This window comes from Taudactylus pleione, unplaced genomic scaffold (assembly GCF_031769625.1).
Source record: "Taudactylus pleione unplaced genomic scaffold, aTauple2 ptg000418l, whole genome shotgun sequence".
Classification (NCBI taxonomy): domain Eukaryota; kingdom Metazoa; phylum Chordata; class Amphibia; order Anura; family Myobatrachidae; genus Taudactylus; species Taudactylus pleione.
In genome coordinates this window covers 1,182,879-1,327,057 of record NW_028284820.1, presented here as the reverse complement: position 1 = coordinate 1,327,057, position 144,179 = coordinate 1,182,879, and the positions used below count along the sequence as shown (strand labels likewise).

The following is a 144,179-nucleotide window of genomic DNA, read 5'->3' as shown; positions in this document are numbered from 1 at the left end:
GGTAACCGGGGGAGACCCTGGATAACGCCACCTCCAGGTGGCGTTATTATCACAGGGCTTCCCCCGGTATTTTTGTACAATTTATTTTTAGTAACTATGGTCGGATCACATTTCCCATTACAATTATGGGAAATGCGATCTGCTTTACTAAAAATAAGTGATACTTAGGGGTTGGAGTAGAATTTTACTAATTCTACTCCAATTGCCCTGTAATAACTACAGGTGAAACTAAAATAATGTGAAAAGGGTGTGAAAACACCCTTTTTCACTTTATTTTAGTAAAAATAATGTTAATAAATAGAGCCCATTGTGTGATGTGTGTCAGTATTATAGTGAGGTAGTGGGATACATACAGTATGTGATGTGTCAGTGTACAGTGAGGTAGTGGGATAAATGCAGTGTGTGATGTGTGTCAGTGTACAGTAAGGTAGTGGGATACATACAGTGTGTGATGTGTCAGTATATAGTGAGGTAGTGGGATACATACAGTGTGTGATGTGTGTCAGTGTACAGTGAGGTAGTGGGATACATACAGTGTGATGTGTGTCAGTATTATAGTGAGGTAGTGGGATACATACAGTATTTGATGTGTCAGTGTACAGTGAGGTAGTGGGATACATAGTGTGTGATGTGTGTCAGTGTTTAGTGAGGTAGTGGGATACATACAGTGTGTGATATGTGACAGTGTACAGTGAGGTAGTGGGATACATACAGTGTGTGATGTGTGACAGTGTACAGTGAGGTAGTGGGATACATACAGTGTGTGATGTGTGTCAGTGTATAGTGAGGTAGTGGGATACATACAGTGTGTGACGTGTGTCAGTGTATAGTGAGGTAGTGGGATACATACAGTGTGTGATGTGTGTCAGTGTACAGTGAAGTAGTGGGATACATACAGTGTGTGACGTGTCAGTGTACAGTGAGGTAGTGGGATACATACAGTGTGTGATGTGTGTCAGTGTACAGTGAGGTAGTGGGATACATACAGTGTGATGTGTCTCAGTGTATAGTGAGGTAGTGGGATACATACAGTGTGTGATGTGTCAGTGTATAGTGAGGTAGTGGGATACATACAGTATTTGATGTGTCAGTGTACAGTGAGGTAGTGGGATACATACAGTGTGTGATGTGTGTCAGTGTACAGTGAGGTAGTGGGATACATACAGTGTGATGTGTGTCAGTGTACAGTGAGGTAGTGGGATACATACAGTGTGTGATGTGTCAGTGTACAGTGGGGTAGTGGGATACATACAGTGTGTGATGTGTCAGTGTACAGTGAGGTAGTGGGATACATACAGTGTGATGTGTGTCAGTGTACAGTGAGGTAGTGGGATACATACAGTGTGTGATGTGTCAGTGTATAGTGAGGTAGTGGCATACATACAGTGTGTGACGTGTGTCAGTGTACAGTGAGGTAGTGGGATACATACAGTGTGTGATGTGTATCAGTGTATAGTGAGGTAGTGGGGTACATACAGTGTGTGATGTGTGTCAGTGTATAGTGAGGTAGTGGGATACATACAGTGTGTGATGTGTGTCAGTGTACAGTGAAGTAGTGGGATACATACAGTGTGTGATGTGTCAGTGTATAGTGAGGTAGTGGGATACATACATTGTGTGATGTGTTTCAGTATTATAGTGAGGTAGTGGGATACATACAGTGTGTGATATGTGTCAGTGTACAGTGAGGTAGTGGGATACATACAGTGTGTGATGTGTGTCAGTGTGTAGTGAGGTAGTGGGATACATACATTGTGTGGTGTGTCAGTATTATAGTGAGGTAGTGGGATACATACAGTATGTGATGTGTCAGTGTACAGTGAGGTAGTGGGATACATACAGTGTGTGATGTGTGTCAGTGTACAGTGAGGTAGTGGGATATATACAGTGTGTGACGTGTGACAGTGTATAGTGAGGTAGTGGGATACATACAGTGTGTGATATGTGACAGTGTACAGTGAGGTAGTGGGATACATACAGTGTGTGATGTGTGACAGTGTACAGTGAGGTAGTGGGATACATACAGACTGTGATATGTGACAGTGTACAGTGAGGTAGTGGGATACATACAGTGTGTGATGTGTGTCAGTGTACAGTGAGGTAGTGGGATACATATAGTGTGTGATGTGTGTCAGTGTACAGTGAGGTAGTGGGATATATACAGTGTGTGATGTGTGTGTGTACAGTGAGGTAGTCGGATACATACAGTGTGTGATGTGTGTCAGTGTATATGTATAGTGAGGTAGTGGGATATATACAGTGTGTGATGTGTGTGTGTACAGTGAGGTAGTCGGATACATACAGTGTGTGATGTGTGTCAGTGTATAGTGAGGTAGTGGGATACATACAGTGTGTGATGTGTGTGTGTACAGTGAGGTAGTAGGATAAATACAGTGTGTGATGTGTGTCAGTGTATAGTGAGATAGTGGGATATATACAGTGTGTGATGTGTGTCAGTGTATAGTGAGGTAGTGGGATATATACAGTGTGTGATGTGTGTGTGTGTACAGTGAGGTAATAGGATAAATACAGAGTGTGATGTGTGTCAGTGTATAGTGAGGTAGTGGGATACATACAGTGTGTGATGTGTCAGTGTATAGTGAGGTAGTGGGATACATACAGTGTGTGATATGTGACAGTGTACAGTGAGGTAGTGGGATACATACCGTGTGTGATGTGTGTCAGTGCATAGTGAGGTAGTGGTATACATACAGCGTGTGATGTGTGACAGTGTATAGAGAGGTAGTGGGATACATACAGTGTGTGATGTGTCAGTGTATAGTGAGGAAGTGGGATACATACAGTGTGTGCTGTGTCAGTGTACAGTGAGGTAGTAGGATACATTCAGTGTATGATATGTGACAGTGTACAGTGAGGTAGTAGGATACATACAGTGTGTGATGTGTGACAGTGTATAGTGAGGTAGTGGGATACATACAGTGTGTGATGTGTGACAGTGTTTAGTGAGGTAGTGGGATACATACAGTGTGTGATGTGTGTCAGTGTATAGTGAGGTAGTGGGATACATACAGTGTGTGATGTGTCATTGTATAGTGAGGTAGTGGGATGCATACAGTGTGTGATGTGTCAGTGTACAAGGAGGTAGTGGGATACATACAGTGTGTGATGTGTGACAGTGTACAGTGAGGTAGTAGGATACATACAGTGTGTGATGTGTGTCAGTCTATAGTGAGGTAGTGGGATACATACAATGTGTGATATGTGTCAGTGTATAGTGAAGTAGTGGGATACATACAGTGTGTGATGTGTGTCAGTGAACAGTGAGGTAGTGGGATACATGCAGTGTGTGATGTGTGTCAGTGTATAGTGAGGTAGTGGGATACATACATTGTGTGATGTGTGTCAGTATTATAGTGAGGTAGTGGGATACATACAGTGTGTGATATGTGTCAGTGTACAGTGAGGTAGTGGGATACATACAGTGTGTGATGTGTGTCAGTGTGTAGTGAGGTAGTGGGATACATACATTGTGTGGTGTGTCAGTATTATAGTGAGGTATTGGGATACATACAGTATGTGATGTGTCAGTGTACAGTGAGGTAGTGGGATACATGCAGTGTGTGATGTGTCAGTGTACAGTGAGGTAGTGGGATACATACAGTGTGTGATGTGTCAGTGTATAGTGAGGTAGTGGGATACATACAGTGTGTGATGTGTATCAGTGTACAGTGAGGTAGTGGGATACAAACAGTGTGTGATGTGTGTCAGTGTATCGTGAGGTAGTGGGATACATACAGTGTGTGATGTGTGTCAGTGTACAGTGAGGTAGTGGGATACATACAGTGTGTGATGTGTCAGTGTACAGTGAGGTAGTGGGATACATACAGTGTGTGATGTGTGTCAGTGTATAGTGAGGTAGTCGGATACATACAGTGTGTGATGTGTCAGTGTATAGTGAGGTAGTGGGATACATACAGTGTGTGATGTGTGTCAGTGTATAGTGAGGTAGTGAGATACATACAGTGTGTGATGTGTGTCAGTGTATAGTGAGGTAGTGGGATACATACAGTGTGTGATGTGTCAGTGTATAGTGAGGTTGTGGGATACATACAGTGTGTGATGTGTGTCAGTGTACAGTGAGGTAGTGGGATACATACAGTGTGTGACGTGTGTCAGTGTATAGTGAGGTAGTGGGATACATACAATGTGTGATGTGTCATTGTATAGTGAGGTAGTGGGATTCATACAGTGTGTGATATGTCAGTGTACAAGGAGGTAGTGGGATACATACAGTGTGTGATGTGTCAGTGTACAAGGAGGTAGTGGGATACATACAGTGTGTGATGTGTGTCAGTGTACAGTGAGGTAGTGGGATGCATACAGTGTGTGATGTGTGTCAGTGTACAGTGACGTAGTGGGATACATACAGTGTGTGATGTGTCAGTGTACAGTGAGGTAGTGGGATACATACAGTGTGTGATGTGTGTCAGTGTATAGTGAGGTAGTCGGATACATACAGTGTGTGATGTGTCAGTGTATAGTGAGGTAGTGGGATACATACAGTGTGTGATGTGTGTCAGTGTATAGTGAGGTAGTGAGATACATACAGTGTGTGATGTGTGTCAGTGTATAGTGAGGTAGTGGGATACATACAGTGTGTGATGTGTCAGTGTATAGTGAGGTTGTGGGATACATACAGTGTGTGATGTGTGTCAGTGTACAGTGAGGTAGTGGGATACATACAGTGTGTGACGTGTGTCAGTGTATAGTGAGGTAGTGGGATACATACAATGTGTGATGCGTCATTGTATAGTGAGGTAGTGGGATTCATACAGTGTGTGATATGTCAGTGTACAAGGAGGTAGTGGGATACATACAGTGTGTGATGTGTCAGTGTACAAGGAGGTAGTGGGATACATACAGTGTGTGATGTGTGACAGCATACCTCCCAACATGACCCTCTCCAGGAGGTACACAATACTCTGGTCCTGGACTTCCCTGGTAAGAGGTGGGGCTGCAGCGCATTTCAAAATTCAAATAGGGGAGCCACACCAACTGTCATTTCACACACTGCCACACATCACTGGCTGGGACTCACTGGCAGTTGGTGTGACTCCCCTATTTGAATTTTGGAGTGTACTGCAGCCCCACCTCTGGAGCCTCCACCAATCATAAATTACCAGGGAAGTCCTGGACCAGAGCATTGTGTCCCTCCTGGAGAGGGTCATGTTGGGAGGTATGTGACAGTGTATAGTGAGGTAGTGGGATACATACAGTGTGTGATGTGTGACCGTGTATAGTGAGGTAGTGGGATACATACAGTGTGTGATGTGTGACAGTGTATAGTAAGGTAGTGGGATACATACAGTGTGTGATGTGTGTCAGTGTATAGTGAGGTAGTGGGATACATACAGTGTGTGATGTGTCAGTGTACAAGGAGGTAGTGGGATACATACAGTGTGTGATGTGTGTCAGTGTATAGTGAGGTAGTGGGATACATAAAGTGTGTGATGTGTGACAGTGTATAGTGAGGTAGTGGGATACATACAGTGTGTGATGTGTGTCAGTGTATAGTGAGGTAGTGGGATACATACAGTATGTGATGTGTCAGTGTACAGTGAGGTAGTGGGATACATGCAGTGTGTGATGTGTGTCAGTGTATAGTGAGGTAGTGAGATACATACATTGTGTGATGTGTGTCAGTATTATAGTGAGGTAGTGGGATACATACAGTGTGTGATGTGTGTCAGTGTACAGTGAGGTAGTGGGATACATACAGTGTGTGATGTGTGTCAGTGTGTAGTGAGGTAGTGGGATACATACATTGTGTGATGTGTGTCAGTATTATAGTGAGGTAGTGGGATACATACAGTATGTGATGTGTCAGTGTATAGTGAGGTAGAGGGATACATACAGTGTGTGATGTGTCAGTGTACAGTGAGGTATTGGGATACATGCAGTGTGTGATGTATGTCAGTGTACAGTGAGGTAGTGGGATGCATACAGTGTGTGATGTGTGTCAGTGTACAGTGAAGTAGTGGGATACATACAGTGTGTGATGTGTCAGTATATAGTGAGGTAGTGGGATACATACAGTGTGTGATGTGTGTCAGTGTACAGTGAGGTAGTGGGATGCATACAGTGTGTGATGTGTGTCAGTATTATAGTGAGGTAGTGGGATACATACAGTATTTGATGTGTCAGTGTACAGTGAGGTAGTGGGATACATACAGTGTGTGATGTGTGTCAGTGTATAGTGAGGTAGTGGGATACATACATTGTGTGATATGTGTCAGTGTATAGTGAGGTAGTGGGATACATACAGTATGTGATGTATCAGTGTACAGTGAGGTAGTGGGATACATACAGTGTGTGATGTGTGTCAGTGTATAGTGAGGTAGTGGGATACATACAGTGTGTGATGTGTGTCAGTGTACAGTGAGGTAGTGGGATGCATACAGTGTGTGATGTGTGTCAGTGTACAGTGAGGTAGTGGGATACATACAGTGTGTGATGTGTCAGTGTATAGTGAGGTAGTGGGATACATACAGTGTGTGATGTGTGTCAGTGTACAGTGAGGTAGTGGGATACATACAGTGTGTGATGTGTGTCAGTGTACAGTGTGGTAGTGGGATACATACAGTGTGTGATGTGTCAGTGTATAGTGAGGTAGTGGGATACATACAGTGTGTGATGTGTGTCAGTGTACAGTGAGGTAGTGGGATACATACAGTGTGTGATGTGTGTCAGTGTACAGTGAGGTAGTGGGATAGCTACAGTGTGTGACGTGTGTCAGTGTATAGTGAGGTAGTGGGATACATACAGTGTGTGATGTGTCATTGTATAGTGAGGTAGTGGGATACATACAGTGTGTGATGTGTGTCAGTGTACAGTGAGGTAGTGGGATAGCTACAGTGTGTAACGTGTGTCAGTGTATAGTCAGGTAGTGGGATACATACATTGTGTGATATGTGTCAGTGTATAGTGAGGTAGTGGGATACATACAGTATGTGATGTATCAGTGTACAGTGAGGTAGTGGGATACATACAGTGTGTGATGTGTGTCAGTGTATAGTGAGGTAGTGGGATACATACAGTGTGTGATGTGTGTCAGTGTACAGTGAGGTAGTGGGATGCATACAGTGTGTGATGTGTGTCAGTGTACAGTGAGGTAGTGGGATACATACAGTGTGTGATGTGTCAGTGTATAGTGAGGTAGTGGGATACATACAGTGTGTGATGTGTGTCAGTGTACAGTGAGGTAGTGGGATACATACAGTGTGTGATGTGTGTCAGTGTACAGTGTGGTAGTGGGATACATACAGTGTGTGATGTGTCAGTGTATAGTGAGGTAGTGGGATACATACAGTGTGTGATGTGTGTCAGTGTACAGTGAGGTAGTGGGATACATACAGTGTGTGATGTGTGTCAGTGTACAGTGAGGTAGTGGGATAGCTACAGTGTGTGACGTGTGTCAGTGTATAGTGAGGTAGTGGGATACATACAGTGTGTGATGTGTCATTGTATAGTGAGGTAGTGGGATACATACAGTGTGTGATGTGTGTCAGTGTACAGTGAGGTAGTGGGATAGCTACAGTGTGTAACGTGTGTCAGTGTATAGTCAGGTAGTGGGATACATACAGTGTGTGATGTGTCATTGTATAGTGAGGTAGTGGGATACATACAGTGTGTGATGTGTCAGTGTACAAGGAGGTAGTGGGATACATACAGTGTGTGATGTGTGTCAGTGTATAGTGAGGTAGTGTGATACATACAGTGTGTGATGTGTGTCAGTGTACAGTGAAGTAGTGGGATACATACAGTGTGTGATGTGTCAGTGTATAGTGAGGTAGTGGGATACATACATTGTGTGATGTGTTTCAGTATTATAGTGAGGTAGTGGGATACATACAGTGTGTGATATGTGTCAGTGTACAGTGAGGTAGTGGGATACATACAGTGTGTGATGTGTGTCAGTGTGTAGTGAGGTAGTGGGATACATACATTGTGTGGTGTGTCAGTATTATAGTGAGGTAGTGGGATACATACAGTATGTGATGTGTCAGTGTACAGTGAGGTAGTGGGATACATACAGTGTGTGATGTGTGTCAGTGTACAGTGAGGTAGTGGGATATATACAGTGTGTGACGTGTGACAGTGTATAGTGAGGTAGTGGGATACATACAGTGTGTGATATGTGACAGTGTACAGTGAGGTAGTGGGATACATACAGTGTGTGATGTGTGACAGTGTACAGTGAGGTAGTGGGATACATACAGACTGTGATATGTGACAGTGTACAGTGAGGTAGTGGGATACATACAGTGTGTGATGTGTGTCAGTGTACAGTGAGGTAGTGGGATACATATAGTGTGTGATGTGTGTCAGTGTACAGTGAGGTAGTGGGATATATACAGTGTGTGATGTGTGTGTGTACAGTGAGGTAGTCGGATACATACAGTGTGTGATGTGTGTCAGTGTATATGTATAGTGAGGTAGTGGGATATATACAGTGTGTGATGTGTGTGTGTACAGTGAGGTAGTCGGATACATACAGTGTGTGATGTGTGTCAGTGTATAGTGAGGTAGTGGGATACATACAGTGTGTGATGTGTGCGTGTACAGTGAGGTAGTAGGATAAATACAGTGTGTGATGTGTGTCAGTGTATAGTGAGGTAGTGGGATATATACAGTGTGTGATGTGTGTCAGTGTATAGTGAGGTAGTGGGATATATACAGTGTGTGATGTGTGTGTGTGTACAGTGAGGTAATAGGATACATACAGAGTGTGATGTGTGTCAGTGTATAGTGAGGTAGTGGGATACATACAGTGTGTGATGTGTCAGTGTATAGTGAGGTAGTGGGATACATACAGTGTGTGATATGTGACAGTGTACAGTGAGGTAGTGGGATACATACCGTGTGTGATGTGTGTCAGTGCATAGTGAGGTAGTGGTATACATACAGCGTGTGATGTGTGACAGTGTATAGTGAGGTAGTGGGATACATACAGTGTGTGATGTGTCAGTGTATAGTGAGGAAGTGGGATACATACAGTGTGTGCTGTGTCAGTGTACAGTGAGGTAGTAGGATACATTCAGTGTATGATATGTGACAGTGTACAGTGAGGTAGTAGGATACATACAGTGTATGATGTGTGACAGTGTATAGTGAGGTAGTGGGATACATACAGTGTGTGATGTGTGACAGTGTTTAGTGAGGTAGTGGGATACATACAGTGTGTGATGTGTGTCAGTGTATAGTGAGGTAGTGGGATACATACAGTGTGTGATGTGTCATTGTATAGTGAGGTAGTGGGATGCATACAGTGTGTGATGTGTCAGTGTACAAGGAGGTAGTGGGATACATACAGTGTGTGATGTGTGACAGTGTACAGTGAGGTAGTGGGATACATACAGTGTGTGATGTGTGTCAGTCTATAGTGAGGTAGTGGGATACATACAATGTGTGATATGTGTCAGTGTATAGTGAAGTAGTGGGATACATACAGTGTGTGATGTGTGTCAGTGAACAGTGAGGTAGTGGGATACATGCAGTGTGTGATGTGTGTCAGTGTATAGTGAGGTAGTGGGATACATACATTGTGTGATGTGTGTCAGTATTATAGTGAGGTAGTGGGATACATACAGTGTGTGATATGTGTCAGTGTACAGTGAGGTAGTGGGATACATACAGTGTGTGATGTGTGTCAGTGTGTAGTGAGGTAGTGGGATACATACATTGTGTGGTGTGTCAGTATTATAGTGAGGTATTGGGATACATACAGTATGTGATGTGTCAGTGTACAGTGAGGTAGTGGGATACATACAGTGTGTGATGTGTCAGTGTACAGTGAGGTAGTGGGATACATACAGTGTGTGATGTGTCAGTGTATAGTGAGGTAGTGGGATACATACAGTGTGTGATGTGTATCAGTGTACAGTGAGGTAGTGGGATACATGCAGTGTGTGATGTGTCAGTGTACAGTGAGGTAGTGGGATACATACAGTGTGTGATGTGTCAGTGTTTAGTGAGGTAGTGGGATACATACAGTGTGTGATGTGTCAGTGTATAGTGAGGTAGTGGGATACATACAGTGTGTGATGTGTATCAGTGTACAGTGAGGTAGTGGGATACAAACAGTGTGTGATGTTTGTCAGTGTATCGTGAGGTAGTGGGATACATACAGTGTGTGATGTGTGTCAGTGTACAGTGAGGTAGTGGGATGCATACAGTGTGTGATGTGTGTCAGTGTACAGTGACGTAGTGGGATACATACAGTGTGTGATGTGTCAGTGTACAGTGAGGTAGTGGGATACATACAGTGTGTGATGTGTGTCAGTGTACAGTGAGGTAGTGGGATACATACAGTGTGTGATGTGTGTCAGTGTATAGTGAGGTAGTCGGATACATACAGTGTGTGATGTGTCAGTGTATAGTGAGGTAGTGGGATACATACAGTGTGTGATGTGTGTCAGTGTATAGTGAGGTAGTGAGATACATACAGTGTGTGATGTGTGTCAGTGTATAGTGAGGTAGTGGGATACATACAGTGTGTGATGTGTCAGTGTATAGTGAGGTTGTGGGATACATACAGTGTGTGATGTGTGTCAGTGTACAGTGAGGTAGTGGGATACATACAGTGTGTGACGTGTGTCAGTGTATAGTGAGGTAGTGGGATACATACCATGTGTGATGTGTCATTGTATAGTGAGGTAGTGGGATTCATACAGTGTGTGATATGTCAGTGTACAAGGAGGTAGTGGGATACATACAGTGTGTGATGTGTCAGTGTACAAGGAGGTAGTGGGATACATACAGTGTGTGATGTGTGACAGCATACCTCCCAACATGACCCTCTCCAGGAGGTACACAATACTCTGGTCCTGGACTTCCCTGGTAAGAGGTGGGGCTGCAGCGCATTTCAAAATTCAAATAGGGGAGCCACACCAACTGTCATTTCACACACTGCCACACATCACTGGCTGGGACTCACTGGCAGTTGGTGTGACTCCCCTATTTGAATTTTGGAGTGTACTGCAGCCCCACCTCTGGAGCCTCCACCAATCATAAATTACCAGGGAAGTCCTGGACCAGAGCATTGTGTCCCTCCTGGAGAGGGTCATGTTGGGAGGTATGTGACAGTGTATAGTGAGGTAGTCGGATACATACAGTGTGTGATGTGTGACAGTGTATAGTGAGGTAGTGGGATACATACAGTGTGTGATGTGTGACAGTGTATAGTAAGGTAGTGGGATACATACAGTGTGTGATGTGTGTCAGTGTATAGTGAGGTAGTGGGATACATACAGTGTGTGATGTGTCAGTGTACAAGGAGGTAGTGGGATACATACAGTGTGTGATGTGTGTCAGTGTATAGTGAGGTAGTGGGATACATAAAGTGTGTGATGTGTGACAGTGTATAGTGAGGTAGTGGGATACATACAGTGTGTGATGTGTGTCAGTGTATAGTGAGGTAGTGGGATACATACAGTATGTGATGTGTCAGTGTACAGTGAGGTAGTGGGATACATGCAGTGTGTGATGTGTGTCAGTGTATAGTGAGGTAGTGAGATACATACATTGTGTGATGTGTGTCAGTATTATAGTGAGGTAGTGGGATACATACAGTGTGTGATGTGTGTCAGTTTACAGTGAGGTAGTGGGATACATACAGTGTGTGATGTGTGTCAGTGTGTAGTGAGGTAGTGGGATACATACATTGTGTGATGTGTGTCAGTATTATAGTGAGGTAGTGGGATACATACAGTATGTGATGTGTCAGTGTATAGTGAGGTAGAGGGATACATACAGTGTGTGATGTGTCAGTGTACAGTGAGGTAGTGGGATACATGCAGTGTGTGATGTATGTCAGTGTACAGTGAGGTAGTGGGATGCATACAGTGTGTGATGTGTGTCAGTGTACAGTGAAGTAGTGGGATACATACAGTGTGTGATGTGTCAGTGTATAGTGAGGTAGTGGGATACATACAGTGTGTGATGTGTGTCAGTGTACAGTGAGGTAGTGGGATGCATACAGTGTGTGATGTGTCAGTGTACAGTGAGGTAGTGGGATACATGCAGTGTGTGATGTGTGTCAGTGTATAGTGAGGTAGTGAGATACATACATTGTGTGATGTGTGTCAGTATTATAGTGAGGTAGTGGGATACATACAGTGTGTGATGTGTGTCAGTTTACAGTGAGGTAGTGGGATACATACAGTGTGTGATGTGTGTCAGTGTGTAGTGAGGTAGTGGGATACATACATTGTGTGATGTGTGTCAGTATTATAGTGAGGTAGTGGGATACATACAGTATGTGATGTGTCAGTGTATAGTGAGGTAGAGGGATACATACAGTGTGTGATGTGTCAGTGTACAGTGAGGTAGTGGGATACATACAGTGTGTGATGTGTGTCAGTGTATAGTGAGGTAGTGGGATACATACAGTATGTGATGTGTCAGTGTACAGTGAGGTAGTGGGATACATGCAGTGTGTGATGTGTGTCAGTGTATAGTGAGGTAGTGAGATACATACATTGTGTGATGTGTGTCAGTATTATAGTGAGGTAGTGGGATACATACAGTGTGTGATGTGTGTCAGTTTACAGTGAGGTAGTGGGATACATACAGTGTGTGATGTGTGTCAGTGTGTAGTGAGGTAGTGGGATACATACATTGTGTGATGTGTGTCAGTATTATAGTGAGGTAGTGGGATACATACAGTATGTGATGTGTCAGTGTATAGTGAGGTAGAGGGATACATACAGTGTGTGATGTGTCAGTGTACAGTGAGGTAGTGGGATACATGCAGTGTGTGATGTATGTCAGTGTACAGTGAGGTAGTGGGATGCATACAGTGTGTGATGTGTGTCAGTGTACAGTGAAGTAGTGGGATACATACAGTGTGTGATGTGTCAGTGTATAGTGAGGTAGTGGGATACATACAGTGTGTGATGTGTGTCAGTGTACAGTGAGGTAGTGGGATGCATACAGTGTGTGATGTGTGTCAGTATTATAGTGAGGTAGTGGGATACATACAGTATTTGATGTGTCAGTGTACAGTGAGGTAGTGGGATACATACAGTGTGTGATGTGTGTCAGTGTATAGTGAGGTAGTGGGATACATACATTGTGTGATATGTGTCAGTGTATAGTGAGGTAGTGGGATACATACAGTATGTGATGTATCAGTGTACAGTGAGGTAGTGGGATACATGCAGTGTGTGATGTGTCAGTGTACAGTGAGGTAGTGGGATACATACAGTGTGTGATATGTCAATGTATAGTGAGGTAGTGGGATACATACAGTGTGTGATGTGTGTCAGTGTACAGTGAGGTAGTGGGATACATACAGTGTGTGATGTGTGTCAGTGTATAGTGAGGTAGTGGGATACATACAGTGTGTGATGTGTGTCAGTGTACAGTGAGGTAGTGGGATGCATACAGTGTGTGATGTGTGTCAGTGTAGAGTGAGGTAGTGGGATGCATACAGTGTGTGATGTGTGTCAGTGTACAGTGTGGTAGTGGGATACATACAGTGTGTGATGTGTCAGTGTATAGTGAGGTAGTGGGATACATACAGTGTGTGATGTGTGTCAGTGTACAGTGAGGTAGTGGGATACATACAGTGTGTGATGTGTGTCAGTGTACAGTGAGGTAGTGGGATAGCTACAGTGTGTGACGTGTGTCAGTGTATAGTGAGGTAGTGGGATACATACAGTGTGTGATGTGTCATTGTATAGTGAGGTAGTGGGATACATACAGTGTGTGATGTGTGTCAGTGTACAGTGAGGTAGTGGGATAGCTACAGTGTGTAACGTGTGTCAGTGTATAGTCAGGTAGTGGGATACATACAGTGTGTGATGTGTCATTGTATAGTGAGGTAGTGGGATACATACAGTGTGTGATGTGTCAGTGTACAAGGAGGTAGTGGGATACATACAGTGTGTGATGTGTGTCAGTGTATAGTGAGGTAGTGTGATACATACAGTGTGTGATGTGTGACAGTGTATAGTGAGGTAGTGGGATACATACAGTGTGTGATGTGTCATTCTATAGTGAGGTAGTGGGATACATACAGTGTGTGATGTGTCAGTGTACAGTCAGGTAGTGGGATACATGCAGTGTGTGATGTCTGTCAGTGTATAGTGAGGTAGTGGGATACATACAGTGTGTGATATGTGTCAGTGTATAGTGAGGTAGTGGGATACATACAGTGTGTGATGTGTGTCAGTGTGTAGTGAGGTAGTGGGATACATACATTGGGCTCTATTTACTACAATCCGCATATTGAATGCGGATTGTAGTGTGATATTACCGAGTGAATTCGCATTGCGAATTCAGGCAATATCACTGGGATTTACTATAAATCCCTTGCAGGGACAGAGCTTGCGATAAAGCTCTGTCCCTGCGGATCCCATCCGCACTCTAGTCGCGGTATTTGCGGAAAAAATACCGCGACTAAGAGCCTGCGCATGCACCGACCCACCGTCGCTGCTACCCCCCACCAACGCTAAGCCCCGACGCTAAGCCCCGCTCCCCGCGATCGCGGACCCCCGCGACCCCCCCCCTCCCTTCCTTACACTTACCTGCATCCTCCTGGCCTCCGGTGATCTCCGGGCTTCCCGATCAGGTGATCTCCCATACTGCACTTGGGCCCGATCACCTGATGACCGGGCAGCAGTGCACTGTGGGAGACCAGCTGACCGGAGAGGAGCCATCACCGGAGACCCGATCACCGGTCCCTGGATTCAGGTAAGTAAAAAAAAAATGTTTCTTTTTTTTTTTCTTTTTTTTACAGCAATCAGCTTGCGGTCTGCTTAGACCACATAGCTGATTACTGGTACCGACTCCCGGCTCTGCTTTCCCCGTTAGAGCAGAGTGGGAGCCCGGTAACCGGGGGAGACCCTGGATAACGCCACCTCCAGGTGGCGTTATTATCACAGGGCTTCCCCCGGTATTTTTGTACAATTTATTTTTAGTAACTATGGTCGGATCACATTTCCCATTACAATTATGGGAAATGCGATCTGCTTTACTAAAAATAAGTGATACTTAGGGGTTGGAGTAGAATTTTACTAATTCTACTCCAATTGCCCTGTAATAACTACAGGTGAAACTAAAATAATGTGAAAAGGGTGTGAAAACACCCTTTTTCACTTTATTTTAGTAAAAATAATGTTAATAAATAGAGCCCATTGTGTGATGTGTGTCAGTATTATAGTGAGGTAGTGGGATACATACAGTATGTGATGTGTCAGTGTACAGTGAGGTAGTGGGATAAATGCAGTGTGTGATGTGTGTCAGTGTACAGTAAGGTAGTGGGATACATACAGTGTGTGATGTGTCAGTATATAGTGAGGTAGTGGGATACATACAGTGTGTGATGTGTGTCAGTGTACAGTGAGGTAGTGGGATACATACAGTGTGATGTGTGTCAGTATTATAGTGAGGTAGTGGGATACATACAGTATTTGATGTGTCAGTGTACAGTGAGGTAGTGGGATACATACAGTGTGTGATGTGTGTCAGTGTACAGTGAGGTGGTGGGATACATACAGTGTGTGATGTGTGTCAGTGTATACTGAGGTAGTGGGATACATACAGTGTGTGATGTGTGTCAGTGTATACTGAGGTAGTGGGATACATACAGTGTGTGATGTGTGTCAGTGTACAGTGAGGTAGTGGGATACATACAGTGTGTGATGTGTGTCAGTGTACAGTGAGGTAGTGGGATATATACAGTGTGTGACGTGTGACAGTGTATAGTGAGGTAGTGGGATACATACAGTGTGTGATATGTGACAGTGTACAGTGAGGTAGTGGGATACATACAGTGTGTGATGTGTGACAGTGTACAGTGAGGTAGTGGGATACATACAGACTGTGATATGTGACAGTGTACAGTGAGGTAGTGGGATACATACAGTGTGTGATGTGTGTCAGTGTACAGTGAGGTAGTGGGATACATATAGTGTGTGATGTGTGTCAGTGTACAGTGAGGTAGTGGGATATATACAGTGTGTGATGTGTGTGTGTACAGTGAGGTAGTCGGATACATACAGTGTGTGATGTGTGTCAGTGTATATGTATAGTGAGGTAGTGGGATATATACAGTGTGTGATGTGTGTGTGTACAGTGAGGTAGTCGGATACATACAGTGTGTGATGTGTGTCAGTGTATAGTGAGGTAGTGGGATACATACAGTGTGTGATGTGTGACAGTGTATAGTGAGGTAGTGGGATACATACAGTGTGTGATGTGTCATTCTATAGTGAGGTAGTGGGATACATACAGTGTGTGATGTGTCAGTGTACAGTCAGGTAGTGGGATACATGCAGTGTGTGATGTCTGTCAGTGTATAGTGAGGTAGTGGGATACATACAGTGTGTGATATGTGTCAGTGTATAGTGAGGTAGTGGGATACATACAGTGTGTGATGTGTTTCAGTGTACAGTGAGGTAGTGGGATACATGCAGTGTGTGATGTGTGTCAGTGTATAGTGAGGTAGTGGGATACATACATTGTGTGATGTGTGTCAGTATTATAGTGAGGTAGTGGGATACATACAGTGTGTGATGTGTGTCAGTGTACAGTGAGGTAGTGGGATACATACAGTGTGTGATGTGTGTCAGTGTGTAGTGAGGTAGTGGGATACATACATTGGGCTCTATTTACTACAATCCGCATATTGAATGCGGATTGTAGTGTGATATTACCGAGTGAATTCGCATTGCGAATTCAGGCAATATCACAGGGATTTACTATAAATCCCTTGCAGGGACAGAGCTTGCGATAAAGCTCTGTCCCTGCGGATCCCATCCGCACTCTAGTCGCGGTATTTGCGGAAAAAATACCGCGACTAAGAGCCTGCGCATGCACCGACCCACCGTCGCTGCTACCCCCCACCAACGCTAAGCCCCGACGCTAAGCCCCGCTCCCCGCGATCGCGGACCCCCGCGACCCCCCCCCTCCCTTCCTTACACTTACCTGCATCCTCCTGGCCTCCGGTGATCTTCTCCGGGCTTCCCGATCAGGTGATCTCCCATACTGCACTGGGGCCCGATCACCTGATGACCGGGCAGCAGTGCACTGTGGGAGACCAGCTGACCGGAGAGGAGCCATCACCGGAGACCCGATCACCGGTCCCTGGATTCAGGTAAGTAAAAAAAAAATGTTTCTTTTTTTTTTTCTTTTTTTTACAGCAATCAGCTTGCGGTCTGCTTAGACCACATAGCTGATTACTGGTACCGACTCCCGGCTCTGCTTTCCCCGTTAGAGCAGAGTGGGAGCCCGGTAACCGGGGGAGACCCTGGATAACGCCACCTCCAAGTGGCGTTATTATCACAGGGCTTCCCCTGGTATTTTTGTACAATTTATTTTTAGTAACTAATGGTCGGATCACATTTCCCATTACAATTATGGGAAATGCGATCTGCTTTACTAAAAATAAGTGATACTTAGGGGTTGGAGTAGAATTTTACTAATTCTACTCCAATTGCCCTGTAATAACTACAGGTGAAACTAAAATAATGTGAAAAGGGTGTGAAAACACCCTTTTTCACTTTATTTTAGTAAAAATAATGTTAATAAATAGAGCCCATTGTGTGATGTGTGTCAGTATTATAGTGAGATACATACAGTATGTGATGTGTCAGTGTACAGTGAGGTAGTGGGATAAATGCAGTGTGTGATGTGTGTCAGTGTACAGTAAGGTAGTGGGATACATACAGTGTGTGATGTGTCAGTATATAGTGAGGTAGTGGGATACATACAGTGTGTGATGTGTGTCAGTGTACAGTCAGGTAGTGGGATACATACAGTGTGATGTGTGTCAGTATTATAGTGAGGTAGTGGGATACATACAGTGTGTGATATGTGACAGTGTACAGTGAGGTAGTGGGATACATACAGTGTGTGATGTGTGACAGTGTACAGTGAGGTAGTGGGATACATACAGTGTGTGATGTGTGTCAGTGTATAGTGAGGTAGTGGGATACATACATTGTGTGATGTGTGTCAGAATTATAGTGAGGTAGTGGGATACATACAGTATGTTATGTGTCAGTGTACAGTGAGGTAGTGGGATACATGCAGTGTGTGATGTGTCAGTGTACAGTGAGGTAGTGGGATACATACAGTGTGTGATGTGTATCAGTGTACAGTGAGGTAGTGGGATACATATAGTGTGTGATGTGTGTCAGTGTATAGTGAGGTAGTGGGATACATACAGTGTGTGATGTGTGTCAGTGTACAGTGAGGAAGTGGGATGCATACAGTGTGTGATGTGTGTCAGTGTACAGTGAGGTAGTGGGATACATACAGTGTGTGATGTGTGTCAGTGTACAGTGAGATAGTGGGATACAAACAATGTGTGATGTGTCAGTGTGCAGTGAGGTAGTGGCATATATACAGTGTGTGTGTACAGTGAGGTAGTCGGATACATACAGTGTGTGATGTGTGTCAGTGTATAGTGAGGTAGTGGGATACATACAGTGTGTGATGTGTCAGTGTATAGTGAGGTAGTGGGATAAATACAGTGTGTGATGTGTCAGTGTATACTGAGGTAGTGGGATACATACAGTGTGTGATATGTGACAGTGTACAGTGAGGTAGTGGGATACATACAGTGTGTGATGTGTTAGTGTACAGTGAGGTAGTGGGATATATACAGTGCGTGATGTGTGTCAGTGTACAGTGAGGTAGTGGGATACATGCAGTGTGTGATGTGTGTCAGTGTACAGTGAGGTAGTGGGATACATACAGTGTGTGATGTTTGTCAGTGTATAGTGAGGTAGAGGGATACATACAGTGTGTGATGTGTCAGTTTATAGTGAGGTAGTGGGATACATACAGTGTGTGATATGTGACAGTGTACAGTGAGGTAGTGGGATACATACAGTGTGTGATGTGTGTCAGTGTACAGTGAGGTGGTGGGATACATACAGTGTGTGATGTGTGTTAGTGTATACTGAGGTAGTGGGATACATACAGTGTGTGATGTGTGTCAGTGTATACTGAGGTAGTGGGATACATATAGTGTGTGATGTGTGTCAGTGTACAGTGAGGTAGTGGGATACATACAGTGTGTGATGTTTGTCAGTGTACAGTGAGGTAGTGGGATATATACAGTGTGTGACAGTGTATAGTGAGGTAGTGGGATACATACAGTGTGTGATATGTGACAGTGTACAGTGAGGTAGTGGGATACATACAGTGTGTGATGTGTGACAGTGTACAGTGAGGTAGTGGGATACATACAGACTGTGATATGTGACAGTGTACAGTGAGGTAGTGGGATACATACAGTGTGTGATGTGTGTCAGTGTACAGTGAGGTAGTGGGATACATATAGTGTGTGATGTGTGTCAGTGTACAGTGAGGTAGTGGGATATATACAGTGTGTGATGTGTGTGTGTACAGTGAGGTAGTCGGATACATACAGTGTGTGATGTGTGTCAGTGTATATGTATAGTGAGGTAGTGGGATATATACAGTGTGTGATGTGTGTGTGTACAGTGAGGTAGTCGGATACATACAGTGTGTGATGTGTGTCAGTGTATAGTGAGGTAGTGGGATACATACAGTGTGTGATGTGTGTGTGTACAGTGAGGTAGTAGGATAAATACAGTGTGTGATGTGTGTCAGTGTATAGTGAGGTAGTGGGATATATACAGTGTGTGATGTGTGTCAGTGTATAGTGAGGTAGTGGGATATATACAGTGTGTGATGTGTGTGTGTGTACAGTGAGGTAATAGGATACATACAGAGTGTGATGTGTGTCAGTGTATAGTGAGGTAGTGGGATACATACAGTGTGTGATGTGTCAGTGTATAGTGAGGTAGTGGGATACATACAGTGTGTGATATGTGACAGTGTACAGTGAGGTAGTGGGATACATACCGTGTGTGATGTGTGTCAGTGCATAGTGAGGTAGTGGTATACATACAGCGTGTGATGTGTGACAGTGTATAGTGAGGTAGTGGGATACATACAGTGTGTGATGTGTCAGTGTATAGTGAGGTAGTGGGATACATACAGTGTGTGCTGTGTCAGTGTACAGTGAGGTAGTAGGATACATTCAGTGTATGATATGTGACAGTGTACAGTGAGGTAGTAGGATACATACAGTGTGTGATGTGTGACAGTGTATAGTGAGGTAGTGGGATACATACAGTGTGTGATGTGTGACAGTGTTTAGTGAGGTAGTGGGATACATACAGTGTGTAATGTGTGTAAGTGTATAGTGAGGTAGTGGGATACATACAGTGTGTGATGTGTCATTGTATAGTGAGGTAGTGGGATGCATACAGTGTGTGATGTGTCAGTGTACAAGGAGGTAGTGGGATACATACAGTGTGTGATATGTGTCAGTGTATAGTGAAGTAGTGGGATACATACAGTGTGTGATGTGTGTCAGTGAACAGTGAGGTAGTGGGATACATGCAGTGTGTGATGTGTGTCAGTGTATAGTGAGGTAGTGGGATACATACATTGTGTGATGTGTGTCAGTATTATAGTGAGGTAGTGGGATACATAGAGTGTGTGATATGTGTCAGTGTACAGTGAGGTAGTGGGATACATACAGTGTGTGATGTGTGTCAGTGTGTAGTGAGGTAGTGGGATACATACATTGTGTGGTGTGTCAGTATTATAGTGAGGTATTGGGATACATACAGTATGTGATGTGTCAGTGTACAGTGAGGTAGTGGGATACATGCAGTGTGTGATGTGTCAGTGTACAGTGAGGTAGTGGGATACATACAGTGTGTGATGTGTCAGTGTATAGTGAGGTAGTGGGATACATACAGTGTGTGATGTGTATCAGTGTACAGTGAGGTAGTGGGATACAAACAGTGTGTGATGTGTGTCAGTGTATAGTGAGGTAGTGGGATACATACAGTGTGTGATGTGTGTCAGTGTACAGTGAGGTAGTGGGATGCATACAGTGTGTGATGTGTCAGTATACAGTGAGGTAATGGGATACATACAGTGTGTGATGTGTGTCAGTGTACAGTGAGGTAGTGGGATACATACAGTGTGTGATGTGTGTCAGTGTACAGTGAGGTAGTGGGATACATACAGTGTGTGATGTGTGTCAGTGTACAGTGAGGTAGTGGGATACATACAGTGTGTGATGTGTGTCAGTGTATAGTGAGGTAGTCGGATACATACAGTGTGTGATGTGTCAGTGTATAATGAGGTAGTGGGATACATACAGTGTGTGATGTGTGTCAGTGTATAGTGAGGTAGTGAGATACATACAGTGTGTGATGTGTGTCAGTGTATAGTGAGGTAGTGGGATACATACAGTGTGTGATGTGTCAGTGTATAGTGAGGTTGTGGGATACATACAGTGTGTGACGTGTGTCAGTGTACAGTGAGGTAGTGGGATACATACAGTGTGTGACGTGTGTCAGTGTATAGTGAGGTAGTGGGATACATACAATGTGTGATGTGTCATTGTATAGTGAGGTAGTGGGATTCATACAGTGTGTGATATGTCAGTGTACAAGGAGGTAGTGGGATACATACAGTGTGTGATGTGTCAGTGTACAGTGAGGTAGTGGGATACATACAGTGTGTGATGTGTCTGTGTACAGTGGGGTAGTGGGATACATACAGTGAGTGATGTGTGTCAGTGTACAGTGAGGTAGTGGGATACATACAGTGTGATGTGTGTCAGTGTACAGTGAGGTAGTGGGATACATACAGTGTGTGATGTGTATCAGTGTATAGTGAGGAAGTGGGGTACATACAGTGTGTGATGTGTGTCAGTGTATAGTGAGGTAGTGGGATACATACAGTGTGTGATGTGTGTCAGTGTACAGTGAAGTAGTGGGATACATACAGTGTGTGATGTGTCAGTGTATAGTGAGGTAGTGGGATACATACATTGTGTGATGTGTGTCAGTTTTATAGTGAGGTAGTGGGATACATACAGTGTGTGATATGTGTCAGTGTACAGTGAAGTAGTGGGATACATACAGTGTGTGATGTGTCAGTGTATAGTGAGGTAGTGGGATACATACAGCGTGCAATGTGTGTCAGTGTACAGTGAGGTAGTGGGATACATACAGTGTGTGATGTGTGTCAGTGTATAGTGAGGTAGTGGGATACATACAGTGTATGATGTATGTCAGTGTACAGTGAGGTAGTGGGATACATACAGTGTGTGATGTGTGTCAGTGTATATTGAGGTAGAGGGATACATACAGTGTGTGATGTGTGTCAGTGTACAGTGAGGTAGTGGGATGCATACAGTGTGTGATGTGTGTCAGTGTACAGTGAGGTAGTGGGATGCATACAGTGTATGATGTGTGTCAGTGTATAGTGAGGTAGAGGGATACATACAGTGTGTGATGTGTGTCAGTGTACAGTGAGGTAGTGGGATACATACAGTATGTGATGTGTGTCAGTGTACAGTGAGGTAGTGGGATGCATACAGTGTATGATGTGTGTCAGTGTATAGTGAGGTAGAGGGATACATACAGTGTGTGATGTGTGTCAGTGTACAGTGAGGTAGTGGGATACATACAGTATGTGATGTGTGTCAGTGTACAGTGAGGTAGTGGGATACATACAGTGTGTGATGTGTGTCAGTGTACAGTGAGGTAATGGGATACATACAGTGTGTGATGTGTGTCAGTGTACAGTGAGGTAGTGGGATACATACAGTGTGTGATGTGTGTCAGTGTATAGTGAGGTAGTGGGATACATACAGTGTATGATGTGTGTCAGTGTATAGTGAGGTAGTGATAATACAGTGTGTGATGTGTGTCAGTGTATAGTGAGGTAGTGGGATACATACAGTGTGTGATGTGTGTCAGTGTATAGTGAGGTAGTGGGATACATACAGTGTGTGATGTGTCATTGTATAGTGAGGTAGTGGGATACATACAGTGTGTGATGTGTCAGTGTACAAGGAGGTAGTGGGATACATACAGTGTGTGATGTGTGTCAGTGTACAGTGAGGTAGTGGGATACATACAGTGTGTGATGTCTGTCAGTGTACTGTGAGGTAGTGGGATACATACAGTGTGTGATGTGTGTCAGTGTACAGTGAGGTAGTGGGATACATACAGTGTGTGATGTGTGTCAGTGTATAGTGAGGTAGTGGGATACATACAGTGTATGATGTGTGTCAGTGTATAGTGAGGTAGTGATAATACAGTGTGTGATGTGTGTCAGTGTATAGTGAGGTAGTGGGATACATACAGTGTGTGATGTGTCATTGTATAGTGAGGTAGTGGGATACATACAGTGTGAGATGTGTCAGTGTACAGTGAGGTAGTGGGATACATACAGTGTGTGTTGTGTGTCAGTGTACAGTGAGGTAGTGGGATACATACAGTGTGTGATGTGTGTCAGTGTACAGTGAGGTAGTGGGATACATACAGTGTGATGTGCAGTGTACAGTGAGGTAGTGGGATACATACAGTGTGTGATGTGTGTCAGTGTACAGTGAGGTAGTGGGATACATACAGTGTGTGATGTATGTCAGTGTACAGTGAGGTAGTGGGATATATACAGTGTGTGATGTGTCAGTGTATAGTGAGGTAGTGAGATACATACAGTGTGTGATGTATGTCAGTGTACAGTGAGGTAGTGGGATACATACAGTGTGTGATGTGTATCAGTGTACTGTGAGGTAGTGGGATACATACAGTGTGTGATGTGTGTCAGTGTACAGTGAAGTAGTGGGATACATACAGTGTGTGATGTGTGTCAGTGTACAGTGAAGTAGTGGGATACATACAGTGTGTGATGTGTGTCAGTGTATAGTGAGGTAGTGGGATACATACAGTGTGTGATGTGTCAGTGTACAGTGAGGTAGTGGGATACATACAGTGTGTGATGTGTGGCAGTGTATAGTGAGGTAGTGGGATACATACAGTGTATGATGTGTGTCAGTGTATAGTGAGGTAGTGATAATACAGTGTGTGATGTGTGTCAGTGTATAGTGAGGTAGTGGGATACATACAGTGTATGATGTATGTCAGTGTACAGTGAGGTAGTGGGATACATACAGTGTGTGATGTGTGTTAGTATACAGTGAGGTAGTGGGATACATACAGTGTGTGATGTGTGTCAGTGTATAGTGAGGTAGTGGGATACATACAGTGTATGATGTGTGTCAGTGTATAGTGAGGTAGTGATAATACAGTGTGTGATGTGTGTCAGTGTATAGTGAGGTAGTGGGATACATACAGTGTGTGATGTGTCATTGTATAGTGAGGTAGTGGGATACATACAGTGTGTGATGTGTCAGTGTACAAGGAGGTAGTGGGATACATACAGTGTGTGATGTGTGTCAGTGTATAGTGAGGTAGTGGGATACATACAGTGTGTGATGTGTGACAGTGTATAGTGAGGTAGTGGGATACATACAGTGTGTGATGTGTGTCAGTGTATATTGAGGTAGTGGGATACATACAGTGTGTGATGTGTGACAGTGTATAGTGAGGTAGTGGGATACATACAGTGTGTGATGTGTGTCAGTGTATAGTGAGGTAGTGGGATACATACAGTGTGTGATGTGTGTCAGTGTACATTGAGGTAGTGGGATACATAGAGTGTGTGATGTGTGTTAGTGTATAGTAGTGAGGTAGCGGGATACAGTGTGTGACATGTGTCTGAATGTAACTCCGCTGGTTACAGGGAGTGCTGAATGTAACAGTGAAAGTGAAAGTAGAATATTACTGTAGAAAGGACGACACTGCAACCATTACAGATCGGGGTGTGGGCTGATATAACAGGGGAGAAGGACCTCACATCAACATGAGACCCCTAGATATTCTCCATTGTCTCCTGATATATCTGACAGGGGCAGGTAAGTCACCTTGTGCCGTGTTTGATTATTAGTATATACGTAATGACAGACAGGGGCCGGAAAGTTTCCATGAACTGTGTGTGATTATTAGTAGTTGTAATGACTGATGGCCAGGTACAGTAAGTCACCCTGCACTGTGTGATTATAACTATATGTATGTAATGACTGATAGGGTCAGGTAAGTCACCCTGCACTGTGTGTGATTAATAGTATATGTAAAGACTGATAAGGGCAGGTAATACACCATATCCTCTGTGATTATTAGTATATATGTAATGACTGGTAAGGGCAGGTAATACACCCTGCCCTATGTATAATTATTAGTATATGTAATGACTGATAGGGGCAGGTAAGTCACACTGCACTCTGCATGATTATTAGTATATTTAATGTCTGACAGGCAGGTAAGTCACCCTGCACGATTATTAGTGTATGTAATGACTGACAGGGACAGGTAATACACCCTGCCCTCTGTGTGATTATTAGTATACTGTATGTAATGACTGACAGGGGCAGGTAAGTCACCATGCACTGTGTGATTATTACTATATGTAATGTCTGACAGTGGCAGGTAAGTCACGCTGCATTGTGTGATTATTAGTGTATGTAATGACTGACAGGGACAGGTAATTCACCCGGCGTCCCTGTGTGATTATTAGTATAATCATACAGGGACTGTCAGGGGCAGGTAAGTCACCCTGAACTGTGTGATTATTAGTATTTGTAATGACTGACGGGGGCAGGTAAATCACTATGACCTCTGTAATGACAGACAGGGGAAGGTGTGCGATTACTGGAGGCATATGCCGGATCATCTCATTTAATTGATTCTGACAAGAACCCTATCTGTGTGGAGTTTGTATATTGTTCCTGTGTTTACTTATGGTCCTCTGGGTGCTCCTGTGCTCTGGTATCCTCTAGGGATGGACATTGTTGGGCGATGTTTGCTGACCATCTATGTTTTTCTTGTGATGTTAGTGCTTTTACCATTCGATGGCGGCATTCCGATGTTTGCCACCATCGAATGGTAATGATTTGATGGTGTTGTGATGGTTACTATTTTTTTTAATGCTGAGAGCTGCGAGGTCCCTTCCTGCAGCTCTCAGCATCGGGCATCATGCCCCGCCCCCAGTCCCACCTAGGGCCATCCCACCCCCAGTGCAGTCCTCCACCAGCCGCGAAATAGGGCTATTTCGCATATGCAAGAAGGGTATTTTGCACAAGCAAATATCAAATTAATAGTTTTATTAATCTAATACGTTTGATGCGATGGTTACTTACCATCACATCGAAAGTTTTGATGGTGGAAGCCCAGCTATCATTTAATGGTGGGCTTCCGGTGTCCATCCCTAGTTTCCTCTCACAACCCAAACACATACTGTATTGGTAAAGTGGGAGCATCAATGTGACCAGCATACAGTTAAGACAGCATGAATGTGACCACCATACAGTACAGACCAGTGACTGCCATGCAGTATCCCTGTAACCTCCATACAGTACAGAGAGATTCCTATTGACTGCCATACTGTAGATCACAGACAGCATTCCAGGGACCACCACATACCTGCCGACTTTCTGGCTGCTCCTTCCGGGAGGGAGCAGCTAGATTGGCAGGACTGGGTGGGCGTGGCCGAGACAAGGGGGCGTGACCGGTCGGGTGACATCACTTATGGGCTTGGCGTGGCATCAGTTTGGCCCCGCGGGGGGGATAGGAGGGGTGAGCGGCAGCCGGGAGAATTGCCTGCCTTCCCCGGAGGTCGGGAGCGGCACCCGATTTTCGGGAGGCTCCCGACCAAATCGGGAGGGTAGGCAAGTATGGACCACCATGACGGTTCACTGAACATCCCGCATACCACCATACATCAATTGAGCATCTCTGTGACCACTATACAGTACATTGAGAATACCAGTGACCCTTGCACAGTACATTCAGTAACAGTACATTGATCATCCCCATATCCGCCATACACTACATTGAGCATCTCAGCAACTGCCATACTGTCCATTGAGCATCCGGATGACCTCCAAATATTACATTAAAGGGGCCTATCCATTAGCAGATAAATTGAACGATATATCATTCAATCGTTCAATTTATCTGCTATAGATAGGCCCTGAACGATGACAGATGCGCACTCCCGCGGCCGATAAATTCAATCTTTCACCTCCAACATGTTGGTCAATTATCGCATATCGCTGCCAGATATTAGAAATATTTGGCAGTTTATATGCGGTAAACGTCGAACGATATTAGCAGCAGCTACAGAGCGCTGGAGAGAAAAAAATCCACTCCCTGAATGATGTCATGCGATATCGTTCATCTTTCGTCTTTTGCCAAAATCTGTCATGTACATGACAGATATGGTTCAGCACAGCCACCGGAATTTTCAAGGGATATCTTTTGTCTTTCATCTCTCAGAAATGTATCTGCTAATGGATAGGCCCCTTAAGTATCACAATGACCGCTCATACAGTGCATTGAGCATCCACATCCCACCATGCCATGCAGTACATTGAGCGGAATAGGTTTAGGAAGCCGGCGGCTGCAATCCCGACCGCCGGCTTCCCGAATCCTCTATCCCGCCTAGGGATAAATGACCGGCGTCTAAAATCTAGACGCCTGTCATTTTCCCAGCGCCGATCGAAGGGATGCCGGGCGCCACAAGCGGACAGCCGCGGGGGGGGGGAGGGTTAGGTTTAGGGTACCCGGGGGGGAATTAGGGTTAGGCACCCCTCCGGGAGGGTTAGGGTTAGGCTAGGGGGAGGGAGGGTTAGGGTTAGGCACCCCCGAGGGGGACTGAGGGTTAGGCACCACCCCGGGGGACTTAGGTTTAGGCAGCGGAGAAGGGGGGGTTAGGGTTAGGCACTTAGAGGGTTAGGGTTAGGCACTTGGGGGGGAGGTTAGGGTTAGGCACCCCTAAGGAGGGTTAGGGTTAGGGGGGTTGGTTAGGTTAGTAAGTACTTACCTTAGGGACGATTGGGATTTCCAGCGCTGTCGGGCTTCCGCTGCCAGGCTCTGCTGTTTTGTCGGACTGCCGCAGCCGGGAATCGAACCGCCGGTCATGCGGCAGCCGGCTATTCATACCGAATGCCATTGAGCATCACTTTTCTCTACGGTATCTGCAAAGATGTTATCGTCATCATACTGTTGTATGGCGATTGATATCAGGCAGCTATTACTAAAGCACACATCTGGTGCTCATTGTTTTTGTTCCATATGGCAGGATTACTTGTTGGTATATGTAGGCAGTCCAGTGGTACCTGACAGAACAGCAGCTTGTGAGGGGAATTTTGTGTTCTAGATCTTGCATATGCACATTGGGGCCGGCCAGGAGGCAAGATGCAGCACGTCAGCATTAGGCTAATGCGCTATGGGACTTGCTGGGATTGCTGTAGGGGGGAGATTTCTCTCCTCTACTCTGCCAACCGAGATGCTGTCGCTTCCTACTTCACCTCGATAAGAGGCCAGGCAGCAAGAGCTTTAGTGGCGTGATAAGTGCCGCAACAACACATCTCCCCCACAGCATCTTACCATGTTTCAGTCTCTTCTCTTCCTGTAGTCATTGCAGTTTTTCACCTCAGGGTGCTTACAATAGGAATCCCTAAAACTGCTATACCCCCATGATGACATGACTAGATACTACTCTGAGAAGCTGTAGGAAGGAATATTTAATGTAAAGAATCGGGTAAATGCTGCTGTAATCACTAATTGGAAAACAGAGCTTAGACTACTTACCTGAAAGCTGTGGTGCCGATCTCTGCCAGGCTGGGTGGGTAGCTCTGTCTGGCGAGATAATACAATCCAGGGGATAATTTCGGAGCAAGACTGCCAAGGTGCAGCATCTCATTTAAAGTTTTACATTTTAAGTTCAGAGTTTATCATGGAGTGGTCAGTGGTCACAAATGCTCACATTTACAAACAGGTAATGATCCACAAGCAAATGTATGTTTTAAAGTGCAAAACATCTGAATACTTAAACAGTGCGTTAATTGCCCTCAGTTTAATCAATATTGCTTGTGCGTTCACATCCATCAAAACACATAGTTACAATCTAAGCTCTTACACATTACAGTAATCCATACTTTCCTACTCCCCCAGAACAGCCGGGAGGCTCCCAAATCTCAGGTGCTGCTCCTGGCTGCCTGAAAGAGCATTCAAGTCTCTCGGTACTGCACTGCGTCTGCTCGGCACCGCCCACTTCTAGAGTAAAGTGGGCGGTCTGGGTGGCCGATGACACAATTCGTGCTGAATTGCGTCAACGTAGCCATGCCCCCTGCTTCACAAGGCCAGTAATCTTGGCATTGTATAGCGCCGTAACTCCCCCTGAACCGACCCACCTATACTCCCAGCGCCAGCTACAAGGGGGGGTCACACACACTGGGGGTCACACACACACACTCACTCATACACACACTGTCACACGCCGGCCTGGAGACCCCAGAATCAGACCCCGTCGCGTACCTGTGCGGGCGCTGACCCGCGCTGTCTTCCGGCTCCCGCGCTGTACGCTCCTTCCTCTTCTCCCAAGGCAGTCTCCGCTGTTGTCCTCTGGAGGGTCCCGCTGCTGTGCTGCTCCCACGCCGGCTCCTGCTCACCGCTGGTCCCCGCTGACTACCTCCAGGAAGCGCTGTCCTCCGGTCCATGGGCGCGGCCATCTTGAATTGCCCATGTGACCCCACTACCACCAATGAGGAGCCTTCTTCTTCTCTCTCAGCCTGTCAGCTCCCAGTGTCCACTATAAAAGAATCCCCAATGCTCACACAAGTTGCCAGTGCAACTAGTTTCTTAGTTTAGCTAAGTAGCCTTCCCACTGCGCTCCAGCCGCTCCACGTAGCCACTCAGCTACCAACGTCTACCCACGGCTATCCAGCCGCTCCACGTAGCCGCTCAGCTACCAACATCTACCCACGGCTATCCAGCCGCTCTACGTAGCCACTCAGCTACCAACGTCTACCCACGGCTATCCAGCCGCTCCACATAGCCACTCAGCTACCAACGTCTACCCTAGGCTCTCCAGCCGCTCCACGTAGCTTCCTAGCTATCTCGTTACTGCCGCATTCCTCAAACTCCTGTCAGTTCGCTGCACCATCTCATGCGGAGAAACTTCATTAAGCCAAGCCTCCTCCAGCAAGATATGTCGTCACGCCTGGACAACATTCAGTCCTTACTGGCTCATCCCGCTCCCGCTGGCTCCCAAGCCGCCTCTCCTCCTGTGGTGTCACCTGCTCCTCCGGTTCTACCTCCTGCTCGTCTTCAGCTCTCCCCTCCGAGCAAGTTCGATGGCAACCCCAAATTATGCAGGGGTTTTTTAAATCAATGCGAAATCCAATTCGAGCTACAATCCGCCAACTTTCCGACGGCCAGAACCAGGGTGGCATATATCATCTCTCTACTCTCTGGCCAAGCACTCGATTGGGTCTCGCCCCTTTGGGAGAAGTCAGATCCCCTGCTCTCCAACTACCCCGAATTTGTTGCTACATTTCGCAAAATCTTTGATGAACCCGGAAGAACCACCTCCGCATCAGCTGATATTCTACGCCTCCGTCAGGGCAGCAGGACCGTCGGCCAATACGTAGTCCAGTTCCAGACTCTGGCTTCAGAACTCAATTGGAACGAGGATGCCCTCATCGCTGCCTTCTGGAGTGGCCTTTCTGAAAGGCTCAAAGACGACCTAGCTTCCCGTGACCTTCCAACCAGTTTGGATGGGTTAATCTCCCTCTGCAACAAGGTGGATCTCCGTCACAGGGAGCGTGCCTTGGAAAGAGGCAGATTTGATCGTGGAAGGCCACGTCCAGTTTCCCGCTTACCCTCTCCTCCTCTGGGCGAAGAACCCATGCAGGTCAACCGCTCTCATTTATCGGCTGAGGAGCGTCAGAAAAGGCGGAGGCAGAACCTCTGTATGTACTGCGGATCTCCTCAACATTTAGTTAAAACTTGTCCCATTCGTCCAGGAAACACCTCCTCCTAACTTATGAAAGAGAGGTTAAGTTAGGAGTTGCCATTGAATCACAAAGGAAGTCTGATTCCACCATCCAGGCTCATTTAAAGTGTCCTCGAGGTTCCAAAGCTGTATTAGCTCTCCTGGATTCCGGAGCGGCAGAGAACTTTGTCACTACTGAATTTGTCCAGAAGCATCAAATCCCCATGGAAGCGTTGCCTCGAGTCATCACTTTAACCGCCATCGATGGTAGTCGCATTTCTAGTGGAACCATCACCCATCGTACAACACCACTTAAACTTACCATTGGGGTGCTCCATTCCGAACAACTATCCTTCCTAGTGATTCCCAAAGCCTCTCATTCTTTAGTCCTCGGATTACCCTGGCTACAGAGACATTCACCTCAAATCAATTGGACCACCATGCAAATAATCTCCTGGGGTTCCAATTGCTTCAAAGGTTGCCTTCAGCGGGTAATACCTATCAGATCTTCCGTTGTACGGGATTCTACAGACCTGCCCAAAGCCTACGATGGGTTTCAGGACGTCTTTAGCAAACAGAGCGCAGACCTGTTACCTCCCCATCGTGATTGGGACTGTCCCATAGATCTGATTCCCGGGAAGAATCCTCCTAGGGGCCGAACCTATCCTCTATCTCTCCCTGAGACTCAGGCCATGTCGGAGTACATTACGGAAAACTTAAATAAAGGCTTCATTCGACCTTCCACGTCTCCAGCAGGGGCTGGATTTTTCTTCGTAAAAAAAAAAGATGGTGGCTTGCGCCCGTGTATTGACTACCGGGGTCTTAATGAAATAACTATTAAGAATCGCTACCCTCTTCCTCTCATTACAGAGTTATTTGATAGAGTCAAGGGAGCCACAGTTTTTTCCAAACTCGACCTAAGAGGAGCCTATAATTTAATTCGTATCCGTCCAGGCGATGAATGGAAAACGGCCTTCAACACCAGGGATGGGCACTATGAGTATCTCGTTATGCCCTTCGGCCTCTGTAATGCTCCGGCCGCCTTCCAGTTTTTCGTCAATGAAATCTTCCGGGACCTCTTGTACAAGTGTGTGGTCGTTTACTTAGACGACATTTTGATTTTTTCTCAAGACCTCCAAACTCATCGAGACCAGGTCAAACAAGTCCTTCTGAGGTTGCGGTCCAATCAACTGTTTTGCAAATTAGAGAAGTGTCTGTTTGAGGTCTCAAGTGTACCATTCCTGGGATACATTATCTCCGGAACAGGCCTTCAAATGGATTCGTCAAAACTACAAGCCATTCTTGATTGGTCTCTTCCTTCTTCCTTAAAATCCATACAAAGATTCCTAGGATTTGCCAATTACTATCGCAAGTTTGTAAAAGGTTTCTTGACTCTGGTAGCTCCGATTACAGCCCTCACCCGCAAGGGAGCAGATCCAACTATATGGCCCGTCGAAGCTACCTCTGCATTTCAACTTCTTAAGCAAGCCTTCATCTCCGCTCCCATCTTAAAGCAACCAGACTCCACCCGGCCCTTTATCCTGGAGGTGGATGCATCCTCTGAAGGTGTCGGTGCAGTGCTCTCCCAGCGATTTAAAGATGAAAAACTTCATCCCTGTGGTTTCTTTTCCCGGAAGTTTTTGCCTGCAGAGAAGAACTACACCATTGGAGATCAAGAGTTACTCGCCATGAAACTAGCCCTCGAAGAATGGCGATATCTTCTAGAAGGAGCTCATTACCCCATTACCATTTTTACTGACCATAAGAACCTCCTTTATCTTAAATCTGCAAATTGCTTGAACCCTCGTCAAGCCCGGTGGGCAATGTTTTTCTCCAGATTTAACTTCAAAGTCTCCTATCGCCCCGGTTCACAAAACCTCAAAGCCGACGCACTCTCCCGTTCCATGACGAGCAACCCTGATCTACCCATGGAGCAGCCCCAACCAATCTTGAATTCCGCTTCCTTCGCCTCTACCCAATTATCTTCTATACCCCCGGTTGGGAAGACTTTCGTCGCTCCGGAACTCCGCAAGAGGTTACTGCATTGGGCTCATGCTTCCCGGTTCTCTGGTCACCTGGGTATGGATAAAACCCTAGAATTTATCCAGCGGTCCTATTGGTGGTCTTCGATGAAAAAGGACGTCAGGTCTTATGTGTCTTCATGCATCAAATGTGCCCAACACAAGATATCTCGGCGGGTTCCACACGGTCAACTCCAACCTCTTGCAATTCCATCTAAGCCATGGACTCACCTATCTATGGATTTCATCTCTGATCTTCCTCCATCTCGGGGCCACAACACAATTTGGGTTATCGTGGATCGTTTTTCTAAAATGGCTCATTTCGTACCACTTACTGGGCTTCCGTCTGCACCTCTACTCGCCCAGAGCTTTATAAAAGAGATCTTCAAGCTCCACGGCCTTCCTCAAGAGATCATCTCCGACAGGGGAGTACAGTTCGTAGCGAAGTTCTGGAGGTCACTCTGCTCAGCCCTTCAGGTAAAACTCAAATTTTCTACCGCTTATCATCCCCAGACCAACGGTCAGACCGAAAGGGTCAATCAAGACCTGGAATAGTTCCTGCGCACTTTTGTCTCCTCTTCCCAAGATGACTGGATTGAACTTCTTCCTTGGGCCGAATTTGCCCACAATAATCATTATCACACATCCACCAGCTCAACTCCTTTTTTTACAGTTTTTGGTCAACATCCTCGAGTGCCAGATTTCCCTCTTCTTCCCACATTAGATGTGCCTGCGGCCAAAATGTCCCTTCAACGATTCTCCAACATCTGGAAAAAGGTTCGTTCCTCTCTGACTAAAACGTCAGCCCGGTACAAGAGATTTGCTGACCGCCAAAGACGAGCGGTTCCAAATTTCCGACCTGGGGATATGGTCTGGCTCTCTACCCGAAACCTAAGACTCCGAGTACCCTCGATGAAATTTGCTCCGCGATTCATTGGTCCATTCCCAATCATCAAAGTCCTGAATCCTGTGGCTTACAAGTTAAAGCTTCCTCCATTTCTTCGCATTCCAAGTTCCTTCCATATTTCTCTTTTAAAACCACTAGTCTTAAACCGATTTCAGAAGGTCCTGCCTAAAGCTTCTAGTGTTCAAGCACAGCAGGGAGAGGAGTTCGAAGTTGACAGAATCTTAGATTCCCGTTGTCGATACAACCGTCTTCAATACCTTATCGACTGGAAGAATTATGGTCCGGAGGAACGAATCTGGATAAATGCCTCCGATGTCCATGCACCCCGTCTGGTCAAAGCGTTCCATGTGAAATTTCCTCATAAACCAAGGAAGTGTCCGGTGGCCACTCTTGAAGAAGGGGGTACTGTCACACGCCGGCCTGGAGACCCCAGAATCAGACCCCGTCGCTTACCTGTGCGGGCGCTGACCCGCGCTGTCTTCCGGCTCCCGCGCTGTACGCTCCTTCCTCTTCTCCCAAGGCAGTCTCCGCTGTTGTCCTCTGGAGGGTCCCGCTGCTGTGCTGCTCCCACGCCGGCTCCTGCTCACCGCTGGTCCCCGCTGACTACCTCCAGGAAGCGCTGTCCTCCGGTCCATGGGCGCGGCCATCTTGGATTGCCCATGTGACCCCACTACCACCAATGAGGAGCCTTCTTCTTCTCTCTCAGCCTGTCAGCTCCCAGTGTCCACTATAAAAGGATCCCCAATGCTCACACAAGTTGCCAGTGCAACTAGTTTCTTAGTTTAGCTAAGTAGCCTTCCCACTGCGCTCCAGCCGCTCCACGTAGCCACTCAGCTACCAACGTCTACCCACGGCTATCCAGCCGCTCCACGTAGCCGCTCAGCTACCAACGTCTACCCACGGCTATCCAGCCGCTCCACGTAGCCTCTCAGCTACCAACGTCTACCCACGGCTATCCAGCCGCTCCACGTAGCCACTCAGCTACCAACGTCTACCCACGGCTATCCAGCCGCTCCACGTAGCCACTCAGCTACCAACGTCTACCCACGGCTATCCAGCCGCTCCACGTAGCCTCTCAGCTACCAACGTCTACCCACAGCTATCCAGCCGCTCCACGTAGCCACTCAGCTACCAATGTCTACCCACGGCTATCCAGCCGCTCCACGTAGCCACTCAGCTACCAACGTCTACCCACGGCTATCCAGCCGCTCCACGTAGCCACTCAGCTACCAACGTCTACCCACGGCTATCCAGCCGCTCCACGTAGCCACTCAGCTACCAACGTCTACCCACGGCTAACCAGCCGCTCCACGTAGCCACTCAGCTACCAACATCTACCCACGGCTATCCAGCCGCTCCACGTAGCCACTCAGCTACCAACGTCTACCCACGGCTATCAAGCCGCTCTACGTAGCCACTCAGCTACCAACGTCTACCCACAGCTATCCAGCCGCTCCACATAGCCACTCAGCTACCAACGTCTACCCTAGGCTATCCAGCCGCTCCACGTAGCTTCCTAGCTATCTCGTTACTGCCGCATTCCTCAAACTCCTGTCAGTTCGCTGCACCCTCTCATGCGGAGAAACTTCATTAAGCCAAGCCTCCTCCAGCGAGCGTCTGCGCCAAATAATACAGATCCAAGGCCCAGTCCGGGAACACAGCTCCTAAATTCCACGTTTGTGACACACAAAGACTCACATACTCACCCTGCTGCAGAAGACTCTGCTCCCGGTGCTGGATGCAGTAGAAACCGCTTCAGAAGGTGAGTAATTAAGGATTAATTAAGCTAATTAGAACTTCCAATTGCTTCATTAGTCCTCAGGGTGGGTGCCTCCGGGGCCCCAGAGCAAGTCCTGCTGATTTCTCCTAAAATTAAAGATTTTAGGAAAAATCTGACTTGCTCTGGAGAATAAATATAGAAATCACGAGTCCCATTTTCAGTCACCTTATTGAATAGCAAAACCCTGCAGCTGCGGGATAAACCCCACGATGCAGGTTTTTAAAAAAAAAAAATCTTGCCTGCAATTGTATTCCCCCATAGGGTTCTTATGACAACTTGATAGACCGGTGAATACAAATTTGTGGGTGAGAACATTTTACACCTGCAAAATGATCTTCTTTGCACAAAGTCCTATTTAACCCACCGAAATGGGTGAGGTAAGCATTGTAAATAAATTGCATGAGCTATTCGGTTTCTATGTGGTGAAATAGCACGTGATGTCCTTGGCATAGAAACGCGTGAGGTCACAGCACTATACTCACACCCTTTGTCTTCCCCAAAGTATGTACCAAGATTACCTTTTAAAAAACTATTTAAATGTTTTTCAAATTCCAGGTCTTTCTAGTAAATGATGACAAAAGAACAAAATTTACAAAATGTGGAACTTTTTTTTATATATACAGTATAAATGGACCTTCCTATGTCAAGTGATCTACTGCAAATTATCTTACTATTTACTTTTACTTCCATTTTCTGCACACATTTCATAATATAAGAGAATGTCTTAAATATACTTTTTTTTTTAATCTCATGTAGTTTTTGAGCTACAGTATGAGTATTTGAAAATGATAGAAATCCACAAATTTTGGCACTCGTGAGCATACAAAAAACTAATTTCCCCAGGATGAAAATATAAAAACAAAAAAAAGTTATTCAGAACTTAACAGGCTTTACCTTGGTATGCCACAATACTAGATTTAAGGAAGATGACAAACTCCAACCTTTATAAAACAGATTTCAGAAACATAAAAAACACACGTACAATAATTTAAAATCGTAAAAAAAAAGAAACCCTTTGTATCGTTTTCTTTAATGTTTTAAGATTGTCCATACCATATTTCAAGTTGGGATCTAAATGGGCTGTAATATTTTTAGTAATGTTTGTTTTCAGATTTTGCACTATATTTCAGTTAAATATAATAAATAAAAAAGAAAAAGTTGCTAATTTTTTTTGTGCTTATTACTTATTTAATACTGGCAGTGATTTTTTCCTATAAATTAGCTTTATGCTTTATTAAATATCTCAAAACCTGAAGACAGCAAGATCTTATATTATAAGTTGAACTTTTTTTTTTCTCTGAAATTGAAAAAAAATAAAAAAATAGAAAACTTGATAAATATTTGTGTAATATTATAAAGCATCAGAGTGAATTGTTTGGACAAACCTAAAAGCAGGGCTCTGCTGTTGGTAGGGACTTGGCTTTACGTGCATTGACAAGCCAGTGATTTGGACCCGTGGATGTGTTAATCATTGCAACCTATCAGAGTCTAGTTAACATTTTCGTAGTATAGTTTAGAAAATTAAAATAACACATTTGATTGCTTGCAATGAGCAACACCATTAGTTTATTTATTTTCACTATTTTTGATAAGTGCTGTAGCTCAGTTTTATCAGTCGTGTTCTGAAGCAACTAGCATACCTCCCAACATATGAGAGGAAATGTAGTCCGGATCCTGGCGCTCAAGATCTCGACAGTTAGAATATTGGCTCTGGAATCCCAACGGTCATCAGAATACTGTCTTCAAAATCCTGATGGTCACAATCCCGATGACGAGTATTAGGTTTAGGGTTAGGCTACGGGAAGGGCCGAGTAGGGTTGGGCTACGGGAGTGGAGGGGTAGGCTGCCAAAGTGGATGGTCAGGTTTAGGCTGCAGGAGGGGAGGCTTAGGGTTAGGCTGCCAAAGGGGACGGGTAAATTAGGCTGTGGGAGCGGTAAGTATAGCGTTAGGGTAAGGGTTAGAATGCTTAGCAACAAGCATCAGGATTTTGACCGTCAGGATTCCCGATCCGGCATTGTGTACCCAACCCCTGTTGATAGTTTGACGTCGGGCCCCTATGCACGCTGAAGGTGCGCATCTGATAAAGGTAGTGGCTTTCTGGGAAGGGGGCATGTCATTGCAGCATGCCTTCATTCTAGGGGCATGCCCACCGCTCCCTGAGCTGCTGTTTAGATGCAGTGCACATGTGTACGGCATATATTCACCCCAGAGCAGCGTTGAGAAATTGCTCCTCCAAATATCTTAATCCTGTCCTGAGAAAATTAAAGTTCTGTAGCCTTTAGTATTGCATTTTACATTTTTTTCCCACCTTTCCTGCACTCCTTCCAAGTTCCCCCAATCTACCACTGACTCACTAGCACATCTCTCCATCTCTGCAAAGTCAGCCTTCCTAAAATCTAACACTTTTGTTTTTGTATGGCATGAATTGGACTCTGGGCCTGATTCAGACCCGCTCGTGAGCGCTGAGCGCTTGCAAGCGGGTCGATGTTGGGCAAGTGCGCATGCGCACGACGGAGGGTGCACCGTCGTGCGCATGCGCAAGACCCGGATAGCGATGGGCAAGCCGTCGCTCCGGGTCTCGCACCAAAGGGGGCGTGCTGTCGATGGTGAGTGACAGCACGCCCTCTTTGGTGGGCGTGCTGGGGGCGTGGCTGCCCAGGCGGAGGCGTTCCCATGGGAACGCCTACCGTCTGGGTCCGGCCCCACTGACATCACAAGTGATGTCAGAGAGAGTGCTTTTGGCTCTGATAGAGCCAAAATCACTCCAGGGCTTGCGGCCAACGAGACCCTACCGCAAGGGTCTCGTCGCAAGCCCGATGGTCGCGATGGTCTTGACCATCGCGACCATCATCATGGATGCTCGCATAAGCTGTGGGTGGTAACCCACAGCTATGCGAGCGGCCAAAAGGCCGCACTATGAAAAAAAAAAAACGCCCTGATTCAGAGCGGGCGCTCGTTCAGAGCGTCCGGCTCTGAATCAGGCCCTCTGTCTTATACTAAACCATACTATTTGGTATTCACTGGATCCCACCCACATTTACAGCTTTGATGTCCCATTGACTAGTATACCGAGAGGAATAAAGATTGGGGAACCTAAGGAATAAAATTAGATCACTTGATGTGGCATGACCCGAACGTTCGACAGTGTATTCGGAAAGTATACACAGCGCTTCACTTTTTCCACATTTTGTTATGTTACAGCCTTATTCCAAAATTCTACACACAATACCCCATAATGACAATGTGTAAAAAGTTTTTTTGAGATTTTTGCAAATGTTATAAAAAAAACCCAAAAACTAAGAAATCACATGTACATAAGTATTCACAGCCTTTGCTCAATACTTTGTTGATGCACCTTTGGCAGCAATTACAGCTTCAAGTATTTTTGAATATGATTCCGCAAGCTTGGCATACCTATCTTTGGACAAGTTCGCCCATTCCTCTTTGCAGCACCTCTCAAGCTCCATCAGGTTGGATGGGAAGCGTCGGTGCACAGCCATTTTCAGATCTCTCCAGAGATGTTCAATCGGATTCATGTCTGGGCTCTGGCTGGCCAATCAAGGACATTCACAGAGTTGTCCTGAAGCCACTCCTTTGATATCTTGGCTGCGTGCTTAGGGTCATTGTCCTGCTGAAAGATGAACCGTCGCCCCAGTCTGAGGTCAAGAGTGCTCTGGAGCAGGTTTTCATCCAGGATGTCTCTGTACATTGCTGCATTCATCTTTCCCTCTATCCTGACTAGTTTCCCAGTTCCTGCCGCTGAAAAACATCCCCACAGCATGACGCTGCCACCACCATGCTTCACCGTAGGGATGGTATTGGCCTGGTGATGAGCGGTGCCTGGTTTCCTCCAAACATAATGCCTGGCATTGACGCCAAAGAGTTCAATCTTTGTCTCATCAGACCAGAGAATTTTGTTTCTCATGGTCTGAGAGTCCTTCAGGTGCATTTTAGCAAACTCCAGGCATGCTGCCATGTTCTTTTTACTAAGGAGTGGCTTCTGTCTGGCCACTCTACCATACAGGCCTGATTGGTGGATTGCTGCAGAGATGGTTGTCCTTCTGGAAGGTTCTCCTCTCTCCACAGAGGAATGTTGTAGCTCTGACAGAGTGACCATCGGGTTCTTGGTCACTTCCCTGACTAGGGGCCTTCTCCCACGATCGCTCAGTTTAGACGGCCGGCCAACTCTAGGAAGAGTCCTGGGGGTTCCGAACTTCTTCCATCTACGGATGATGGAGGCCACTGCTCATTGGGACCTACAAAGCAGCAGATATTTTTCTGTAGCCTTTCCCAGATTTGTGCTTCGAGACAATCCTGTCTCGGAGGTCTACAGACAATTCCTTGGACTTCATGCTTGGTTTGTGCTCTGACATGCACTGTCAAGTGTGGGAACTTATATAGACAGGTGTATGCCTTTCAAAATCATGTCCAAACAGCTGAATTTAACACAGGTAGACTCCAATTAAGCTGTAGGAAAATCTCAAGGATGATCAGTTTAAACAGGATCCACCTGAGCTCAATTTTGAGCTTCATTGCAAAGGCTGTGAATACTTATGTACATGTGATTTCTTAGGTTTTTTTTTTTATTAAATTTGCAAAAAGCTAAAAAAAACTTTTTACACATTGTCATTATGGAGTATTGTGTGTAGAATTTTGAAGACAAAAATGAATTGATTCCATTTTGGAATAAGGCTGTAACATAACAAAATGTGGACAAAGTGAAGCGCTGTGAATGCACTGTATATAATGATTACATTTTTACTATATTGGTAGGTTAATTCCCCAGTAGGAGAAACAAAAATTGGCATATTGGCCCAAATGTAATAGAGGGCAAAATTTGCAAAGTGCAGAGATTTTGGCGATTTAGCACAAAGATTTAAAGCGGCAATTGTTTAAATTTGATGAAATCTCTGCATTTTGCAAATCTCGCACTCGTTACATTTGAGCTAATGTTTGTCTTTTTCTTCTGCAAGTCCTTGATCCCTGACACCTTTATAAACATGTACGTATGGGATAGAGCGGGTTATAATGCTTTAAAAGGACTTTACTTTATAGGGTGGTTTTAAAGTCCACGTGCAGTAAATTTATATAGTCACACGAAGAATCTGAAAACAAATCAGCCCCAAACTAACAGCAAAAATGCATACGAATAAAACTTTTATATATGACGTTTGCAGTGAGCTTTTATCATGTGTGCATCCAAAGTTATTCAAGTACAGTATTAAAGTTGCACTGGGACTTTGTAACCAGCCTGTGCTGTATATAACTGTAGGCCAAATGTACATTCAGCTGAGTGACTGTTGCAACGTAGCAGTAATTATAGCTATTCCCAGGTAAAGAAAATTCTCTTCATTAATGGCGTAATTAGACAGTATTTATCATAGACAGTATATATTATAGAACAGATTGCAGCTTCATCAGCCACAAACTCATGCTTAAATGGTTCTCTTCCTTCCAAAAATGGATTTTGGTTTAAAATGTAAAATTTTCCTTTCTTACACCCATCAGGTTTCAAAGACGTTAGATCTGCCTAACCCATGACAGGCTCCTTCAGCTATAGTCAGTAAATGAAAAACAACAATTGCCAACAAGAGAATAGAAAATAAATGCGGGATGCGGTCAGGAAGCCGATGGTCGAAATGCCAACCGCTGGCTTCCAGACTGTCTAATCCCGGCAAGGGTCTAATGACAGGCGTCAAGATCCCGACGCCTGTCATTTTACCTATGCCGGGAGCCCGACGCCCGGCATACCGAACAAAGGTAAGCCGGGCGGCGGGCACGGATAGCTGCTTTAGGTTAGGGCAGAGGTTCCCAAAATCCGCAATTACAGTCCACATTTTAGGGATATCCATGCTTGAGCACAGGTGACTTAATTGGTACCTCAATCCATTTGATTTAACCATCTGGACTCAAGCTTGGATATCCCTAAAATGTGGACTGTAATGGCGGACTTTGGGAACCTCTGGGTTAGGGGCTTCCAGGGGGGACTTAGGATTAGGCACACCCCCGGAGGGTTAGGGTTAGGCTAGGGCAGGGATGGGGAACCTCAGGCCCAGGGGCCGTATAAGGCCCCCGGAATCATTAGGTCTGGCCCTCTGAGCTTTTTTCTGCTGGCCTCACCTGGCTAGCAGGGGGCCTAGAATTGCACCCTGCAGCCAGAATCTATGCAGCACTGTCGCCTGGAGCGTCCTTAGGAGGCTTCAGACGGTCACACCGCTGCCCTTACAGCTCCCCGAAGCATTCTCAAGATGCTCCAGGCATTGCTGTAATCACCGGCGATTGTGGCTCCGCCCCGTGTCACAGTACACGGAGGGGGTGTGGTCTACACCAGGCCCACGAATAATGTTATATATATCAAAATGGCCCTTAGCTTTAGGCTGCGGGGAAGGGGGGGTTAAGTTTAGGAACTTACAGGGGGGGTTAGGCACTTGTGGGGGAGGTTAGGGTTAGGCACCCCTAAGGGAGGGGTCAGGGGGGGGGGAGTTAGGTTAGTAAATGTAGAAAATACTTACCTGTCGGGATCTTCACTGCCGGTGTACCAGCGTCGGGATTCGAACCGAACATGCGTCCGGCGGTATTTCATACCAATCCCATAAATGCAGGTAGCTGTTAGTGCTATAACTACTTGAAGGCAGGATCTATTACTGGGAGATAGGGGTCTATGTACTAAGCCCTGGAGAGGATAAAGTATCAACCAATCAGCTCCTAACTGTCATTTTTCAAACACAGCCTGTAAAGTGACAGGAGCTGATTGGTTGGTACTTTATCTCCATCCACTTTACCTCTCTCTGGGTGGGATGTGCTAAGCTGAAAAATGCTTTAAAACCCCCTAAAATGTCATTTTACTGCATTTCCCATCTATACTAAGCACCAGAATGCGGTTTGTCCCAGTGGGTAACGCCTATGGGCTTCTTTTCGGGATGTCCCCTAAGAGGGATCCAATCGGATCCCTCCCATTTGCCCCCGTGGCGCGTGCATCCCCTATCCTAGTCTATCGCAAAGGACAGCTCTTATCGGGAGAGCTGTACTTTGCGATTTTCATTGCATTTCTAAGTACACAGCGGGGTAATTAAGAGTTCTGTTCCACTTGTGTTACCTGTCTATACTAGACACAGGAATACATATACTTTCTTTCTTGAGCCACCCAAGTGGGCTTACTTCACCATTCCTGGGGTATAGGCATAATTACTGGGAGGATGAGCAGCCCGATATAGCACTGTGAGGGGGGGGGGGGGGGGGGTAGAGCCATAATGGTGCTATTCAGCACGAATCATGCCACCGGCTGGGTGGACCGCCTACTACACTCAGGACCCCCGGGAGGCCTTTTCACTCTTCTTGTCCGAAATTTGTAAGCCAAACAAACGTACCGGTATGGCTTTCTCCAGGTAAAGTGATTAAGATAAGTGTTTTAGTTTATTAAATACTAGTAAAGGGACCCAGTCAATGCTGGGTCATCCTCTGCCCGCTGCTGCTCCCCAACACTGTGTTCTGCCCCCTCCCCGCTATGGGGCTGATTCAGAGGTGGACACTATAGGACAGCAGCTCTGTGAAAATATGCTATAGCAGCACGATGCGTCTTAAGTAAAATGATGCACCTTTTATCCAAAGATGCAGCTATAGGATCAACTGCATAACCATCGGACATCTGAGTTACTCAGGTTGCCCGCTGTAATCGCGCTCCTGGAACCAGTGAAGCTGCATCCATGGACGCAGTCCCTGGCTTCGACACGCCCAGGTAACAGGGCCGATACACCCGTGTTTTCTGGAAAGCTGATTGCGTAGTCCCCAAAATAGGTGTAACCTGGTCGCACAAGAGTTATATAGTCTGTTGTGAATTTAAGTTTATGAGAACCCCGCAGTAACTGATCTAATAATTAGAGAGAGGGGGGTGCTACCACAGACATATTAATATAAATATCAAAAAAGCAAGAGAAAAACTGAAATGTACAACAGTAGTGCACTGGAGAGTTCTTATATTAAAACATAACTTTTATTATTGATTCCATGGTATTATATAAATACCTTGCTTTGATAAAGCTATTAGCGAAACGCTGCGTCGGTCCTGCGGCGTGCCCTGCCAGTTCCTACCATGTCTAAAGGTGATACAAATGTCTTAACTAAGATTATGCCAGTAAATCCCGAGAGGGCTTTGTTATATGGTGACAGTGCGAGTCCAGTGTGGCACAACAGTGTCTAGATGCCTGGAAGCTGCTTTCTAATAAAAAACATGAGAGGCTCAATAGAAGATTAATACTATTCTGTACTCAGACAGGAGACTATAAGACACTCAGCTTATGTGTTTCTCCCACCTATTCCTTTACAAGTGATAAAAATTATATTGAGCATATATGTGAACAAGAACACCAGGTATAAATTTGCATATATGTCCCAGAATGCACCTCTACTAATGCTTTGAGATATACTTTCCATTGGAGGGGAGAAGGTGTAACGCTAGATTACAATTTCACATTATACTCTAACCCTAATTAGTGTTGATCAATAAGTGAGAATATCGATTTATACATAAGATATTCATAATCACTATTATGGCAATAGCACTTAGGGAGGATCACTCAACAACTAATTAAGAGCCACTATTGTGTATAATAACAGATAGGCTCATGGTACAACTGTTTGTAGGCATCCACACTTAAGGGCCCATTTATCATTCAATATTTGAGGTAAAATCCAATACTAAATATCCCCCGGACGTATGAAGGAGGGACTGCAGCGGGTATCTCTGATACCTGCTGTGATTCCTCCATTGCTGCTGGCAGCCGCCTCCCCCATAGGTTTCTATGGGGGATGCGATGCTGCCAAATGTACCAATATCCGGAATGTGAAGCATTCCCGATATTGTCCCCAGCAGCTAACACCATCTGAAGATCGCGTTAGCCGCTGTAATCTATAGGCACTTACCGCATATCAGCCAGCGGAGGGATCTCCCAGATCCCTCCGCCGGCAATGGGGCGCCGCTCATGTGCAGTCCGCGGGACTGCGCAGCAGCAGCCCCGAATGCACTCCGGCCACATCGCAGGAACGGGCTCCCGTCACCCTGCATGTGCCGGTTAATACATCCTTTTGCAATGCGATCATGGGCGATACTGCATGCCCTGATCGCATTGCAAACTGCGATTATTAATAAATGGGCCCCTTAGGACTCTAAAGGGTCAATCCTATTAGGTGTGAATTGTGAGGTGCGAGTTGCGATTTTCACTTCGAATTTGCATAGCGAATTCATTTTGCAATCCAATTAGCAACTCGCACTGATCAGTCAGACTGAATTTGCAGGTTAAAATTTGGGAACACTGTGCTGAACCCCTTGGACACCCCCCCTAATGACCAATTAGGCAATTGGACATTTCTAATTAGCTTATTTAGTCCAATAATTACTTCATTTTTTGAGGTTAAAAAAAATGCCCTCAAATTTTCCCAAAATCAACTTTTTCGTTAGTTTAGGCACGCCAAATTTAATTACAATAATTTTTTAGTTGGATAATAATTGTTTTTAACATTTTTTTTCCATTTTTCAAGGTGCCCTCAAAAGTACCCCAAAATCACCTTTTTCCTACTTTTTTTTTGCATTTTTCGTTTAATTCGTTTAAGATTAAACGAAAAAAGTTTTGTTTTTTATAATTTTCTTGCATTTAAAAAAAAAAGCACAAATCAACCATTTGACACCATTTAAAAACCTACAGTAACTGCCTAAGGGCCACAAACAGCCGTCTATACAGTCCTGCTAACGAAATTATCCATTTTGGGGGGTCCAGGATGGGAAGCAGTCGGGAAGCCGGCGGACGCAATGCCGACCACCGGCTTCCCAACTGCTTAATCTCGGCAAGGGTTAAATGACAGGTGGTCGAAATCCCGACGCCTGTCTTTTTACCTACGCCGGGAGACTGGCGCCCGGCATCCCGATCAAAACCCGATAGGTTTAGGGCTCCCGAGGGGGACTTAGGGTTAGACACCCCCCCCGGGAGGTTAGGGTCAGGCTAGGGGAAAGGGGGGTTAGGGTTAGGTACCCCCAGGGGGAGGTTAGGGTTAGGCTTAGGTTTAGGCGGTGGGGAAGGGGGGGTTAGGTTTAGGCACTTAGAGGGGGGATTAGATTTAGGCACTTGGGGGGAGGTTAGGGTTAGGTACCCTAAAGGAGGGTTAGGGGGGGGAATTAGATTAGATATACTTACCTCTCTAGACGATCGGGATTTCCTCCTCTGTCGGGCTGCCGCTGCCAGGATGCGGCCGGCAGTAAATCATACTGATCCCTCCAGGATGATCTCCCCACATTTTTATGCATTTCTCGCAATTCTCATTTGGCAGTCAATTCGCACCCCTCCGCTGCGAATTGTGCGAATAGGTATTTTAATTGGATTGGAGAATTGTCAGGAGCGTGCTTTGCGGCGAAGTGTGCGAGTTTAAAGAAACAAACTCGCTACTTGCAATTCGCACCTAATTGGATTGAGCCCTAAGCATAGATTCCTGTTACTGATTAGGATATAGAGCTTAATACAGTGAGAAATCACACAGAAACGATTGAGGGCCTGATTCAGACCCACTCACAAGCGGGTCGATGGTGGTCCAGTGCGCACACTCGCTCCAGGGCTCGCAACAAAACCGGCTCGCCCCATTTTGTAGGCGGGTAGGGGTGGTGGCTGCACAAACGGAGGCGTTCCCGAAGGAACGCCTGTCGTTTGGGGCGGCCCTACTGACATCACTCGTGATGTCAGTAGTGGACTTCCTGCTCTAATAGAGCAGGAAGTCCACTCGGCATTGCGAGTGCTGAGACCCTACCTTAGGGTCTCCCCACAATGTCGATGGTCGCGATAATCGCGACCATCGCCAGGCCGCTCGCACAAGCTGTGGGTGGTCACCCACAGCTTTACGAGCGGCCTGGAGGTGGATAAAAAAATAAAAATCCGCCCTGATTCAGAGCCAGCGCTCGCAAACAGCGAGCGTCTCTGAATCAGGCCCTGACTCCAATATGACAATTATCTTCAGTTAGCTGTCACTTCTAAATACGAATGAACACTGGCTTATCTACCAAGTGGCGATAAATTTCTAGTATATGTAATCTGTCAATAAGAAGCACAATAAATACATCTTTTGATTTATCACACCAGTTGTGACCTTTTAAGCTTATGCGAGATATAGACAGTAAATACAGAGTAATAACAATGCCACATAACTAATTTTCGCTTTTCTCTTGTCGTTATTTATATTATACTATTGAATCAATAAAAGTTATGTTTTAATATTAGAACTCTCCAGTGCACCACTGTTGGACATTTAAGTTTTTCTCTTGCTTTTTTGATTGCGTAATCCATCAGCACATGGACGACTTGTTTTTCACTTCCCATGTATTTTCTTACTACTTACATTCTTTCTGCATTTTAATATTTCACTGCAGTAGATATTTAAATTGTTTGAATAAATGTTATGTTTTAATAAATGTAAATGATCATCGCAGCTGTGCGGAAGGTATTAAAGGGTCTAAGTAGGGAACAGATTGTCCGTGTTTGCGTGATGATGCGCAAGCCAGATTTACTATCTCTATATTTGCTGTAGGGCTAATTGCAAGGATCTATATGGGTTCAATGGGGAAGCCACTCTGCCCACTGTTTTTCCATCAGTAGTATCGGCACGTGCGCCATGCTGGGTGCAGGAGATCCATCTGAAACAGGCGCCTCCTCTGTGCACATGCCTCAGAATTGCGCAGAACTCTAGCTACACAAATTTTATGTGGATACAAGGCCTGATCAGAAGTGCACACAGTTGTGGTCGTGGCTGCGCATTTTTGCGGAACCGCAGCGGCGATAATATGCAAATGCTAAATTCAGTCTTCCCCTTTTTTATTAGCATGGGCTGAAATGTGAAAACTCTGAGACGCCCACTTTCACTGCCCGCGCACACTGTAACACTGCCGGTGGTAGTGAACAATCCACCATCGGCTCACCATCGACACTTACACCATCCTTTGGCTGGCGCAGTGTCCCAGTCTGAACTCCATCTGAACTTGGCCTCTGTGGCTGCGGCTGTACGTCTGAGAACGCAGCCGCTTTCGTCGACACGCCACGCGCTGCCATAACACGCCCACGCAACAGTTTTTTTTGCATTCACTTCAGGCCCCCTCCCAGATACTGCCCTGAAATGCCCATGGTTTTGCTTTGCCATTTCTAATGCCAGTGGTCCCATAAGTCCCGGCTGTGTCCATGCAGAGTCGCAGTCGCAAGCAAGGAGAAGTGTATTGAAAATGTAGTAGGCGTTCCTGGGCGGTGACAAGGAGATGTCTTAGTGCACGCACGAAGATGGTCCATTTTATGGGCGTGTTATTGGAGTGTTGCTGGCATGCGGTTCTCCTATGACTGCTGGCTCACCGCCTCCCTGACCTCCTCCTCCTTCCATGTCTAGCTCCAGGATTTCTCCCATGCTGCACTTATCCTATGGCAGCCCACCCACGCCACACCAGACATTCACCCCCTCTCACTGCTTTCACATTTGCCCTCAAAATCCATCTGTTTAACCAAGGCTACTGCCCCCCCTCTCATAACTCTCCATAACCTCTCTCTCATAACCTCTGTCCCTTTGTGTCCACTCCAGCCCCTCTAGAGTGCGAGCAGGGCTATCTCTACCAATGTTTCATTACATAATCTGATTTTAATTATATAAATTTGTAACATTGTCTTCTTGTATGTAACCACTCTGTCTGAAGACACTTGTACTCTGTAACGTTGCTGTGTTCCTCCACTGTGTAGGACCCTTCTGGCACCTTATAAATAAAAGATAATAATAACTGTAACTCTTTGAATTTTTGGACACAGTTAACCTTTAATATTTTATTCATTTGTTAGATGCGCTGAAGGTCACTATGAGCAAATCACAGATCGAAGCTTTGCGAGAGGAAGACGTGATTATACCCTGTTATGTCTCTGATCATATTTTCGGAACAGCTTTTGATGTGATCTGGACAAAATTATGGAATGGAAGTACTGGCCCTGTATATAATAAAATTTCTGGAATAGGAAAGTCATATAGAACAGGATCTTACATGGTGGAGAGTGAATTATACGGAGGAAACGCTGAGCTTCATATCCCACGTGTCCAGTTCTCTGATGAAGGAGAATATACCTGCACTGTTTTTGTAACTCCTAAGCAAGCGTCTGGGAAATCTACTCTGCGTGTGTCAGGTGAGTGGTAATATATAGAGGCTAGTGTGCCTTATTCAGAGATGTACGTGAACCCCTAAAAAGATGCACTATCAGTTGCACCATCAGACAATACACCTGCATATGGGAAGCGCAGAATGTCTGAGGGTCCATGGCTTCTGATGCCAGTGGAACACCGTCTTTAGACGCAGTTGTTGAAACCTACACACCCGCGACACGTCCCCGCCTGTTAGCCACATCAGAAATGCATGGATGGGACACAACGCAGTGCATCTTGGACACTTGCACGGATGGATGCACCCACTGCTTTCCCTGCTACTAACTTCGAATCACCCGAATGATGTTTCATTGCCCACCAAAGCGATTCAAATGAATATGTGCGTTGTGCATAATGCAGAAAATATAAATACATGCACTTACCCATCCAAGGATTTACACCAACACAGATTCAGGAACAAAGAGAAAAATGTATTGTATACCAGGAATATTCAACATGCAGACCTCCGGCTGCTGTGGAACTACACATTCCAGCATGGCCTGCCACAGTTTTAGCATGCACTAATGGGAAAACTGTGGCAGGACATGCTGGGATGTAGATTGCTTCCCCAGCTGCTGGGCGGCCCCCTGCCTCACGCACACAGCAGGCCAGAGCGCTCGTCCCTACCTTTCCTCTCAGTGGGACACCCACAGGTGGTACAGTACATTATAAGCAGGACTGTCCTGCCAAAATCGGGATGGTTGGGGATTATGCATACATACATAGTAATACATATACACACACACATATATACATACAGTCACAAACACATATAAACAGTCACAAACATATACACATACAGTCACACACACATAAATACAATAACACTTATACACATATATACATACAGTCACACACCTATATACATACGTACTATCACGCAGATAATTATACACATACATATATACAGTCACACACATACATACTATCACGCAGATAATCAAACACATATATAGTCACATAAACACATAGGGTCTGATTCAGTGTGGATGCTATAGTATGGACGCTGCACCTTTGTACGCAGTGGTTGTGCGAAATTATGTTTAAGTAATAAGATGTCCATTGCCGGCTCCTCCTGTCTTTCCCATGCTGCTGGCACTGACTGAACAGTGCTGTGTAGCCCCGCCCCTGCTCAGACTCCACCTCCCTTTTCTCTTTTACATCTCGCAGTGCAGTCCTGTTGTGCACTGTAGCTCTAAGGGGGTCACCAGGGAAAGGGAAGCTCGGGGCAGGTGCTCCCTGTGATGGCCCCTTTATATCGGCTTTGCTCAAGAGTCACAATGCATCACAGAGCAGAAGTTAGACAGATGAATTGGGGCCAAATACATTCAAATTGACAACTGATAACCAAATAGCACACCCCTTGACACTTTTCCCGTGTTTCTCTTTTTGACATGTACACTTTGATATATCAGTTTTGTTCACACATTATTACTATGGGGAGAATGATCTGATTTGTTTATTGTTTCACTGGTGCTGCAGCTTTTTTCTTTGTTTTATACGTTTGCTTGCAAAGCTGATGATGCCATTTGCATTAGGGCTCTTGGGAGAAGTGACCAGAGGTAAATAGGGGTGTGCTAATTAATTCTCAGTGATCAATATAAATGTATTCGGCCCCAATTCATCTATCTAACAGCTGTTCTGTGATACATTGCGACACATGTGAATGACACAGTTTCTGTGGCTGATTAAAACCAGGTAAAATGGAGGCTTGGGGATACTTTTACTAAGAATCGTGTCTGGTCGAGATTGCAGTCTCCAAGCCCGCCACACAATCAGAGGCCGCTCTACAGTTAGCGGACGCTGATTGGCTGTGACCAATGTGGCTGACAGTCAACAGCACGTGGATCACAGCCAATCAGCGACCACTAACTGTAGGGCGGCCCCTGATTTGATGGGGGGCCCGGATAATGACAGAAACCTGCCGGTCTCTGTCATTCATCGGGGCAGAGATGTATGTGTTATCAGTCCACATACATCTCTACAGTCTGAAATGGAACGGGTACCTTTTTTTTTTTTGCCAAGTCCCGGGGAGCCTACTAGAGAAGGGGACAGATGCGACACCAGGGCGTAGGTGACTATTGTTTCTTTTTTACTGGTAAACCATGGGAATTCTACGGGAGAAGGGGACAGATCATCTGGCAGAAGGTAAGTATGTGTGAGTGTGTTAGGTATGTAATAAATGTATAATTTATACAGTGTATGTGTCATGTTGTTTTTTTACTATTTTTTTTTTTACAGTGGGGGTACGGGTGCCTGCCGCATGCTGGCATTGGTAGTTCCACAACTGCCAAAGGGCAGACACGCTAGCACCTGTAGTTCCAATGTAAAAAACAAAAAAACAATAGTATAAATCGATTATCTTCAATATTACCCCTGCACCCACCGGCCAGGGGTGCAGGGAAGAACCCTGGGCTTCAGCATAAGGCTGGGGTGCTTGGGAGAGGGTGGACCCCTTTTTTGGGGCTTACTACTTTGGTATGTTGATATGTGCGGGTGGCTTGTTCGAGTGAGTTTGGCTGCGGTCAGACTCAGGGAACTCGGGGATAATCTCGATCACATACACCATCAACAAACTCAATTCTGCTAATCACGATTCTTGGTAAATTTGTGAGTCTCTGCTGGCAAAAGTCACCCGAGTTTCAGTGATGCTGTGAGAGTTAAACTGAAACCAAACACGATTCTTAGTAAATTTACCAATATATCCCTTGAAGTCAGCCAGCCACAGAACCTGCATAAGTCATGTGTCCCGAATTAAAGGGATGATGTGGCAAGCCTATAATATATATATATATACACCACACACACTCATCACACACACATATATATGTATATTATGATATAGTGATGATTTAGAATAAAATTTAGGACCATTGTGAAAATGTCTAATGTAGATGTGAGAACCACATACAGTAGATATAAGAGAGGGTTAGCGCATCTCCAGTTGATATTTACTTTATATACAACAAAATAATTAATGATAATGACTTCTTGTTGTGCAGCTCATCCATCTGCTTCGCTGACACCAGAAGATATCCTCATTCTGCTGGGAACAGAGAAATCGGTCATGTGTGAAGCCACCAATTATTACCCCCAGCCTGTGACCATACGCTGGGTCCGATACAATAAAGGCTCCCCTGGCTGCATGGCCTTGGATCGGGGAATCTGCACCACTGACGCAGTTACTAATGGAGACCACACGTTTAATGTTACCAGTCATCTGACATTAAACCCTACAACAATAGACGATAATGGGAATAAATATTCATGTATCGTGACTCACGGGTCTCTGGAGACTGAACTCAGGGTTAATTTTACTCTGACAGTAACAGGTAATCTTATATGTCTATAATAGTGGCATCTGTCCTATTAACTCTGTCCCTCTCTCCTGTGCCCTCTGGAATGCCAGATCTGTCTGTAACAAACTGGTACCCACTCATGACCTCTCCATTCAACTCCAACTTTCTGAATCTCCTAGCCATTACCGAAACCTAGAGTTCCCCCTCAGACACCACTTCTCCTGTGGCTCTAGGAGCCTCACTCTCTCACACCCCCGGCTAGGTGGTCGCCATAATGGTGCCATAGTGGTGGTGTTGGGGGTCATTCTATCCTCTGGTTATTCCATTCAACTCATACCCTCAGTACCGTCCCTTTCATTCTCTACATTTGGGGTTCATGCTATGTGCCTCTCTCCAACTGGTTCACCTTCGAGTAGGTGTCATTTATCCCCCCCCCCCCTTCCTGGAACTCCCTCCAAATTCCTTGACAACTTTTCTTCCGGGCTCCCCCACTTCTTCTCTTCAGACCTTCACGCCCTCATCTTGGGGGACTTCAATATCCCTATCGATGTCCCAACAGAATCTTATGCATCTAAACTCCTTACACCAATTCCCCATTCTGGCCATCACTTTCTCTCTTTTAATTTAAACCTTACCCCTTCTCCACCTCTGCTTCCCAAGGCTAAAATCACTAAGCATAACATTGTGGCTATCGACACCATATCCTTATTCTCCCTGCTCGGCTCTCTTCTCTCCCCTATCCTCTCTCCTGCCCTGAACAAGCCATCTCTCTATACAATGCCTCCCTTACTTCAGCTCTGTTACTCCAGCGGTCACTATTCACCCTTGCAGATCCACACCTCAACCCTGTCATTCCAAATGCACCAGATACCTGCAAAAGTGCTCATGAACTGCCAAGCGATAGTGGAGGAAATGGAGCTCCAATGCAGATTTCCTCCATTTCACATTTATGGTCTCTTCCTACAGTGCTGAACCTTATCTCCTCCCAGTCCTCAAACCTCCAGCGTCTCTTTGCCACTTTCAACTCCTTCCTCTGCTCACCCCTTCCTCACTCTCTGCCCTTGACTTTACCACCTACATTACATCTAAAATTTACTCTATACGTCTGGACATCACATCCCACCCGACCCTCAGCACACCACCTCCTCCTTTCCCAGAAAACCCCTCCCCATCCATCTTAACCAACTCTGACTTCTTTCTCCACGGTATCTGGAGATGAAGTCATGACCCTCATTCGGTCATCCCCTTCTTCCACCTATACCCTCCCACCTCCTCCGCTCCCTCTCTCATCGACTGTTCCCATCTTGCCCATCTCTTCAATCTCCCTCTCATCAGGCACTGTCCCCTCTGCATTCAAGCATGCCCTTATCACCCCCATTTTTTAAAAACCCACAATTGATCCTAATACTCTCTCCAACTACTGCTCCATCTCTCTCCTCCCTTTTGCCTCCAAACTCCTTGTGCGCATTGTCTACAACCGTCCTACCACCTTTCTTTCCTCTAACTCCCTACTTGAATCTTTTAAGTCTGGCTTCCATTCTCTCCACTCCACTGAAACTGCCCTCACAAAAGTCAGCAATGACCTCCTTCCTGAGAAATCCAAGGGCTACTACTCTCTGCTCATTCTTCTCAACCTCTTTGCTACTTTTAACACTGTGACCCACCCTGTCCTCCAAATCCTTCACTCCCTTGGTCTGTGTGATACTGTCCTCTCCTGGCTGTCCTCCTACCTTCCTGACCGTTCCTCCTCCATCTCCTCTCATAGCTCCGCTTCCTTTAACATTAGGTGTTCCCCAAGGCTCTGTTCTCCTATTCTCCCTCTTTACATCCTTGCTTCACCATGTACAGCCTTCCTAAACTCAACATGCTCCCCCCTCACCTTGTACAGCGTTCCTAAACTCAACATGCTCCCACTCACCTTGTACAGCGTTCCTAAACTCAACATGCTCCCCCTCACCTTGTACAGCGTTCCTAAACTCACCTTGTACAGCATTACTAAACTCAACATGTTCCCCCTCACCTTGTACAGCATTCCTAAATCAACATGCTCCCACTCACCTTGTACAGCGTTCCTAAACTCACCTTGTACAGCGTTCCTAAATTCACCTTGTACAGCATTTTTAAATTCACCTTGTACAGCGTTACTAAATGCAGCATGCTGTGCCCCCCACCTTCTAATGTGCCCCCAATCTCACTCTGCTCACATATTACAGCATCCCTAATGGTTATTTCATGTCATACCTACCCCACTCCCCATGATACACATATACCTGATCTGATACCTCATAAACCTCAGTTTCGTCGGTGCCCGGCCGGAGTCGGGTCGCCATTATGCAGTGGGCTTTTAGGCAGCCCAAATAGCTTTTATTTTATGATTTTGTTTATTTATTTTTTTGTACTATGAGCGAGCAGCTGCAGCAGCAGACTGTCCACAGGACATCTGCGCTGCCACTCCGACACCCCTCCGGGCGCCGCAACGCCAATTTCTTTTGGGGATTTTGGCGGGCATCCCGGGGTCCTCTCTAGCCGGCCCTGCGGACGGACCCAGACTGCAACCTGGACATCAAGGGGACAGGTAAGGCGGGTCATCGCTTGTGGTGACCCCCGATTTGGCAGTCATACCGCAAAGCTAAGTGTGAACACAGGCTCCGTCCAATGTGATCCACTAGACCACCAGGATACATATGGAGAGGGAATCCAGCGTCCCGATGGTTAAACAATCAGCATGGGGAGGTTAGCTTTCCCCATTGAAGCCCCTCCCCTCAGCTCAGGGTGCCATTCCTCTGAGGTCTCACTTCCCTGAGCTGCTCTCCTCCTCCGACCGCGCCCCCTCAGAGGTCTCTGGCGGCCATCTTCTCTCAGGCACAAGCCACAGCTCTCAGGGAAACGCAGGGTCCGGTCCCCTTACATACCTCTCCCTGGAGTCAGCGTATGTAGCGCTATAGCCTATCAGGCACTGAGTCTAGGTAGTTGATTGTAGTGCCATATTGCTGTTATGTTATTTCTGCATTGTATGTGACTTATGCTAGTGCTGCCTGTCTGTTTCTCTCTATACTGTCAGCATATATCTTTCCCTATTTCTCTGACTTTGCCCTAACATACAGGTATATTCATGGTTTTTACTGTGCCTCACATCTATAAAACTAAGTATTTGTGAGGCTTGTCACATACAGTTGTTTATTGCACTATGCCAAATTTGTGCTGTGTGCTCCTGCAGCTTGCCCAAGTATAAGCCAGGACCAGTATATTGCATTCCTACTAGTATCTTACATACACAGTGGTTGTATTATACCCAGGGCCATATTGTGTGCCATATTGCTCTGCAGCTATGTCTAGCAAAGGCAAGAGTAACAAACCGGCATCTGCACCCATACTGCTATCATGCAAATTATGTGCTGCAGGCTTAAGTGAGGAGGATTTGATACAAGATGGGTTATGCAGTAAGCATTATACTCCACCAGGCCCATCAGACTCCCCAGCGCCTGTACAAGAGCCCACCTGGGCTTCTTTCTCTCAAGTGCTGGCTACTATTGCGGACTGCTTAGCGGTTCCGACTGTAGTTCCACCTCTGGAGTTGCCATAACAGGTTCAGGCGATACAGGTACCTCCTGTACCCCCACCATGGGTATATGTTCTCTCTAACTCAGTGCAAATTCTGGTGGCTACCTCTACTGCCTTTCAAACAAGGTGAGAAGCCCCTACCCACGCAACTACCCATGCAACTCTCAGAACTTGAAGTATCACCTGAGGAGCACGAAGATGCTGATCTCTCTAACACTGACTCCCCTCTGGAGTAGGATAAGAGTCGGTCAAAAATTAATATTCCTGCCTTGGTGCGAGCTGTCAGATCCAGCTTACTAATGATGACGAGCCAGCCCCTAAATCCAAGTACCCTCTGCTTAAACGACAGAAAGTGGCTTCAGCAGAATTCCCTCTATCGGATCAACTAACTGAACACATGGCTGCAGCCTGGCAGACGCTTGGTAAGAGGTTTCAGCCCCGAAAACGTCTGACCTCCTGTTACCCATTCCCTGTGACTCATTGTTCAAACTGGGAAACCCACCCCTGCGGTGGACTCCCATGTTACGCGTTTAATTAAAAGCACTACGTTACCTATCCCTACAGTTACCTCTTTGAAGGATCCTACGTATAGGTGGAATATTGCCTGAAATTGATATACTCTCTTTCATGAGCTGTTGCCCGTCCGACCATGGCTATTGCATGGGTGGCCAAAGCTATAGAGAGCTGGACTGACGCACTTGAAGACTCTTTTCCCTCAGAGGCTTCTAGGGATCAGATGTCTTTTGTTGCTCACATTCGAGATGCAGCTTCCTATATTGGAGAGCGACATTAGATGCCAGTCTCCTAACCTTCAGAGTTGCGAATGTGTCTGCCTGCTGTACCCTGTGGCTACACTCATGGAAGGCAGATGCGATACCAAGGAAGGCCTAGAAGGGTTACCCTACAATGGGGAGATCTTGTTTGGCCAGACATTGACAAGATTGTAACCACGTTGGCAGCATCAAAAACTGCTTTTCTCCCTTCTGTAACTACTACCACAAGGCCTCGGACTACATCCTTTAAGTCCTTTCATCCTCAAGGAAAGCCTAAAGGTCAGTCCTTTCCTAGGCAGTCAGCTTTCACTAGGGCTGCCAAACCCAGGACCAAGCAGACCTGGAACACAAGACGCCCTGCTTCAAAACCCGAGGATAAACCTTCAGCGTGACGGGACGGGCCTCCCTCTGGGGGATCTCAGAGTGGGAGGCCGACTTCTTCAGTTCGCCCAGTGCTGGTGTCAAACCACCACGGATGCTTGGGTAAGAGAAGTGGTCTCTCACGGGTACGCCCTCTTATTTCTTCGACAGCCACCCCACCAGTCTTTCTACACAGGCCCTCCTTCAGACCCGAACAAGGCCTTACAAATCCAGAAAGCCATACAGTCCTTGCTGCAAGCAGGGGTAATTGTGCCAGTCCCGCTCTCTCAGCAAGGGACTGGTTATTATTCTACTCTCTTTCTGGTTCAGAAGCCAAATGGGTCTCATCGGCTTCTGAACCAGATGGTTATACAACTGGAAAAAGTCCTCCCTGAATCCTTCACAAAGAATGGTTCATCTGGGAGTCCTGCTAGATTCTCAGAATCAGAGAATCTTTCTGACACCAAACAAGATCTCCACACTTCAACTACGAGTGCGCAGATGTCTCCACAGTCGCCGAGTGTTGATCCGCTCAGCAATGCAGGTTCTGGGATCCATGGTGTCCACCTTCGACATGGTGGAATATGCTCAGTTCCATTCCAGGCCTTTGCAAAGGCTGATCCTCTCCAGGTGGAACGGGTTACCCCATCAGATCATAGCACAGACAATGGTGCTCTCTCTGGAGGTGTGTCTGTCTCTATCTGGGTGGCTACAGACATCTCATCTAACCAAGGATCACCCCTTTTGGATCCCGGACTGGGTAATCCTAATAACGGATGCCAGTCTCCGGGGCTGGGGCGCAGTGACCGGTCCGCACTCTCAAGGCCGTTGGACATTGGTCAAATCAACCCTGCCAATCAACATATTGGAACTTCGAGCTGTCTACAGGGCCCTCAAACTGGCCCAGCACATACTTCACGGAAAACCTGTACAGGTTCAGTCCGACAATGCCACAACAGTGGCTTACATCAATCATCAAGGAGGCACTCGAAGTCGGGCAGCAATGACAGAAGTGTCACGCATTCTGACATGGGCCGAGGGTCACCTCCCGGCCATCTCTGCAGTGTTCATTCCCGGAGTTCTCAATTGGGAGGCAGACTTCCTCAGCCTTCACGACGTGCATCCCAGGGAATGGTCTTTTCACCAAGAGGTGTTTCAACTCCTAGTGCACAGATGGAGCCTCCCAGAGGTGGACCTCATGGCCTCCCGACACAATTACAAACTGCCAGTGTACGGGTCCAGAAAAGGAGATGCCAAGGCAACCTTTGTAGACGCATTATCAGTGAAGTGGACCTTCCAGTTTGCGTACCTATTCCCTCCAGTCTCCCTTCTTCCTCGAGTTCTTCGGAAGTTCAAACAAAACGGAGGCACTGTCCTGCTGGTGGCTCCAGCTTGGCCCAGACGTCATTGGTACTCAGCTCTTCAGAGTCTCTCCATCGACACTCTGTTCCCGCTGCCTCAATGACCGGACCTGTTGTCTCAAGGTCCTTACCTTTACCCGGATATGGGTCATCTGTCTTTGACGGCATGGCTCTTGATACATCCCCCCTGAGGTCCAAAGGATTCTCTAGCTCTGTAGTCAAAACTATGGGTCTCATTCAGAGCCGCTCGTAAATGGCCGTTCGCTCGTTCCGAGCGATGTTCGCACATCTGCGCATGCGTACGGTTTGTAATACGCATGCGCGAACCAGTCAGTGCAGCCGAAAATCGTTTGTTCGCTAAATAGCGAATGCCTGCTATTTTGAGTGACAGGAGGAGGCGTATGTGGGTGGTAACAGGGGAAGGTGCTTGAAAACTGGGAGTGGAATTCAGAACGCAGGCGTGCTTAAAGGTCAAAACGGGCGTTTTAAGGGTGTGCATAATTAATGCAGCTGCGTCATTGACCACGTCACTTGGTTATTTTATAGTCAGAACTGCTCGCAAGATAGCGGTAGGAAAAACCAACCACAAGAATAGCGAGCAGTTCATACGCTGTTCGATGTACTCGATTAATCTAATAAATAGCAGACATGACGTATGGTGCGAGTGGCCAGGGGGCGTATTTTTCAAAATTACGACCGCAAGTTTTGTTCGCTCGTTCAGACAGAGGCGTGAACAGACCGCAAAGAGCGAACGGTTCATTTGAATAGCCACCCCTTTTTTCTGAACGAACGACCGCAAATAGCGTCCGGCTCTGAATCAGACCCTATGCTCAGAGCGCATAAACCAGCCTCTGCTCGGATCTACCACAGAGTGTGGCATACATATTGCCAATGGTGTCGTACCAGAAGCTACGACCCCCAGGTGTTTAGGACTTCCAGAGTCCTGGCCTTCCTTCAAGCTGAATTGGACCTTGGACTCGGCCTGGCCTCACTGAAAGTACATGTCTCTGCTCTGTCCATTTGGTTCCACCATAGACTTGCTTCACTATCGGATATCCACACCTTCCTCCAGGGTGTCCTCCAGATTCAACCTCCCTTTGTCCCTTCAGTGGCTCCTTGGGATTTGTCAGTAGTTCTTCGTGCCCTCCAGGGTCCTCCATTTGAAACCCTGGATTCTGTGGAACTCAAGTGGTTAGCAGCGAAGGCTATTTTTCTTCTGGCTATAGTGTCCGCCAGAAGGGTGTCAGATTTAGGGGTGCTCTCCTGTCGCTCCCCATTTCTAATATTCCACCAGGACAGGGCTGTGCTTCGGACTTGCCCTGGTTTGCTTCCTAAAGTGGTTACTAGTTTCCACATTAATGAGGAAATTGTAGTCCCGGCCTTTCAATCACCAGACCTCTCGGCAGGTGAGGCCTCCTTGGATGTGGTCCGTGCCCTCAGGATATATGTTAACCGTACCAGTTCCCTTTGTAAATCAGACTCCTTATTTGTGCTCTATGGATTTCACAAGTACGGATGGCCAGCCAACAGACAAACATTAGCTAGTTGGCTTTGCATGACTATACCACAGGCCTACACACAGGCCGTGTCGCCTTGGCTAAACAGCTTTGTGAGGTGACCAATTGGTCCTCTGTTCAGACCTTTCTAAGGTTCTATGCCTTTGATACATTTGCCTCTCAGGATGCTCCCCTCAGCGCAGGAGCGTCCCCAATTACTTCTTTGGGACATCCCCAAGGTCTCCCTGTGGAGCCCTATGGACCCTTAAGAAGGAAATGAGTTATGGTAAAACTTACCTTTGTTAACTCACTTTCTTCTATGTCCACAGGGCACCCCGCACCTGGCTTCATATGGGCAGTGGCGTCACTAGGGGGGTGCGGGGGTTGCGTCCCGCACCTGGTGTCACCCTTCAAGGGGGTGACACCAAGAAGAGCAGCACATCACACCCGTGGGCCGTGGCACCACCGCCGACCATGCTGCTGGAGCCGGAGGAGACACTCTTACTGTATTTGCAGGTCCGCCGTCCGTATCCGTCCTGCCGCGCGCTGGTCCTCTGCTCTGCCTGCCATCGCCAGGGTGAGCTGCACATTCTCTCACCGCGGCCGGCGTCCAGAGCCACACACAGGCACAGAGAATCTCTCTGTGCCTGTGTGTGGTTCTGGACGCCGGCTGCGATGACGTCATCGCGCACGCCGGTTCCGCTTGTACTTCTGGGAGCCGCTCAGCCTGATGGAGGAGGGACTACGGGCCTGTGAGCACGCTGCGTGTCAAGAACAGAAGAAGGACTCAAGTGGACACACCCAGAGGTAAGTACTGGCTCACTGCACAGGGAGGGCACAGCATAAGGGGCACTGGAAGCACAGCTTAAGGGGCATTGGAGTTCCATGCTGGGCACTGTATAAGGGCACTACTGGGGGCCATGGAGCACTGTATAAGGGCACTACTGGGGGTCATGGAGCACTGTATAAGGGCACTACTGGGGGCCATGGGGCACTGTATAAGGACACTACTGGGGGCCATGGGGCACTGTATAAGGGCACTACTGAGCCATGGAGCACTGTATAAGGGCACTACTTGGGGCCATGGGGCACTGTATAAGGGCACTACTGGGCCATGGGGCACTGTATAAGGGCACTGCTGGGCCATGGAGCACTGTATAAGGGCACTACTGGGCCATGGAGCACTGTATAAGGGCACTACTGGGGGCCATGGGGCACTGTATAAGGGCACTACTGGGCTATGGGGCACTGTATAAGGGCACTGCTGGGGGCACACCAGGCACAGCTTAAGGGGCACTGCATAAGAGGCACTACTGGGGGCACAGCTTAAGGGGCATTGCGGGGGGCACTACCACTGCATAAGAGAGGCAATACTGGGGGCACTGTATAAGGGCACTACTGGGGGAACAGCTTAAGGGGCATTGCTGGGGCACTGCATAAGAGGCGATACTGGGGGCACAGCTTAAGGGGCATTGCTGGGGAACTGCATAAGGGAGGCAATACTGGTACCACTGCATAAGGGGCGCTACTGGGGGCACAGCTTAAGGGGCATTGCTGGGGGCACTGCATAAGAGATGCAATGCTGGGGGCACTGTATAAGGGCACTACTGGGGGCAAAGCTTAAGGGGCATTGCTTGGGCACTGCATGAGAGGCGCTACTGGCGGCACAGCTTAAGGGCCATTGCTGGGGGCACTGCATAAGAGGCAATACTGGGGGCACTTTATAAGGGCACTACTGGGGGCACAGCTTAAGGGGCATTGCTGGGGCACTGCATAAGAGGCGATACTGGGGGCACTGATTGTATAAGGCGTACTACTGGGGGCACTGTATAAGGGGCACTAATGGGGGCACAACTTAAGGGGCATTGCTGGGGCACTGCATAAGAGGCGCTACTGGGGGCACTGAATAAGGCGCACTTCTGGGGGTACTGTATAAGGGGCACTGTATAAGACACACTACTGGGGATACTGTATAAGGGGCACCACATAAGTGGCATTACTGGGGCACTTCATTAGGGGCATTACTGGGCGCACTGAATAAGGGGCAGTACTGGGGCACTGCATAAGGTTCGCTACTGATGGTAAAGTATAAGGGCGTGATGATGTCACAGCATACACATGGTGAATTGTAGTTTTCTATTTAAGGTGAGAGTTGTTTTGTGTTAATTAGGCTGATGACAGTGCCTGATTAAACAAGCACTGAAACGTTAAAAATTTTATGCCAGAGTTGTGTTTTCTGTAAGACTATGGAATGCTGCACCCTCCGCTGCTGTGTGTGTGTGTATGTATGTATGTATGTGTGTATATATATATATATATTAGGGGTGTGCACCGGACACTTTTCGTGTTTTGTGTTTTGGTTTTGGATCTGGATCTTTCTTCGTGTTTTGGATCTGGATTGGTTTTGCCAAAACCACCCTTCCGTGTTTTGGGTTCTGGGTTTTGTGTTTTGGATCTGGATTTTTTCTTAAAAAATAAAAAAAAAACGCTAAAATCACATAAATGGGCCTTTTTTTGTTCCTACGCTATTAATAACCCCAATAACATTAATTTCCACTCATTTCCACTCTATTCTGAACACCTCACACCTCACAATATTGTTTTTAGGCCAAAAGGTTGTACCGAGGAAGCTGGATGACTATGCTAAGCGACACAAGGGGGCGGCACAAACACGTGGCCCATCTAGGAGTGGCACTGCAGTGGCAGACAGGAAGCCAATCAGCGTTATGGTGCCCATTTGCATGTAGCACGAACCCGGGAGATCCGTGCTACATGCATCTGTGTGATTGGCACAGAGCAATGACAGGTCCGTGAGACCCGTCTGTGCTGCTGTGGTAAAAAAAAAAAAAAAAACCTGTGTAAAAAAAGAAAAAAATGGCGTGCACCCCCCCAAAAAAGAGCAACCAGCCCCGGGCATTAGTAACCCAGTGCTGGGTGTGCTTAAATACAGGGGACAAACGACGTAGGGGTCCCCTGTACTTAAGCACAACCAGCACCGGGCTAGTCAGAACCAGCGCTGGTTGCCAAAATACGGGGGACAAACGACGTAGGGGTCCCCTGTATTCTGCGCAACCAGCTCTGGGCTCTGATCCGGTCCTGGTTCTGGAAATATAGGGGACAAAAAATGAGTAGGGTTCCCCTGTATGTTCCAGAACCAGCACTGGACTTTTTCTAGCGGGGGGCTGATGCCACAGCCAGGGGAGCCCTTTCACCGGGCCCCCCAGCCGCAGCATCAACCCTGACCGCTAGTCAGCCCAGGCCGGGGATCCCTGGAGAGCTGGGGACCCCCCCAATAAAGGGGTCACCCTCTCCAGGGCACCCCAGGCCCAGGCTGATAGCCCGGGGCTATCCCCGCCACCCCTGGTGGCGGTGGGTGGCGGGTTGATTGTGTGGTGTGGTGTAAATAAAGAATATCAAACATTGTCTTTACAAGTAGAACTGCAAGTCCCAGCTAGCCTGCCCCGCATGCTGGTACTTGGAGAACCACAAGTACCAGCATGCAGGGCATTAAGGGCCCACTAGTACCTGTAGTTCACCTGTAAAAAAAATGTTTAAAAAAACACAGGACACACACACCGTGACAGTATAAGTTTATTAAACATACATACACACACACACACACACATGTACACATACTCACCTATGTAACCTGTAGCATCGGTCCACTTGTCCGGTAAAGTATCCCTAGGGGACCTGTGAAAAAAAACATACTCACCATCTCCTATGCGAGGTTCTGTCCTCTTCGTTCCAAAGTAGGCATCCCCGGACTTGGCAAAAAAAAAAAACGAAAACGCGATCCACGAACTTAGTACCGTTCTATAGAACGGTACTTCCCGAATGAGAGCTTAGCGGCGGGGTATCACCATGGAAACCCCGCTGCTAAGCGTTCATTGGCTGAGAGAGGTCATCTTTTTCTCTTTTTACACAGGTTTTTTTTTTTTTTTTTTACCACAGCAGCACAGACGGGTCTCACGGACCCGTTAGTGCTCTGTGTCAATGACACAGATGCAAGTAGCACGGATCTCCTGGTCCGTGCGTGCATCTGTGTCATTGAAATACACAGCAGCACAGACGGGTCTCACTGACCCATCTGTGCTCTGTGTCACTGTCAATCACACAGATGCATGTAGCACGGATCTCACGAGTCCGTGCTACATGCAAATGAGCACCATAATGCTGATTGGCTGAGAGCCGTGACAGACGGCTCTGTCAGCCAATCAGCACTTTGCCCATTAAAGGCAAAGGCATTTTTTTTAAAATGGCCGCTCGAGGCAAAACCTCGAGATCCGACAGCAGATCTCGAGGTTTTGCCTCGGGAGAGGGATCCGGGGCAGACAGGGAGATCCGAGCTTGGGCTCGGATCGCCCCGGATCCCCGAAGTTCGGGTGGGTTCGGTTCTCAGGGAACCGAACCCGCTCATCCCTAATATATATATATATATATATAATACAAAAAATGTAAGATACAGACCAGCACACCACCATAAGTTGCAAAAAATATATACTGTATTTAAATGTCCATAATAAGGTGCATTAGCATATTTAGCAGCAAATTTATACAGAACGTATTTGTAAATAGGCGTGTTACTTATCGAGTATAACAAAGCAGCCATGTCAACTGTCTTGGTCGATATCCGTCGGCATGATATGATGGTGACCTGGTAGCCAGATAATAGTCACTTTTGGGCGGCTATCGCCCCTCCCCCAGCCATATCAGTGAATGTAGCAAATGGCTGCTTTGACTGATATGGCTGCTTTGTTATACTCGATAAGTAACACACCTATTTACAAATACGTTCTGTATACATTTGCTGCTAAATATGCTAATGCACTTTATTATGGACATTTAAATATATCATTTTTGCAACTTATGGTGGTGTGCTGTACTCTAACCTACATTTTTTGTATGATATCTATGTCTATTGAATCCTTATGTGACGTCAGCACCCAATGAAAATTTGAGCCAGGCTCGTGTGCGTTTTTTTCTGATATATAGACTTTTATTTTTTTTAGGTGGAGGGGGGGGGTGTCACCATGAGTTCTAGCACCGGGTGACACCAACCCTAGTGACGCCTCTGCATATGGGCTATGTTTCTGGTCACCGGTTTCCCTTCTCCGTGAGAGTGCGATTCTTGTGTGTACCAGTCTTCTTTCTCTCTTCTCCGGCCTTTGGCTTGTCACGAACTGAGGTGGCTCGGGGGCGGGGTATAGGGGGATGGACCGATGCATCCTGGGAGCTAAAGCTTTAACTGCTTGGTGCCCAGTGTCCTCATCCACCACCTACACCCCAAGGTCTCCCTGTGGAACCTATGGACTTCGAAGAAAGAGCGTTAACAAACGTAAGTTTTACCATAACTCTCATTTTCATGTCATACCTACTCCCCTCCACCATGAATAACAGTGAGGAACGAGGGTGTTACCTAAGTGGGGGATTATACCTGAGTATCTGAGTGGGAGATGGGATGGACTATGAGTGTACCCCTGTGCAGTGCATGTTGTCTTTTGATTACTAAACGTCTTAGTAGTTACGATCACATCTGCATCTCTGTCCCCAACCCCAAACTGTTAGGACAGGTCTGTTCCTTCATGTCAGCACCTGTAGCCAGCAATCCACCCCCCTGCAGCTGCTGACAGGGGGGAACAGTCCTGGGATAGAGATGAGAGAGGGAGAGGAGAAAGGGTGGGGCAGAGAAGGGATAAACGGAGACAGGGATTGAGGGTGACTAAAATGAAAGACGGGGAGGAAGGAGGAAAGGGTGTGGTTCATTAGATCGACAGTGTATAGGTCGACACCAAATTGTCCACTGCAATAGGTCGACATGGGCAAAAGGTCAACAGGTACAAAAGTTTACATTGACAAAAGGTTGACGTGGGTATGGTCGATATGTTTTCTTTTCTAATTCTAGGGGTAAATTTACTAAGAATCGAGTTTGGTCGAGATGACAATCTCGGGTGAGTTTAGGCATGTTTTTGAACTCGCAAATTTACTAAAGGCAAAGTCAGGTGAGTTACAGAGAGATTGCTCTCATCTCACTCGCAAAACCCGGGCAAGCTAGCAAACTCGAATCTTATCACCATCGGCCAAAGTCTGAAGTACTCTTCACCTAAAAAATAAATCTCGCAAATTTACCAAGAATCGAGTTGTGAATCTCGGGTGAGATGCCTGCAAACTCACTGCCAAATTGACGTTTTAAACACTCACCTCCAGATCTGTGAGTTTGGCTGAAACATACTCAAATCTTTTTTTTTTTTTTTTTAACTTGTTAAATGTTTTTAAATTATTGTAAAAAAAATGACGTGAGATCCCCCAAAAATAGACTATCCAGCCCCGGACTTGTCAGCCTGTCCTGGTTCTTAAAATGACAGTGAAAAAAATGTGTGGGGTTCCACTGTAAATTAAGAACCAGCACCAGGCAGCAGGGCCAGAGCTGGTTTTAAATATATGGATAATATTTTTGCATGAGGTTCACCATATATTTAAAACCAGCTTTGGACCCTTTCTAGCGGGGGACTGATGCCACAGCCAGGGGAGCCCTTTCACCGGGCCCCCCAGCTGCAGCATCAGCCCTGACCGCTAGTCAGCCCAGGCCAGGGATACCTGGGGAGTTGGGGACCCCTCCAATAAAGGGGTCCCCCTCTCCAGGGCACCCCTGGCCTAGGCTGATAGCCTGGGGCTATCCCCGCCACCCCTGGATGGTGGGTGGCGGGTTGATAGTGCAGGTGTTTCGTGTAAATATTAGAATATTTCACATATACAGTGGAACTACAGGTCCCAGCAAGCCTCCCCCGCATGCTGGTACTTGGAGAACCACAAGTACCAGCATGCGAGGCATTAAGGGCTCAATGGTATGTGTAGTTCACCTGTAAAGAAATGTGTAAAAAAACACAACACACACCATGAAAATAACATTTTATTACATACATACTGTACATACACATACATGCTCACCTGCTCCCAGATGTTCACGTCCCCTTCTCAACGTGAAGTACCTGTAAAGAAAGATTCAATACTCACCTTTTGTCCCACGATGTTCTCTGCAGTAATCCAAAGAGGGCCCCGCATAAGCATGTTGATACAGTAACGCTAATGAGAGCTTAGGGCTTGAGCTATCATTATTGCCGGGCCGCCAGCCAATCAGCGGCGGATTCCATTAGGGGCGGCTCATTGCCTGGGACCTACGTGGACTTAGCCAATGAGCAGCTACTCCACGTGGGTCCCAGCCTATCAGCCTAGGCCAGGGGTGCCCTGGAGAGGGGGACCCCTTTATTGGAGGTGTCCCCAACTCCCCAGGGATCCCTGACCTGGGCTGATTAGCATCAGGGCTGATGCTGCAGCTGGGGGGTCCGGTGAAAGGGCTCCCCTGGCTGTGCCATCAGTCCCCCGCTAGGAAGGGTCCAAAGCTGGTTTTAAATATATGGTGAACCTCATGCAAAAATTTTATCCATATATTTGAAACCAGCTCTGGCCCTGCTGCCTGGTGCTGGTTCTTAATTTACAGTGGAACCCCACACATTTCACTGTAATTTTAAGAACCAGGACAGGCTGACAAGTCCGGGGCTGGTTAGCCTTTTTGGTGGGGACCTCACGTCATTTTTTAAAATAAAATTTAACCCTTTTTTTACAGGTCTAACACACAAGCAGCCAGCACATATCTCACTGATATGTGCAGGCTGCTAGCTCAGGAAAGATTTGCAGAGAGAAAATACTGCAATCGCGGGTGAGCAATCTCATCTTCACTTGCAACTCGGTTGAGAAATCTCGATTTGCTTCACCATCGGCTAACTCGCTTTCAGCTAAACTCACTTCTTAGTAAATTTGCAAAACAAAAAAAAAAAAAACTCACTCGAGATTTGGCGATGCAAATAGAGTTTAAAAAAAAACACAACTCGACCAAACTCGATTCTTAGTAAATTTACCCCCTACTGTTCACCCTAACCATCCCTCCTAGTGTCTAACCCTAACCCTAAAAAACAGACAAAAAACAAGTGTTTACCATTTTTGTGTCGACAATTCCCATTTTAACCTTTTGTAACTGTCGACCTAAACCCATGTATACCTTTTGTGTGTCGACATTTTGTACATGTCGACCTATTGTCCCCGTTGACATATTGACTGTCGACCATCTGGTGTCGACCTATTTCTTGTTGACCTTTTTACTCTCAACCTTTAATCCGGAACCTGGGGAAAGGGGTGGGAGTGAGACAGTGATGAGAGACAGGGAAGAAAAACCCTGAAAGGCCATGCTTGATAACTAGCGACCTCAGATATGACAGGTCTGAATACTGATTACTATATTAATAATACAACAGCAGCCTGTGGTCAGTTCTGAAGCACTGATTCCTTACTTTGAATAGAAACTGCTCCTGGCCTTGCCCCTGTCATATCCCAGCCCCATGGCCCTTCTCCAGGTCTTAATTGTATGATGTGCTTAGTAGCAAACACTCTTTGGAAATGACATTCAGGTATTGGAACCCTTGTCTGAACACTTCCGTGCAGGACATATGAAGAGAGGACCTGGGTGCTCTTGTCATCAAGCTTCAATCATTTATTAATTCAAATACTGCGCCTGTCCGTGCAAAAGCAGCTTTGTAACTGATCTGCGGCTCAATTTGTGCAAGCGCCTCTAGGTTTACAATAAGGGTTCACTATACAAGATTGTGAAGATTTTAATAATACCCCGGGAAGGAGGGATAGGGGAGATAACATACAGAAATATTATGTACTTTTGCAGAGCTTTATTAAGTTAATGAGATAAAACTGCCCCTTGCGCCTCTGGAGATTTGTTCTCCTCTCTACACATCTAGGTGCACTTTTATTTTCCAGAGCTGTCTCCGCAGAGTGGAGAGTACTGTATTAAGTGTGAACCCTATTTTGCGCTGACCATCTAGACATAACTGAAACAAAGACAAATTTTAGTCTGTATCGGGGGTTCTTCCAAAATGACCCTGGTGGCCGGGTCCCAGGAGCCACACCGCATGCACATACTTCCGACTGTGGCATCAGAAGGGTTAAAGTCCAGCACAGTAAAGCCACGTATCCACTAGCAGATATTAATGAGCGATTGCCCGATTACGACATCGTAATCGTGCAATCGCTCATTAATCGTGCACAAATCGTGCACTACAATGTCGGAAATGACCAGCGATGCGCGCTCAGGCCCGGCGACAGGGGGGGACTAAGGGTACACCTCACCCGGACCCCGAGGCTCAGAGGACCCCGAAGTTCGGAGGGGAAAAATGGGTCTGTGGGGTCTGTTTGTAATTTATAAACTGATGGGCGAGGAGCGCAAGTGGCCAAAATTAAAACACTGTCAAGTTGCAGCTACCCGTCCTCTCTTCCCGGGCACCTGTCCGCTGGGTCCTTTGCCGCTCCTTCCTCTCAGCAGCCGAGGTCCACCTCAGAGGAGCAGACAGCCTGATGAGAAGCGCGGGCTGCACACCTCCGTCCAGCTTCAACAAGCTACGAGTCACAGTCTCTCTCTCTCTCTCTCTCTCTCTCTCTCTTTCTCTCTCACTTTCTCTCTCTCTCTCTCTCTCTCTCTCTCTCTCTCTCTCTCTCTCTCAATGCATCTGAACACTCTGCTTTTCCTTTGTAAAATGTGGGGGTCCTGTATGGGTGGGGGCACCTATAAGATTTTATAAGTTGCATATTAGTGTCTAATTTGCTATTGTAAGTGCACACTTGTTTGATCAATACAGAATAGTAGATTACAGGAGAACCATTTATCACTGTTGTCAGTATTTTGTTTATTGCATTTGCAGCTGTTTGAAAGTTTATTTAGATACAACTTGTTTGTGCAACAGTTATAATTTATGATGCAGTGATCAGGTTTAACCTTCTCCCCCTGCCATGTTGCCCACTGGTGTAAGATTATAATATCTGTATACCTATCTTGTGACATCTGTGTGACCTAAAAATGACATGCATAACAAGTCTGTGCTCTCCAACACTGTGTGCAAATAATCCTTGTAAACATTTACCTTCCCTTCCTGTTCTGAAAAGTGCATAAGAACCTAGTATGTAATTTAACACCTGTATATATTTAAAAAATAAAATGATATATTTTCTGCTCTGCTTTTAGAATATACACATATATATATATATATATATATATATATATACACACACACTCTCTCTCTCTTAAACACCCCCCCCCCCAAGGTGGCTGATAGATTATGTATCTATGGGGCCTATTCATTAAACCTAAAAATTCTCTAGAGATAATTAGCTTTAGAACTCTCATGGAGTTCTACCTAATTATAGGTGGAATTCATCATTCCACCTCTCCATAAGTATCAATTCCGAAAAGCTGTCATTTTTGCGATGACAGCTTTTCGGGAAATAGATACTTTCCCCTGCCTACACTACCTTATCGCATCTGGAAACAGTGCTGCGCATGCGCTGTTACATCTGTAACACCAGCGCATGCGCAGCACTGCCTACAGATGCGTTAAGTTTGTGTACCCCCCCACCCCCCCCCCCGCTCACCTCCCCTCCCCGACTTACCTGTCCGCGCAGCAGCCTCCGGCTCCGTCCTGCTGGTCTGTCATGTGGTTTCCCAGCAGACCACATGACAGATTAGAAAAAAAAAAAACTTTTTTTTTTTTTTCTAAACTTTCTTGTGCTCTGCTGGGGAGCACACATGACAGACCAGCCTCCGGAGCCTGAGGACGGAGCAGAGCGCCGGAGGGACTCGTCGGGGGACCTGCACACGCGGATACAGGTAAGTCGATTCTGCTATTCGACACCTCACAGTGGCGAATAGTAACTGCATCAAATTCCGAAAATTGATAATTTTCAGAATTTGATGAATACCACAATTTCCACATCCCCATACTAATGTACTAATGTATGGGGAGTGTGGAAATTAACGCAGGGGAACTTAGCAAGGAGATATCTGTGATATCTCCTGTGTTAAGTCTGTTCATGAATACCAAAATAACGTTATTTAAGGAAAATGTCCTTAAAAACGTTATTTTAGTGTTGATGAATAGTCCCCTATATATCTTAATTGTGTTTTGGGGATAATTGTATTTGACAGAGGAAAAGTTGCTTGGTCAGGGGGGCCCCAGAGGTATAAGTGTACCGGGGCCCAAGATTTCTATTGCCAGCCCTGTGCGCGCTCCCGCTGGTCGTTTCCGACATCAATTATTAGCTGAACATGCCAGTCAATCTGCCGATAACGACAGATTGGCCATGTTCAGGGATGATGGAGGGTGCCTACACTGAACGACTAATCGTTCAGTGTAGAGGTGCGTATCCACTAATAGATAGCGGAACGACAGTACGATTACGACATCGTAATCGTACCGTCGTTCCCCATCCCCATGCAGTGCCTACACTGAACGATTAGTCGTTCAGTGTAGACACCCTCCATCATCCCTGAACATGGCCAATATGCCGTTATCGACAGATTGATCGGCATGTTCAGCTGATGATTTATGTTGGATACGACCATGCAGAAGGCCCCTGCTTCCCGGCACTCCATAGCATGCCCAGCACTCGGGAGCTGCTGTGCCTTCCCCCAGTCACTCACGGGTCCATCTTTCCCGGTCACTCACAGGCCAGCGTGTAGTTGATGGCAGCGATATGGTGATCATGCGGTACGGCATACCGGCTACTAATTTTTTAATGGTACTCCATACCTCCCTGTCTTGCCTTATTTGCACTACTGACTGCAAAGCACTATGTGTCATGGTGAGAAAAACCCAAATTCTCTGCACTGTGCACAGTGTGTCACCTGTATTTTATAAATGTATATGTGTTTACATAAATGATCTATACCTTTATTCATGGTGGTATTGGGGGATCTGGAGCCCTCTGGGGCTATCTGTTGCCCTGGTCATAGTCTTTGGAAACGAGAGTGCCAACCCAGAAGTAACCCCAGCTGGCATCTGCAACAGAGCAGCTGCTGGAGTGTCTAGAAATGGCTCCTCCTGAGTTTGAATGATGGGAACACCGGGGCCCAGAAGACTCCAGTAGCATGAAGACTGCTGCCCCAGGTTTGGCTGTCCATCCTCTGGAGCTCTTTTTCCACGAGTGGAAGCAGCCAGACCCTGGAGCAGATCTCCTGGACGTTCATTTTTCTGGGTGCTCTCAATATTAGATCCCCTACGTAGACTTTCATATGCCAGGGAGACGTTAAACTTATCTCAGCTTCTTCTTCTTTACTATTCATGGACATGGAGAGGAACACGCAACCCTGACCCCGGATACACTGTATTAAAGAGTGGAAAGCCTCCAAATGGATGTACATGCACAATGTATGCAACCACGTGGATTGGTTTAAGACACAGGGTCTGGATTACCCTGTGCTGTACTGTAGGCCTGAACAGAATAAAAATAGTCTCTGCAAGTCCCCAAAGGGTGTATCATCTGAACTTCTAAGAACATCTGTGTGCAGTATATTCTTGGTACCTTCAGCTGGGAATATGAATATATCCTTTTCAGAAAGTACATCTTATTGGAGGTATTAAACATTTACTTGCTTCCAAGACACCTGTGTCTGCTTGTATCCTGTGACTACCAGATAAGCACCAAACACTTATCTGTTCTTTAGCTGTCTTGAGTATGAGCCTAAAATCTCTGAGCTCATGCTCTACTCGCTACAACAGTAGGACTGGTTCAAAGTAAGTGGCCAAAGGGGAATTAGCCATCACCACCAAGGAGTTGCTGCAGCAGTATGACCACACACATACCCAAAAGTAAGCTATTCCAGATACCGGTACAGGGGGGTGGTAGCAACAGGAGTCAGTGACAAGCAGTCACTGATGGTAAGAGGGAATCCCTATACACCATGGGTGTCCATGTAAGCCCTCTCAGGTCACTGGTATAGTAACCCCCTGTACTGGGTGACAGAGTAAACCCACCAGTCACAACCTCTGTTGAGTTTCTCATTTATTGTAAATAGTGTTTGTAGGGCTTCGGCATTTATAGAGAACAATTCATGGATTTAAACCCTAGTAATGCTTGAGATCATATTTTATGTTTGTAACATTCTCTTATTTCCAAGTGCTTATTGTGTTCTATGTGATTGCAGAGCAAGAAGATAACACTGGTGCAGTTGCTGGAGCTGTGATTGGGACACTTCTCTCTACGTTACTTGTGATTTTTGCGGTTTTTCTTTGCTTTAAAAGGTTTAAGAAAGGTAAGAACCACATTATGTTTATTATACTCTGTCTACATTGTTTACGGCGAATCGGAATGACAGATCGGGCATAATATGAGTGTCCATGATCCGGCAGCATATCGTTCAGTGTTTATGCCTGAACGATATGTCGATTGGATCCGCATGCTGCTATATGCATGGATCAAGGTAATTCGGGATGCATGCATCAAGACACAGATGCAGGCACGGATCAGTGCGATCCATGCTGCAAGCAGCTGTGATAAAAGACACAGATGCATGGATGAATCAGTGAGATCCATCTATGCATCTGTGTTAAAAAAATATTAATACAAGTATAAAAATAAAATTAAAAAACAGTGTGGTTTTCCCCCCCAAAGCACAACCAGCCCCGGGCTTTGGAGACCCAGTACTGGTTGTGAAAATACAGGGGACAAAAGACATAGGGGTCCCCTGTATTTAGCACAACCAGCACTGGGCTCAGCTGAGCTGGTCCTGGTTTTGGAAATCCAGGGGACAAAATGCGTAGCGGTCCCCTGTATTATACATAACCAGCACCAAGCTCTTTCTAACGGGGGACTAAGGCCACAGCCAGGGGAACCCTTTCCCCGTGTCCCCCAGCCAAAGCATTACCTCTGACCGCTAGTCAGCCCAGGCCGGGGGAGTTTGGGACCCCCCAATGAAGGGGTCCCCGTCTCCAGGGCACCCCAGGCCTAGGCTGATAGACCAGTGGGTGCCGGGTTGATAGTGTAAAGTGTAGTGAAATTGATAGAAGTAAAAATATTATCTTTTGCAGTAGAGATACAGGTCCCAGCAAGCCTCCTCCGCATGCTGGTACTTGGAGAACCACAATTAATTTTTTTTAACACCAATGATCTGCCTTATTCATGCATGCATCTGTCTGCTATCACGCACGATCTAATGATATGCAAATTGTTAGATCGTGCACGATAGATCTTGTGTCACATTGTGCAGTTTTTCCTGCACATTGTGTCCTTGGAGAGTTCAAAGGAAATCGTTCACGATATCGCTTTGTGAGTACATTGGGCCTGATTCAGACCCACTCGCGAGCGGCTGTCCGCTCGCAAGTGGGTCGATGGTGTGCACTGAGCATGCGCACGACGGAGGGAGCTCCGTCGTGCGCATGCGCGAGACGCGACGAGCGAAGGACTTTCCTTCGCTCGTTGTGTCTGATCAAAGGGGGCGTGCTGTCGATGTTGATTGACAGCACGCCCCCTTTGGTGGGCGTGCCGGGGGCGTGCCTCCCTGACGGGGGCGTTCCCAAGGGAACGCCTACCGTCAGAAGCCGGCCCACTGACATCACTAGTGATGTCAGTGGGAGTGATTTTGGCTCTGATAGAGCCAAAATCACTCCGGGCCTTGCGGTTGAAAACCTCAACCGCAGGCTCCGGCTCGCAGTTTCGATGGTCGCGATGGTCACGACCATCGCGGCCATCAAACTGCACGCTCGTATAGGCTGTGGGTGGTGACCCACAGCTATATGAGCGTCCAGGAGGACGCTCCAGAATTATGGAGGGCGGCCCTCATTCAGAGCGTGCGCTCTGCTCAGAGTGTACGGCTTTGAATGAGGGCCTTTGTTCCGTGTGTAGGCACCTTAAGTGTTTCAGGAAATTTTAACTTAAAGTGGACGGATAGCCTGTCACTAACGCATAGTAGGGGCAACTATTGTGTGGGCAGAACTCACATTATACAGTTATAGGGGTAAATTTACTAAGATGGGAGTTCTATTTAAGAAGTGATGTTGCCCATAGCAACCAATCAGATTGTACTTCTCATTTATCTAGAACCTTCTAGAAGATAATACCTGGAATCTGATTGGTTGCTATGGGCAACATCACTTCTTAATAGAACTCCCATCTTAGTAAATTTACCCCCTAATCTCCCCTATTGTACAGGGCTGCAGGATATGCTGATGCTTTATGAATGCTCATCATTACTGCATTATGTATACAGGGCTATTTTTCTGGAAAAATAGGTTCAGGAACTGTGGGTGGAGCTACTGGGGTAGAGCGATAAAAAACAATTATATATATTAAATATACATAAATATAGTATTTAGAAAAGAAGACACTGAAAAGGGACTTTAAAACTTATCTTATGGAAAATACATTTTGATCACCACATACAGTGCAGAGAATCTACAAATTCCCAATGATCAATTTCTCAAGGCGGAGGGTAGAGGGGGTATTACGTGGTGGCATTTAAATCCATATTGAAATGGGAGGCAGATCTTTCTTGCGTAGTGTCAGAAGAAGATTGGCATTTCATTTTTCTAACTTGTTTTAGTCTTTTCAAGTGCATCTCCCATTCAGAACAATTTATAAATCAATTCACCAAATATACTTCACACCGGTCTTAGGGCCTGATTCAGAGCCGCTCGTAAGCGGCCGCTCGTTCGTTCCGAGCGATGTTCGCACAACTGCGCATGCGTACGGATCGTAATACGCATGCGCGAACCAGTCAGAGCGGCCGAAAATCGTTTGTTCGCTAAATAGCGAATGCCTGCTATTTTGAGTGACAGGAGGAGGCGTATGTGGGTGATAACAGGGGAAGGTGCTTGAAAACGGGGAGTGGAGATCCGAACGCAGGCGTGCTTAAAGGTCAAAACGGGCGTTTTATGGGTGTGCATAATTAATACAGCAGCGTCATCGACCACGTCACTGGGTTATTTTATAGTCAGAACTGCTCGCAAGATTGCGGTAGGAAAAACCAACCACAAGAATAGTGAGAAGTTCATACGCTGGTCGATGTACTCGATTAATCTAATAAATAGCGGACATGACGTAGGATGCGAGCGGCCAGGGGGCGTAGTGTTCCAAAAAACGACCGCATGTTTGGTTCGCTCGTTCAGACCTAAAGGCGTGAACAGACCGCAAAGAGCGAACGGTTCATTTGAATAGCCACCCCTTTTTACTGAACGAGCGAGCGCAAATAGCGTCCAGCTCTGAATCAGGCCCTTAATGCACAGCCTTTGGCCATCCCAATCTAACTTGTGTTGGCGTAATTGTGTGAATGTGGGTTACCTGGTGCATATATTTTGGTCATGTGCAAATATTACTAATTTATGGTCTTCGGTATTTGCTCTACTTTCCAAGATACTGAATGCTCCTATTTCACCCCATCCATTAATAGCCATATTTAATTTACTGTATATCATGGTGGCTTGTCGACTAATGATCGTTATATTATGGGACACATCCTTATACCCTAATATTCCCAGTTTGGACACTATCGAAAAAGATGTACAATCACATTGTGAATTCGAGACGGCAGGAGGGTCCTATTCCTCTTCAGCTTACAATCCTCTTATTAGATAGTTTGGCTGGAGTTAATATTGGGAAGCGAAAACCAAAGCTTAGTTGTGGTGCTTTCACTATGCTTTTTTATTAATCATTTGGTTAGTTTCTTTGAACCAGTTTACTCAATACATCACATGTATTGTTTTGTATTTTGTATCCTGCTGTATACAGATTTATTTACTATTGTTTATGCTACCTTTAAATTGACAGTGATATGGTTACTCACTGCTATTGATGTGTTTATGGGGTCTATTTATCAAGCAGTGAAAAGTGTGGGGAAGTGAACCAGTGGAGAAGTTGCCCATAGCAACCAATCAGCTTTCAAGTAGAATTTATCAAGTACAGTCTATAAAATAATAGGTAGGAGCTGACTGGTTGCTATGGGCAACTTCTACACTGGTTTACTCCACACTTTTCACTGCTTGATAAATAGACCCCGCAATCTCTATTAGATTGTGTACCTTTCTTTGATTTTTCTCATCCCCCCCCCTTTTATTTTTATTTTTTCTGTACCCCGCCCCATACCTTTCCTTCTTTATGCTCAATAAAAATTGAATGTTGAAAATACATTTTGGCCTAGGACTTTACGTCATAGTTAATGAGAGGTTCCGGAACTGAGGGCCTGACTCAGACACGCTCGCTAGGCTGCGTTCGCACTTAGCTGGCCGATCTTTGCAATTTGTTCATACGTATAAGACGCAGTGCGTGTGCGCAAACCAGTCACTGTGACCAGGAAGCATTCGCACGCTGGAAATAGAAGCCTCACTAGAATGAGTGACAGGACGAGCCGTTTGTGGGCGGTGACAGGGGGAGGTCGATGGAAATGGGAGTGTGGTGGTGTGAACGCAGTCGTGCCTGAGCGTGAAAACGCCGCTTCAGGGGCGTGCATAATTAACGCAGCGTCATAGTACACGTCACATGGCTGTAGTCAGCGTTCGCAGTACTTGTGGTAGGGTATGGTCAACCGCAAGTGCTGCATATGGGTCCGATGGTACTCGATGTTTCCGATTGTTGCATACACTTCCTAGAGATGACGTGTATTACTTAGAGCAAGTGGGCGTCTTACGACAGGATGGTGGGCGTCTAAATACATACCGCAGTCGCACGCTAAGACATAGTGGGCGTACTAATGTTTTGCCGTGCGATCGCGGGATTTGCATACATTAGCAGCTGACGGCTGCGTGCAAACGCATCTAGCGAGCGGGTTTGAATCGGGCCCTGAGTTCCTGCTTGTTCCTGCTGAAAATAGCACTGTATATACATATATTTATTTTCCCCCACAGACCCTCCCAGTCTCTCCGAGATTGCAGGGAATGAGGAGATGATTGACATGACCAGGACGACCCTCACCTGTCAGATAATGAACTTCAGGCCCAATGACATTGAAATCTCTGTATGTCTGAGACGAGGAGAGAAGATGATTGTTATCCACACCTGGAGATCCCGAGACCCCATTCCCCCAGCCCGCATGACAAGAGATGACAGTACTGGGGGCAGCCATGTGGTTATAGAAGTAGGGGAGCAGCAGGGGCTGATTAATGGGGCTGCAAATCACGCGGAGAGACGCCTACAGCTAGAATTGGTTCCTGTTATAAAGACCAGCAGACTTGGTACTTCCAGCTGTCAATGTTCTATTCATATAACTCCCAGCATTGCTGAAGATAACGGAGCAGAACTATTGGTACAGGTAGCGCACCCAGCTCTGAGGTCACCGGTCTCTGTATGGAGAACACTGAACGTCATTGGAGGTAAGACTCTTCTCTGATCTGTACAGGTTCATTTATCGGGATACGGTCAGAATGCTGATGCCGGAATCTTGACACTTATCAGAATACCAACGCCAGCATCCCGACCGCCAGGATCCCGAAGGTAAGTACTGGGGTTAGGGGGAGGGTTAGGGTTTAAGCACTAGGGGGAGTGTTAGGTTAAGGCTGCGCGGGGCAGGGCTGGGTTTAGGGTGCAGGGAGGGTTAGGTTTAGGCACTAAGGTGGTAGGTTAGGTTAAGGCTGTGGGGAGGGAGGATTAGGGGGTTAGGGGTAGGGTTAGGGGTTAGATTAGGAGTACTTACCGTTAGGCGTCGGCATTGTGACCTCTTCGGGATGCCAACGTCAGGAGTCTGACCAACGAGATCCCAAGCGCCGGCATCCCGTACCCATCCCCATTTATTGGAGTGCTTTGTTAATATATTATATCTCAGTACTTACACAGAGATAAAGTAATAATGGCAGACACCCTAGCACTGAGGTCTTGAGTTCGGATCCCACCATGGCCCTAACTTTGTGGAGTTTGTATATACTCCCCGTGGTAGCGTGGGTTCCCTCCGGGTGCTCCGGTTTCCTCCCATAATCTAAAAATATACTGGTAGGTTATTTGTCGCTTGACAAAAGTTAACCCTAGTGCCTATGTGGTAGGGAATATAGATTGTAAGCTCCACTGGGGCAGGGACTGATGCGAATGTCATATTTTGTTTATAAATCGCTGCAGAATATCAGTGCACTATAGAAATAAATGTTAATAATGAAATTAAATAAATAACTGTACAGTATAGTGTACAGTCCTTGATCTGGGCCAGTTTAAAACCCACATTGTGGTAGAGTCAGTGCGAGGCTTCCACCCCCACCTTCTAGTCATACATGGAACTGCAGCAGACAATATTAATTGTTTCATTCTCTCCTAGTGGCCCCTAAACTAATAACAATAATGGCTCCTGAACATCTGACACACGATGAGATGGTGACGCTGACTTGTCCAATTAATGGATTTAGACCCAGAGTTTTGTCTATCACGTGGCTGAGGAAGGATCAGGACCAGGAAACAGAAATTGTAACGTGGGACTGTACAGGAACCAATATTCTGGATGAGAAATACTCACACAATGTGAAGGAGATTACACATGAGGATACATCTTTCAGCTGTATAAGTGCTTTGAGGATGAAGCCAAATGTGAGTGAAGATCAAGGAGTGAAATACGTGTGTAGAACCCATCACCCTGCGACAGCACAAATTGCAGAGCAAGAACTGGATATGGTGGTTACCGGTGAGTGTTGTCCTACAGAATCTATGCCATCCGCATATAACCTATTCCGCAGGGTTGTGCCAAGGCTTCTTCTGTGATTATTTAATTTCATAAAAAAACACCAAATTAACAGAAACCTTCCTTTATTCTCTATTCAATAAATATTTTGGCCCAAATGTAATAGGGTGAGAGTTTAGAAAATGTGAGAGTTTAACAGTAATCTCTCACATTGGTCGATTTTTATCTTCAAAATGGGAAAACATCTGGATGAGAGTTTAAATCGTGAGAGTTTTTTTGAGTCTAAAAACCATGCGAGTTTTCCTATTCTCGGACTCTATTACATTGGGCAAGTTTTCCTGTTCTCAGACTCTATTACATTGGGCGAGTTTTCCTGTTCTCAGACTCTATTACATTGGGCGAGTTTTCCTGTTCTCGGACTCTATTACATTGGGCGAGTTTTCCTGTTCTCGGGCTCTATTACATTGGGCGAGTTTTCCTGTTCTCAGACTCTATTACATTGGGCGAGTTTTCCTGTTCTCTGACTCTATTACATTGGGCGAGTTTTCCTGTTCTCAGACTCTATTACATTGGGCGAGTGTTCCTGTTCTCGGACTCTATTACATTGGGCGAGTTTTCCTGTTCTCAGACTCTATTACATTGGGCGAGTTTTCCTGTCCTCTGACTCTATTACATTGGGCGAGTTTTCCTGTTCTCGGACTCTATTACATTGGGCGAGTTTTCCTGTTCTCGGGCTCTATTACATTGGGTGAGTTTTCCTGTGCTCGGACTCTATTACATTGGGCGAGTTTTCCTGTTCTCAGACTCTATTACATTGGGCGAGTTTTCCTGTTCTCTGACTCTATTACATTGGGCGAGTTTTCCTGTTCTCAGACTCTATTACATTGGGCGAGTGTTCCTGTTCTCGGACTCTATTACATTGGGCGAGTTTTCCTGTTCTCAGACTCTATTACATTGGGCGAGTTTTCCTGTCCTCTGACTCTATTACATTGGGCGAGTTTTCCTGTTCTCGGACTCTATTACATTGGGCGAGTTTTCCTGTTCTCGGGCTCTATTACATTGGGTGAGTTTTCCTGTGCTCGGACTCTATTACATTGGGCGAGTTTGCCTGTTCTCGGACTCTATTACTTTGGCTGAGTTTAAAAAGTGAGAGAGTTTCCTGCTAAACTCTCACCAGGGGCGTATTTATAATGGGTCCAGGGGGGGTCCACACTGCACACCCTGCACCCAAACTTTTTTTCATACTTACCTCTCCGATGTCCTACAGAGGAGCGCTGTTGAAAACACCTGGTAAATGGCCGCCGCGGCCATTTTCCCGGCGTTTTGCACATGTGCAGTAGGAAATCAACGGGAAAATGGCTGCTGCTCCATTTCCCCGGTGAACTGTGTATGTACAATAGACTCCGGGCACCCTCTAGTGCCCGAAGTCTACTGTCGCTGTCAGTTCGCTGACAGCAGCCGGGGAGAGAGGAGGGGGCCCCGGACGGTGAGTAAACACGGGCACTTTCCTCTCTTAAAGCGCCCCTGACTCTCACCCTATTACATTTGGCCCATCCTATCCAAAATCTCTCATATCTCCTGCTTAGCAATTACATGGTCATCCGAGTAAATTTTATGGAGATTATTTTCTGAAGTTGTGTCATTATGTGATTGAAGGGTATTATCGCACTCCAAATCTAGTATTGATCTCTTGTTTAACTGACAACTGGGAAACGATGATTTATATAATGAGCGATCTCTGTTATGACATTAATCTTTTGCTGTGTACAGTAGCCCAGCTCGTGTATCTGATGGAGCTTTCTCCATAAGGGGGAGATATATCAACCCTTCGAGAGAGAGAGATAGCGGAGAGGTTACCTGTAGCAACCAATCAGCTTCTAACTGGCATTTTGTAGAATGTGAAGCTGTAGGTTGCTATGGGCAACTTCTCCATTTTATCTCTCATGAAGGTTTAATGCATCTCTCCTGTGTAATATGTCAGTTATTAGTTGGAGCTGAAAGTTTGCTCCAGCTGCCAATAGTATTTAAAGTAATACTGAAAAGACAATTCTAGATTTAATTAGAATGTTCCAAACGCAGTCATAGCGCACACATTTGTGTCTTAGTTCTGATTTCTTGCCATGTGTGAGACTGTACTGTGTGATATCTCATCTCCTCTTACTGACTGTACTGTGTGATATCTCAGCTCCTCTTACTGACTGTACTGTGTGATAGCTCATCTCTTACTAACTGTACTGTGTGATATCTCAGCTCCTCTTACTGACTGTACTGTGTGATATCTCAGCTTCTCTTACTGACTGTACCATGTGATATTTCAGCTCCTCTTACTGACTGTACTGTGTGATATCTCAGCTCCTCTTACTGACTGTACTGTGTGATATTTCAGCTTCTCTTACTGACTGTACTGTGTGATATTTCAGCTCCTCTTACTGACTGTACTGTGTGATATCTCAGCTCCTCTTACTGACTGCACTGTGTGATATTTCAGCTCCTCTTACTGACTGTACTGTGTGATGTCTCAGCTCCTCTTACTGACTGTTCTGTGTGATATCTCAGCTCCTCTTACTGATTGTACTGTGTGATATCTCAGCTCCTCTTACTGATTGTACTGTGTGATATCTCAGCTCATCTTACTGATTGTACTGTGTGATATCTTATCTCCTCTTGGGGTCTATTCAGCATTGATTTTTTTTACATAAAAAATGCGGAAACTATGATTTCCGTATCTTTTATGTAAATCCCCTACAATGGGATAATGGAGAAGATAATGCAATTATCTTCTCCATTGATTCCCATCTCGCTGAATACTGCACTGTAGGGATCAGGCCATTGAGCTCTCTATTCAGCAAAGCAAAAACTGTTAATTCACCCGATAAATATTTCCTTTATATAACGCCATTTCAGAATGGCGTTACATAAAGAAAATGCTTATATTTCCCAAAAAACTGCAGGGACAGAGGGAATATTTCCCATAAGTCCCTGCAGCATCTTGTAAGCCCGTCCAGTCTCCGTCCCTGCTTCCCGGTGATCTGCGACAGGTAAGTCACTCTTGTAAGCCCGTCCAGTCTCCGTCCCTGCTTCCCGGTGATCGGCGACAGGTAAGTCACTCTAGAGGCTTTTAAAACCCCTGAAATTGATTGATATGTGTATACAGGCTTTATACTAGCCTGTACACATGAATATTTATGTGTTTTTATATTTAACATTTATATATAAATGTTAAATATAAAAGCACATTAATATACATGTATACAGGCTAGTATAAAGCCTGTATGCACATATCAATCAATTTCGGGAGGCTAAAGCGGTACTTACCCCTCCGCGATCACTGGGAAGCAGGGACGGAGACTGATCCCGAGCGCATGACTGAGCATGCGCAGGGAACAAACAGAAGGGATTGTTTTCGGAATCATGAAAACAATCCCTTCTGTGACATCGCAGGGACAGCGTGTTACCGCAACCGCTGTCCCTGCTTAAAATATTGGTGAACAGGTTACATATTTTATCATAATTGATAAAATATCGTGACGATGTTGCCCGATAATATTCTGGGCAACATCGTCACTGTTGCTGAATAGACCCCCTTATACTAACTTACTGTAATGTGTGATATCTAAGCTCCTCTTACTAACTGTACTGTATGATATTTCATCTCCTCTTACTGACTGTACTGTGTGATATTTCAGCTCCTCCTACTGACTGTACTGTGTGATATCTCAGCTTCTCTTACTGACTGTACTGTGTGATATCTCAGCTCCTCTTACTGACTGTACTGTGTGATATCTCAGCTTCTCTTACTAACTGTACTGTGTGAGATTTCAGCTTCTCTTACTGACTGTACTGTGTGATATCTCATCTCCTCTTACTGACTGTAATGTGTGATATCTCAGCTCCTCTTACTGACTGTACTGTATGATATCTCATCTCCTGTTACTGACTCTACCGTGTGATATCTCATCTCCTCCTACTGACTGTACTGTGTGATATCTCAGCTCCTCTTACTGACTGTACTGTGTTATATTTTAGCTTGTCCTGTGCTAGACACGATACAGAGGACACAGAAGACTCTCTCTGTCGGTGACCAGATGGATCTATCATGTAGAATTCATTCATTTTACCCAGCACAGATACACGTTACATGGTACATGGAAGATGGGACCGTAATACCCTCGCACACCAGTAACGCCCTTCCTGAAACTAATGGAATGTATTATGTCACTGCCACTATGAAATTACACCCGACAATAAAGGATGTAGGGAAGACATTTAGATGTGAAGTTCAACATGACAGTGTTGTAGATACTAAAAGTATCACATATACATTGAGTGACCTGAGTAAGTAAAGAAATATTTCTCTCTTTCTCCCCTAAATTCCATTATATGATACACCACTTTGTACAGCTGTTATCCTGTACTGTGTATAACACAGCTGTTATTCTATATATTCCACTATTACCGACTCCATACTGTCCTATATATAACACATCTGTTATTCTATATTTCTTCTTCAGGGTCCATAGGGCGACAATGGGGTGTAGGTGGTACTTGGAGGACATGTCACCAACAGCAAAGCTTTTTTCTGTCCCAGGATGCTCAAGTCCTTCCCCCTATACCCTGCCCACAGCCTGAATGCAACTCAGTTTCGTTGGTGTCCGGCAGGAGCTGGATCACCGTTATACAGCTTTATTTTATGAAATATTTTTATTTTACTATAACAGAGAAAGCAGTGCTAGACAGTCCTTTGGACATCTGCACTCCTGCTCCATCACCCCTCCGCGGTGCCCCGGCTCCAGCCATTGGCTAGGTAATCTCAGAGGGGCTTCGCGGGGACCTAGCTAGCAGGGCTCCTCAGACCCAGACTGCAGCTGGGGCTCAATGGGACAGGTAAGGCTGGTTCCTGCGTCTATGCGCATTCTTAACTCCGGTCTCAGGAGACAGACTGGAGGCACTGATGTAGACCCCTGTTCGTCCAGGACTCCTCTAGACCACCAGGGCATAACTTATACTGGTACAGGGGACAGCTGAGGCCAGGGACCTGGTGGTTAATGTCAGTATAGGGGAGACGGTCCTCTCCCTGCAGCCCCTACCCCAGCTCAGGGCGCCATTCCACTGCGATCTTGCCACCCCTGAGCTGCTCCTCCCTCACCTTCCGCCCCCTCAGAGACTCACGGCGGCCATTTTCTGCAACAGCCACAGGTCTCCGGAAATGCTGGGTCCAGTCTCCCTGTATACCTCTCCTAGGAGCCAGGTTATACAGCGCTATATCCTACCAGGCACTGCGGTCTGTGCAGTTGAATTTAGTGCCCACTGCAGCTATATTGTCTGCTCTGCATTGTATGTGACTTGTGCTAGCACTGCTGTCTGTTTTTCTTCTTCAGGGTCCATAGGGCTCCACTGGGAGACCTTGTGGTGTAGGTTGAGAACCGGGCACCACGCAGGTAAAGCTTCCAGCTCCGAGGATGCATCGGTCCATCCCCCTATACCCTGCCCCCGTACCAGAGGCACCTCTGTTTCGTTGGTGCCCATCCGTAGTCGGGTCACCATTATGCAGTGGGCTGCTTAGGCAGCCCAAATAGCTTTATATTTATGATTTTATTTATTTTTAGTGTTTTATCTGCTGAGCAGGTAGCAGCAGATTGTCTGCAGGACGTCTGTGCTGCCGCTCAGTCACCCCTTTAGGCGCCGCTGCGGCTGGGGTTTTCGGCGGGAATCGGGTGTTTCGGCGGTACCTTGCTAGCCGGACCCACGGACGGACCCAGACTGCATCCTGGACACAAGGGGATAGGTAAGGCGGGTCGATGCTCGTGGTGACCCGCGGATTGACAGTGTTACCTCTGGTCTCAGGGGACAGACTGGAGGTCAGTGGCGGGCTGGGCCCGGGGGGCAGGGTGCCATCTGCCCCCCGGGCCGGTACTATTTCAGTCCTGGGGGGCCGCCAACTGCCTGCAGCCGAGCGCTGCATGAATGCCTGGTGACTGGAGACAGGCTGTTGCAGCCACAGCCGGCTGCCTCACCAGCAGCCGTACAAGGCCCTGCCCACAGAAACACCGGCAGTACCGCCCTCCCGACCTCCAGTCCACACGCACCGAGCCGGGGCTTGCTAGTGATGCCTTTCACTCTACACATCATATAGCAGCGCAGTGGAGTGGAAGGCTTCACTAGCAAGCCCCGGCTCTCACTGTGCCGCATAATGTATTGGCGCCTCCGTATGATGACACCTAGGTGACGCCCCCACCAGCAACACAGCCAAGCATTAGCAGGAGCCCAGCCCCATTGGCTCCGTGGAGACTGCTCGACCACCTGGGTGACAGATTCTTCCTGACTCCAGTGGCAGTCCAGCTGATTAGAGTGTCATTCCCTGGTGGCTGCTGCTGCTACTGTTGATATGTAAGCACTTACATTAATTATATTTTTAAAGCAGCACTGTAGTGTGTGTGTGTATATATATATATATATATACTGTATGTGTGTGTATATGTGTGTATATATATATATATATATATATATATATACATACACACACACACCTTAGTATAGATATACCCCTCCCCCACCCTGGCTCTTCCCCACCTTTTGTGTGGATAGTCCCACTTCCTCTTTGCTGTCCTCCTCCACCTCCTTCCCCATCACATCCATGTCCCAACACCCCCTTCCCCCCACCGCCCCCCAAAATAACCCTGGAGGCCAGTCTTCCTCTCCTCAGACTGTCCTGTCTCCCTCGCAGTGGGAGCCATTGGGGTCGCACACTGAGGAGACGTGACAACCTTACATAATTATTATGTAGTATATATATATATATATATATCCACAAAAAGAAAGCCTTTAAACTGCGCTACATTTCAAAATATATAAATACGTAAATCTAGAATGAACTTCAATGAAGTGATAGAATAATAGCTTCAACCCCTTTTTTCCTTGACCCCCTGTTAGAAGGGTCTACACATCCCACACAACCAATATAAAAAAGGGTGCGCTTCAAAGATAATGATAAACACTTTTATGTATATAGGCCCTCATTCAGAGCCACTCGCTAGCGGCAGTACGATCGTTGCGAGCGATGTTCGCACATCTGCGCATGCGTACGGTTTTTAGTACGCATGCGCGAACCAGTCAGTGCGGCCGAAAATCGTTGGTACGCAATATAGCGAGGGCCTGCTATTTTGAGTGACAGAATGAGGCGTATGTGGGTGGTAACAGGGGAAGGTGCTTGAAAACGGGGAGTGGAGATCTGAACGCAGGCGTGCTTAAAGGTCAAAACGGGCGTTTTAAGGGAGTGCATAATTAATACAGCAGCGTCATTGACCACGTCACTTGGTTTTTTTTAACTCAGAACTGCTCGCAAAATAGCGGTTGAAAACACCAACCACAAGAATAGCGAGCAGTTCATACGCTGTACGATGTACTCGATTAATCTAATAAATAGCGGACATGACGTATGGTGCGTGCGGCCAGAGGGCGTTTTTATCAAATAAACGAGCGTATGTTTTGCTCGCTCGTTCAGACTTAGAGGTGTGAACAGACTGCAATTTGCGAACGGATCATTTGAATAGCCACCCCTTGTTTTCGAACGAACGACCGCAAATAGCGAACGGCTCTGAATCAGGCCCATAGTCCTTAGAGTATCACTAAACCTTGAACATAAGCCCAATTAATAATTGATTTTGATTGACATAAATGAAAAATGCTATAATTCCAAATTGTCACTATAGACCAAAATCCAAATAGTCTTTCACATCAAAATGTCCTCCAAAAGTCAGACGTTAGACTGATCTTCTTAACGATGTTGATCCAAAATGAATCTTTATGATATTGATGAACAAATGTAGCACCCCTCTTTAGGGTAGTGGAACCTTCCTTTGTACTTGATCTAGAACAAAAACCCTCGCACCAAGAGAAAATCACCCAAGAAAGCCAAAAGGCCACTATTAGTGTTGTACAAATATAAAATTTATTGTAACACAATAATTATAAATACATCTTTAAAAGAAATTTTTGGAAATGGGTGGTCAATAATTAGGGATGTGCGCCGGACCATTTTTGCCGGATTTGGATTTGGTTCTAATTCGTCATCCGGCTTTGGATTTGGATTTGCCAAACTGCGGTGACTGGCTTTGGATTTGGATTTGGATTTGGATTTGGATTTTTTGCCAAAATTGGCAAAAAAAGCTAAAATTACATAAATTGGGCTTTTTTTTCTTCCTAGAGTGTTATTTACCTCAATAACATTAATTTCCAGTCATTTACAGTCAATTTAGACCACCTCACAGCTTAAATTATTGGTTTCACCATTATTGGCCAAAGGTTGCAGTGAGCTGACTGGTGACCAAGCGTCAGAGCAGCGGCGCAGTGGCACAGACACCACAGTTTAAAGCACATCTATGAAACTATGCCACACAGCAGTGGCAGAAATGAAAGGTAGTGCTAGATGGAATTGTCCTTGGGCCCTCCCACCCACCCTTTATGTTGGATCTTAAAAAGGACATGCACACTTTAACAAACAAAGCATTTCAGCGACAGGTACTGCCACTTTGTGGCTGAAGTGCTTGGTTTGTTTGGGCCCCCACAAAAAAATCTTCCAATCTACTAAAGGCAACAGGTCTACAGTGGCATGATGTCACCATCATTGCCATCCTCACCCTCATCAGTGTGTACATCATCCGATTCCTCACACAATATCAGTTCATCCCCGCTGGAATCTACCATTACAGAAGTATCTGTACTGTGACGTGATTGGTGGGAAAGGTTTTCCTCGTGAAATTTCCAGTTCATTTTAATGAACATCATTTTTTCTACATTTTGTGGAAGTAGCCTCCTTCGTCGTTCACTCACAAGGTTCCCGGCTGTACTGAAAACTCTCTCCGAGTACACACTGGAGGGTGGGCAGCTTAAATAATGCAAAGCCAGTTTATACAAGGGTCTCCAAATTGCCTTTTTTTTCTTCCAATATTCGAAGGGACTCTGTGACATGTCTACGTGTATGGTGTCCTGAAAATAATCCTCCACCATTCTTTGGATGGTAATCGTATTAGATGGAGTTGCGGTAGAGGTGTCACTGGTGTTGGGCAAATCTTTTAGACCCGACCAGATGTCAAAATGTTGACTTGACTTATCTGCATCACCACTGGGTCTTTTGGAAAAGGTGCATTTTTTTCTGGCTGCTGCTGCAGAAACCGAAGGAGGAGACGTCATCGTAGTGCCATGTGTCACTTCAGCTGCCAACTTGCTCACCAGGAGCGCTTTGGTTCTTTTAAGATCTGGGTCAGTTGTAAAGAAAGACACAGCATATGACTTGAACCTAGGATCAAGAATGGTTGCTAAAATATAATGATCAGATTTCAAGATCTTGGCCACCCGTGGATCCTGGCGAAGCGAACAAAGGACTTGATCTATCAGTCCAGCATACTTTGCGGAATCACTTTGTTTAATATCATCCTTCAATTTCTCCAGCTGCTTTTCCAAAAGCGAAATCAGGGGAATCACCTTACTCAAGCTAGCAGTGTCAGCACTCACTTCACAAGTGGCAACTTCAAATGGTTTGAGCACCTTGCACAAGACAGAAAGTACTCTCCACTGTGCTGGGGTAAGGTACATTCCCCCTCCTCTCCCAATGTCATGGCTTGTCGTATAGCTATGGATGGCTTTTTGCTGCTCCTCCATCCGCTGAAGCATATACAGGGTTGAGTTCCACCTCGTTACCACTTCTTGCTTCAGTTGATGGCAGGGCAAATTAAACTGCTCTTGCAGGTGCTGCAATCTCCTGCACGCTGTTGCTGAATGCCGAAAATGTCCCGAAATTTTTCGGGCCACAGACAGCATCTCCTGAACGCCCCTGTCGTTTTTTAAAAAACCCTGCACCACTAAGTTTATTGTGTGAGCAAAACAGGGGATGTGTTGGAATTCACCCAGCTGTAATGCTTTCACTATATTTGTAGCATTGTCAGAAATCACAAATCCTGAGGAGAGTCCAAGTGGGGTAAGCCATGTTTCTATGACATCTCTTAGTTTTTCTAAGAGGTTGTCAGCGGTATGCCTCTTATTGAATCCGGTGATGCACAGAGTTGCCTGCCTCTGAATGAGCTGGTGTTGTTTGTTAGATACTGCTGCTGCTGAAGGCGATTCACCCACCCAGTGGGCTGTCACAGTCATGTAATCTTTAGTTTGTCCACTACTGCTTGTCCACATATCTGTGGTTAAGTGGACAGTGGGTACAATAGCATTTTGCAGACCAATAATTAGGTTCTGTTTAACGTCCTGGTACAGCCGAGGAATGGCTTTTCGGGTAAAATGAAACCGAGATGGAATTTGGTACCGGGGACACATGACCTCAACTAGCTGTGTAAATCCCACTGCATTAATTGAGGATATTGGACGCAGATCTAATATTAGCATAGCTGTCATGGCGTCAGTGATCCGCTGTGCGACAGGGTGAGAGCTGTCATACTTGCTTCCCCTTGCAAGAGATTCTTTAACAGTCAATTGTTTTTTTGGTATACTACTAGTAGTCTTCTTTGTCCACTTCTGGGATGAAGATCCACCAGCAGCAGCAGCAGCAGGCCTAGCGCTCAAAGATTCAGTTTCTTCTGAGGTGTCCTGGAAATTGGAGGAGTCACCGTGACTTAGCACTAATAAATTGGATGTTGTACTACCACTGATCATTCCTGAGGATATTGAGGAGGAAGGTGTTGTCGGCGGAGATTGCAGGTGCTGGGATTTAGTAGAGAGAAGGCATCTAGCTAATGCTGGACTGCTTGTTGTTATTTTTTTTGCAGTAGTTTCTGTTATCAAACACCTGTCATGAGCTCGCTGCAGATGACGTAATAGCGTAGAGGTTCCTAGATGTTTAACGTCCCTACCTCTACTAACTGTGGTCTCACAGAGGCTACAAATGGCTTGACAAACGTTGTCAGGGTTTGGGTAAAAGTAATTCCACACAAAAGATGTGGATTTCTTGGTTCTATGCCCAGGCATGGCAATGGCCTTCTTATCTTGGCCAAGAGCTGCTTCCACTGGTGCCTGACTTATACAAATAATATCCTCATCCTCAACATCCTCATTAGTGCCAGCATCAGCTGCACATATATTCCTCTCATCCTCTTGCAATTCCACGGTGGCATCCTCAATTTCTATGTCCTCGGCAATACTGCTCATCCCCACAACTACAGATGGAAAAGAAACTGTGGAGGGCGGCTTCTCTGAAAGGTCAGGCTTACACATAGAAATGTCACTTGTGGACCCACTTAGACTCTCCTCAGGGATTTCTGACATTTGTGTTTCAAAAAACACAGTTTGTTCGACTGCCTTATTGGTTTTAAATTTTTTCACACTTCTATAGTCTGATTGAAAAGGTCTTTTATCATCACGAGAGGCACAAGATGCCTCACTGACAGCTGCAGAACCACCACTCAGAAATAAAGGGCAAAGCCTGAGTCTTTCCTTGCCGCTACGTGTGGTGAATGGTATGTTGCCAATTTTCTGTTTCTCTGCAAAAGTAGTAGTCTTTAGAGGTTTTTTTTTTGTCTTTACCCCTGTAAAATCTAAATTTTTTGATTTCAGGTTCCCTAAGGTTTTAAAGCCTCTACGCCCTTGAGCATCAGCTTTAGATAAAAGTGATGGACTTCCAGCCGCTGCAATGCTAGCATTTACATGTTGTTTCTGCTCTCCTCTCAGTTCATTCTCGTGATCCATATTACTTTATCACTATGAACTGGAGTCACAGAGCTTGTATACACACAGTGGGCTATGCCCTTTCACGGAGCTTGTATAATAGACACAGTGGGCTATGCCCTGTCACGGAGCTTGTATAATACACTCAGTGGGCTATGCCCTGTCACGGAGCTTGTATAATACTCAGTGGGCTTATGCCCTGTCACGGAGCTTGTATAATAGACACAGTGGGCTATGCCCTGTCACGGAGCTTGTATAATACACTCAGTGGGCTATGCCCTGTCACGAAGCTTGTATAATACTCAGTGGGCTTATGCCCTGTCACGGAGCTTGTATAATACACTCAGTGGGCTATGCCCTGTCACGGAGCTTGTATAATAGACTCAGTGGGCTATGCCCTGTCACGGAGCTTGTATAATAGACACAGTGGGCTTATGCCCTGTCACAGAGCTTGTATAATAGACACAGTGGGCTTATGCCCTGTCACGGAGCTTGTATAATACTCAGTGGGCTTATGCCCTGTCACGGAGCTTGTATAATAGACACAGTGGGCTATGCCCTGTCAAGGAGCTTGTATAATAGACACAGTGGGCTATGCCCTGTCACGGAGCTTGTATAATACTCAGTGGGCTTATGCCCTGTCACGGAGCTTGTATAATAGACACAGTGGGCTATGCCCTGTCACGGAGCTTGTATAATACACTCAGTGGGCTATGCCCTGTCACGGAGCTTGTATAATACTCAGTGGGCTTATGCCCTGTCACGGAGCTTGTATAATAGACACAGTGGGCTATGCCCTGTCACGGAGCTTGTATAATACACTCAGTGGGCTATGCCCTGTCACGAAGCTTGTATAATACTCAGTGGGCTTATGCCCTGTCACGGAGCTTGTATAATAGACTCAGTGGGCTATGCCCTGTCACGGAGCTTGTATAATAGACACAGTGGGCTTATGCCCTGTCACAGAGCTTGTATAATAGACACAGTGGGCTTATGCCCTGTCACGGAGCTTGTATAATACTCAGTGGGCTTATGCCCTGTCACGGAGCTTGTATAATACACTCAGTGGGCTTATGCCCTGTCACGGAGCTTGTATAATAGACACAGTGGGCTATGCCCTGTCACGGAGCTTGTATAATACTCAGTGGGCTTATGCCCTGTCACGGAGCTTGTATAATACTCAGTGGGCTTATGCCCTGTCACGGAGCTTGTATAATACACTCAGTGGGCTATGCCCTGTCACGGAGCTTGTATAATATACACAGTAGGCTATGCCCTGTCACGGAGCTTGTATAATAGACACAGTGGGCTATGCCCTGTCACGGAGCTTGTATAATACACTCAGTGGGCTATGCCCTGTCACGAAGCTTGTATAATACTCAGTGGGCTTATGCCCTGTCACGGAGCTTGTATAATACACTCAGTGGGCTATGCCCTGTCACGGAGCTTGTATAATAGACTCAGTGGGCTATGCCCTGTCACGGAGCTTGTATAATAGACACAGTGGGCTTATGCCCTGTCACAGAGCTTGTATAATAGACACAGTGGGCTTATGCCCTGTCACGGAGCTTGTATAATACTCAGTGGGCTTATGCCCTGTCACGGAGCTTGTATAATAGACACAGTGGGCTATGCCCTGTCAAGGAGCTTGTATAATAGACACAGTGGGCTATGCCCTGTCACGGAGCTTGTATAATACTCAGTGGGCTTATGCCCTGTCACGGAGCTTGTATAATAGACACAGTGGGCTATGCCCTGTCACGGAGCTTGTATAATACACTCAGTGGGCTATGCCCTGTCACGGAGCTTGTATAATACTCAGTGGGCTTATGCCCTGTCACGGAGCTTGTATAATAGACACAGTGGGCTATGCCCTGTCACGGAGCTTGTATAATACACTCAGTGGGCTATGCCCTGTCACGAAGCTTGTATAATACTCAGTGGGCTTATGCCCTGTCACGGAGCTTGTATAATAGACTCAGTGGGCTATGCCCTGTCACGGAGCTTGTATAATAGACACAGTGGGCTTATGCCCTGTCACAGAGCTTGTATAATAGACACAGTGGGCTTATGCCCTGTCACGGAGCTTGTATAATACTCAGTGGGCTTATGCCCTGTCACGGAGCTTGTATAATACACTCAGTGGGCTTATGCCCTGTCACGGAGCTTGTATAATAGACACAGTGGGCTATGCCCTGTCACGGAGCTTGTATAATACTCAGTGGGCTTATGCCCTGTCACGGAGCTTGTATAATACTCAGTGGGCTTATGCCCTGTCACGGAGCTTGTATAATACACTCAGTGGGCTATGCCCTGTCACGGAGCTTGTATAATATACACAGTAGGCTATGCCCTGTCACGGAGCTTGTATAATACTCAGTGGGTTTATGCCCTGTCACGGAGCTTGTATAATAGACACAGTGGGCTATGCCCTGTCACGGAGCTTGTATAATACTCAGTGGGCTTATGCCCTGTCACGGAGCTTGTATAATAGACACAGTGGGCTATGCCCTGTCACGGAGCTTGTATAATACACTCAGTGGGCTATGCCCTGTCACGAAGCTTGTATAATACTCAGTGGGCTTATGCCCTGTCACGGAGCTTGTATAATAGACTCAGTGGGCTATGCCCTGTCACGGAGCTTGTATAATAGACACAGTGGGCTTATGCCCTGTCACAGAGCTTGTATAATAGACACAGTGGGCTTATGCCCTGTCACGGAGCTTGTATAATACTCAGTGGGCTTATGCCCTGTCACGGAGCTTGTATAATACACTCAGTGGGCTTATGCCCTGTCACGGAGCTTGTATAATAGACACAGTGGGCTATGCCCTGTCACGGAGCTTGTATAATACTCAGTGGGCTTATGCCCTGTCACGGAGCTTGTATAATACTCAGTGGGCTTATGCCCTGTCACGGAGCTTGTATAATACACTCAGTGGGCTATGCCCTGTCACGGAGCTTGTATAATATACACAGTAGGCTATGCCCTGTCACGGAGCTTGTATAATACTCAGTGGGTTTATGCCCTGTCACGGAGCTTGTATAATAGACACAGTGGGCTATGCCCTGTCACGGAGCTTGTATAATACACTCAGTGGGCTATGCCCTGTCACGGAGCTTGTATAATACTCAGTGGGCATATGCCCTGTCACGGAGCTTGTATAATACACTCAGTGGGCTATGCCCTGTCACGGAGCTTGTATAATAGACACAGTGGGCTATGCCCTGTCACAGAGCTTGTATAATAGACACAGTGGGCTATGCCCTGTCAAGGAGCTTGTATAATACTCAGTGGGCTATACCCTGTCACGGAGCTTGTATAATACACTCAGTGGGCTATGCCCTGTCACGGAGCTTGTATAATACTCAGTGGGCTTATGCCCTGTCACGGAGCTTGTATAATACACTCAGTGGGCTTATGCCCTGTCACGGAGCTTGTATAATAGACACAGTGGGCTATGCCCTGTCACAGAGCTTGTATAATAGACACAGTGGGCTATGCCCTGTCAAGGAGCTTGTATAATACTCAGTGGGCTATGCCCTGTCACGGAGCTTGTATAATACACTCAGTGGGCTATGCCCTGTCAGTTGTCACGGAGCTTGTATAATACAGTGAGTAGTAGAGTACACATACACACAGTGGGCTTATTATGCCCAGTCACGGAGCACACACAAGGGCTTATGCCCAGTAAAGTCACAGAGCACTGCCTACTCTAATCTATCTAACACTAGAACAGACAGCGCACTAGCTAACTACCTAACTACGCGTCACGCGAGAAATGGCGCCGACTGCCTTTTTATTGAGGCCGAACGTCACTCGGCTCTCGCGAGAATCCGACGCCGGACGGGTGACGTTCGGCCTCGAGGTGGAATCCGAGTCAGGCGGGAACACCCGAACTTGCGTTCGGGTGGACTCGGATTCCACCTGTTCGGAGCGGTTCAGATTCCTCAGAATCCGAACCGCTCATCACTATCAATAATGCTGTCCCACCTTATATTCTCCCACTGAGGTAGAGATGACTAACAGTAACACCCTTGGGTGATTTTCTCTTGGTGCGAGGGTTTTTGTTCTAGATCAAGTACAAAGGAAGGTTCCACTACCCTAAAGAGGAGTGCTACATTTGTTCATCAATATCATAAAGATTCATTTTGGATCAACATCGTTAAGAAGATCAGTCTAACGTCTGACTTTTGGAGGACATTTTTATGTGAAAGACTGTTTGGATTTTGGTGTATAGTGACAATTTGGAATTATAGCATTTTTCATTTATGTCAATCAAAATTAATTATTAATTGGGCTTATGTTCAAGGTTTAGTGATACTATAAGGATTATATACATAAAAGTGTTTATCATTATCTTTGAAGCGCACCCTTTTTTATATATATATATATATATACACACTATATTCTGTGTGTGTGTATGTATATATATATATATATATATATATATATATCTCCAGCAAATCCGGCACTCAATCCTTTAGTGTATCATGCCTCGGTGCCTTCCCTCCTGGACTTAAATCTCAGCTATGTCCAGTATACAGAAAGAAACGACGGGCGGCACTCACAGGACTTCACATCAGATGAATAAGGAGACACACCTCCCTGTCTTGATTAATCACTCTTACTTTTTGGGAGAAAACCTGGGGCCACTCACTTGGGCTTGCCCCCCAGCCTGTAAGTTGCCAGCCAGCCCCTGCTGGAGGTGCTGAGAGTGAACACAGGCTTTGTCCACAGTGATCCACTAGACCACCAGGGTACATATGGAGCGGGAATCCAGCGTCCCAGTGGTTAATAATTTGCATGGGGAGGTTAGCTTTCCCCATTAAAGCAGCCCCTCAGCTCAGGGCGCCATTCCTCTGAGGTCTTGCTTCCCTGAGCTGCTCTCCTCCTCCGACCACGCCCCCTCAGAGGTCTCCGGCGGCCATTTTCTCCAGGCTCAGCCACAGCTCTCTCAGGGAAGCGCTGGGTCCGGTCCCCCTACATACCTCACCCTGAAGTCAAGTTATGTAGCTCTATAACTTACCAGATGTTGAGTCTCTGATCACAGAATCTGTGTAGTTGATTGTAGAGCCTTTTTGCAGTTATATTGTGTTTCTGCATTGTATGTGACTTATGCTAACGCTGCCTATCTGTAGATTTCTCTATACTGTCAGCATATATCTTTCCCATTTTTCCTTACTTTGCCCTAACATACAGGTGTATTCAGGGTTTTTCTTTGCCTCACATCTCTTGTATTTTGGAGGGTTGGCACATACTGTTGGTTACTGCACTGTGCCATATTTGTGCTGTGCGCTCCTGCATCTTGCCCAAGCATAAGTCAGGATCAGTATATTGCATTCCTACTTGTATTCTACATACCTAGTGGTTGCATAATACCCAGTGCAATATTGTGTGCTATACTATTCTCCAGCTATGTCTAGCAAAGGCAAGAGTAGCAAGCAAGCATCTACACCCATACTGCTATCATGCTAATTATGTGCTGCAGGTTTAAGTGAGGAGGATTTGATACAAGATGGGTTATATGCTAGCTCCAGCTCAATCAGACCCCCCAGCTCCTGCACAAGAGCTCCCCTGGGCTTCCTTTTCTCAGGTGCTGGCTACTATTGTGGACCGCCTAGTGGTCCCGGCTGTAATTTATCCTATGGGGTTACAACAACAGGTTCAGGCCATACAGGTACCTCCTGTGCCCCCTCCATGGGTAGACGTATTCTCTAGCTCAGTACAGAATCTGATGGCTACCTCTACAGCCTTTCAAAATATGTTGCAAGGTGAGAAGCCCCTACACAGTAAAACTGCTAAGCGTCCTGTGTTGTCCTCAGAGTCCATGCAGCTCTCAGATTCTGAGGTGTCATCTGAGGATGCAACTAATACCTCTGAATTTCTATTATCATGTAGGGTTCAAGTATTTTTTGCTGATATTGTTGCAGTGTGCTAGAGGGAATACCCTTTTCTTCTGTGGTTCAGAGTAAACCCCGCCCTTTACAAGCACCTGTGCAATATCATTAAGCTGATGTGAGCGACCACTATATTTTTTATTTGTGTCATCTGAGGAGGCAGAAGATGCTAATCTCTCTAGAGCTGACTCCCCTCTGAGGAGGAAGAGAGTCAGTCAAAAAATAATATTCCTGCTTTGGTGCGAGCTGTTAGATCTATCTTACTAATAGAAGATGACGAACCAGCCCCTAAATCAAAGCACCCACTGTTTAAACGACTGAAAGTGGCTTCAGCAGAGTTTGGAACAACTAGCTAAACACATGGCAGCAGCCTGGCAGACGCCTGGTAAGAGGTTTCAGCCCCAAAAACGTGTGACCTCCTGTTATCCATTTCCTGCGGCTCATTGTTCAAAATGGGTGAATCCCCCTGCGGTGGTTTCCCATGTTGCTCGATTAATTAAGAGTGCAACATTGCTTATTTCTACAGTATCCTCTCTGAAGGACCATACGGATAGAAAGGTTGAAACCTCTCTTTCAGGGGCTGTTGTTCATCCGACCATGGCTATTGCATGGATGGCTAAAGCAATAGCGTGCTGGGCTGACGCACTTGAAGTCTCTTTTCCCTCAGATGCATCTAGGGATCAGATGTTTTTCATAGCTCACATACGAGATGCAGCTTCCTATATTGGAGAAGCGACATTGGATGCCAGTCTCCTGACCTCTAGAGTCTCAGCCATGGTGGTGTCTGCTTGCCGTATCCTGTGGCTACGTTCATTGAAGGCCGATGCGGATTCAAAGAAGGGCTTAGAAGTATTGCCCTACAATGGGGAGATATTGTTTGGCCCAGACCTTGACAAGATTGTAATCACATTGGTGGCATCAAAAACTGCATTTCTGCCTTCAGCGACTAATACTACAAAGCCTCAGACTAAATCTTTTAGGTCCTTTCGTCCTCAAGGAAAGCCTAAAAGTCAGTCCTTTCCTAGGCAGTTGACTTCCACTAGGGCCACCAAGCCAGGGACAAAGCAGGCCTGGACCACCAGACGCCCTGCTTCAAAATCTGAGGACAAGCCCTCAGCCTGACAGGACAGGCCTCCCCCTGGGGAACCCAGAGTAGGAGGCTGACTTCTTCAGTTTGCCCAGTGCTAGTGTCAAACTACCACGGACGCTTGGGTAAGAGAAGTAGTCTCTCACGGGTATGCCCTCTCATTTCTAACAAATTTTTCTACACAGGCCCTCTTTCAGACCCAAACAAGGCCCTGCAAATCCAGAAATCCATACAGTCCTTGCTGCAAGCAGGGGTAATTGTGCCAGTCCCGCTATCTCAACGAGGGACAAGTTATTATTCTACTCTCTTTCTGGTTCAGAAGCCGAATGTGTCTCATTGGCCTATCCTCAACCTCAAATCCCTGAACAAATTCCTCAGGGTACCCAGGTTCAGGATGGAAACCCTACGCTCTATCATCCTAGCTATGGAGGCTGGGGACTTTATGGTATCTGTGGATATTCATGACGCTTACCTACATGTACCTATAGTGCCCTTTCATCAGCAATATCTCTGGTTTGCTGTACTACAGCAACACTTCCAATTTCAGACTCTGCCCTTTGGATTATCCACAGCTCCACGGATATTTACCAAAATTATGGCTATCATGGCGGCCCACCTGCGTGGTCAGGGTGTCCGACTGCAACCATATCTGGAAGACCTCCTACTCTTAGCAGGATCCCTAGAGGTGCTTCAACGCCATCTGCAGCTAACCATAATTTTCCTTCAAAAGCACGGATGGTTAATCAACTGGAAAAAGTCCTCCCTGAATCCTTCACAAAGAATGGTTCATCTGGGAGTCCTGCTAGATTCTCAGAATCAGAGAATCTTTCTGACACCAAACAAGATCTCCATACTTCAACTACGAGTGTGCAGATTCCACCACAGTCGCTGAATGTCAGTCCACTCAGCAATGCAGGTTCTGGGATCCATGGTATCCACCTTCGACATGGTAGAGTATGCTCAGTTCCACTACAGGCCTCTGCAGAGGCTAATCCTCTCCAGGTAGAATGGGTTGCCCCATCAGATCAGAGCTCAAACAATGGTGCTCTCTCCCTATCTTGGTGGCTACAGACATCTCATCTAACTAAGGGTCGCCCCTTTTTTATCCCGGACTGGGTACTCCTAACAACGGATGCCAGTCTCTGGGGCTGGGACACAGTGACCGGTCAACACTCCTTCCAGGGCCGTTGGACATCGGTCAAATCAACCCTGCCAATCAACATATTGGAACTTTGAGCTGTCTACAGACCCTTATACTGGCCCAGGACATACTTCAAGGAAAACCTGTACAGATACAGTCAGACAATGCCACAACAGTGGGTTACATCAACCATCAAGGAGGCACTCGAAGTCGGGCAGCAATGACAGAAGTGTCACGCATTCTGACATGGGCAGAGGGTCACCTCCCGGCCATCTCTGCAGTGTTCATTCCGGGAGTTCTCAATAGGGAAGCAGACTTCCTCAACCATCACGATGTGCATGCCGGGGAATGCTCTCTTCACCCAGAGGTTTTTCAACTCCTAGTGAACAGATGGGGCCTACCAGAGGTGGACCTCATGGCCTCCCGACACAATCACAAATTGCCGGTGTACGGGTCCAGAACCAGGGAATGCCGAGGCAACCTTCGTAGATGCATTGTCAGTGAAGTGGACCTTCCAGTTAGCATATCTATTCCCTCCAATCTCCCTTCTTCCTTGAGTTCTTCAGAAGCTATGACCATCAAGTGTTTAGGATGTTCAGAGTCCTGGCCTTCCCTCAAGCTGGATTGGACCTTGGACTCTGCCTGGCCTTGTTGAAAGTGCATGTCTCTGCTATATCCATTTGGCTCCAGCGTAGACTTGCTCCACTACCGTATGTCCACACCTTCCTCCAGATGTCCTCCGTATACAACATCTCTTTGTCCCTTCAGTGGCTCCATGGGATTTGTCAGTAGTTCTCCAGGGTCCTCCGTTTGAACCCCTGGAATCTGTGGAACTCGTGGCTCACAGCGAAGACTCTTTTTCTTCTGGCTATGGCGTCCATCAGAAGGGTGTCAGATTTAGGGGCGCTCTGCTGTCGCTCCCCATTTCTGATATCCATCAGAACAAGGCTATGCTTCGGACTCGCCCTGGTTTCCTTCCAAAACTTGTTACTCGTTTCCACATTAATGAGGAAATTGTAGTCCCGACCTTTCAATCACCAGACCTATCGGCAGATGAGGCCTCCTTGGATGTGGTCAGTACCCTCAGGATCTACGTGGACCGTACCAGTTCTCTTCGGAAATCAGACTCCTTATATGTGCTCTGTGGATTTCACAAGAAGGGATGGCCAGCCAACAGACATTGACTAGATGGCTTTGCATGACTATCTCACAGGCTTACACGCAGGATTGCCTTCCTGTACCGGCTACTGTTACTGCTCATTCTGCTCGGTCTGTGGGTCCCTCGGGGCAGCTCACCATGGTGCCTCAGCTGAGCAGCTTTGTAAGGTGGCCACATGGTCCTCTGTCAACACCTTTCTGAGGTTCTACGCCTTCGATACATTTGCCTCTCAGGATGCTTCCTTGAGACGCCAGATTCTCCTCAGCGCATAGCGTCCCCTCCCTTAAATAGCTGCTTTGGGACATCCCCAAGGTCACCCTGTGGAGACCTATGGACCCTGAAGAAGAAAATGAGAGTTATGGTAAACTTTACCTTTTGTCAACTCTTTTTCTTCGAAGTCCATAGGGTCCACAGGGCACCCGCCCTGACGCACCTGGCTTCACATGGGCAATGTTTCTGGTCACCGGTTTCCTGTCTCCTTCTACGTGAGAGTGTGAATCTTGTGTGTACCAGTCTTCCTTCTCTCTTCTCCTCCTCCGGCCTTTGGCTTGTTACGAACTGAGGTGCCTCTGCCGGTATGCAGTCGGGATGCCCGACGGTCTAAATGACGATCGTCGGCATCCTGACTGTCTAATCCCAGCAAGGGTCCCGACGCCTGTCATTTTACCTACGCCAGGAGCCCGACGCTCGGCATCGCGAACGAAGGTAAGCCGGGCGCCAGGAGCGGACAGCCGCGGGGGGAGGGTTAGGTTAGGGGCTCACGGGGGGACGTAGGGTTAGGCAGCCCCCCGAGAGGCTTAGGTTTAGGCTGCGGGGAAGGGGTTAGGCACCTCTAAGAGAGGGTTAGAGGGGGGGTTAGGTTAGCTATACTTGCCTAAATTAGAAGTCGGGATCTTCACCCCTACCGGGCTTCGGCTGTCAGGATTTGAACCGCAAGCCATGCTGATTCCCCTCTGGCTCAGGTCAGGGTAAAGGGGGATGGACCGATGCATCCTGGGAGCTGAAAGCTTTAACTGTGTGGTGCCCGGTCCTCAACCACCACCTACACCCCAAGGTCTCCCTGTGGACCCTATGGACTTCGAAAAAAGAGAGTTAACAAAGGTACGTTTTACCATAACTCTCATTATTTTTCTCAACTGTCAGCTTATATCTTTCCCTTTCTTTCACTATAACTTTAGAATACTGAGGTATAGGGAGTTCACTGTACCTCACATCTACCTGATTTTGTGAGTGCTGTCACATACTGTACTGTACATCTGTGTTGCGCACTGAACTGTGCCATATTGTACATATATTTGTGTTGCTTACTGCACTGTGCCAGAAGTATGTTATACTATCCTTGCAGCTATGTCTAGCAAAGGCAAGAGTAACAGCAGGCAAGTGCTCCCACCCTGGTTTCTTGTAAGTCCTGTTTAGCAGGTTCAGTTTCAGAGGCTCTCATTCAAGATGGTCTATGTGCATCTTGTTATACGGCACCTGGCCCATCGGCCCCTTCAGCCTCTCCTCAGGATCCCCCCCCTGTGCTTCTTTTTTACAGGTGTGGGATGGCCACAACAGGTATTCCCTGCAAATCCAGTGCCTGCTTTGCCTCCTTCATGGGTAGACGTACTTTTTACCTCTGCAGCCTTTCAACATATGTTGCAAAAGGAGAGACCCTTACCTAGTTAAACTTCTAAGTGTGCTGTGTCATCTTCCCAGTCCACCCAGCTATCAGATTCTGAGTTATCGTCTTGGGAGGCAGAAGACACACTCTCACTATGACTCTAAATTAAATATACCTGCACTAATGAAAGCTGCAAAATCAATTCTTCAAATAGAAGATAATGGGTCTGATTCAGAGCCGGACGCTATTTGCGCTCGCTCGTTCAGAAAAAAGGGGTGGCTATTCAAATAAACCGTTCGCTCTTTGCGGTATGTTCACGCCTCTAGGTCTGATTGAGCGAACAAAACAAGCGGTGTTTTTTTGGAAAAATACGCCCCCTGGCCGCTCGCATCCTACGTCATGTCCGCTATTTATTAGATTAATCGAGTACATCGAACAGCGTATGAACTGCTCGCTATTCTTGTGGTTGGTTTTTCCTACCGCAATCTTGCGAGCAGTTCTGGCTATAAAACTACCAAGTGACGTGGTCAATGACGCTGCTGTATTAATTATGCACACCCTTAAAACGCCCGTTTTGACCTTTAAGCACGCCTGCGTTCTGAATTCCACTCCCCGTTTTCAAGCACCTTCCCCTGTTACCACCCACATACGCCTCATTCTGTCACTCAAAATAGCAGGCATTCGCTATTTAGCGAACAAACGTTTTTTGGCCGCACTGACTGGGTCGCGTATGCGTATTACGATCCGTACGCATGCGCAGTTGTGTGAACATGCTCGGAACGAACGAGCGGCCGCTTACAAGCGGCTCTGAATGAAGCCCATAGAACCCACTCCTAAGGCAAAAGAGCCACTCTTTAAACGACAGAAGGTAGTTTTGCCGGAGTTTCCTTACTTTGATCAGCTATCTGATCTCATGAGTGAAGCATGGAATACGCCAAATAAAAAGTTTCAGCTGCCTAAATGCTTGATTTCTTTTTACCCTCTTCCAGCTACTGATTGCACTAAATGGGAAGTTCCCCCTACAGTGGATTCCCACGTGACATGCCTGGTTAAGAATTCTACCTTACCTATCCATACAGCAACCTCCTAAAAGGTGACTACGGATAGAAGGATTGAAGCTTGCCTGAAGTCTATATACTCTCTTACACAAGCTATCACTCGTCCTGCCATGGCTACGGCCTGGGTAGCAAAAGCCATTGAGAGTTGGCCCTAGAAGACACATTTTTCTCTGATGCTTCTCGGGAACAGCTGTCCTACATCTCTCTCATTAGGGATGCCGCCTCCTATTTAGGAGAAGCAGCTTTGAATACAGATCTCTAGCTTCCAAAGCATCTGCTACTACCGTGGTAGCCCGCCATGTCATTTGGCTTCGTTCATGGAAGGCAGACTTGGACTCCAAAAAGGCTTTGGAGTCTCTGCCTTACTCTTGGGAGATCCTGTTTGGCCTAGAATTGGACAACATTGTGACTATCTTGGCAGCTTCTAAGATGGCGTTCTTGCTCTCTGCAACTGCGATGAAGCTTCAGATGTCTTCCTTTTGGGTCAGTCCTTTCCACGGCAGTCGGCATCCACAAAGGCCTCCAAGTCTAGGATCAAACAGACCTGGGCTACTAGATGTCCACCTCCCAAATCTGAGGACAAGCCTTCACCCTGACGGGGTGGGCCTCCCCTGGGGGCTCCCAGGGTGGGAGGCCGACTTCAGTTTGTCCAGTTCTGGCATCAGACCACCATAGATGCCTGGGTACAAGAAGTGGTCTCCCACGGGTATACCCTTTCATTCCTGAGGCAGCCCCCCCCAACAGTTCTTTTGCACAGGACTTCCATCGGACCTAAAGAAAAGCCCTGCTCCTCCAGAAGGCCATTCAATCCTTGCTGCTCTCAGGGGTAATAATATCGGTCCCTTCATCACAGTGAGGGACGAGTTATTACTCTACCCTTTTCTTGGTTCACAAGCCCAATGGGTCTCATCGGCCTATCCTCAACCTCAGGTCTCTGAACATGTTTATCAGGGTGCCCAGGTTTCGTATGGATTGTCCTGGCTATGGAGCCTGGGGACTTTATGGTGTCTCTAGATGGAATGGGCTGCCCATCTGCTCAGATTCCAGATGAAGGGCCTCTCTCCGGAGGTTCGTCTGTCCTTATCCTGGTAGCTACAGATGTCCCACTTAAACAAGGGTCGCCCCTTTTGGATCCCAGACTGGGCACGCCTCACCACGAATGCAAGCCTCCACGGGTGGGCCGCAGTGAACGGCCAGCACTCCTTCCTACTACGCTGGACTCCACCTGAGGTGATCTTACCAATCAACGTCCTGGCACTCAGGCCAGTACAGTACAGTCTGACAACGCCACAGCAGTGGCCTACCTCAATCACCAGGCAGGCACTTGAAGTCGGTCAGCAATGGCAGAAGTGTCCCGCATTCTCACATGGGTCAAACGCTATCTCCCAGTAATCTCCGAAGTGTTCATCCCGGGGATTACAGCTTCAGGTGGACCAATGGGGTCTACCAAATGTGGACCTCATGGCCTCACGACACAACCACAAGCTTCCAGTGTACGTGGCCAGGGCAAGGGACCCTGATGCAGCCTTCGTGTACACATTGTCAGTGAAGTGGACCTTCCATTTGGTGTACCTCTTCCCTCCAGTCTCCCTTCTTCCTCGGATTCTTTGGAAGTTCAAGCAAGAAGGGGGCACAGTCCTGTTAGTAGATCCGGACCTGGCCGATCTGTCATTGATGGCTTGGCTCTTGAGACATCCCTCCTAAGGTCTAAAGGATTTTCTAGCTCTGTGGTCCAGACCATGCTCAGAGCGCGCAAACCGGCCTCTGCCTGGATGTATCACTGGGTGTGGCATACATATTTCCAGTAGTGTGCTACCAGAAACTATGACCCTCTGGTTTTTTAGGTTTCTAGAATCTTTGCCTTTCTTCAAGCTTGGTTGGATCTCTGACTCCGCCTGGCCTCTCTGAAAGAGCACATCTCTGCTCTGTCCATGTGGTTCCAACGCAGAATTGCTCCTCTGCCGGATGTTCACACCTTCCTGCAGGGTGTTCTCCATATACAACCTCCCTTAGTCCCTCTAGTGGCTCCGTGGGATTTGTCTGTGGTTCTCCACGCACTTCAGGAACCTCCATTTGAAACCCTGGATTCAGTAGATGTCAAATGGCTAACTGCGAAGACTCTTTTTCTTCTGGCTATAGCATCTGCCCGTAGGGTATCGGATTTAGAGGCTTTCTTCTGTCACTCCCCATTTCTGATCTTTCATTAGGACAGGGCTGTTCTTCGAATGCGCCCTGGTTTCCTTCCAAGGTGGTTTCTCGTTTCCATCTTAATAAGGAAATTGTAGTTCCGGCCTTTCAATCACCAGACCTCTCGGCAGGTGAGGCTTCCTTGGATGTGGTCCGTGCTCTGAAGATCTACAGTATGTGGACCGTACTGGTCCCATCAGGAAAACCGATTCCATCTTTGTCCTATATGGATTCCACAAGAAGGGATGGCCAGCTAACAAACAAACTCTGGCCATATGGGTTCGCATGACTATTTCACAGGCCTACACGCTGGACTTCCTGTGCCCCCTACATTATCTGCTCATTCTACTCACTCTTTGGGTCCATCGTGGGCAGCCCGCCGTGGTGCATCTGTCAAACAACTATGCAAGGCAGCCACGTGGTCTTCTGTCCACACCTTTCTTAGGTTCTATGCCTTTGATAAGTTTGCCTCTCAGGATGCTTCCTTTCTTTGGACGACGGGTTCTCCTCTCAGCTCAGGAGCGTCCCCACCCTTGAACAACTGCCCCCATTGTCTCCCTGTGGAGCCCTATGGACCCTGAAGAAGAAAAGGAGAGTTATGGTAAAACTTACCCTTGTTAACTCTCTTTCTTCAAAGTTTATATGGTCCACAGGGCACCCGCCCTGACGCACCTTGTTTCCTTTTCTGTGAGAGAGTGTGATTCTTCAGTGTACCAGTCTTCCTTCTCTCCTATCCTGCTCCTGCTTTGGGCTTACTAACAAAACTGAGTTGCCTTCAGGCTGTGGGCGGGGTACAGGGGGAAGGACCGGAGCATCATGGGACAGAAAAAAGCTTTGCTGTTGGTGTCCAGTCTTCCAAGTATCACCAACACCCCATTGTCTCCCTGTGGACCCTATGGACTTCGAAGTAGGAGAGTTAACAAGGGTATAACTCTCCTTATTTCACTATTACTAACCCCACACTGTCCTGTATATAGCACAGTTGTTATTCTATATCCCATTGTTGTTACTGGCTCCATGCTGTACTGTACTGTATATAACAGCTGTTATTTTATATTACAGTGTCTGCACCCAGTATAAGTGAAATAACGTGTATCCCTAAATATCCTGAGATTGGGAAACCAGTGACTTTATCCTGTATGATCAAAGACATGTACCCTAAACATTTTGAAGTTCGGTGGCATTTGAGGGGGACCATATTTACCTCTGGAGACTGTAAAGACAACATCCAACATGACCTGAAATCCGGGACATTCTTTGGTACCGTAGAGCTGACGCTCACACCCACTACTGAGCACCATATGGCTGAATTCCGCCTCGATGTCATTCATAAACTGGGCACTTTTAAGCAGACATTTGTTATGAATCTTAAAGGTAGGTTGGGGAGGGTGATTTTAACATAACATTGATGATGGTAGTGGCAGGAACGTATTTACAGTTTTTGCCCCACTAGGACACATATAGATACAGCACCGCCAGTCTGTCTCATCTGTTTAATAATCATCACAGATGATGAATGATTCATCTGGGTTTGTGTCTGAATACCTCCTATATCAGGGCTGCAACTGGGAAGGGGGCACGGACTTGAGGGAGGCACAGAGGAGATGGGGGCCCTGGTGGCTGCAGGTGTTGATTTGGAGCAACACTGGCAGCCAGCCGCCCACAGCAGCCCTTGAGACTAGAGGCACAACGCTGCCGTCATTCTAATGTGGCACAGTTCGCGAGCCAATCAGAGCTCACGGACCGGTAGCCAATCAGCAGGGGCTGCCGATCCACAAGCTCCGATTGGCTCGTGACCAGCGCCGCATTAGAATGCAGGCTCTGTGATTGCAAATCTGGAACTTATTACATCCCGGCCTTAGAGTTCGATGCATTTGAGTTCAAAACGTACAACATTACATGGGTGGCAATTTATGCGCTTATTTTTGAGTTGTGCGTATCCTAAGATAAGTATATCCCAAAATTATCATATTAAATGCCTCTGGGTGAAGCTACCTTTAAGCATATAATCAACTCTAAAATCAAAGTAAGAATGAGCCCCAAAAGATCTTTGGTCCTGATCACTATCAGCTGAATAGCCTCTGGTTCATATCCCGACACCGGAAGCCTGAACAATGAAGATGCCGACAAGGGTGGTAAGTAGCCTAACCCTATCCCTCTCCCCCCCCTAACCATAACCCTCCATTAGTGGTGCCTAACCCCCCCCCCCCATCCCGCATCCTATACTTAAACCTCCCCAGGGGGTGTCTAACTCTAACCTCCCCACGGGGGTGCCTAACCCCCCCTCTCCGTAGCCTAATCCTCCCCAGGGGGGTGGCTAACCCTAATGTCCCCCAGGGATCCCTAAAACGAAAATGAGGCTAACCCCCCTCCCCTAACACTTTACAGGGCCCCGCTTACCTTCGTTTGGGATTTTGGCTAAAAATAGGCATTGGGTTTTCGACGCCTATCTTTAGACAGGGGTTGGGATTCCGACGGCCGGCACCCCAGCCGCCGGTAAATTAACTACATCCCATTGGTCGGAATGGATAGTAGATGTAGTCAGGAAATATATGAGGCCGCCATCAGATCATGGTAATGGTACCCTAGCACATGACACATCCAACCCAAGTGCCACATCTTACGGGTTTAGGCACAACTGTAATAACCTGTGTATTATATCTTAAGCGTGTTAGGATTCAGCTACAGATAAATAATTAAAGTTCATCCAAATAACCATTAATCCTGATCACTTCCCATGGCTAAAACTAATGCCCAATTGTTCTCATTTAGGCTCCTGCTGGTTAATTTGAATATGTAAATTGATATTTAGATGAAGAGAACGGTGATTGCAACCAACACCAATAGGGGCGCAAAAAACAATAAAAAGTTAATATTCTAAAATAAAAAATACAATGTATTAATTACTAAAACATTATCAATGTTGGTGTCCCAGTTGTTGTGATTATATTTTTATACTTGTAGCTTTATAGTTTCTGTGTTGATCTTGTTTTGAAACCAAGGATAATTCTTCCTCCCTTGTATTTGCTGTTCATGATTAATTCACAGACAGACAGCAGCAGCTGCGAGAAGACACGGTCACGGTCACGGATATAACCTTGCTAAGCTGTGCTGCTCATTACATGTAATCTTTTCTGACTCCTCAGGAATTCTGAATCTTAGTAAAATCACCAGTGATCCTGATAAAGCCAGCTATGGGAAACCTCTGACTCTCCGCTGCAATGTGACTGGCTGTAAACGTGAAGACATAAAGGTGGACTGGTTAGAGGATAATAAACCGCTGAAGAGACCAGAAGTCAGTGTGGAACAGGATACAATATGCTGTACACTGCGTATAACACCCACAGCTCAGGACTATAGGAAGCTCTTTGTCTGTAGTGTGAAACACAAGAATATTGCAGAAACATTCAGGGAAATTATCTGTTTAACCCTCCCAGGTGAGGATGTTACATTTTATACTATTTATCTCTAATCTTTATTGTTGATCTCTTTACAGAAGAAAAAAAGAATTGTGTATAAATATATGTATGTATGTATATATATATATATATATGTATATATATATATATATATATATAAATATATATATATTGAATTCCAGGTAAGTTTTTACCGCATTGCTACATACACACTTTCCTGTATTGTACACGGTAAGTGGTGTGTGTTACAAAGGGTTAACATAGTTTATATACAGCAGGCTTGGCCACACTGTGGCTATCCTCTGTTGTGAAACTACAAGTCCCAGCATTCCATGCCACAGTTTTGCTATTAGGGAATGCTAAAACTGTGGCAGGGCATGATGGGACGTGTAGTTTCACAACAGCTGGAAAGCCACAGGTTGGCCAGGTTTGATATACAGTAACATCTATACATGGTTCAAAGTTCAAATCTGAATAATGATCAAATGCCTTTTTGGGAGATCCAGAAATACTCTGTAATGGAATCAGAATTTGCCAGGAGGACCAATTGCGCACTCCGACCATGTCTGTCTAATTGGCTAGGAGATCACAGAGCCGAGGCCCCTCTTTTGTACACTGTAAAGTTGGCCACACTTCTAAAGATTATCTGTCCAACCATCCAACTAGTTGATTGGTTGGAATGAAAATCTGGTAAGGTATGAAAGCAAATGACAATCAGCAATTTGCTCCCAAACGCTGGAAAATAGACAAAAACTGTTGTTTGAACAAATTGTTTAGATTAAACATTTAACAAACTTGTCTAACGACCATTTTCATCTGTTTTCTGCCATTTAGGAACAAATTGCTGATCATCAGTTACTCCCATACCTTACCAGATTTTCATTCCAACCAATCAACTAGTTGACTGGTTGGGCAGATAATCTTTAGATGTGTGGCCAGCTTAAATCCCAAAGCTGGGCATACATGTCTAGATAAAATGCCTGTCAGACCGACAGACATTTTATCTGGCAGCCTGCCAGCCGTAGATGTCCGCGGCATACACTGTGAGATTCTTAGCCGACATCTGCGCTCCGCCCCCGGGAGGAGGAGACATTTCCCTGTTCTATCCATGGGAAGGAACACAGGAAATATCTGTCTGTATCTGTAGGCCGTGGCTGGGCATACACTGCCCGATGCGGAAGACAGTTTACCCCATAAATATTGCATCGGACGGGCATGCTGGACAATCCAGCATGCCCGACAGAGCAATATTTAACCCTCGGTCGCCCGCACACATGCTACAATTATCAGGGCGATCCGTGATATCGTGCGGATTGCCCCGATAATTGAAGTGTGTATGGCCACCTTAAGCCATAGATGGGAATCGCTTTCTACTAAAGGGCATCTGACTGAAGCCTTCCACAGTCACAGCTGCAGGAACCATGTGGCATAAGAGCTTCACTAAGGGCTATGGGACATCAATAACAAATAAGTCATATTATAGTATAGTGCTACTTTAAAACCTCTTATTTAGAAAATTCTGAAGACCATGACGTTAGAATAGTAAACAATTGCTGCTGCTCCTGGATGTTATGGTGCCGCCGGGGTTCCAGAGCATTTTTTCCTAAAATTGGGGATTATAAAAAAAATTGGTCGTGCCCTGGTGGTGCGCAAAAAAAAAACCTCCCGGTGACCAAAAGTAAAAAACCCCGCTCCTGATTGAATAGCAAAAATCCCGCACCTACAGGCAAAACCCCACGGGTGAGGGAATTTTGCTATTCTCGCACCCAATTGAATATGCCCCTATATGTTGTTTTTTTCAGTTTCTTCTATATATGATTGTTTGAGAGTAAATCTACCAAATACAAGAGAGGAAGCGCCGGAACCATCTTTTCACTCCAAATATAATTCTGAGGGGCCCAGTGAAAGGCCCTTTTCCTGGCCGCATACCTCTGTTTTTATTGGATCCAAAAGGGATATTGGCGCCAGTCACAAACATCCCCTATTTTTTCACTTTCAATTCATCCTCTCCCCCCCCCCCCCCCAAATGCTGCCCTCTCCCTAACTAAACAATACTATTTAAACCCATTCGCCCTTGAGACTATTTCGGTACTTTATGTGTCTGGTCACATTCCAACATCAATATCAGTCATTGTTTATGTCCTTATTTATGCAATACGCACACAAATTATATATTGTTTTTTTTTTTAGAGAGCTTTGAACCTCCGGAAATTGCCTTATTTAGGTTATTTCACCTCACTCGGCAAATACTGTTTTTCCCAAAATGGATAAAAAAGTAGAATTTGCACAAAAGTGAAAATAAAAGCAAACGTGTGGTTAGGAAAAAATATGAAACTATGAAATGTATATATAATGGATTTATTTGGACTTTTTCTGTTCTAGATAATCCACCCTCATTATCAGATATTGTTGTCCAGCCGCTGAAACCTAAAGTGGGGAAGGAAGCCTTGCTTAAAACAACGATATCTGGATTCTCACCAAAAGACATTCAAGTGAAATGGTATAAAGGATTTAGCGCATTTCCCGGTAACGCTGTGACATCATCAGATCTACAGATTGGGGAGGACAGTCTATATACATGTACTAGCACCCTGAGATTTACTCCTGAGCTGAGTGACCGTAACACGTCCGTCCGGTGTGAGGTGACACATATGGTCACCAAGTCAGTCAGGCAGAAACATTTTAATCTATGTCTAACAGGTAAGATTAGTCTGACTTGTTACTACTTCTATATTTATGCTACTCTATACACAAATGTTGGTTCCCCACAGCCTAAAGGCTGGACCCCCTGCACTGAAATAATCTATAAGGTATTGCAGCAGCCCAAGTTTCATGCCCACAACTTGACAAATATCGTTCAAGCAGAATAAACAGTACATGCAAAATACGTTTAGAAAGTGTCACATACTAATTCTACATTCTGGGCCGCACCTAGAGCGTTATCCAATTAGCCTCCAACATTCTGATCCCCCAAGCGTAAGTCCTGTTGGTTGGCTATGCTGTAGCCCTAACTTGTGACCTATCACATTCTAGTGCCTAACCCTAACCCTCCGGTAAGTGATTAACCCTAACCATCCCTTCTAGTGCATAACCTTAACCATCCCTTCTAGTGCCTAACTTTAACCCTCCGGTAAGTACCTAACCCTTAAAATAAAAAAAATCTGTGTCGACCTTTTATCTTGTTGACCTTTTGTCCCTGTCGACCTATTGCCTGTCTAACATCTGTTGATTATCTAGACATTGTTAAACCTTTTTACTATCTATCTCAGAGGTTCCCAATCACGGTCCTCAAGGCTGCCTAACAGTTCATGTTTTAGTGATATCCATGGTTGAGCATAGGTGACTTCATTAGTACCTCGTTCAATTTGATTTAACCACCTGTGCTTAACCATGGTTATCACTAAAACCTGAACTGTTGGGGAGCCTTGAGGACCGCGTTTGGGAACCTCTGATCTATCTCTCAGTGGTGAGGGTATGCAGTAATATATAAATATAGAATGGTACATACACCATTTTAACACAAACATGGAGATAGAAGTATAGAACCTGGCCATACAATCTATGGACCAGTATCAGCATGTACTGTAGTGAGAGCTGCTGGATGATTACATGTCACGTTTCCCGTCATTTGCTCTTGTGCTGTGATCTACGATCCCCTCATTACTAATAGGACACTGTCAGTTATCTCCTGTCCGCGGAGGAGACTTTCTATGTATATTATCATATCTCACGTCTGTATTTCTGTGTTATTACTAGGAGAAACCCATCCTGTATCTGGGAGCAGAAACACATTACAGAGTCCAAGTAAGTGATAAACAAATTGGATACAATTCAGTAACAATCTCTGAGAGTGAATAGAAGATAAAACCAGGGACAATGGAAAACATCAATTCACATATTAAGCAAAAACCAAACAAACATTTTATTAAAGGCGCAGAACGCTTTTCAGTTACACTAATAGGGTACTCTGATGTGATATTTCATTCACATAATAACTTATGTATACCATCGGTCTCATACAATAAAAAAGTGGATTCAATATCTACTGTAGTCAGTAACACAGTCATTTACTAATATAATATCCTTTTACCCCCACAGAAGATGGAAGGGAATCATTTAAAATAAGAGGAATTGAGTGCCTGACGGACAGCCCCAGCGTGGGCGACGATGTCACCCTTAGATGTAACGTTGATGGATGTAACGCGGATGATTGCGAGTTCTTCTGGTATAATGGAGCATATCCTGTTGACGATAAAACAGAAAACGGAGACCTGGAGGACGGATCTGGCAGCTTCTCCACAGTCACCTTCAGAGCGCAGGAATCGGACAGAAGTTGTACAATCAGATTTGAGGCCTGTTATAACTATCAGACAATTGAGGAAACTTTCACTCTGAGACTGGGGGAACAGGACAAGATCTGATGATTATGACCAGAAGGAGTAAAATCCACCTCTGTACAATGCTCTGTATTAATGATGGTGGAATCTCATCAGAGTATCCGGATAGAGGCTACACGGCTCAGGAATTATGGGAATGGCGTTAGGAAAGTCCAGACTGTGGATTAGTGACCCTACCAAGTGAGGCGCGGCCGGTGCTGTTTAGCAAGACTTTACTAATTATATTTCCCTGCTCTCCGCACTCCCCCTGGCTAAAATGAACCCCCTGTAACCTGGAGGGGGGATTAGGATGGGTAACAGCAGCACCTGAGCCTGACTATTGTGCTTCACACTGTGGCTGTTCCTGGTAACCTGGCTCTGCAGTGCAGTATTACCTCCTAGACTTTGACCCTTGGCCTGTCTGTCTGTCCGTTCTCCTCTCTGGAAGTTTTTCCCCCGGCTATGTTCCTGTCCTTGTCCCTGGATCATCCGATTGGTGACTGTTGACCTTTGTACCTTACTTTTGGCTTTGTCTTCAACTCTGGATCCGGATTAACCCCTTGGCTGCCAGTAGCTGGGACCCATCCCTGTAATGTGCACAGTTGTAGCTTCTGTGCCGTATTGTCTGCGGTACCCTCGAAAAAAATTATGAACGGGGTAACCAGAGTAACCTGTGACTTTACTCATCCTTAGCAAATAGTAATCTGGGCAGATATGGGCATTACTCTTTGAATGTGAGATTCTGAACGAGCGCCCGCTCTGAATCAGGGCGTGTTTTTCTTATTTGCGAAGCGGCCTTTTGGACGCTCGCATAGCTGTGGGTTACCACCCACAGCTTATGCGAGCGTCCATGATGATGGTCACGATGGTCAAGACCATCGCGACCATCGGGCTTGCGACGAGACCCTTGCGGTAGGGTCTCATGGCCGCAAGCCCTGGAGTGATTTTGGCTCTATCAGAGCCAAAATCACTCCCACTGACATCACTAGTGATGTCAGTGGGGCCGGACCCAGACGGTAGGCGTTCCCATGGGAACCCCTCCGTCTGGGCAGCCACGCCCCTGGCACGCCCAAAAAAGGGGGTGTGCTGTCAATCACCATCGACAGCACGCCCCCTTTGGTGCGAGACCCATAATGACGGCTACCCCGTCGTTATTCGGGTCTCGCGCATGCGCACGACGGAGGCGCCTCCGTCGTGCGCATGCGCATTTGGGCAACATCGACCCGCTTGCGAGCGCTCAGCGCTCACGAGCGGGTCTGAATGAGACCCTCTGTCTAGTTCTCTAAAGTTAGGATCCACAGCAGTAATTATAGATCAATAAAGTTGTTTCTATAAAATATTTATAAAATAGGGACAAATCATTATCTCACTATTTTTCTTTTATCTGTAGCTAGTTATTAGTCCCAAATAAACTCCAGATCTAAGAAAATGTAAAAAATGCCAAAGCGGGTGAATACTTTTTATATTCCCTGAATATCATATATCTATAACAAAAGGATCTATTACACTCTGACTATATATGACCATTAAACTTGCACATAATAATAATAATACATAACAGTTTAAATTTTAATAAAAACAAAAACAAATGTCAATCAGTTTACATTACTCAATATGTAATGGGATTGAAATACCGGCGGCTATTCGAAATCCCGACCAGTGATAAACCGACAGTAGGAGATCCCGACGGCCGGTGGTAAGTATCCTGTCGGCCAGGAAGTGTCGGGATTTAGACTGGCAGCATTGCGTTCGCCGGTCTATTAACTATATCCCCTCAATACAGTATGTGCAGTTTTTGTCCTAATCTCTCTAAACCTACTAACAGCTGAGGTGTGTCTTGTGTGTTTATTTTCTCACCTGTAAATAAATACATGTAATTAGTGGATGCATTGATTAAATAAAGACGAGGAGGCGAATATTGTGAGTTTATAGGTCGGCTAATTATTGATGATAAACCAAGAACTGTATGGTGGCATAGAAAGGATGTCTCCCAATCAGCACGATCCCAAGAACGACAACTGCATTGCGTGCGGCGACTGTCCTAATGGTGCCTTAACACTAAATTAGGGAACCGACTCTACCTTCCATCATATCTATTACACCCAGAGGGTGACTTTGCTGCCCCCTTGTGGCTGGTCCTAGCCTCCCAAACAATCTCCATGAAGGTGAGTGCACCCCACACAGCAGCTGCACCGGGGCTGATGAGTAGCCATACTTTCCCCCCAAAATAGCTAACAACTAAACTGCAAGGAAATATGGAGGGAGGATGGGGGATTTTCTTCAGGGAAAGAGGTCTGAGCCAAAAGCCAGAGGACCTCATTCAGACCCGTTCGCAAGCGCCTATGCGCTCGCAAGTGGGTCGATGGTGAGGGCCTGCGCACGCGCAGCGCTCGCACTGCGTGTGCAAGCCCCGGTGCGAGTGACAAATGCACTCGCTCCGGGGCTCGCTACAAAAGGAGCGGCTGTCGATGTTGATCGACAGCTCGCCCCGTTTTGTAGGCGGGGTGGCTGGACAAACGGAGGCATTCCTGAAGGAACACCTGCCGTTTGTAGGAGGCCTTACTGACATCACCAGTGATGTCAGTAAGGCGCTTGCTACCTGGGGCTTGCGGTAGAAGAGACCCTACAGCAAGGGTCTCGTCGCAAGCCCCGATGGTCGTGATGGTCTCGACCATCGCGACCATCAGCTAGTCACTCGCTAAAGCTGTGGGTGGTAACCCACAGCTTAGCGAGCGGCCAGGAGGCCGCCTTTCAAAAGAAAAGCATCCGCCCTCATTCAGAGCGAGCTCTTGCTTTTTGCGAGCGGCTCTGAATGAGGTCCAGAGTCTTTATACCAGATTATCAAACCACACCCCTAACACTAGCTATTGGTAAGAGCATAACAGGTGACCACCACTCAAGACACCCCTCAGCCTCGTGATTTATGCCACTCCAGGCTTATGTCAATCCTTCTGTTATTCTCTTGTTTCCCTCTCAATGTACTAATGATGTAGTATTTGCCATAGTCAGTAGGGTGATAAATGGACTGCATCTTTTGTGTTATTTTAGACTCTATGTACTAAGCTTTGGAGAGAGATACAGAGATAAAGTACCAACCAATCAGCTCCTAATTTTTCAAGCAGCATATAAAGTGACAGGAGCTGATTGGTTGGTACTTTTTCCTCTCTAAGGCTTAGTACATAAACCCCTGAGTCCTATATAAAGCCCTAGTGGATGGAAATACATGTTTTGAACAGCGACTCATTTGTTTAAATTTTATTACTAGTAAAACCCATTTAGCAGACAAAGCACAAATGAGTAAATTTGGATGCATCTGACACTTTTCCGTATGGAGAAACATGAGTATCTGCCCGTCCATGCCAGTTATCCGTCCATCTGCCCGTCCGTGCCAGTTATCCGTCCATCTGCCCGTCCGTGCCAGTTATCCATCCATCTGCCCATCCATGCCAGTTATCGGTCCTATCTGCCCGTCCATGCCAGTTATCCGTCCATCTGCCCGTCCGTGTCAGTTATCCGTCCATCTGCCCGTCCATGCCAGTTATCCGTCCATCTGCACGTCCATGCCAGTTATCCGTCCATCTGCATGCAGAAGGGGCCAATCCACCCCCTGTGTTTTCATTCGTTTTGCAACCGTCATATTTACTTTCGGGACATACACCCTTTCCATGCTGGGTGCAAAAGATCCATCAGAAACAGGCTTTCCATCTCTGGGCCTGATTCAGACCCGGTCGCGAGCGCTGAGCGCTCTCAGCCAAGTAGATGGTGGCCCAGAGTGCATGCGCACGACGGAGCCGGCTCCGTCGTTCGCATGCGCGAGACCCGGATAGCGACGGGCAAACCGTCGCTCCGGGTCTCGTACCAAAGGGGGCGTGCTGTCGATGTTGAGTGACAGCACGCCCCCTTTGGTGGGCGGGCCGGGGGGGTGGCTGCCCAAACGGAGGCGTTCCCATGTGAACGCCTACCGTTTGGGGCCGGCCCCACTGACATCACAAGTGATGTCAGTGGGAGAGATTCCGGCTTTGTTAGACAAGGGTCTCGTCGCAAGCCCGATGGTCTTGACCATCGCGACCATCTTCCTGGCCGCTCGCTATAGCTGTGGGTGCCCGGCCCTGATTCAGAGCGAGCGCTCTGCCAGAGCGTCCGGCTCTGAATCAGAGCCTCTGTAAGTGCACCAGGATACTTTCCCACAGCACTCCCATGAAATGGATCAGTTCCGTGCGAATGCATTGTAGCTGCCCAGAGGCGGACAGACCAATTCGTCTGCACTTTGAAAATCCATCCCTGTGCGTAGTCGTGGTTGATTTCTGCGGTGCACACGCAGTTTGCAGATATCCTTGGGATCCATCCGCATTTGGACTTGCACTCAAAACAGAATCAACCCCACAGTGTTCCTTAAACCTTATTTTGCCTTTGACATGGCCCAGTATAATCAATGAGTGTAAACTTCCAAAGACCATCAGAATACAATACTCACTGAAGGAATTACTATTTAATGGGACATGATTTTGAAGACCAATAAGACATTAGTAGTGGCAGATCTTACCTAGGGGTTGCGAGGCTGCAGCCCCCCTAGTAATTTTCTCCACTTCAGTGAGCCAGTGCAGTCCGTGACTGCACTGGCTACACTGTGACTGGAGATGGCTTCCCAGTGGAGATGCCACCTGCCAGTCACGCACATGACAGGCAGCCCCAGGGGGAGTGGAAGCCGCTGCTCTGCCTTTTGGGCAGCCCTACAAAGCTTCTCGTAGCTGCTACCAATGCAGCCCCGAGAAGCTGGTCTAGTGTTATGTGCATGTGCGGCGCTACCAGTGTCCCGGTGCCTGACATTCATTGTACAGGTGCCGGGACCAGAAGCAGCGGTAGCCCCCCTCAGGTAAGCGGTCAGGAGACGCTGCTGGATATTAGCGTTCCATGCAGAGTTTCCTCATATTTAGACTGTACATTTATGAAAGGGTTAATATTTCCAGCCTCTTGTACATAAATTGCGATCTATCTGTTCTACCGATAACATAAAATGCCTTTGCACCATCTGAACATACATTACTACCCCTCTATCCTTTGGTAACACAATAGAACTATAATGGTCTATCACCAAGATTTCTATGATTTCAATAGATCAGAAAGTGGATGTGTGCCTGGTCTCAGCCTTATTGCCATTTACCTACTGCGCACATGCAGCGATGGATTAGCGGTCACTGAGGGGATTAGCAGTCGTAGAGAGAATTTATCCGCAAAGTGAGTGACAGGTACTCAGCCTTCGGGGGAGGTAATGGGGGGTTACAAAACCCCAGGCGTATCAGGACCGTTTTCTAGGGATACCCTAGCAAATTCCTTCGCAGCTGCAGAGACGCTCTGTCTGAGAGGGATGTACTTATGAGGCCAGTGGCCGCGATGCTGCCGGTCTTATTACCTACAGGGAAATCCCGACAAGGGACTTAAAATAGGCGTACCTTAATCCCGACCCTGGAACACTGAATGACGACAGCCCGAACGAGGCAAGTTTGGGACGCCCTTACAGTGTTAGCCACGGGGGGGGGGTTAGGTTTAGGGAGCGTAGGGTAGCGTGGTTAGGTTTTTTGGAGGGGTTTAGAGTTAGGCACCCCTAGGGGAAGGGTTAGAGAGGCACGCCGGGGGGAGGTTAGGGTTAGGCACCACTGAGGGAGGGTTAGGGGGTGAGAGGGGTAGGGATAGGGTACTTACCTGCCCTGTCGGGATCTTCTCCCTTCAGGCTGCTGGGACTTCATACCCATTCCGTCTGAGACAGCATAGACTTACTCACAGTAGTTCTATGTGCTACCAATGTTTCTGCATTTGTCTGTAAGCGGTGGACGTGAGATGCCGGAGGTGGGTGTATAAGTGCACAAGACAGTGGTTCAGTCATTTGCATATTTTTGCAAGTCCGCTGTGTACGGAATCACGGTCGCAATGGGATTTGTGACCATCTCTGAATCAGGCCCAGTATGAGGGGACTGTAAGTTGTCTATTGAAACCCGGAAATGTAAGATACACAAATCTCTCTCACATGTGACTACATCGATTGAACCTTCTCAATGTTCATTTTTTAAAATACACATTGTCACAAATTTGTGACAGCTGATCCCGGTTTCCTTTGGCACTTGCTGGACCTATGAAGCTTAGTTTTGTTTCAGACAATATAGTAGTAAAACTTTCAGTCTTCACATACAAGCAAATGGCCTGTGACAGTTACAGCGGAGCCTGTATGTAATAGCACATATAGCCAGAAACTACCCTTCATCCTCCATGTAACACATGGTCTGCGGTCTTTAAATTGATAGGGAGGAGGAGGGGATTATACCATCAGTCATAAGACACAGGTAAGTCATAGTGTCCAGGAGGACTAGTGAGCGATGGGTATTTCAGTGGGTGAGGACCGTGAGGTAGGTTGCCAGGGAGTGAGAGGTAGGTAGTTCTGTGGGTACAATATGGTTTGGCTTGTAAGCTTGCACAAGCACGACCCCAGGGATATTTTTCAGGCGAAACGCTCCGGAACGCCGTTTCTGAAGCTCTTTTGAAAACTAAAAATGTCATCAGAAACGGCATTCCGGAGCTGCCTGTCAGCAGGGACTATCGGGTTGCATGTTGCAGCGGTATGGCTTTGGTGCTGGGCCGCAAGCTGGTTGCAGCTTGCGAACCGACTGCCATGGAACCTGGACACAGTGGCAGCATTATGTATTTGGAACCGGTAGTCAATAGTCAATGCGGGAAATAATGAGTGCATGGATTAGAGTTTTTGCAGTATCTTGTGTGAGATATGGTCGTATTTTGGATATGTTTTTTGGATGAATGTAACATGATTTTGAGACAGATTGAATGTGGGGAACAAAGGACAGTTCAGAGTCAAGGATGACACCTAATCAGCGGGCTTGTAGGGTGGGGTGGATTATCGAGTTATCAACAATGATGAAGAGATCAGGTTAGTTACTGTTGTTGGCCAGTGGAAATCTAATGAATTCTGATATGCGTATTATATATAAGGGATAAGGGGAGGGAGTGATGTGAATATTATATATAGGGGATAAGGGGAGGGAGTGATGTGTATGTTATATATAGGGGATAAGGGGAGGGAGTGATGTGTATATTATATATAGGGGATAAGGGGAGGGAGTGGTGTGTATATTATATATAGGGGATAAGGGGAGGGAGTGGTGTGTATATTATATAGGGGATAAGGGGAGGGAGTGATGTGCATATTATATATAGGGGATAAGGGGAGGGAGTGATCTATATATTATATATAGGGGATAAGGGGAGGGAGTGGTGTGTATATTAAATATAGGGGATAAGGGAAGGGAGTGATGTGTAAGTTATATATAGGGGATAAGGGGAGGGAGTGATGTGTATATGATATATAGGGGATAAGGGGAGGGAGTGGTGTGTATATTATATATAGGGGATATGGGGAGGGAGTGGTGCATATATGATATATAGGGGATAAGGGGAGGGAGTGATGTGTATATGATATATAGGGGATAAGGGGAGGGAGTGATGTGTATATTATATATAGGGGATAAGTTGAGGGAGTGGTGTGTATATTATATATAGGGGATAAGGGGAGGGAGTGATGTGCATGTTATATATAGGGGATAAGGGGAGGGAGTGATGTGTATGTTATATATAGGGGATAAGGGGAGGGACTGGTGTGTATATTATATACAGGGGATAAGGGGAGGGAGTGATGTGTATATTATATATAGGGGATAAGGGGAGGGAGTGATGTGTATGTTATATATAGGGGATAAGGGGAGGGAGTGATGTGTATATGATATATAGGGGATAAGGGGAGGGAGTGATGTGTATATGATATATAGGGGATAAGGGGAGGGAGTGATGTGTATATGATATATAGGGGATAAGGGGAGGGAGTGATGTGTATGTTATATATAGGGAATAAGGGGAGGGAGTGATGTGTATATGATATATAGGGGATAAGGGGAGGGAGTGATGTGTATGTTATATATAGGGGATAAGGGTAGGGAGTGGTGTGTATATGATATATAGGGGATAAGGGGAGGGAGTGGTGTGTATATTATATATAGGGGATAAGGGGAGGGAGTGGTGTGTATATTATATATAGGGGATAAGGGGAGGGAGTGGTGTGTATGTTATATATAGGGGATAAGGGGAGGGAGTGATGTGTATATTATATATAGGGGATAAGGGGAGCTAGTGATGTGTATATTATGTATAGGGGATAAGGGGAGGAAGTGATGTGTATATTATATATAGGGGATATGGGGAGGGAGTGATGTGCATATTATATATAGGGGATAAGGGGAGGGAGTGGTGTGTATATTATATATAGGGGATAAGGGGAGGGAGTGGTGCATATATGATATATAGGGGATAAGGGGAGGGAGTGATGTGTATATGATATATAGGGGATAAGGGGAGGGAGTGATGTGTATATTATATATAGGGGATAAGTTGAGGGAGTGGTGTGTATATTATATATAGGGGATAAGGGGAGGGAGTGATGTGTATATTATATATAGGGGATAAGGGGAGGGAGTGATGTGTATATTATATATAGGGGATAAGGGGAGCTAGTGATGTGTATATTATGTATAGGGGATAAGGGGAGGGAGTGATGTGTATATTATATATAGGGGATAAGGGGAGGGAGTGATGTGCATATTATATATAGGGGATAAGGGGAGGGAGTGATGTGTATGTTATATATAGGGGATAAGGGGAGGGAGTGATGTGTATATTATATATAGGGGATAAGGGGAGGGAGTGGTGTGTATATTATATAGGGGATAAGGGGAGGGAGTGATGTGCATATTATATATAGGGGATAAGGGGAGGGAGTGATCTATATATTATATATAGGGGATAAGGGGAGGGAGTGGTGTGTATATTAAATATAGGGGATAAGGGAAGGGAGTGATGTGTAAGTTATATATAGGGGATAAGGGGAGGGAGTGATGTGTATATGATATATAGGGGATAAGAGGAGGGAGTGGTGTGTATATTATATATAGGGGATATGGGGAGGGAGTGGTGCATATATGATATATAGGGGATAAGGGGAGGGAGTGATGTGTATATGATATATAGGGGATAAGGGGAGGGAGTGATGTGTATATTATATATAGGGGATAAGTTGAGGGAGTGGTGTGTATATTATATATAGGGGATAAGGGGAGGGAGTGATGTGCATGTTATATATAGGGGATAAGGGGAGGGAGTGATGTGTATGTTATATATAGGGGATAAGGGGAGGGACTGGTGTGTATATTATATACAGGGGATAAGGGGAGGGAGTGATGTGTATATTATATATAGGGGATAAGGGGAGGGAGTGATGTGTATGTTATATATAGGGGATAAGGGGAGGGAGTGATGTGTATATGATATATAGGGGATAAGGGGAGGGAGTGATGTGTATATGATATATAGGGGATAAGGGGAGGGAGTGATGTGTATATGATATATAGGGGATAAGGGGAGGGAGTGATGTGTATGTTATATATAGGGAATAAGGGGAGGGAGTGATGTGTATATGATATATAGGGGATAAGGGGAGGGAGTGATGTGTATGTTATATATAGGGGATAAGGGTAGGGAGTGGTGTGTATATGATATATAGGGGATAAGGGGAGGGAGTGGTGTGTATATTATATATAGGGGATAAGGGGAGGGAGTGGTGTGTATATTATATATAGGGGATAAGGGGAGGGAGTGGTGTGTATGTTATATATAGGGGATAAGGGGAGGGAGTGATGTGTATATTATATATAGGGGATAAGGGGAGCTAGTGATGTGTATATTATGTATAGGGGATAAGGGGAGGAAGTGATGTGTATATTATATATAGGGGATATGGGGAGGGAGTGATGTGCATATTATATATAGGGGATAAGGGGAGGGAGTGGTGTGTATATTATATATAGGGGATAAGGGGAGGGAGTGGTGCATATATGATATATAGGGGATAAGGGGAGGGAGTGATGTGTATATGATATATAGGGGATAAGGGGAGGGAGTGATGTGTATATTATATATAGGGGATAAGTTGAGGGAGTGGTGTGTATATTATATATAGGGGATAAGGGGAGGGAGTGATGTGTATATTATATATAGGGGATAAGGGGAGGGAGTGATGTGTATATTATATATAGGGGATAAGGGGAGCTAGTGATGTGTATATTATGTATAGGGGATAAGGGGAGGGAGTGATGTGTATATTATATATAGGGGATAAGGGGAGGGAGTGATGTGCATATTATATATAGGGGATAAGGGGAGGGAGTGATGGGCATATAATATAGGCTTGCCGACATTCTGGCAGCCCCCTCCGGGAGGGGGCAGCCAGGTCGGACCAGCAGGGGGCAGGATGTAATAGAGGGGGGCCTGGCCAGGATACTACCCGGTAATGGGGGCGGAGCAGGGAGCGGCAACCGATTTTCGGTAGGCTCCCATCCAAATCGGGAGAGTAGGTAAGTATGATATAATATATAGGGGGTGAGAGGAGGAAGTGATGGGCATATAACGTATAGGGGGTGAGTGATGGGCATATAATATATAGGGGGTGAGTGATGGGCATATAATATATAGGGGGTGAGGGGAGGGAGTGATGGGCATATAATATATAGGGGGTAAGGGGAGGAAGTGATGGGCATATATTACATATTTGGTCATATAGTCCCTATCTACACTACACTGTAGAAACAAAGGGGAGATGAGAGGGTGAGATGCTTCATGGCGCCGCTGGGGAGAGGGGCAGAGAGCTTAGAATGGGTAATAAAGACAAGGGAGAAGAGAGGGAAAATTGTAAAGAAAGGGAAATAAAAGGAATAGAAATAAAAATATTAATAATGAATGGAGATAGGAATGGATACAAAGCTATGATGTGAGGTCACTGCCTGAAAATGGGAGGAGCCAGGACTGGAAGTGGGAAGAGGAATGAGTAAAGAGGGGAGGAGTCAGAACTACAAATCTTAAACCGTCCGTCCCTCCATCCCTATAAGAAAAGTATAGATCCGCCCCTGGCTCCTCCTCCATGTCCTTTTATTTCCCTGACTTATACCATCAGCTCCTCCCCACAGCCAACAACGGCACCAAACTTTTGGAATCAGCCAGCGATGCTTTTGAGGGTATTATGACTGTATAAACTTTCTATCGTCAGATGATAGATGTGACCCATAAACTTAAAGTAAACTTAACTAAAATAAATACGGGAGACCAAGTTATAAATTAATTGGTCAGCTTTATTTAGTTACAAGGTAGGTATGGTGGCAGGAGAAAGAACGGCAAAAAACCAGCGTCCACTTGTCTTAGGCCAAAAGTATATCACAACTTGTGAGGGCCAACTATCCCAGACAAGGGTAGGGTGATCTTAAAACTTGCAAGGGCCAACTATCCCTTTCAGAGCAAGTGATGCGGCCCCAACACCCATGCCAATGCACCATTCATCCTGCTCGGTCGAGAGGTGCCGCTGACCCCAATAGGGTGAAATCAGACAATCAGTGCATTGAAGGGGTGCGCAGCGCTATTACTGCCGCAAGATGGACGCTTCAATATTGCCGGTATTTCCCTGCTTATGAAATAAAGCCGACACAAGACACAATAGGGGAGGGAGGGTGGGAGATCAAATTCAAAGAGGCAGATATTACCACAGCAGATTCTCTACACTCGCTCACTTAACACGCCCCCTAACCTATCGGCCTATCACCACACTCGCTCACTTAACACGCCCCCTAACCTATCGCCCTATCACATCTGCCCACCTGCTGTCAAACAAACATCTTTACCTTTATTAACCCCCTCTATCCCTGACTAGAAGTTTATGTGCCGTCGGTTCAAGCCGTAACCTCCGTTATATTATGCAGCAATGTTTATATAGCTTGTATTCCATATTCTGCAAAAGCAGAGAGCTACGTTTCTTAAAATTTATTTTTTAAAATTTGAGTATCAGATGGTAGACGTTTTAAAAAAGCATCTAAAATTAATTTACCACTATCAGAATACCTAAAGCTTCTTAGGGCCTATGCAGCCCCTATACCACCGGCCATTCACTTCAAATTTCCATTTCTCAGCATTGTATACAGTATGTGCATGTGGTATTAATGGATATCGTAATCATGTTTTTCCTTGCTCTCACGTTTCTCTCATTTTTTATTTGCTGTGTGTGTTTATTTGAGTTCAATATGAGAAGTCAAACAGAATTTTAAACAACAGCTTTCAAGGGGCGCCATTGACCCCTGGGATTGTAGTCATTTATCTCTGTCTCCTTGTGGTGAGAGGTGGTGTTTGATCAATGGGAAATCCTATGATGTTCCCCAGCAAATGATAAGTCTTTGCGTCTTCTGACTATGATTCTGCAGCTTGTAGTAGGTGTCCATACAGGATCAGAAGAGATGGAAAAAACAAACAACTCATAGTTTTCCATGGAATATATGAATCAGCGTTTCTTTGATTGAAGGCACCACAAGTCAGATATTGAAGAAGCCCTCGTACAAATGGCTAAATTGAAATTTGGGAGTGTAGGAGGTAATGAGCCAATAAACATTGTTAGCACTTTTACCACCCCAACGGATTAGCATCTTATTTAGTCTCCACTATCTACTAAAGTAACCAATTATAAGGACCCACTTGTTAAAGGCTGACTCTAAAAAAACAGCTTCTACCCCATATTCAGTTTGTGAAGGGGGGGTATGGTGCAGTCACAAGGTCAACACCAGAATGTTGAATGCTATGATGTTGACATGGGCAGAATGTCGACACCTAACATGGCGACATCTGCAAAAAAGTGATATGGAGAACATATCGACATAGCAAAAAACAATAGACATGGTAGGTTTAAAATTGCTTGTCGACATTGTCACTAGCTCAATTTTGTCCATGTTGTCTGTTGACAAAGTCGTCATTATGCATGGTGACCGTTAACATATTATATCAATCTCCACGGTGTTTGAGGGGCTGCATCCCAAAAAGTGTCAGACACATTGGCATGGAGAGCACGCTGTGGGGGACACATTGGCATGGAGAGCAGGCTGTGGGGGACACATTGGCATGGAGAGCAGGCTGTGGGGAACACATTGGCGTGGAGAGCAGGCTGTGGGGGACACTTTGGCGTGGAGAGCAGGCTGTGGGGGACACATTGGCATGGAGAGCAGGCTGTGGGGTACACATTGGCATGGAGATCAGGTTGTGGGGGACACTTTGGCGTGGAGAGCAGGCTGTGGGGGACACATTGGCATGGAGAGCAGACTGTGGGGGACACATTGGCATGGAGAGCAGGCTGTGAGGGAGACATTAACATGGAGAGCAGGCTGTGGGGAACACATTGGCGTGGAGAGCAGGCTGTGGGGGACACTGGCATGGAGAGCAGGCTGTGGGGGACACACTGGCATGGAGAGCAGGCTGTGGGGGACACTGGCATGGAGAGCAGGCTGTGGAGGACACATTGGCATGGAGAGCAGGCTTTGGGGGGACACACTGGCATGGAGAGCAGACTGTGGGGGACACTGGCGTGGAGAGCAGGCTGTGGGGGACACTGGCATGGAGAGCAGGCTGTGGGGGACACACTGGCATGGAGAGCAGGCTGTGGGGGACACTGGCATGGAGAGCAGGCTGTGGAGGACACATTGGCATGGAGAGCAGGCTGTGGAGGACACATTGGCATGGAGAGCAGGCTTTGGGGGGACACACTGGCATGGAGAGCAGGCTGTGGGGGGACACATTGGCGTGGAGAGCAGGCTGTGGGGGACACATTGGCGTGGAGAGCAGGCTGTGGGGGTGGACATTCGCATGGAGAGCAGGCTGTGGGGGGCACATTGGCATGTAGAGCAGGCTGTGGGGGGACACATTGGCGCAGAGAGCAGGCTGTGGGGGACACATTGTCATGGAGAGCAGGCTGTGGGGGGACACATTGTCATGGAGAGCAGGCTGTGGAGGACACATTGGCATGGAGAGCTGGCTGTGGGGGACACATTGGCATGGAGAGCAAGCTGTGGGGGGCACACATTGGCATGGAGAGCAGTCTGTGGGGGACACACTGGCATGGAGAGCAGGCTGTGGGGGACACTGGCATGGAGAGCAGGCTGGGGGACACATTGGCATGGAGAGCAGGCTGTGGGGGACACTGGCATGGAGAGCAGGCTGTGGGGTACACACTGGCATGGAGAGCAGGCTGTGGGGGACACTGGCATGGAGAGCAGGCTGTGGGGGACACACTGGCATGGAGAGCAGGCTGTGGGGGACACATTGGCATGGAGAGCAGGCTGTGGGGGACACATTGGCATGGAGAGCAGGCTGTGGGGGACACATTGGCATGGAGAGCAGACTGTGGGGGACACGGGCATGGAGAGCAGGCTGTGGGGGACACATTGGCATGGAGAGCAGACTGTGGGGGACACTGGCATGGAGAGCAGGCTGTGGGGGACACATTGGCATGGAGAGCAGACTGTGGGGGACACTGGCATGGAGAGCAGGCTGTAGGGGACACATTGGCATGGAGAGCAGACTGTGGGGGACACTGGCATGGAGAGCAGACTGTGGGGGACACTGGCATGGAGAGCAGGCTGTGGGGGACACACTGGCATGGAGAGCAGGCTGTGGGGAACACACTGGCATGGAGAGCAGGCTGTGGGGGACACATTGGCATGGAGAGCAGGCTGTGGGGGACACATTGGCGTGGAGAGCAGGCTGTGGGGGACACTGGCATGGAGAGCAGGCTGTGGGGGACACACTGGCATGGAGAGCAGGCTGTGGGGGACACATTGGCATGGAGAGCAGGCTGTGGGGGACACATTGGCATGGAGAGCAGGCTTTGGGGGACACATTGGCATGGAGAGCAGGCTGTGGGGGACACATTGGCATGGAGAGCAGGCTTTGGGGGACACATTGGCATGGAGAGCAGGCTGTGGGGGACACACTGGCATGGAGAGCAGTATGTGGGGGACACACTGGCATGGAGAGCAGGCTGTGGAGGACACACTGGCATGGAGAGCAGGCTGTGGGGGACACTGGCATGGAGAGCAGGCTGTGGGGGACACATTGGCATGGAGAGCAGGCAGTGGGGGACACACTGGCATGGAGAGCAGACTGTGGGGGGGACACTGGCATGGAGAGCAGGCTGTGGGGGACACTGGCATGGAGAGCAGGCTGGGGGACACATTGGCATGGAGAGCAGGCTGTGGGGGACACTGGCATGGAGAGCAGGCTGTGGGGTACACACTGGCATGGAGAGCAGGCTGTGGGGGACACTGGCATGGAGAGCAGGCTGTGGGGGACACACTGGCATGGAGAGCAGGCTGTGGGGGACACATTGGCATGGAGAGCAGGCTGTGGGGGACACATTGGCATGGAGAGCAGGCTGTGGGGGACACATTGGCATGGAGAGCAGACTGTGGGGGACACGGGCATGGAGAGCAGGCTGTGGGGGACACATTGGCATGGAGAGCAGACTGTGGGGGACACTGGCATGGAGAGCAGGCTGTGGGGGACACATTGGCATGGAGAGCAGACTGTGGGGGACACTGGCATGGAGAGCAGGCTGTAGGGGACACATTGGCATGGAGAGCAGACTGTGGGGGACACTGGCATGGAGAGCAGACTGTGGGGGACACTGGCATGGAGAGCAGGCTGTGGGGGACACACTGGCATGGAGAGCAGGCTGTGGGGAACACACTGGCATGGAGAGCAGGCTGTGGGGGACACATTGGCATGGAGAGCAGGCTGTGGGGGACACATTGGCGTGGAGAGCAGGCTGTGGGGGACACTGGCATGGAGAGCAGGCTGTGGGGGACACACTGGCATGGAGAGCAGGCTGTGGGGGACACATTGGCATGGAGAGCAGGCTGTGGGGGACACATTGGCATGGAGAGCAGGCTTTGGGGGACACATTGGCATGGAGAGCAGGCTGTGGGGGACACACTGGCATGGAGAGCAGTATGTGGGGGACACACTGGCATGGAGAGCAGGCTGTGGAGGACACACTGGCATGGAGAGCAGGCTGTGGGGGACACTGGCATGGAGAGCAGGCTGTGGGGGACACATTGGCATGGAGAGCAGGCAGTGGGGGACACATTGGCATGGAGAGCAGACTGTGGGGGACACACTGGCATGGAGAGCAGGCTGTGGGTGACACATTGGCATGGAGAGCAGGCTGTGGGGGACACACTGGCATGGAAAGCAGGCTGTGGGGGACACATTGGCATGGAGAGCAGGCTGTGGGCGACACATTGGCATGGAGAGCAGACTGTGGGGGACACATTGGCATGGAGAGCAGGCTGTGGGGGACACACTGGCATGGAGAGCAGGCTGTGGGGGACACTGGCATGGAGAGCAGGCTGTGGGGGACACATTGGCATGGAGAGCAGGCTGTGGGGGACACATTGGCATGGAGAGCAGACTGTGGGGGACACTGGCATGGAGAGCAGGCTGTGGGGGACACATTTGCATGGAGAGCAGACTGTGGGGGACACTGGCATGGAGAGCAGGCTGTGGGGGACACATTGGCATGGAGAGCAGGCTGTGGGGGACACATTGGCATGGAGAGCAGGCTGTGGGGGCTGTAGGACAAATTTCATAACAGGAGAAATATGCAATAGTTTAAAGATGATGATTTTGATCATTTTGCAATTTTCACCAGTTTCAGTTCATGAATATGACACAGTGTTTCTGTTATGTGGTGAAAGCATAATTCATTCTACCGCAGGGTTTAAGCCTAGCATTTGTTTTCTTGGAATGTTATTGTACAGTGTGAGTACATTATTTTATTTACACAATTTGGTAAGATAAGCTCATTTCAAATATTTAGCATTACATAACGTTGTGCCTGTCACCTGGGAGGCTGTACGGGATGTACTCTGAGCGGCTTCATGTGAGAGGCAAAATATGGCTGACTTTCTCCATTTGCAAGATTTCTTCTGTGAGCTGGAAGGGAATTAGCCATATGTGTGTCAGTCAGATGGGGCTGAAGGGGTACACCGACTAATTATTAGCCCTGGCTAAATTCTATATATGAGCGGTGTCAGGGCTAATACTATAAACACAGGGATGGGGAACCTCCTGCTCGGGGTCCGTATAAAGCCCTCGGAATCATTTGGTCTGGCCCTCTGAGCTTTTTTCTGCTAGTAGGGTGCCTAGAATGGCACACTGCAGCCAGAATCTATGCAGCAATGCCACCTGGAGTGTCCTTAGGACGCTTCAGTCACATCGCTGCCCTTACAGCTCCCCGGAGCATCCTCAAGATGCTCTGGGCATTGCTGTAATTACTGGCGATTGTGGCCCCGCTCCTGTGACATCACACGGAGGGGGTATGGCCTGCACCGGGCCCGCAAATAATGTTATATATATCAAAATGGCCCTTGGCAGGAAAAAGGTTCCCCACCCTTGCTATAACAATATGCAAAATGCAGTTCTTAGGAAAAACTGTTGCCACTCCCAGTACATTAACATCCCGAATTTCTTCACTTCAGCTGCCAGCTGGGGGCGCCAAATTCAATGGTGCATCACATAGGATTGCTCAGAGAGAGCACTGTGCCAGGGTTTGGTACGGGATGCTGGCGCTCGGGATCCCGGTGGTCAGAATCCTGATGCCGGCATCTTGACCAGGTTAGAATCCCGACGAGGAGGAGTAAGTATGCTAACCTAACCTCTAACCCTACCCCTAACCTCCCCCTCCCCGGTGCCTAAACCTAACCCTCTCCCTAGTGCCTAACCCTAACCCCACTACTTATCTTCGTGATCCCAACGGTGGGGATGCCGGTGTTGGGATTCCGGCGTCGGCATTGTGAACATATCCCCTGTTCCAATTTCTCTACTAAGCAACAATAAGGAACAAATAAAACATATAAATGTATTAACCTTTATCATTATTATCATTATTATTATTAATAAAAAATATATTATTGTGTTTCAAGAATATTACCAATAATTTTGTAACAATTGTAAATGCCATACGTTCTAAGTGATTCTATATTAGTCAGCTTACAGTGTTTAATAGAGAGAATAAGACCTTCATGAACAGTCCCACTCAGATGTAACAACCGTCATCCAGAAATTCTGGAGATCCATAATATGGCAAACGGTGAGTGATCAGGCATTATACTGTATTCAATGATTCCACAATTGGCACTAACGGCATAATTCAATTAATTGTAATTGATGCCGATCGGCAAATCATGTGCATCTACATTGCAAGTTTTGTCTCGCATCCCAAAATAAACATGAATTTCACATGTGTCATGTATGAAGAGAGGACAAATCAGATCCATGCCATCAGTGGCCAGTTACAGCAGCACTTACCTTAATGTTGAGGCTGCCATGCAATCTTATAGAACGGTCCGGATGTACTGGGGCAATCTCCTTATTTTCTGGCCCGTTTCTCCAGACAAACATTTGGTTTCATCAGATAAATTCTATTTTTATGTTAGTTGAAGATCAACTGAGTTTCACACTATGTGATGACTTCCCATAGTACTACATCTGTGTCCTCTGATTAGGGAGAAATGCTAAGCAGTGCATGGTCTGGACGTTCTTTGAATGCTCGTCTACAGTGACAAACCCTTCAACATGACCCCTTCCGCCAGATACAAAGTTCTCTGCTTCTGGACTTCCCACTTAGGGCCGTATTCAATTAATATTATTAATAATATAATATCATCCGATTATCGATGATTTTTGCGCGATATTATCATACCCGTGATAATCGGATAGACTGAAACAGGCGATAAGTTTTCACCATCTCCAAGTAGGTAAAAAAAGAAAAAACCCTATTTTTTGGCAAAAAATGTGGGGATTTCCTTCTGAACCCTTTGGACACCCCCTTAATAATAAATTGCCCCAAAAGTTGTTTGGAATTTGCGTAATATGGCCGAAAATGACAGGTAAAATTTTGGGTGCAAAAAAAATGTGTTGAAAATCGGTTTAACGTATTGGCCCTGGTATTTCGGGGGGCTATATGGATGCGACAGGTGTTCTAAACATTGCACATGGTTGCAGCAGGCGTTTTTTTTAACTGTCTTTAAATGACACTCCTATTTACGTAATTTCCTGGAAAAAAAATGCTTTCTATAATTTTTCAAAATTATAGCCAACCGTCGCAATTTAAGTACCCTAAATACTTTTATTACGGCCAATAATACAATTATAAATTGATTTCCTAGGGATGTCAGCCTTTGGGGTACAGACTCATTTTCCAGAATCTCCTGACAATTTTGCCTGCTTCTGGAGGAGAAATTATCGCAACTTCCCGATAATATCATGCAAAAATCTACGAAGTCGGCCAATTTTGTCGCCGCTAATTGAATACGGCTATGTGATTCTAATTACAGTCACCTCTGTTCAAAACAGCTTTTCATAAATTAATTAGTTCAACACAGTTGTCTGCATTCATAAATTAAGTGTAATGCTGTCCATCCACTAGGCGATTAAATATAGCGATTGAGCGATAACGACCGTCGTTATCGCTCAATCGCTTGGTAATCGCCCGCAAATCGGGCAGTAAAATGTTAAAAACGACCAGTGATGCGCGTGTCCGCTGGTCGTTTTTAACATCTATCGTCGCCCGTACATGACGGTCAACCTGACGACCGCCATCAGGTTGCCATGTTCGGGGATGATTGATCTGCATACACTGAACGTCTGAACGTTCAGTGTATGCACTTCACCCCTAGGGGGACGACGGCACGATTATGATGTCGTAATCGTGCCGTTGTCCCCACAACTAGTAGTGGATGGGCAGCTTTAGTCTGAAAAAAGGGAATTTTGTACCTGGTGGAAGGGTTCATGTTGGAGGGTCTGTTATGATTAAAATGTACCATTTTATGACACGTTGTCTATTGTATTGGTTTTAACCATGTTATTTGCAATGTATGCAGCTCCAGAAATAAAGACTTTGCTAGTAAAGACTGCCCAGTGACCTCATCTGTATAAATGATCCAAATAATCACTCTAGTAAATACATCTGGAACAGCAGCACCCCTCTATGGAAGCACACCTTAGATGAGTGCAATGAACTTTCGGTGAATAGTTCACTAAGCTTGCACACAAAGGCAGAAGAGAGTTTTGCAGCAGACTAAGCAATAATAGCAGCAAGACTAGAAAGTCAGATATTGTATCTCATAGCCAGGGTCGTATTGGGAACTTACAGTGGCCCTGTAAAAAAATATGGAAGTGGCCTCAAATTAAATGTACATGTGGCCCAACACAAAATTTAGACAGGGTTAACAAACCATTAGTCCTAGACGAAGTACAGAGTGCATCCACGCCATAGGGTACATCAATCATTCACATAACCACCATACAGTACAGAGAGCATCCCAGTGACTGCAATACTGTACAGTCATCTTAATGCAGTATAATGTTTTTCCCAGTGACAGCCACACTGTATATTAAGCATTCCAGTGACCACCACACTGTACCCTGAGCATCTTAGTGACAGCCATGTAATACATTGAGCATCCCAGGGACTGCCATACAATACATTGGGAATCCCAGTGACTGCCATACATAACACTGGGCATTCCAATAACTGTCACACAGTAAAATGAGCATCTCAGTCACAGCCATACACTACGTTGACCATCACAGTGACCACAATACAGTACATTATGTATCCTAGTGAACGGCATACAGTATATAATAAATATCCAAGCAGCTGACATACAGTACATTTAGCATACCAATGACTGTCATACAGTATAATAAGCATTCCAGTGATTGCTATCAGTACAGTTAGCATCCCATTGATCACCATACAGTATATTACACTGAGCACAGTATGCTGAGCATTCTCAATGACCTCCATATAGTAAATGAAGCATCCCAGTGACACACGTACAGTGCATTGAGCATCCCAGTGATAGCCATACAGTACTCTGAGCATCCCCGCTAAATGAAGAAATAAATAGCACAAATAGCAAATAGCGTTACTCAATTAATTTAGAATTAGTGTTAATATCTGTGCATGCGTGCAAGGCCAAAGCTAAAAAAAATCTCAAAAATGTATTAGCTAATAAAATAATATAAAGACATTTATAATGAATAAAATTCATCTCTAAGACAGTCACATAAATTAATACAAAGTTAAGGAGAATCCACATATTAATATGTATGGTATAATTGGCACTTTTGCCACTTGTATAAGGCTTTGTTATATTTTCTAATCTTTAATGGCCAGTTAGTTATAGCTAGTCAATGTGTTTTTTTGGAATGAATCTTCCTCGTTAAAAAAAAAATAATCTTGCCTTAAGCCGCGTATCCACTAGTCGATTTTAATGAGCGATTGAACTATTACAACATCATAATTGTTCAATAGCTCATTAATCGTGCACTATAATTTCGGAAACAACCAGCGATGTGCGCTCCCACTGGTAGTTTCCGACACCTATCATCGCCTGAACATGCTGGTCAATCTGCCGATAACGACAGATTGACCATGCTCAGGGATGAGGGAGGGTGCCTGCACTGAATGACATATCGTTCAGTGTAGACACATCAGGGGATGAGGAATGACTGTACGATTACAATGTCGTAATCATACTGTCTTTCTTATAGTCGGCAAGTGGATACGCACCTTTAGTGTGTTTTATTTCTGGTAATTTTTATTACTTAAAATTGTGTAATATTTTCATTGTTGCAGTGTAAGAACTAGTACTATACTATAGGAGTTATTTGCAAATAATTATATATTAGTAACAACTTCAGGTGCATACACACCGAGTGATATATCGTTACGATATGAACGATAACGATATCGTTCAACGATATATCGTTCCATGTGTATGCAACCAGCGACCAACGTTGCGCGCTCCCGCTGGATGATAACGATATCGGCCATGCAAACAGGCCAATCTGGGCGATATCGTTATATTCCCTATAGGGATCCACAATCTTTGGTCGTTGGTAATATCGTTGGTGTGTGGATGAACAATATTGTTCATCCAGCACACCAGGAATTTCAGGGGAGATCGTTCAGCGATATTGTTCGCTGAACAGGTCGTCCCGTGTGTATGCACCTTTACTTCATCTGTGAAAAGCTCTTTATTGAACAGTAGCTCTGCGGGACACGGCCCAACTCAGCAATAACAGTCAGCAGACTGCTTGTCACATACATATGTCTATTCGGGACAGCCCCAGCCCCACCACAAAGCCAACAAAGGGCCTGATTCAGACCCACTCGCGAGCGGCTGTACGCTCGCAAGTGGGTCGATGGTCTGCACTGAGCATGCGCACGACGGAGGGAGCTCCGTCGTGCGCATGCGCCAGACACGACGAGCGAAGGACTTTCCTTCGCTCGTTGTGTCCGATCAAAGGGGGCGTGCTGTCAATGTTGATTGACAGCACGCCCCCTTTGGTGGGCGTGCCGGGGGCGTGCCTCCCTGACGGGGGCGTTCCCACGGGAACGCCTCCCGTCAGAAGCCGGCCCACTGACATCACTAGTGATGTCAGTGGGAGTGATTTTGGCTCTGATAGAGCCAAAATCACTCCGGAGCTTGCGGTTGAAAACCTCAACCGCAGGCTCCGGCTCGCAATTTCGATGGTCGCGATGGTCACGACCATCGCGGCCATCAAAATGCACGCTCGTATAGCCTGTGGGTGGTGACCCACAGCTATACGAGCGTCCAGGAGGACGCTCCATGAAAAAGGAGCCCGGCCCTCATGCAGAGCGTGCGCTCTGCTCAGAGCGTACGGCTCTGAATGAGGGCCAAAGTTCTCCTTCTTACGTTCTGTCTGTCTATATATAGCATCCGTCCTTGTCACATCTAAAACAAAAACAATTGGGCTAAGCTTGATGACATTAGAGATTTTTTTTTTTTGTCAAATAATTATTTTTATTGTTGCCATTCTTTTTAAAGAAACAGATTTTTATTTTTTAATTGTTGGATATTCGGAACATCACATTATTTTGTCTAGCTATAGAAGGTTATACCAATTAATCTATTATGTAATTTCCTACAGAGTGTGTGCAGCTGCCGGGAGGAGCTTGCCCCTCACAGCTCTCACTGGCTGGCAGACTTCAATGCACAGCCTCATTTCTGTGTTCTCCCCGAGCACTGTTAGGGCAAGACTGTTTCTTCCTATCAGCACCTGCAGCCAGCACCCCCACCCCCCACAGCCAATTAGATAAGACAGGGAGAGGGACCTGGAGGGGACAGGGATAAAAGACAGAGAGTAAGGTGAGGGGGACAGAGAGATGGGGGGAGGGGGGAAATGATGACACACCAAAACAGTTGGTAAGGGGGACAGAATGGGAGATGGAATGAGGAGGACAGAAGTGAGAGACAGCAAGACCGGGGGGAGGCTAAGTTGAGACACAGGAAGATGAGGCAGATACAGATGAGACAGGAGAAAAAAAAAACACAGCAATGCCAGGCACAGTAACTAGTAACCTGGCAGGTGATGAGTCCAAAATACTGGTTTAACTCTAATAGTGCAGAGATTTGCTTAATAGTACATATGAACTTTGATGCACAGGAGTTGAACTTGGTTATAAAAATTGCAGCTCTATCAGTAGATTTTCCTTATTTTCACTTTCTGTATATGCACGGTTAATTCCCAAGAGACTCTCTGTAAGGGCTTTATATACTGTAGAATATAGTCTGGATATCCTTGAAGTTTAAAGGACTGCAACATTGCAGTAGTGTCTCTTTATAGCACACTGGCTCTTGTAGAATGGTTACATTTAGGGTGAATAAATTGACTTTTTGTAATATTGTTTTTTCAACACCTTTTAATGGCCAGTGCCATAGTTCAAATATCTCCTTTCTCAACTTCTGATATATGTTTCAGGGCACAACTTTAATTCACTTTCATTTCGATAGGCAAATATCCAATAAATGTATGTATGTGTGACTAACAGTGCTTGTGAATTTCCAGAATTACTAGAATTTAAATAAGAAACACATGAAATAGCTGATTTGTGATCTATGGGCCTGATTCAGCAAGGATCGTAATTAATAATAAACTAGCGTGCACTGTTGAATCAGGCCCTCTGTCCCAAATAAATAACATGTAATTTATGTATCTGCCATAGAGAACCAGACTGGCTCCAAACGGGCCACTCCATATGTACTGCTCTTTGGACAGTTCCATCTAGAGATTGGAATGACTTGAGGCACATATGGTTCCCATGGCAGTACCCAATGTATGAAAGTAATATTGGGAAGCAATAAACATGTTTTTATCCTGCTTCAAAATAAACTATATAGATAATAATATAAAGTCACATGACATCTCTCCAAGTGTGTTGCCCTTTTCTAAGATGAATTTCTGAAATAGCTAATTTGTGTGGAATATTGTTATAGAGCTATTCATCGTCACAAGAAAAAAGAGTATAGCCATATTGTTAATAATTTTAAGAAAGTGTGTAATGTGTTATTTTTTAATAGTGCCATTTTAATAAAATTAACAATACAATATGCAATATTGTATTTAATTATAAACCGAATGTGAAAAGTCATGTTCACTGTTTTCCCTCTGCACGGGGATTGCACAGCATAGTCACAAGGACAACGGGAGGCCATATGTAATACTGCATACAGTACTTCTACAAAAATGTGCATGTTACTTACTCCTAGCCCCAGCACCTATTTTAGGTACGTAAAGGTGTGCCATAAAAGATGGACTGCAAAGACCCAGCCTGGAACCCAGTATATATTGTGCATCCAAAGGTCCAAAATCCACCCAATCCTGCCCAGGGCTGGGGTATAAAGTGTGGCACACCGGTGTGAGCTCGTTCAGGAGTCTGCAGATCGTGCCAGGCTCATAAAGCAGAGCTGCCTTCAAGCCTGCCAGCAATGGACTTTACGCACTTTAAAAAAGTCCAGCAGCAGTTACGCAGAAAAAGAATTATGCCCCATCAGGAACCGCCCATTGGAGTGCCTGCTGGAGCAGACTTATTTTCAGGCCCCAGCAGCCAGGAATCAGAGAAGCCAATTAAGGCGAAGCGTGAAGTCGTTCAGCAGTACCTCTCTCAGCCAAACCTGGCCCAGTAGTGGCTCTACCAGCAGCAGATCATGTACTGATGTCTCACAGCCATGCAGCAGTCCGTGCTCACGTTCTCGCTGAGCTATTGACTGTCTAGGGTCCTTTTGTGTGGTCATTACAATAATCTATGGGGTCAATCTTGTTAGGTGCGAATTGTGACGTGCGAATTGTTATTTTCCCCTCAAATTCGCACAGCAAATTCATTTTGCAATCCAATTAGCAACTCGCACTGATCCAGTCAGACTGAATTCGCATTTTTCCATTCGCAACTCCATGAAGGTGAGAGATGGAAATGAAAATCTTTATTTTAAGATTAAAATGTCGGGACACTGTGTTGAACCCCTTGGATGCCCGCTCTAATGACTAATTAGGCAATTGGAAGTTTTCAATTAGCTTAATTAGTCCAATAATTACATGTCATTTTGTGGGGTAAAAAAAATTGGCCTCTAATTACCCCCAAATCAATTTATTGTTAATTACTTTGGGCATCCCAAATTTACAAATATTTTTTAGTTGAAAAAATATGAGATATGGTAAGAACTTACCCTTGTTATCTCTATTTCTACGAAGTCCATAGGGTTCCACAGGATACCTTGGGGTATAGGTGTGACGTCAGTCGCAGGGCACCAAAGAGTTAAGCTTTCAGCCTCCCAGGATGCACTAGGTCCCCCTCCTATACCCCGCTCCCGGGCCAAGGCACCTCAGTTAGTTACCAAGCCCTAGGCCGGAGGAGGAGAAGGAAGAGAGAGAACAAAGATCTGGACACATACAAGAATCACATTCTCACCAGAGGGAGACGGAAAACCGGTGACCAGAGCAAAGCCCATCTGCAGCACAGGTGCGACAGGGCAGGAGTCCTGTGGAACCCTATGGACTTCGTAGAAATAGAGATAACAAGGGTAAGTTCTTACCATATCTCATATTTTCTACTTCAGGGTCCATAGGGTATCCACAGGAAACCTTGGGGATGTCCCAAAGCAGTATCCTTTAAGGGTGGGGACGCTCCTGTGCAGAAAGGAGAATCCGCCGCCCGAAGGAAGCATCCTGAGAGGCGAAGGTGTCAAACCTGTAATACCTCACGAAGGTATGGACAGAAGACCACGTAGCAGCCTTGCAGATCTGAACTGCCGAGGCACCACGTCGAGCTGCCCACGAAGGACCCACAGACCTAGTGGAATGAGCCTTCAGAGAAGGAGGGACCGGTAGGCCTTCATGAAGATAAGCTTCAGAAATAGCCATACGGATCCAGGCTGCCAAAGTTTGCTTTGAAGCAGGCCAACCCTTTTTACAGAAGCCACAGAGGACAACAAAGCGTCCGACTTCCTAAACGAAGAAGTGCGGTCAACATAAGTCCTTAAGGCCCGCACAACATCCAAAGAGGCCTCACCCACGGAAAGACCCGGTGAGTTAAAGGCCGGAACAACTATTTCCTCGTTAACATGAAACTGGGAAACAACTTTGGGAAGAAACTCGGGCCGAGTGCGGAGCACTGCCCTGTTCCCATGAAAAACCAAGAAAGGGGGTCTACAAGAAAGAGCCCCTAACTCAGAAACACGTCTGGCCGAAGCAACGGCCAGAAGGAAAACAGTCTTAGCTGTTAGCCATTTAATATCCACTGAGCCCAGTGGTTCAAACGGCGGTCCTTGGAGAGCCCTCAGGACAACAGCCAAATCCCAAGGCGCCACAGGTGGAACAAAGGGCGGCTGAATATGGAGAACACCTTGCATAAAGGAGCGCACATCCGGGATTGTAGCAATCCTACGGTGAAACCAGACAGATAGGGCCGAAACCTGTACCTTCAAAGAAGCAAGGCGAAGCCCATGATCTAGTCCCGCTTGCAGGAAGGCGAGAATCCGAGACAGACGAAACTCCCGCGGTGCATAACCTCTCGGTCGACACCACTGGAAGAACGTATGCCACACGCGATGGTATATCCTCGCGGAAGACGGTTTCCGAGCTTGTAACATGGTACGCACCACAGAGCTGGAAAACCCCCGGGACCTCAGCATGGCCGTCTCAACAGCCACGCCGCCAAAGACAGCCGAGTCAGGTCCGGGTGAAGACAAGGACCCTGAGACAGAAGGTCCGGTCGTAGCGGCAACCGCAGAGGACTGTCCACGGACAGACCCTGAAGGTCTGAGAACCTGTGCCGTCTGGGCCACGCGGGAGCTATCAACAGGAGCGTCCCTCCTTCCTGTTTGAATTTCCGGATTACCCGTGGAAGAAGGGAGACCGGAGGGAACAGGTATGCGAACCTGAACGTCCACCGGACGGACAGAGCATCCACCAGAGACGCCCCTTCGTCTCTTGTGCGAGACCCGTACACCGGCAACTTGTTGTTGTGCCGGGACGCCATGAGGTCGATTTCTGGAAGACCCCACCTGTCCACCAGTAGTTGAAAAACGTCCGGGTGCAGGGACCATTCCCCTGGATGAACGTCCTGGCGACTTAGAAAGTCCGCCTCCCAATTTAGCACTCCCGGGATGAAGACCGCTGATATGGCCGGAAGATTGCGCTCCGCCCAAACCAGGATCCGAGAGACCTCTACGAGAGCCGCCCGACTGCGAGTTCCTCCTTGCCTGTTTATGTAGGCCACGGTGGTAGCATTGTCCGACTGGACCTGCACCGGGTGACCCTGGAGAAACCGCTGTGCCTGCAGGAGAGCATTGAAGACCGCACGGAGTTCCAAGATATTTATTGGAAGCTCCGCTTCTGTCGGCGTCCACCTGCCCTGGAACAAGTGTGGACCCGAAACTGCTCCCCAGCCCCGAAGACTGGCGTCCGTTGTCAACAGGACCCAATTTGGAACCCAGAACGGACGTCCCTTGTTGAGGTGGGTCGTCTGTAACCACCACGCAAGGGACAGGCGAACCTCCGGGGTGAGCACAATCGTCTGGAACTTCAGAGACAGAGGCAGCCCGTTCCACTTGGACAGGATCAGGTGCTGCAGAGGTCTGGAGTGAAACTGGGCGTATTCCACCATGTCGAACACCGACACCATGGAGTCCAGTAACCTCATCGCCGAGTGTAAGGACACCCGGCGGCTGTGCAGACAACTGCGCACCCTTGACTGTAAAGCAGAGATCTTGTCCTCCGTCACGAAGATCCTTTTCTGTCCCGAGTCCAATAAGGCTCCAAGATGCAGAATCCTCCGAGACGGGATTAGAGTGGACTTCTGCCAGTTGATTAGCCAGCCGTGCCGTTGCAGCAGTGCAATGGTCAGGTCCAAGTGGTGTAACAGGAGCTCTGGAGATCCTGCCACCAATAACAGGTCGTCCAAGTACGGCAACATGCGGACTCCTTGCAGCCGCAGAGAAGCCGCCATGACCGCCATCACCTTGGTGAAAACACGTGGTGCTGTCGCCAGGCCAAAAGGTAACGCCCGAAACTGGAAGTGGTCGCTGCGGATTGCAAACTGAAGGAACTCTTGATGGCGCAAAAGAATAGGGACATGCAGGTAAGCGTCCTGTATGTCCAATGACACCATGTAGTCCCCAGGTTCCAGCGCCAGAATGATGGACCGTAGGGTCTCCATCCGAAACTTCGGGACCCGCAAAGACTTGTTGAGTGCTTTGAGGTTGAGAATCGGACGATATGACCCATTGGGTTTCTGTACCAAAAATAGATTTGAATAGAAACCCTGGCCCCTCTGGGAGAATGGAACAGGCACTATAACTCCAGCCTGGAGCATAGTGTGCAATACCTTCCGCAGCTCCGTAGCCTTGTTCCGGTCTGATGGTAGACCCGTGGTGAAGAATCGAGCCGGGGGTCTGTGCCGGAAGGAGAGGGCGTACCCGTGGGAGACCACCTCCAGAACCCAAGTGTCTGTTGTAGTGAACGACCAACACCGGGAGAACTGCAGCAGGCGGCCTCCCACCCTGGGATCCCCCAAGGGGAGACCCGGACCGTCAGGCCGCAGGCTTGTCATCTGGCTTGGGGGCCGGACGTCTGGTACTCCATGCCTGTTTCCGAGTCTTGACCGATTTCTTAGGGCCAGCCTGTCGAGGAAACGACTGTGGTTTGGGCCTGCCCTGGGCCCTAGATGACCGAAAGGACGATGGTCCAGAACCAGAAGGAGCAGCGGCCGACGGGAGACAAGCAGATTTGGCTGCCGCCAGCGTGGCCACAATCTTATCCAGATCCGGACCGAAGAGAACTTCTCCGGTAAACGGCAACACTTCCAGACCTTTCTTGGAATCTGCGTCCGCCTTCCAGGATCGCAGCCACAAGGTGCGACGAGCAGCTACCGCTGCTGAAGAAATTCTAGACACCAGAGTACTAATGTCTAGAGCCGCCTCGTTGATGTAGGTGGCCGAATCACGGAGATTGCCAATCAACTCCGCCTGTTCGGCCGGACAGTCGGATTCAAAAGAAGCCTCTAATGAATCCGCCCAGCGCTCCATCGCTCTGGCAACCCAGCAAATGGCCATAGCCGGCCGTGCTGCCCCCCCTGCAAGGGAATAAGCGGACTTCAGGCAGATTTCTACCTTGCGGTCCGTAGCATCCTTAAGGGAGGACATGGATGGCATCGGCAATGTGGCACTACGGACAAGACGGGTCACGTGAGAATCCACCTGTGGAGGGGATTCCCACTTAGCAAAATAATTATCCGCGAACGGATAAGCCACCGCCAGGCGTCTCTGCGGCTGGTATCTTTTGCCAGGTTGTTTCCACGCCTCCTCTAAATGGTCCACCAACTGACCCGAAAGAGGAAAGACTGTGGCATCGCCCTTCACATCTTTGAAAAAGGCATACTTAGATTTAGCCGTTGGGGGAACTTTGTCCTCAATCACCAAGGCTGTGCGGACCGCCCGAATAAGTCCAGGAATATATACTTTGGACTTAGCAACAGCGTCCTTAGTATGGAGAGGTTCCTGATCGTAAGGATCCAGAATCTCCCCATCATCAGACGTCCCTTCGTCATCCTCATAAGGAGCGGACAGAGACGCCACCGGCCTTTTATGAGGCGCATCACAGACTCCCCTTGCAACACATCCGACAAGTGCTGTACAGAACTCGTCAGGAAGTTAACCCACGCTGGCTCCTGAGAACCCGGGAGCGGGGAAATAGGGAGACTGTGGGGTACCACCAATTGTCGTGGGAACCTCTGCATGGGTGACGACACCACAAACTGCTGGGACAAACCCATCGGAGTAAACGCGGGCTGCGGAGCTAACTGGCCCACTAAAGCTGCTAACGCCTGAGCGAAACAAGCCCAGGGCGGCTCCTGTACCGGTGCTGTAACCGTAATAGGCCGCGCCATGGACAAACACTGCCGGCAAAGGCCCTCCGCGCTACCCTCCCCCTCCGCTAACGGTACTTTGCACGTGGTACACTGTAGCCGGAGGGGAAAATCACTTTCAGACATGATGGCACCACGTATGTGACCTCTCTCACCAATTAAGTATTAAATAGGCGAGAGACCACCCTGCAGCACCGCACCGCAAGGGCTTTAGCAGAAAGAACAGGGACAGTAATAAAGCTGACGGTTTAGAGAAGAAAAGTTACAGGCAGCGCTAGCACAGTCACATACAATGCAGAGAAATAACATTTCCTGCACTAACAGCGCTGATCACTCAACTACACAGACACAGGGCCTGGTAGGACACAGCGCTGCATACACAGACCTGAGCCACAGCGGAGGAGAGGTATGCGGGGGGACCCAGACCACGATGCTTCCTTCCAGACTTCCAGCAGCGTTCACCATGCGTTGCAGAGAAGATGGCCGCCGAGGAGCAGAGAGAAGCTGGCCTGGGGGAGGAGCGCTGACACAGGACCAGTCAGCACAGTGCAGAGAGGGCTGTGTGCAGCGGGGGAGGCGCCGGCTGTGAGACAGGGAAGGCACGCTCCCCTGGCATGCATTTAACCCCTGGGACGCTGCAGCGCTACCGCTCTGCTGCGGTCCGCTGTCCCAGGGGGTAGTGGAAAGCGCAGGTTCAGTACCTGGCTCCACGCTGCAGCCAGTCCCCAGGGAGCCCCCTGCCTGGGGACTTAGGACCATGTGACCAGCGGGGACCCACCGCGGGACCCCGCTGCTTACCTTTGTCCCCCTTGGATCCGGCCATGGTCCGGAACATCTGGGGTCACCGCTAGCTGTGACCCCAGATGCTCACCAGCATCCCCGGATCGGTACCGGCGTTCTGGTACCGGCGGGGGTGTAGGGAAGACAGCATGGACGTCAGGACTGACTGTCCATGCTGTACATCCAGATGTGCAGCCACAGCTGCACTGAAGAAAGCTTCAGGGGCTCTTCTAGCCCCCACTCCGACAGGTGCACCCGACGCCGGCCGGGCACCAAACTAAACTGAGGTGCCTTGGCCCGGGGGCGGGGTATAGGAGGGGGACCTAGTGCATCCTGGGAGGCTGAAAGCTTAACTCTTTGGTGCCCTGCGACTGACGTCACACCTATACCCCAAGGTATCCTGTGGATACCCTATGGACCCTGAAGTAGAAATATATTTTTTTCTTTTTCTACAATTTTTCAAGGTGCTCTCATAGTACCCTAAATCACTTTTTTTTGCATTTTTCATTTCATTTGTTTGAGATTAAACTAAAAAAGTTTGATTTTTTTTTTTAATTTATAAAAAAAAAAAAGCACAAATAAGCCATTTGACACCACTTAGTCATTGTGCTACAGTACCTTCCTAATGCCCACAAAAAGCCTTCTA

The 144,179-nt window shown here is 46.7% G+C and overlaps 1 protein-coding gene across 1 annotated transcript; it reads left to right on the top strand.

Annotated features, from left to right (window-relative positions):
* Nucleotides 1–24,715: 24,715 nt before the first annotated feature.
* On the top strand, nucleotides 24,716–114,454 carry LOC148506240 (hemicentin-1-like). The gene is made up of 12 exons (XM_088447092.1): nucleotides 24,716–24,796; nucleotides 48,272–48,607; nucleotides 51,626–51,955; nucleotides 72,513–72,620; nucleotides 77,203–77,667; nucleotides 78,597–78,956; nucleotides 82,980–83,288; nucleotides 105,816–106,127; nucleotides 107,900–108,190; nucleotides 110,555–110,872; nucleotides 111,929–111,976; nucleotides 112,271–114,454. Exons 1-12 carry the CDS (start codon nucleotides 24,745–24,747, stop codon nucleotides 112,591–112,593), a joined length of 3,252 nt encoding a protein of 1,083 aa, XP_088303218.1. The 5' UTR covers nucleotides 24,716–24,744; the 3' UTR covers nucleotides 112,594–114,454.
* The last annotated feature ends 29,725 nt before the right edge of the window (nucleotides 114,455–144,179 follow it).

What these genes read in the sequence shown, in the direction of transcription:
- LOC148506240 (XM_088447092.1), top strand. Translation starts at nt 24,745, where the DNA reads ATGAGACCCCTAGATATTCTCCATTGTCTCCTGATATATCTGACAGGG. An exon ending in TATCTGTTTAACCCTCCCAG is followed by an intron (nt 108,191 to 110,554) that starts GTGAGGATGTTA and finishes TTTCTGTTCTAG; the next exon opens with ATAATCCACCCTCATTATCA. An exon ending in AAACACATTACAGAGTCCAA is followed by an intron (nt 111,977 to 112,270) that starts GTAAGTGATAAA and finishes TTACCCCCACAG; the next exon opens with AAGATGGAAGGGAATCATTT.